This window comes from Triticum urartu, chromosome 1, assembly GCF_003073215.2.
Source record: "Triticum urartu cultivar G1812 chromosome 1, Tu2.1, whole genome shotgun sequence".
Classification (NCBI taxonomy): Eukaryota; Viridiplantae; Streptophyta; class Magnoliopsida; order Poales; family Poaceae; genus Triticum; species Triticum urartu.
The window spans coordinates 297,645,191-297,789,369 of NC_053022.1; positions in this window are offsets into that span (position 1 = coordinate 297,645,191).

The window sequence follows — 144,179 nt, forward strand, 5'->3', positions numbered from 1 at the left end:
AAAAGCATAGTGTGCAGTTGACGGGCCGAATCTGATATGGGCCATAATTGAGCCCAAAGCCTCTTAAAGGGCCGGACCTGATCTGGGCCGTAATTTGGCCTAGAACATGGTAGGCCTTTAACGGGCCGCATCTCATATGGGCCACTATTGGGCCCGGAGCGTGGTAGGCCATTAATGGACCGGATCAAATATGGGCCGGCATTTGGCCCAAAACATGGCAGGCAGTTAATGGGCCGGCCTACTAGGGTCCTCAAAATCTTGTGGGCCTACAGCTGGGCCGGCCCATTAATGTCGGCGAAATCTCGTGGGCCTTTAGCTGGGCCGGCCCATTATGATCCGCAAGAATCTTGTGGGCCTTTACCTGGGCCGGCCCATTACGGCACACAAAAATCTTGTGGGCCTTTACCTGGGTCGGCCCATTATGGCCCGTAAAATCTTGTGGGCCTTTAGCTGGGCCAGCCCATTATGGTCCCCAAAATCTCGTGGGCCTTTAGATGGGCCGGCCCATTATGGTCCGCAAAATCTTGTGGGCCTTTAGTTGGGCCGGCCCATTTAAACTTGTTGGGCCATGCCACATGTCGACGTATCATAGGCGCCTTCTGTCCAGTGAGTGGATGACATCTGTCCCGACGATGAGCCGACATGTGTTTCCTCTAGCCAATGATGATTTTACACGTGGAAAATCCCCATTGGTCGGTTCTGTTAACAGGTTATCGGGTCCAAAACCCAACCCGATAGCTTAACGGCGTTCCGTTACGATGGATGCCACGTGTCGGTCACCCTTGACGAAAGCACTTCTGTCACACACGATTTATCATCATGGAAGTGGACACTTCCGTGATGATAATTTTGGTAATGTCATGGAACACTTCTACGACAGCACAGGTATGACTATCTTGATTCTGTCATAAATTTGTCATGGATGTACATGCATGACAAAAAACGTGACCTACTATGACAAACACGTATCATCACAGAAGTGTTTTTTTTGTAGTGTGTGTAGTAGACATCAGGCCTTCCTCTGAATCCCCCCACACTTTGGCTTATGGCTCAAGACTTTTAGTGTGAAGCCGAAGGTGGTTGACAGGGAACAGGTGGAGTGGGGTGGTGTTGTAGTGAGCAAGCTTACAAACACTCTCTGGCCAAAAGTCTCTTTCACTGAAACCTCCAACCAATGGCAGCGAGAGTGGTTTTATGTCACGGAACCCTGTAGCACCAAGTGGGCAGCTATACCTGCGTTCCGTTCCGGCCCTCTGCCACAGCTTGCATCATGGATTAATGAGGGGTTGGACTGGCGATCAGTTGACGAAGTGCAAACTCTACAGAGCCGCATCCGAACCCTCCTTGAGAGAGACATCGATCTTGTCAACGTGATTCAAGTGATGCTAGTTCGCCGAATCCTGCCATGCCAGCGCAGGTCTCGCCACATGTGGGAGCTTAATCTAGAAGGACCACATACCCTCCAACACTTCTTCGGCACTACGCACGAAGGGATGTAGAAGCTGCTTTTCCGGAAGCGAAAACATTGGCCGGACACTACTGAGGACGCTGTCCTTGACTGCCACCGTCCGGATACCTCGGTAAGCACTTGTCTTCCGAACATTTTGTAGTTACACATACCGTAATATGGTACTAAGAAAACTATCTTCTTCCAAGGCAGGATAAAGAAAGCGGAACTAATCATGTGTCCGCCCCCTGCCCGAAGGCCCAACGAATCCTGTTTTAACAAGGATGCTGGCCCTGGTACCATACCAGATGCCTGCAGAAGGGGGCAAGGTGGAGAGGACCAAAGATGGCCTCCATCCCGAAGGTGCGTCAGACATTGTGTCCGGACGAATCAAGATCCCATCGCCCGAAGACAAAAATGAGGGGGAGGTCAACGCCTCTTCCCCCCATGGAAAGAAAAGGGCCGCCTCCGAAGATTGGGAGGAAAAGGCTCCTAAGCGAGGCAAGATGCCTCTATCGGGCATCCCAGTCTTGGAGGACATCGATGCGCAGTCTCATGATGAGGACAAGCCTAAGGCCAAATCGTAAGTAAACAAGGATGTTTTAGACCTGTCCCGTTCTTTTCCTTGTGATGCCTAGAATATATATTTTTTTGCAGTTCAGCACGCAGTCTTCTTCAACAATCCTCTTCCTCGGGGGACCTTCTCCCAGAGATGATGGAAAGTGAGACGCCTCCACCGGCCTCTCCGCCCCATAGGGTGGACGACTTCGGGGTGTCGTCGCAAAGGGTCTCCCCCGACCAACAGGCGGTGCAAGGGACGATGAAGATATTACCCAAAGGTGATACTTTGGTGGCCCAGGGTCCGGGGACCAGTAATGAAGGCCTTGAACAATCCGGTCTACAGTCGGATACGAATAAACGGATCCCTTCAAAGGGTGGCCGTACTCCTACAGCAGCCTCCAGAGATCCAGAGGCGCCGGATATACTGACTAACATGCTGCAGCAAGCGTCCGTCTCAAAGGAACATCGCAATTGATGGGCACGATGGTTGAAAAGGTCCTGTCCGCGAAGCGCGGATTGAATGAGGCCTTTGTGGGCCTACTGAGAGGTTTCGAGGTTTGTACTGTAATATGTTCAATTGTGTTTTATTCACGAAATGCACCTGTGTATGGATAGTAGCCCCTGAGACTCTGATTGGCTTCCCGAGGGAGGCAATCAGAGGATCAAAAGAAATGCCCAGGGACTGACCTGATTAATTGGAACACATGTTGTTTCTCCCCTGACGACTGCTCGGACTACGGATATTGTCGAGCTGCAGTGGAAGCTTGATGTGGCAGGGGATTGATATGTCTCCGTCGTATCTACTTTTCCAAACACTTGTGCCCTTGTTTTGGACTCTAACTTGCATGATTTGAATGGAACTAACCCGGACTGACGCTGTTTTTAGCAGAATTGCCATGGTGTTATTTTTGTGCAGAAATAAAAGTTCTCGGAATGACCTGAAAATCAATGGAGCATTATTCTGGAACATATAATGAACATTGGAAGGAAGATCCACGTCAAGGGGTGTCCCACCTGTCCACGAGGGTGGGGGGCGCGCCCCCCTTCCTTGTGGGCCACCTGACGCTCCACCGACCTCAACCTGGACTCCATATATTCACTTCCGGGGAGAAAAAACCACAGAAGAAGGATTCGTCGCATTTTACGATACGGAGCCGCCGCCAAGCCCTAAACTCTCTCGGGAGGGCTGATCTGGAGTCCGTTCGGGGCTCCGGAGAGGGGAATCCGTCGCCATCGTTATCATCAACCATCCTCCATCACCAATTTCATTATGCTCACTGCCGTGCGTGAGTAATTCCATCGTAGGCTTGCTGGACGGTGATGGGTTGGATGAGATTTATCATGTAAACGAGTTAGTTTTGTTAGGGTTTGATCCCTAGTATCCACTATGTTCTGAGATTGATGTTGCTATGACTTTGCTATGCTTAATGCTTGTCACTAGGGCCCGAGTGCCATGATTTTAGATCTAAACCTATTATGTTTTCATCAATATATGAGAGTTCTTGATCCTATCTTGCAAGTCTATAGTCACCTATTATGTGTTATGATCCATTAACCCTGAAGTGACAATAATCGGGATACTTACCGATGATGACCGTAGTTTGAGGAGTTCATGTATTCACTATGTGTTAATGCTTTGGTCCGGTACTCTATTAAAAGGAGGCCTTAATATCCCTTAGTTTCCGCTAGGACCCCGCTGCCACGGGAGGGTAGGACAAAAGATGGCATGCAAGTTCTTTTCCATAAGCACGTATGACTATATTCGGAATACATGCCTACATTACATTGATGAACCAGAGCTAGTTCTGTGTCACCCTAGGTTATTACTATTACATGATCGATCACATCTAGCATAATTCTCTATCACCGATCCATTGCCTACGAGCTTTCCATATATTGTTCTTCGCTTATTTACTTTTCCGTTGCTATTGTTATCATCACTACAAAACACCAAAAATATTACTTTTGCTACTGTTACCTTTTGCTATCGTTACCACTGCTATCATATTACTTTGCTACTAAACACTTTGCTGCAGATATTAAGTTTCCAGGTTTGGTTGAATTGACAACTCAGCTGCTAATACTTGAGAATATTCTTTGCCTCCCCTTGTGTCGAATCAATAAATTTGGGTTGAATACTCTACCCTCGAAAACTGTTGCGATCCCCTATACTTGTGGGTTATCAAGACTATTTTCTGGTGCCGTTGCCGGGGAGCATAGCTCTATTCTTTGAGTCACTTGGGATTTATATCTGCTTATCATTATGAAGAACTTAAAAGACGCTAAAACAAAAATTTATCCCTCAACTACGAGGGGAGGTAAGGAACTGCTATCTAGCTCTGCACTTGATTCACCTTCTATTTTGAGTAAGCTTGCGACACCTAAACCTGCTTCTGCTATTAATTTTGATATGTCACATGTTATTGATGATGCCACTTCTGCTATGCATGATACTTATGATGAAACTACTTCTATGCTTGATACTACTGTGCCACTTGGTGAATTTCTTGATGAACAACTTTCTAGGACTAGAGAGAATGAAATTATTGAAACTGATAATATTGATGAAAGTGATGATGAAGACTCCCCCCTTGATATGAATTACCTGTTGTGCCTGAGGGCTATGTTATTGATGAAGAAACTGCTAGAGATTTTCTTGCTTGCAATGATAGGAGTGATCTTAAGAAATTATTAGCTAAGCTGAAACAAAAAACTCTGAATGGTAGAATGAAATATGATCCTGCTTATGCTACTTCACATATCTTTTTTACTAATAAGGATTATGATTTCTCTGTTGATCCTGAGATAATTACTTTAGTTGAATATGATCCTTTCTATGGTTATGAATCTGAAACTGTTGTGGCACATCTTACTAAATTAAATGATATAGCCACCCTATTCACTAAAGATGAGAAAACTCACTACTATTATATCCTTAAGATATTTCTGTTCTCATTAAAGGGTGATGCTAAGATATGGTTTAATTCTCTTGATCCTAGTTGTGTGCGTAGTCCCCAGGATATGATTTATTACTTCTCTGCTAAATGTTTCCCCGCTCATAAGAAACAAGCTTCTTGAAGGGAAATATATAACTTTGTGCAAATTGAAGAACAGAGTCTCCCACAAGCTTGGGGGAGGCTTCTCCAATTACTTAATGCTTTGCCTGATCACCCTCTTAAGAAAAATGAAATACTTGATATCTTTTATAATGGACTAACCGATGCTTCCAGAGACCACCTGGATAGTTGTGCTGGTTGTGTTTTCAGGGGAAGAACACCAGATGAAGCTGAAATTCTATTGAATAATATGTTGAAAAATGAAAATAATTGGACACTTCCTGATCTAATTCCTGAACCAACTCCTAAGCCAATTCCGAAGAAGAGGGGTATTCTGTTTCTCAGTCCTGAAGATATGCAAGAGGCAAAGAAATCTATGAAAGAAAAAGGTATTAAAGCTGAAGATGTTAAGAATTTACCTCCTATCGAAGAAATACATGGTCTTAATTTACCGCCTGTTGAAGAAACATATGGTCTTGATAACCCGACACAAGTAGTAAAGGTAAATTCTCTCTATAGATATGATAGAGCTGAAATCCCATTTACTAAGTTTGCTAGCCCATACTTGGATGAGTTTGATGACTTTATGGTTAAGCAAGAAAACTTCAATGCTTATTTTGGTAGAGAATTAAAACGCAATGCTGATATGCTAGAACACTTGGGTGATTATATGGCTAATGTTAAAGGTGAACTTAAACTTATTAGTAAACATGCTTCTATGGTTACCACTCAAGTAGAACAAGTACTTAAAGCTCAGAATGATTTGCTCAATGAATTAAATAGTAAGAAAAATGATAATGCTGTTAGAATTATGACTAGAGGTGGTAAAATGACTCAGGAACCTTTGTATCCTGAAGGCCATCCTAAGAGAATTGAGCAAGATTCTCAGAGAAATATTATTGATGCACCTAGTCCTTCTAACAGGAAGAAAAAGAAAACTGATAGGACTTTGCATGCTTCTAGTGAACCTGTTGATGATACACCTGAGAATCCCAATGATATTTCTATTTCTGATGCTGAAACACAATCTGGTAATGAACATGAACCTAGTGATAATGTTAATGATGATGTTCATGTTGATGCTCAACCTAGCAATATCAATGATGTAAATATTGAACCTGTTGTTGATCTTGATAACCCACAATCAGAGAATCAACGTTATGATAAGAGAGACTTTGTTGCTAGGAAGCACGGTAAGGAAAGAGAACCATGGGTTCAGAAACCCATGCCTTTTCCTCCTAAACCATCCAAGAAAAAGGATGATGAGGATTTTCAGCGCTTTGCTGAAATGATTAGACCTATCTTTTTGCGTATGCGTTTGACTAATATGCTCAAAATGAATCCTTATGCTAAGTATATGAAAGAAATTGTTACTAATAAAAGAAAGATACCGGAAGCTAAAATTTCCACCATGCTTGCTAATTATACTTTTAAAGGTGGAATACCTAAGAAACTAGGAGATCCCGGAGTACCAACTATACCATGCTCCATTAAAAGAAACTATTCTTAAACTGCTTTATGTGATCTTGGAGCCGCTGTTAGTGTTATGCCTCTCTCTTTATATCGTAGACTTTATTTGAATAAGTTGACACCTACTGAAATATCTTTGTAGATGGCTGATAAATCAACTACTATGCATGTCGGTATTTGTGAGGATGTGCCTGTTGTGGTTGCAAACGTTACTATTTTAACAGACTTTGTTATTCTTGATATTCCCGAGGACGATAGTATGTCTATTATTCTTGGAAGACCCTTTTTGAATACTACAGGGGATGTTATTGATTGCACCAAAGGCAATGTCATTTTTCATGTTAATGGCAATGAGCATACAGTACATTTTTGGAGGAAACAACCTCAAGTTCATAGTATAAACTCCATTGGAAAAATTCCATCGATTATTTTTGGAGGTTTTGAATTTCCTCTTCCTACTGTCAAGAAGAAATATGATATTCTTATTGTTGGGCATGTGCATATCCCTGTTGAGGTAACCTAGTGTTATTCGGAAATTCTCCGGTTCCATGTTATTCGGAATGAGTTTGTTAACAAGACCCGATCAACCTTGTTAGTGGATTCCTTTTGATGAGCATGAGATGGATGAATTTAGAAAACACAACTCCCTGTACCCTCTTTTTACTTTCTTTTATTTATATTAAATAAAGGAAAAATTAGTAATTTCTGTCTGTTTTCTAAATTATCCATGCAATAAAAAAATACCCCGAAAATAAAAGTTCTCCAAATGCCCTAGAAAAAATTAGTAATTTCTGTCTTTTTTTCTAGAATATTTTAGAATATCCGGCACTCAGAACACACCAGGGGGAGCAAGCACCTGGCCACGAGGGTGGAGGGCGCGCCCCCTGCCTCGTGGGCCCACAGTGGCTCCCCTCCACTTATTCCAGCTACCACGCATTCCTTCTTCCTCCCACAAACACCACTAACCAGCTCAAACCCGAGTCCAAGCTCATTTTGCTGCCATTTTCGATCTCCTTGCTCAAAGGACCTCTCACAAAACTGCTTTGGGGGATTGTTCCTTGGTTTGTGACTCCTCCAATGGTCCAATTAGTTTTTGTTCTAGTGCTTTATTCATTGCATATTTTTGCTGCTTAGGTGACCCTGTTCTTGAGCTTGCATGTCAAATTTATATGGTTAAAAGTAGTTTTGATGCATGATATTGCCTCTAGGCACTTGTAGGAGTAGTTTCTATCAATATTGTTGAGTTTGGTTCACTTTTATTTTGAAGTTACTAAAAATTTCAGAAATTTTCAGAAAAAGATGAAGAGATTCTTGAGGGGCTCATCAAGCCGAAGCTCGAAGGATAAGCAAAGTGAGGAGGATAAGGGGCACAAGTATAATCTCCCTCCCACCGCGGAAGTTCGGCCGTGTGAATGGCCTTGTGATAATTTCTTGAGAGCAGACGAGATTTTTGATGATTTCTATGAATTGGCTAAGAATGCAGGCCTCACCGCCTTCCTCCACGACCAACGCAAACATTATCTCTTACTCACCAATATCTTTGTGCAAAACTTTCATTTCCATGCTAGGAGATCACCACCTACGGTGGAATTTTATTTATATGATGAGCATAAGGAGATGTCACTTTATGATTTTTATTGGGTTTGTTTGATCCCTTTCAAGGGCAGTGTAGAGAAACCACATCGTGACAATGTGGATGGGTTTATTGATACCATTACTATAGGGGAAATGAGGAAGGTTTCCGACGAACGAATCACTAGCATACACTTTCCTGTTCTACGTTACTTTGCTATATTTGCTAGTAGATGCTTAATTGGGCGCGGAAACTATGGAAACCTGAGTGCCCATGATATTGTTATTTTGTGCCATGCCTTATTTCGTGATGATACAGTCAGCATGGGCGCTATTATTGCAAATCGGTTAAATCTTAACCGTACTAAGGGCCCCGTCCTTGGAGGCATCTTCGCCTCGCGCCTCGCTGCACATTTTAACATACGTATTAGGCATTATGAGAAGGAAGAGAAGTTGTTGCCTCCTGTTTATCTAGATTATAAGAGTATGGTAGCACATGATTTTATTGTGAAGAATAGGGAAAAGGAGCTTAAGTACAAATTAATATTTGGTAAAAATCATCCTGAGATTATTACCTTGCCTGCTCCTTCCTTGTTTGATTTATCTGCAGGCAAGTACCTTGTTCCGTTGGAGGCCATTCATGCCTACCAGAACCCTACATAGCTATAGAGCCAGAGTCGGAATCACAATTTGATCATCCACGACAGTCTGATTATCAGTGGGATCCAGAGGTGATTGCCAACCAGTGGCAATTCGAGGCTTCTTCACAGTACGGCCCCAACTATTACTTTGGATATCCGCCAGGCCAGCCGTGGCCATAGACCAACTTACGCCAAAAGCCTAAGCTTGGGGGAGTACGTATTTCTCACCGACATTACATTCACGTTCACACATTCATGCTAGGTGTCAGTGCTCATACTTTTTCATTGTAATATCCATGCTAGTTTATTTTCCTTTTTATGCTTTCTTCTTATGTGTTTAATAAACCTTAAGAAAAAAAAATTAGTTGTAGCTTTCATTTAGTTTACTTTCCATGCTTGTAGTAGTAACTAAAAATAAAACCCAAAAAGATTTCTTGTTCTTCTTTTGCTTGTTGGGAGCTTTCCCGTGTAAATAGTTTTATTTCTTTTCTTGTTCTTTGGGGTCGAGAGGAGAAGACCATAATTAAAATGTTATAGTGGCTCTTATATGCATTATTGTTGATCTGACAAAGAGCCCATATTACCTTGTCTTCTCTCTTGAATTGAATGCTTGCAGATTCCAGCTTAGTCCAATGCACATGCACTATTATTATTATCCACACTATTCGGTCGTGCAAGTGAAAGGCAATAATGATGTTTAGATGATGAACTTATTGAGATGAGAAAAGCCAGTATGAACTCGACCTCTCTTGTTTTTGTAAATATGATTAGTTCATCGTTCCTGATTCAGCCTATTATGAATAAACATGTTTGCAATGACAATTAGAGATTATAGTTGCTTATGCCATGCTTAATTAGCTAGGAGCTTATAATGGTTTACCTTGCGTGCCAACATGCTATTAAAATGGTTGTGATGTTGTATGATAGGGTGGTATCCTCTTTTGAACGATTCAAGTGGCTTGACTTGGCACATGTTCACACATGTAGTTGAAACAAAATCAACATATCCTCTACGATATTTATGTTCATGGTGCATTACATTGTAGCGACCCGACCTCAAACGGTCAAGCCTCCGTGTATCTATGCCATCCCTGGATCGGTATGCTCGCACACACAGTACATCAATGTATATATCAAAGTGCAATCACATGTATAAATAACATAAAACTGATATATAAACCTCATAAGTCTCAGTGGAAACAAACATAAGGGTGTGGAGTCCCATCAATGCCAACGGCAAGTTGAGTGTAGACTGTAACCCTACAACATAACTCTTACTCATCGTAGAAAATTCCTGCAACATAAGACGTTGCAGCCCTGTAGGTCAGTACATTGAATGTACTGGCAAGTCACATCATAAGAATAATGAACCTATTTGTACATGCAATTTGGCTGGTGGAAAGCTCTAAGTTTAGTTTTTGCATAAAGCAAGTTTTCCCCTAGAATAAAATATATTATTCTACCACTACAATACAACATAGGATGAGTTGGCAAACCCAACTCAATCCATTCCCAAAGTTTCATTTAAAACCCAACTGTTTAAATTAAGAGTGATGAGCTCTCCCAGCATTTCCACTACTAGATGCTCAAGTTATCCATAACCGGGGACATGGCTAATTGATTAGGTTTTAAAACTCTGCAGAGGTTTGCGCACTTTTCCCCACAAGACTCAATCTCCTCCCTTGAAATTCTCGCACTGCCTGGCGTTTGAGAACAGGATGATCAAGACATAGTCTTTCGAAAGTATTCCCCCTTAACCCACGGATAGGCCGGTACACCTACATCATTCTACATCTACTAGCCCATCCCGGAAGGGGTCACACTAACTACTCAACTAAGCCAGAGCCCATATTGGCTTGTGGCTGCACACGTAAGCTTCTGGACATGAGAATACGATTGATCTCTTTGAGCCTGGGCGGCCGACCACTAGTGGTGCACCACCATGGATTAACCATGCATGCTCCCACTGTACTTCGCCACCATTCAAACCAAATACCGCCCAGGTAGTTCATTTACAAGTCTAGGTCCTGATTACTACTTGGTCACTCATGCCTCACCATGTTCGCTTCCCAAACCACGCCTACATTTAGCGAGGCAAAAATAAACTTACACGATGGTGACTAGGATGTATAGATCAAACCTAGCTCAGTGAACTACTAGGTAACGACATAGCCATCTGGCAACAATAAATCCTACCATGCAATCCTACCACAAAAGGACTAAGTGCATCATATAAAACATAGGTAATTGAAAGAATGATCAAATGTGAAGTTGCCTTGATACTGGTAGTTCAATTCTAGAGATCGATAGTACTCGGCTTCAAACTTCGGACAGTCTATCGTCAATGTAAAATAACATACATAAGCAATCATTCCAGAGAGCAATAACATGCAACACAAAAGACTCGTAAAACCAAATGGAAAGCCAACACACATAACTTGCATGCAAATAATTCTAGGTGCTAACAATAAGTGACATAAGGTGCAAAACTGTGATGTGATCTATCGTGCATACTTGGCATAGTAATAAAACTATCATGGACAGATACTAATCCTGTGAGAAGTATAGTGACAATGGTCCAGGTGGTAGGGTTTGGCTACGGTGACACGGTGCAAAAAGAATCACATCAATCGGAGCTACGGTTTAGGAGATATGGCCATTTGAAGTTTGAATTCAAATCTAAATAAAGTTCAAATTTGAATCTGGAAAAAGTTTACAAACATGATGCTACTAGATAGATCTAATCATGAAGAAGAATTTGCCGCTGGTTTCATCGAATTTGGATCTACGGTTAAAAAGATACGGCTATCCGAAGTTCAGGGACTTGACTGTGAAAATTTTGTTCGCGACCAGGTCCCTGGCCACGTGGCGGGTTTCTAGTGGCTGAAAGTTGTTTGCTGCAGAAGCTTATACGGCGAACGACTTCTATCTAAGCAAAACAGCGACAACAACTAACTGAAACAAAAACCGATCGGTTTTTAACAAAACCCGTGGTTTCAGAAACCCGAGGTTAACTGATCTAATATTAAATAAAAAACTAAACAAATGAGGAGGGGGGCTCGCTTACGGTGACGACGACGAGGAATAGGGACGGCGGCGCTGGCTCGGGCGATGGACGGGGGTGCCTGCGGTGCTCTTCGACGGCGTTGAAGAAGACGAACGGGATGAGTGCGACAAGGGGGTCGCGGTGGTGGTGGCGGCGCGCGTCGGGGTGGCCGGGATGGGTAGAGCGAAGGGTGGCGGCTTCGTGCTTCGGCGAGGACGCAGGTCGTCGGGGCGGCTTCTCCAGCAAAACCTAGGGGTAACAAACATGTCAAACGGATGCGGTAGATCGAGAGAATGAGATTGACAGAGAGAGTGGAGGCCAGGGTGGTCTACGGGCAACAAGAACAACGACGAGGTCCTCCGGCTCCAGCGAGATCCAACTGACGAAGGCGGCGACTGTGATGAACGAGGGGGCGAGCGAAGTGGCAAAATAGATAGAGGGGCATCGGGGTCATTTATAGGCGCGAGGAGGGGCTGCGGAGTCGCAGGGATGATGCTTATCCCAAGAGCAATGGCGTTAGTGGTTGCGGGAGCGTTGGCGCGTGCTTATCTAGCGGGAGGTTAGGGACGAAGGGTTGCGGGCCCCACTAGCAGCGGCGGTGGGAGAGAGCGAACGAGGGAAGAGGGGCGCGGGCGAGCGAGGCGTAAGGCCTCGGGCGGCCTGGGGCGCTGCTGGGCCGGCTGGCTCTTGGGCCGAAGACCATGGGCCGGTTGGCGGGCGCGTGTGTGTTTTTGTTTTGTTTTTTTCTTCAGAAAGGAGACTCCAACAGAAGGAAATTAAACAAAAATTGTACATAGGCATATTATATACCAAAATGTTCATAACAATACGAAGAATAAGATGAACTATTTTTCAAGTTCAACTAACCACAAAAAACCATAAAAGTCAAACAATGCTACTATTGCATTAGAATCAATGAAAATCATTTTTTAAAATAGCAAAATGATTTCAAATTTATTTTCTCCTAATTTTCCATTGCAGGGAATCATTTTACCCTTATTTCCATCTATTTATTTTTAGGAGAAAAATAATTTGAATTAAAACTAAATAACTTCCAAGAGGATTTGAATTTGGAATTTCAAACGACTTCGAATGGAAAATGAGTTTCAAATAACTTCAAAGTGACTTTCAAATTATTTTTGTGAAACTTCCAACTCTCTTTCTTCAAATATGAAGAAGTCATTTTATGAACTCATTGAATTGCTTTCACAAAAGGTTCAGCCCAGACTTTAAATGATTTGAAATATTTCAAATGGAATTCAAATGAGTTAATAAAGTTTCTAAATTTGAAATATTTCAAATGGAATTCAAATCATTTTCAAACCCCTTTTCATTTCTTTAAATGGAATAAGTCATATTATCTTCACTCTAGGGTTTTGTGATGAGATGACTTTGAGTTCATGGAGATCAAGAAAAATGCAAGATGGAAGTTTTGGGGAAGTCCTTTTATTCCCTCTCATTCAACTTTCAAAAATAAAAAATTATATTTCCACTCAATTTCACACCATCAATCACACAACAAACAAACAAACAAACAAACAATCACAATTATGTATTTAATATAACATTCCAAAATTTAGAATTTTGGGATGTTACAAACTACCACCCTTAAAATGAATCTCGTCCTCGAGATTCGGAGAGGCTAGAAAGAAGGGTAAGTTTGGGGGTCTTCTTGAAAATCCATTCATCAACACAAGGTATGGGGTGCTGCCACCCTTAGAAGCAAGGCTATGGTTCTGAGAAAATTCATGTACTCCATCATTTGTGTTGACGGCGTCGGTCTTCTCATACTCCCTGGAGTAACTCTTTCTTTGAGGCTCTTTCGGTAGGGCATAACCTTTTCCTCAAAATCTTGAGTCCTTGCATCAAAATATGATCCTTCCGAGACTGGGTCTTCTTAGCTGTCAGGTCTGTCGCCAATGCTAAACAACTATCGAAAATCTCATGGTGGTCAACAATTATTGGTTCCTCCTGCAGGAAATGGGTCTGGGCTGAACCTCACCGCATAACCTACGACTGGCAACAGGTGCCTCTACAGGGTTTCCATCATCCTGCCATTCTAAGGCTTTTGGTTTATCGTGTCGACACTCTTCTAGAGTTTTAAGGCTCTCTGATTTTCCATCAACATATGATAGCTCATGATAGAAGTCTTCGGTATGGGGGGCAATCCATCCCGTACTTGAATCATTACCACATACGCAGATAGTAAATCATGTTTTCTAACACTTGGGCATCCTCACAAGCATTGCAGAACTTCTATTCTCCATGAATTGGGTCCAAATAAATCCATTGGTTCCGCAAGCCAAGCAAAATCTCTATCGCTTCTTCACAACTCTTGGGTTGATGTAACTTCCTATGGAACGTCTGCTGATGAAATCACAGCTTGCTTTCATAATTCTTCCCGCAACAAGGTTGAGCTTGTTCCTTTCTAAATCCTGGATCCTATGGGTTATGGCCCACTTCAATACTTGTATAACTTTAACCCATGCTTGGAGTTACTATTGTTCCAACATTACATCTCCTTTAAATCCAATAGTACTTCATTCCTTCATACTCTTGGGGTAACCATCATAACTAAAACCAAACTCCAACTCATTTGTCCAAACTCCACTCTATTGAATACATTTTCTTTTCCATTGGTCAAGCATTCACACAGGGTATTACCATTAAAAAAATGTACTAGTTCATCCATAATTCATATTCTCTTCATATCAAATCCTTTATTACATCCTTAACCACTACTCAAAAATCAAATTTCAGAAGTACTTTATTACAAATGTTGCCACCCACATAGTTTGGTATGGTCAAGCATTACTTCCATCTTTATTCATTTTCCCTAGTTGAAGATTCTTTAGTCCCACTGGAATTGTGCGATGTGATCCTTGAAATCATCGACCTTTTGCTTCATTGTGGTGGCCATGAGCTTCATCTCCATCATCTCTGCATGCACCTCCCTCAGGTATTCCTGAGTGTGACGGAGTCTTGCTTCTAGTATTTCTCCAATATGACGTATGGCTTCCATAGCAGCTTCACAAACAGAATCAAAGAATGTTGCTCGTGGTACTCGAGAAATGAAAAAGTATTGACCCATAGTCTTTGGGAAAACTCCCTTCACATGGTGGAGGTGTACCTCCACATACCAAAGTTCAACTCCCTTCTCCATGAAGGGATAACCCTTGTAGACTGCATCTCCTTCAAGATTAATATGCTTCATCATGTCCTTCAGGATTTTTGGGTAATCCTGATCACTAGTCGGGGTCATGATCATTTCTGGGCCCTTGAGAAAAGACTCGTAAAGGGTTGTCATCTGCAGGTATAAGATAGAAGGGGTACTCAGGATAATCATGTATTTCCTTGGGTGAAATGTGGTTATTTTTTTGGGGAAGGTTTGGGGTCAGCTTGTCCATGGGTTCAAGGTTTAAGTCTGGGTGACATAGTGTCGGTGTACTAGAGTAGGGGTACCCTAGTATCCCGAACTTGTGCACGGGCAGTCGCAGCATCCCGTGGCAAGGCTTGCCGCGGTGGCCGCCAAGACCCTCCGCGGCTACTTTGAAGACCATTCAAGAACAAAGTACTCAAACCAAGGCCCCGGCAAGAGGAGCTTGCCGGGAAGACCAACCAAGGCCCCGGCAAGAGGAGCTTGCCAGGAAGGCCAACCAAAGCCCCGGCGAGAGAAGCTGGCCGGGAAGAAGACAAGACCCCGGCAAGAGGAGCTTGTCGGGAAGGCCACTCAAGGCATACCAAGAAAGCTTGCCGTGACGCGCCGTGCGTCCCGGCAAGGCCCGGTGAGCGACAAGCTCCCGAACACGACAAGACGACGACCGCGGCAACGAGCTTGCCGCGGGAAAACCCCACTTCGCGCCCGCGCTCCAGCACACCTGCCAACGTGTCGCTCTGGGACCCTCCCAAGCACACATGGCAGGAGGCCGTGCTGCTAGGGGTGCGAGGTGGCAAGCAGGCGCTGACAAGATAACCATCGTGGCAAACGGTGGCGTCCCTAGCGGTCCCTTTCGGTACTGTCTAGGCGACACAGACGGGCAATTAATGCCCTTGTCCCCTGCCGCCAGGGTTAGGTATGATAGCACTGTAGCAGGTAGCTGTACCTACCACAGCACCTTTCCATTTTTGCCCTTTACCCCCGTTGCTATGTCGGTAACCCCTTGAGCCTATAAAAGGAGGCCCGTATGCAACGGGGAGGGGGGTTAGCCAGTTCGTCCGCCCATGCTCAGTCTTGCTAGCCGCCGGTGTGTACCATAGCACTCCGCGCTCCCGATCTAGAAATCAATACTAATCCACAAAGCAGGAGTAGGGTTTTACGCATCCGTGCGGCCCGAACCTGGGTAAATCGCTCGCGTGCTTCGCCTCGATCTGCTCTTTGCACGACCTCCGCCCCCGCCGAACCAAAAGGGACCCGGTCCACCGGTCCCATAGGTGCCCGTGGATCTAGCGGCCCCGGCATCTCTGGCGCGCCAGGTAGGGGGCGTCGAAGTTGTGTGAACCAGATCCGGCGTTCTTGCAAGCCAGATCTTCATCATCTTCATCAACATGCCGCCGAAGAAGAAAGTTTCGGAGGCAGCCGCTCCGTCCGTGCCGAGCCAGCCACCGCCGGAGCAAACGGTTGGTGGGGCAGGCGCCGGCGGAAGGACACGCGTCGACGAGGGAACTCATGGTGCTGCCAGGTCCCAGGGTAAGGCTGCGCTGCCCGTCGGCGGCGTAGCCGGCTCCCACAATGACCGGGCACACTCCAAGACCTCGGCGTCCGTGCATGCACCGCGCCCATCTCAGGAGGCGCGGGACCGGCAGCGTCATGGTACTCACAGTACCATGCGTTCGCTAGATCAAGATCGAGCCGGTGGATCTCGGAGCGCTCAGGACCACCATGCACGTTAACCTGCCGACGAGTAAGGGAGATAAGTTGCCAAAGTTTGAGCAATCAGGTTTTTTAAATCTTAAGTTATCTCCCTTGAACGACCGCGCTTTGTATGGAAAACCTATGCGCGGAGGAGCCAACTCGTAGCTAGCTGCGCCCTTGCGTTGTTTCGAGCTCGCTCAACAACATTAAGGGAGCTGCGGCTAGTTGCTTAACTAGCCGCGCCCTTGCATTGTTTCGAGCCTGCTCAACAACGTAAGTGAGCTGCGACTAGTTGCTTAACTAGCCGCGCCCTTACTTTGCTTCGAGCCCGCTCAGCAACTTAAGTGAGCTGCAGCTAGTCGCGACAAGGTTCCTTGTCGGTAGTGGCACCGCCAGCAGGCTGCTGACGTCCCGCACTCAGCGCTCGCGGCCCAGGTGCCTGCACCGACAAGTTCCCTAAAAGCGTAGGGTAAAAGCATGCAAAGCAAAGAGTCAAGTAAAGGGAATAACGTTGCAATCATTCCAACAAGTTGGCGCCGAAGTGGGAAGGCCCTTACCGGGTGAAATGAGTCACTAGGCTTGGCACTGTCCGCCTTGAGACCGAAGGTGGCATTCCGGTGAGCAACTCCTGGAACATCGAGCCTCTTCGTAAGTTTTACCCGTAAGGCGCGGTTGTCGGACCCTGTCCGGCAACCACCCTTTTGTAGAAGTCTTGCCGCTGTTGCATGTGATCCTTCGTACAAAACCGGGCGCAGATCCTGTGCATAAGTAAAGCCCATGTGCTCCACACATTTTGTCAATTTTATGCTTTCTATCTGCTGGCATATATGATCTGACACTTTGTGCAGCACCTACTCCACGGTAAGCGATAACGAGCCATAAGGCTCTATATCTTTATTTTCTCTTCTTTCTTTTCTCTCAAGGAAAGAAAAGTTCCCTCGCCCACAAGTTTGCCGGCGTGGAAAGGAGGAGATGATGATATGGGCCAGGCGTCGTCCAAGAAAGTTTCACCTTGCCGGGGAGCAAACAACAGAAAAGCTAAGTTGCCAAAGTTTGAGCAATCAATTTTTTTAAATTTTATGTTATCTCCCTTGAACGACCACACTTTGTATGGAAAACCCGTGCGCGGAGGAGCCAACTCGTAGCTCGCTACGCCCTTGCATTGTTTCGAGCTCGCTCAACAACATTAAGGGAACTGCGGCTAGTTGCTTAACTAGCCGCGCCCTTGCATTGTTTCGAGCCTGCTCAACGACGTAAGTGAGCTGCAACTAGTTGCTTAACTAGTCGCGCCCTTACTTTGCTTCGAGCCCGCTCAGCAACTTAAGTGAGCCGCAGCTAGTTGCGACAAGGTTTCTTGCCAGTAGCGGCACCGCCAGCAGGCTGCTGACGTTCCGCACTCAGCGCTCGCGGCTCAGGTGCCTGCACCGGCAAGTTCCCTGAAAGCGTAGGGTAAAAGCATACAAAGCAAAGGGTCAAGTAGAGGGAATAACATTGCAATGGCTACCCAGAATCAAGTTATATTACAAAAATAGCTTATCGCAGCTCTGATAAATTGTTTTCATAACGAGGTAAACAGCGACAAGAAAAGAAGAAATGAGCGGCCTAATCTACGCGGTCGCCCTCGACCCGCTTGATCCCGCTCACCTAGTCCACAATGAGTGCGACAAGGGCCTTGAGCTCATCCAGATCAGCTTCTGGCGGCAAGGACCTGAGGATGTTGGTGAGGCGGAGGCCCGGATTGCGGAAGGCCACCTTCATCAACACTTTCTCGAGGGCTCCTGCGCAGATCTCACGCGACTCATCGGCCAGCTGCTTGGGGATCCTCTCCCGGAGCCACTGGAGGGCTGTCTCCACGCTCTTGAAGAACAGGACGAGCTTGGCGCTGGGCTGGAGGTTATCGTCGGAGGGATACCCGAGATCCTCCATCCCCAGCTGCGCCAGCTCCTTGTCGATGCCTGTGGCGGCATTCACAAGGCTCTCCGTCCAGAGCTCCACATTTCTCCTGAAGGCATTTTGGGTGGCGGCAATACTCTCCAGCAGTGCCTTGTCGGCCTTGATCTCCTCTTTCAAGGCCGCCTCCTGCCTCTTGGCGCCGTCCAGCGTCTCGGTCAAAGCGGTCAGCTTCAACTCAAGATCCGCGTTAGAATCCTTGGCGGCGCTGAGCTCTCTGCCCTTCGCGGAGAGATCGGCTTCTAGCTGCGCCACCTTCGTCTTCAATTCCTCCTTGGCAGCTTCGGCGGCGGCGGCGACGTCTTCTGCTTGTTTGAGGGCTCCGCCAAGTTTTTCCTCGCGCGCGGCAAGCTCCTCCTCGTGAGCGTCGAGGTTGACCTTCCACTGCGCCAGCTCGCCCTCCTCCGCGGCTAGCTTCACAGCGGCAAGTCGCTGCAGCTCGTCGGCTTCGGCCTTCTCGAGGAGAAAGGCCTTCCGCGCTTCAGCGAGCTGCTCCCGCTCCTCCGCCAGGGATCGGAGGGCTTCCCGGTGGAAACCCCCGAGCTCTTTTGTGCGCTTCTCAATGTCTGCTCCCGCCTTCGCGACAAGCGCCTCGCGGGACTCCAGCTTGGCTTGTCGCGCGCGGTAGAGCGACATCAACCTGCGCAGCAGCCGCTCTTCTTCGGGCTCGTTGCTGCTACTGCTTGGCGCGTCGACCAGCTTCAGCCCCGCGGAGGCGAGCACTTCTCCGTCGAAGATCTCCCCCTCGACCGGCGCCCTGGAGCTTGACGCCCAGGGGAGGTTGACGAAGACGCCTTCGCCGGCCTTCAAGTAAGCGCCCGGCTGGGGCTCCTCGGTGCTTGGCGCAGTGGCTTCGGCGGATGGGTCGGCGGTCGGTGTAGCTCCTGGCGCTCCTGCGGCCTCTGGGCCGTCAGCACGATCGCCAGATCCCTCGCCAGACGCCGCGGCGCCATCCTTGGCGGCCTCGGTGCCGGCAGAATCACCCGCGCCGGCTATACCCTCGGCGGCGACCTCGGTCTCCGTCTGCTCCGCGGCGGATGGGTCTGGCAGCCGGCAAGGGGAGAAGAGTCAAGCAAAGTCCAGCAAAAACTCATAAAGATCAAAAAAAGAAGGATCCAAGGGAAGTCTTGAAGCAAGGGGAGTACCTACACCAGGCTCTGCGGTCGCAGTCTCCGTCGTCGGGGGGCCGCATGCGCTATCCCTCCCCGGAGAACCCTCCCTCGCCGGAGACTTCTCCCTCACCGGGGAGCCTTCCATCGCCGGAGAATTTTCCCTTGTCGGGGAATTCTCCCTTGGCTCCTGGCGGGGCTGCTCGGCTCCTACACAAGTCAACAAGCAGATATCAGCAAAGGAAAGTACCCATGCGCGCCTCGCCGCGGAAAAATAATTCACACACTTACGCTGGGGGCTGCCATGGAGGAAAGTCGCCAGGTCCGGCAAGCTTGTCTCGGGCGCGCCGCCTGCTGTCGCAGTGGGCTCGTCCTCGACAACGAGCACCGTGGCCTTGGCTCTCTTCGCCGCTCTCTAGGCCAGAGTCCTAACAAGGGCAGATCCAGGGAAAAGCAAGTGAGAAACAAGACAAACAGCAAGATTTGAAGAAATGCAAGTACAACAAGAGAAGCTTACTCTTCTTCTTCTTCCTCGTCGGAGCTTAACACGGAGAAGTCGAAGCCCGGCGCCCGACACGAGGAGGCGGAGGAGAAACTTCCCTTGGCCGCTTGCCGGGAGCAGTGGCGGCGGTCTGAGATGACCCCGCTCCGGCTGTTGGCGCGGCGTGAGTAGCGGCAGGGGCTGAAGCGGTGGTCCGGCTAGACTCTGCTCCAGTTGCCGTCGTAGCATGAGGCGCTCCCGCGGAAACGGTGTTTGCTATGGTCGAGCGTGTCACGCGGCGTGGCGACTGTCGGCCCGCTTGCCGCTCCGCCACATCGCCAACCTTGCGGAGGCGCCTTCTTGGTGGGGCCGGAGGCTCTGCTTCTGGTGGGCCGTCTGAAGACGAGGTAGAAGAAGATTCGATTTGCAACGAGCCGCTCGTGTCCCTGGCGGGCTCGCTCGGCTCGGCGTCTTGCCCGGCAAGCCCCTTTTCGCCGGCAGGCTCCCCACGCTCGGCACGGCTTGCCGCTTCCGCTGCATCAGCCTCCGCCACAGTAAAACCGAACTCGCCTGCGGCTGCGGCTGCCGCTGCCTCTTCCATCCTGGTGGCGATGAGCGCCAACTCCGCATCCGTGGTATCGCGGGTGAGGCCGTCCTTCTCGTCGAGACGGATTGGCACTTCCACCAAGTCTTCGAAGAATTGCTGCACGACCTCGTCTGCAGGCTCCTGCCAAGTTGGCACAATCCCGTGCGAGTCGCACTCCGGCATTATTGCATGGATGCGATCGAGCTCGGAATTGTTGCACAAAGGCACGACGCCCCCTGGCAACCTGAACACCTCGGGATGCTGGGGGTCGTATTTGAACAGCTCCTGCAGCATCGCGTCGAGCTCCAGGACTGTGAAGTTGTAATTGAGGCCTGGCCGCAGCCTCATGATGTCTGCCGCGTTCTTGAACTCCCATGTGGGCCTCCCCCGTTCCTGCAGGGGGCGATGCGGCGGCGAAGGAAGTCTGCGCCAACAGCACCAACAGTAAGCCTGGCAAACCTCAGGCGCAGGATCCTGGTGACGGCAATCTTCAGCCTGGCGTCCTCCGGAGCCATATCGCTCCAATCGCCGCCGCGTGCTACTAGGGTTTTGCGCTGGGCGGTGAATGGCTGCGGATCCTCTTCGTCAATCCAGCACCAATCCGCTCTCCACTCCTCCCACTTGCCACGGAACTCTCCATCCAGATAGGTCTCTTTCTTGCCGGACCTTGAGATCCAGGTGATCCCGCCAGACAGAGGCTCTCCCCTCTCTACTCGGGGTATGAAGAAGTGGCGGAAGAGGGCTACGTTGGGAAGGACTCCGACAAAGTTTTCGCAGAGGTGTGCGAAAACTGCCATGGTCAGGATGGCATTGGGGGTGAAGTCAAGGAGATGGAATCCATAGGTGTTCATGATGTCGCAGAAGAAATCAGAGAAGGGCGGGCAGAGCCCGCAGTAGAAGAACAGAGCGAAGAAGGGATATCCGTTCGGAGCCTTCTTCCAAGCAATGGCGGGGAGTACCTTTGTGCGTGGATGCGCGCGTGTCTCCGCCGACCAGAAGAGGTAGTACTTCTCCTTTAGCTCCTTCGCGGCGAGCTTTGGGGGGAAAACTGCCCGCTCCTTCCGCAGCGCCGCGAGCCGCTGCGCCTCGGTCGACTTCACAGCCTTCCCCTTGTCGGCTTTCGGAGCCATGGCGGAAGCAGTGGAGGAGGCCGACGGCATTGGTGATGCTGGTGGCGATGGGGGGCGCTGCTCTCTCTCTCTGCTCTGGGAAGACGACGGAGCGGCGGAGGTTTCTGAGATTGGGAACGGCAACGGACGAATGTACGAACTGCCCCCATTTCCCCTGCTTATAAAGGGGGAGGGGGTGGACGTTCCGCATTTCCGAATAAAATAACCACCCACGACCTCTCCCACAACGCCGCATTCAACGCGTGCCGTTCGGGGAAGGCGCGGTGGAAGCGGAGAGATATGCAACGTGACCTAGGCCGCGCGTGCCCGTGCACTGTATTGGGCCTGGCCCAACAGCGCTCGGCACCGTGTCTGGCCCAGGCCCGGGGGCTCCTGTCGGTGTACTAGAGTAGGGGTACCCTAGTATCCCGAACTTGTGCACGGGCAGTCGCAGCATCCCGCGGCAAGGCTTGCCGCGGTGGCCGCCAAGACCCTCCGCGCCTACTTTGAAGACCATTCAAGAACAAAGTACTCAAACCAAGGCCCCGGCAAGAGGAGCTTGCCGGGAAGACCAACCAAGGCCCCGGCAAGAGGAGCTTGCCGGGAAGGCCAACCAAAGCCCCGGCGAGAGAAGCTGGCCGGGAAGAAGACAAGACCCCGGCAAGAGGAGCTTGTCGGGAAGGCCACTCAAGGCATACCAAGAAAGCTTGCCGCGACGCGCCGTGCGTCCCGGCAAGGCCCGGTGAGCGACAAGCTCCCGAACATGACAAGACGACGACCGCGGCAAGGAGCTTGCCGCGGGAAAACCCCACTTCGCGCCCGCGCTCCAGCACACCTGCCAATGTGTCGCTCTGGGACCCTCCCAAGCACACGTGGCAGGAGGCCGTGCTGCTAGGGGTGCGAGGTGGCAAGCAGGCGCTGATAAGATAACCATCGTGGCAAACGGTGGCGTCCCTAGCGGTCCCTTTCGGTACTGTCTAGGCGACACAGACGGGCAATTAATGCCCTTGTCCCCTGCCGCCAGGGTTAGGTATGATAGCACTGTAGCAGGTAGCTGTACCTACCACAGCACCTTTCCATTTTTGCCCTTTACCCCCGTTGCTATGTCGGTAACCCCTTGAGCATATAAAAGGAGGCCCGTATGCAACGGGGAGGGGGGTTAGCCAGTTCGTCCGCCCACGCTCGGTCTTGCTAGCCGCCGGTGTGTACCATAGCACTCCGCGCTCCCGAGCTAGAAATCAATACTAAGCCACAAAGCAGGAGTAGGGTTTTACGCATCCGTGCGGCCTGAACTTGGGTAAATTGCTCGCGTGCTTCGCCTCGATCTGCTCTTTGCGCGACCTCCGCCCCCGCCGAACCAAAAGGGACCCGGTCCGCCGGTCCCATAGGTGCCCGTCGATCTAGCGGCCCCTGCACATAGTGAGAGAGGCACTCACAAATAACAAGCAACTCATAACATCTCATATGAGATTCCAAACATATCAACTTTATTGCTTCACGAACTATTACAATTCCCATTTCATAACTCAACTCAACATCCCCAATGAAAATAAAAGCGTGTTCCACATTTATTACGTGCTTTATTCTAATATCAAGATCAAGCTTTCCTCGGGTCTGAACATTCTCTGGCAAAATGTCGTACTCCTTTGCAACGTAAACAAATGAGTTCAGACAAATCCAGGGGCTTCCTGGTGGTTATCTTGGCTCCCTGGGTTCTTGGCTTCCTTGCTGGGCATTTGCTAGCGTAATGACCTAAATCCATGCACCTATAACAAGTGATATGACTTAGGTCCTTTTCTGCAGAAATTGGGTTGTTAAGCGAATACATGCTCTTACTCTTCCTAGACTTCTTTGTTCCGATCAATTCTTCTATCTCTTGTGGATCAAACTCCACTTCTTCTGTCGGGAAGTCTCCCAGATACTCTTGGCTTTGCTTCGTGCAATACAGTGAAAAATCTCCTTCTTCTCCACATGAATAGCAAGCATTGGAGTCAAATCTGTTTGGTCTTTCTCCATCAGGGTCGTCAACATCTTCCTTCATCACAGGTTCTTTTAAACTTTCCCTGAGTGCTTCTTCCATTGCTTCCTTCTGCTGCTTGGTAATTTCTTGTACCTTGGGGTAAATATGACACTGGGTAGGGTAGTGCGTAGTTCCTTCACACAAGAAACAAGTAACCTTCATGGTTGGACATTCTTCAACTTGGTGATTTCCTTCACAATGAGGGCATCCATCCTTGTGTTCTTCATGGGTGTGTCCTATTTCTCCGCATATCTTGCAGGCACAAGGTTTCTTCATCGGGTTATCACCGTGCTTCCGGATAAGACAGGATCCCAACAGAGTCTTCTTCAATTCGTCCCAAGTTTTTGCTCCATTACATCCTTGTATGGCTTGATGCATTTTCCACCAGGTTGCAGCACTTTTTTTGAAGTACTGAAGAGCGTATTGAACCTCATACTTCCTTGCAACGAAATTGCTCCTGAAGTGATTCTCCATGTTTTGAATCCATAGCTCTACCTCCAACTGAGTGATTGGTCCAGAGAATACAAGTCCATCTTCATTCATCATCTGTTGGGTCCAAGGGTTTTGGGATGAGATAAGAGGGATAGAGAGAGATACACACAATACAAACAATATAGTTTTGTAAATGGTTTTATTTGTTGCTGTCGGAAAACACACACAAAAATATGATAGCTCACAAATCATCGCATCTAACGTGAGTATACAACAAGGGTTTGGTCTTATAAAGGTCATATAAATCTTGGAACTCGCGAGTGTCTTCAAATTCTTCAATTCTTCAGAGGCTTCGACTCTTGTAGCTTCAATTCTTCTAGTGTATGGTGAAGTCTGATATCTTGTACTTCTCGGAGTGGTCTCATTAGTTGATCCTCCATGTGGTCAAAGAGAAAAGGGGTATTGTCTAACTATTTGAGGTAAAAGGAAAGATTTGATAAAGCTCAGAAAAGAAGAGAGGTAAAGGATCTTTTTGAAAATAAATTTTTAGAGAAATCCTTTCCTAAGGGCTTTCCACTTTCTAAGGTCATGTCCTAAAGTCAACATGTGCTCTGATACCATCTCTGTAGTGACCCGACCTCAAACGGTCAAGCCTCTATGTATCTGTGCCATCCCTGGATCGGTATGCTGGCACACACAGTACATCAATGTATATATCAAAGTGCAATCACATGTATAAATAACATAAAACTAATATATATACCTCCTAAGTCTCAGCGGAAACAAACATAAGGGTGTGGAGTCCCATCAACGCCAACGGCAAGTTGAGTGTAGACCGTAACCCTACAACGTAACTCTTACTCGTCGTAGAAAATTCCTGCAACATAAGACGTTGCAGCCCTGTAGGTCAGTACATTGAATATACTGGCAAGTCACATCATAAGAATAATGAACCTATTTGTACATGCAATTTGGCTGGTGGAAAGCTCTAAGTTTAGTTTTTGCATAAAGCTAGTTTTTCCCTAGAATAAAAGATATTATTCTACCACTACAATACAACATAGGATGAGTTGGCAAACCCAACTCAATCCATTCCAAAATTTCATTTAAAACCCAACTGTTTAAATTAAGAGTGATGAGATCTCCCAGCATTTCCACTACTAGATGTTCAAGTTGTCCGTAACCGGGGACACGACTAACCGATTAGGTTTTCACACTCTGCAGAGGTTTGCGCACTTTTCCCCACAAGACGCGACCGCCTCCCTTGAAATTCTCGCACTGCATGGCCTTTGAGAATAGGATGACCGAGACATAGTCTTTTGAAAATATTCCCCCTTTACCCACGGATAGGCCGGTACACCTAAATCATTCTACATCTGCTAGCCCATCCCGGAAGGGGTCACACTAACTACTCAACTAAGCCAGAGCCCATATTGGCTTGTGGATGCACACGTAAGCTTCTAGACATGAGAATACGATTGATCTCTTTGAGCATTGGGGGCCGACCACTAGTGGTACACCACCATCGATTAACCATGCATGCTCCCACTATACTTCACCACCATTCAAACCAAATACCGCCCAGGTAGTTCATTTACAAGTCTTGGTCTTGATTACTACTTGGTCACTCATGCGTCACCATGTTCGCTTCCCAAACCACGTCTACATTTAGCGAGGCAAAAATAAACTTACACGATGGTGACAAGGATGTATAGATCAGACCTACCTCAATGAACTACTAGGTAATGGCATAGCCATCTGGCAACAATAAATCCTACCATGCAATCCTACCACAAAAGGACTAAGTGCATCATATAAAACATAGGTAATTGAAAGAATGATCAACTGTGAACTTGCCTTGATACTGGTAGTTGAATTCTAGAGATCGATAGTACTTGGCTTCGCACTTCGGATAGTCTATCGTCAAAGTAAAATAACATACATAAGAAATCATTCCAGAGAGCAATAACATGCAACACAAAAGACTCGTAAAACCAAATGGAAATCCACACACATAACTTGCATGCAAATAATTCTAGGTGCTAACAATAATGACATAAGGTGCAAAACCGTGATGTGATCTATCGTGCATACTTGGCATAGTAATAAAACTATCATCCACAGATACGAATCATGTGAGAAGTATAGTGACAATGGTCCAGGTGGTAGGGTTTGGCTACGGTGACACGGTGCAAAAAGAATCACATCAATCGGAGCTACGGTTTAGGAGATATGGCCATTTGAAGTTTGAATTCAAATCTGAATAAAGTTCAAATCTGAATCTGGAAAAATTTACAAACATGATGCTACTAGATAGATCTAATCATGATGAAGAATTTGCTGCTGGTTTCATCGAATTTTGATCTACGATTAAAAAGATACGGCTATCCGAAGTTCAGGAACTAATCTGAAAACTTAGGGACTTGACTATGAAAATTTTATTCACGACCAGGTCCCTGGCCACGTGGCGGGTTTCTAGTGGCTGAAAGTTGTTTACTTTAGAAGCTTATACGGCGAACGACTGCTATCTAAGCAAAACAACGGCAACGTCTAACTGGAACAAAAACCGATCAGTTTTTAACAAAACCCGTGGTTTCAGAAACCCGCAGTTAACCGATCTAATATTAAATAAACTGGAACAAAAACCGATCAGTTTTTAACAAAACCCGTGGTTTCAGAAACCCGCAGTTAACCGATCTAATATTAAATAAAAAACTAAACAAATGAGGAAGGGGGCTCGCTTACGGTGACGACGACGAGGAACAGGGACGGCGGCGCTGGCTCGGGCGATGGACGGGGCGGTGCCTGCGGTGCTCTTCGGCGACATTGAAGAAGACAAACGAGATGAGTGCGACAAGGGGGTCACGGTGGTGGTGGCGGCGCGCGTCGGGGTGGCCGGGACGGGTGGAGGGAAGGGCGGCGGCTTCGTGCTCCGGCGAGGACGCAGGTCATCGGGGCGGCGTCTCCGGTGAAACCTAGGGGCAATAAACATGTCAAACGGATGCGGTAGATCGAGAGAAGGAGATTGACAGAGAGAGTGGAGGCCGGGGTGGTCTACGGGCAACAAAAATGACGGCGAGGTCCTCCGGCTCCAGCGAGATCTAACTGACGAAGGTGGCGGCTGTGATGAGTGAGGGGGCGAGCGAAGTGGCAGAATCGAACGAGGGGCATCGGGGGCATTTATAGGCGCGAGGAGGGGCTGCGGAGTTGCGGGGATGATGCTTATCCCGAGAGCAATTGCGTCAGTGGTTGCGGGAGCGCGGGCGCGTGCTTATCTAGCAGGTTGAGAGGGAGGTTAGGGATGAAGGGTTGCGGGCCCCACTGGCAGCGGCGGTGGGAGAGAGCGAGCGAGGGAAGAGGGGTGCGGGCGAGCGAGGCGTAAGGCCTCTGGCAGCCTGGGGCGCTGCTAGGCCGGCTCGGTGCGCTGGCTGGCTCTTGGGCCGAAGACCATGGGCCGGTTGGCGGGCGCGTGTGCGTTTTTGTTTTGTTTTTTTCAGAAAGGAGACTCCAACAGAACTAAATTAAACAAAAACTCTACATAGCATATTATATACCAAAATGTTCATAACAATACCAAGAATAAGATGAACTATTTTTCAAGTTCAACTAACCACAAAAAACCATAAAAGTCAAACAATGCTACTATTGCATTAGAATCAATAAAAATCATTTTTTAAAATAGCAAAATGATTTCAAATTTATTTTCTCCTAATTTTCCATTGAAGGGAATCATTTTACCCTTATTTCCATCTATTTATTTTTAGGAGAAAAATAATTTGAATTAAAACTAAATAACTTCCAAGAGGATTTTAATTTGGAATTTGAAACGACTTCGACTGGAAAATGAGTTTCAAATAACTTCAAAGTGACTTCCAAATTATTTCTTTGAAACTTCCAACTCTCTTTCTTCAAATATGAAGAAGTCATTTTATGAACTCATTGAGTTGCTTAAAGTTTCTAAATTTGAAATATTTCAAATGGAATTCAAATCATTTTCAAACCCCTTTTTATTTCTTTAAATGGAAGGAGTCATATTATCTTCACTCTAGGGTTTTGTGATGAGATGACTTTGAGTTCATGGAGATTAAGAAAAATGCAAGATGAAAGTTTTGGGGAAGTCCTTTTATTCCCTCTCATTCAACTTTCAAAAAAAATTCTATTTCCACTCAATTTCACACCATCAATCACACAACAAACAAACAAATAATCACAATTATTTATTTAATATAACATTCCAAAATTTAGAATTTTGGGATGTTACATATATCCTACTCATGCTTGCATTCGGTGTTGATTAATTTTAATGCATGTTCATGACGGTTGTCGCTCTCTAGCTGGTCGCTTCCCAGTCTTTTGCTAGCCTTCACCTGTAGTAAGCGGGAATACTGCTTGTGGATCCAATTCCATAAACCCCAAAGTTATTCCATATGAGTCCACCATACCTACCTATATACGGTATCTACCTGTCGTTCCATGTAAATTTGTATGTGCCAAACTCTAAAGCTTCAAATAAATATCCTGCTTTGTATGCTCGAATAGCTCATGTATCAACTAGGGTTGTCTGTATCTTCCATGTTAGGCGAGTTATTGTCAAGAGGAGTGGATTCCGCTCCTCACTCACGAGAAAATGGCTGGTCACCGGGATGCCCAGTCCCATGCTCTGTGCAAATCAAATCAAAATAATTGCAAACAAAACTCCCCTGGGAGTCTTGTTAGTTGGAGGCACTCGTTGTTTCAAGCAAGCCATGGATTGATGCTTGTTGGTGGAGGGGGAGTATAAACTTTACCATTCTATTTGGGAACCGCCTATAATGTGTGTAGCATGGAAGATATCGCCATCTCTTGGTTGTTATGTTGACAATGAAAGTATACCGCTCAAAATATTATTCATATCTATTTCAAAACCGAGCTCTGGCACCTCTACAAATCCCTGCTTCCCTCTGCGAAGGGCCTATCTATTTACTTTGATGTTGAGTCATCATCCTCTTATTAAAAAGCACTAGTTGGAGAGCACCGCTGTCATTTGCATTCTTTACTGTTAGTTTACATTGAGTATGACTTGACTGGATCTCTTTTACCATGAATTACAATGTCTAGTAAGTCCTTGATCTTTAAAGGTGCTCTGCATTTATGTTTTGCTGTCTCAGAAAGGCTAGCGAGATACCATCTTGTTATATTATATCATGATTGTTTTGAGAAAGTGTTGTCATCCGAGATTTATTATTATTGCTCGCTAGTTGATTATGCTATTGATATGAGTAAACATGAGACCTAAATGTTATTGTGAATATGGTTAGTTCATAATCTTTGCTGAAAACTTGAATGCTGGCTTTACATATTTACAACAGCAAGAGCAAACAGAGTTTGTAAAAGTTTTTCTTTATCACTTTCAGTTTATCAACTGAATTGCTTGACGACAAGCAAAGGTTTAAGCTTGGGGGAGTTGATACGTCTCCATCGTATCTACTTTTCCAAACAGTTTTGCCCTTGTTTTGGACTCTAACTTGCATGATTTGAATGGAACTAACCCAGACTGACGCTGTTTTCAGCAGAATTGCCATGGTGTTATTTTTGTGCAGAAATAAAAGTTCTTGGAATGACCTGAAAATCAACAGAGCATTATTCTGGAACATATAATGAATATTGGAAGGAAGATCCACGTCAGGGGGTGTCCCACCTGTCCATGAGGGTGGGGGCGCGCCTGCCCCCCTGGGCGCGCCCCTTGCCTCATGGGCCCCCTGATGCTCCACCGACCTCAACCTGGACTCCGTATATTCACTTTCGGGGAGAAAAAACCAGAGAAGAAGGATTCATCGCGTTTTACGATACGGAGCCGCCGCCAAGCCCTAAACTCTCTCGGGAGGGCTGATCTGGAGCTCGTTCGGGCCCCCGGAGAGGGGAATCCGTCACCATCGTCATCATCAACCATCCTCCATCACCAATTTCATGATGCTCACCGCCATGCGTGAGTAATTCCATCGTAGGCTTGCTGGACGGTGATGGGTTGGATGAGATTTATCATGTAATCGAGTTAGTTTTGTTAGGGTTTGATCCCTAGTATCCACTATGTTCTGAGATTGATGTTGATATGACTTTGCTATGCTTAATGCTTGTCACTAGGGCCCGAGTGCCATGATTTTAGATCTGAACCTATTATGTTTTCATCAATATATGAGAGTTCTTGATCCTATCTTGCAAGTCTATAGTCACCTATTATGTGTTATGATCCGTTAACCCCAAAGTGACAATAATCGGGATACTTCCTAGTGATGACCGTAGTTTGAGGAGTTCATATATTCACTATGTGTTAATGCTTTGGTCTGGTACTCTATTAAAAGGAGGCCTTAATATCCCTTAGTTTGTGCTAGGACCCCGCTGCCACGGGAGGGTAGGACAAAAGATGCCATGCAGGTTCTTTTCCATAAGCACGTATGACTATATTCGGAATACATGCCTACATTATATTGATGAACTGGAGCTAGTTCTCTGTCATCCTAGGTTATGACTGTTACATGATCGATCGCATCTAGCATAATTCTCTATCACCGATCCATTGCCTACGAGCTTTCCATATATTGTTCTTCGCTTATTTACTTTTCCGTTGCTATTGTTATCATCACTACAAAACACCAAAAATATTACTTTTGCTACTGTTACCTTTTGCTATCGTTACCACTGCTATCATATTACTTTCCTACTGAACACTTTGCTGCAGATATTAAGTTTCCAGGTGTGGTTGAATTGACAGCTCAGCTGCTAATACTTGAGAATATTCTTTGCCTCCCCTTGTGTCGAATCAGTAAATTTGGGTTGAATACTCTACCCTCGAAAACTGTTGCGATCCCCTATACTTGTGGGTTATCAGGATTACATTGTGTTAATCAATAGGCATCTTGACGAGTCGCAAGGTATGTATACGGAGCAGTCCTTACACATACGTGTTTGTAATATAGGCGTGACGCTGAAAGTTGTATACTGGGATATGCATGGCTGCAGATGGTGCTGCTGCCGCTGAGATTTTTTAGGCGGAGCTGGCCTGGGCCAAGGAGCAAGCCCGGTTTAGTAATGCGGCTGCCGAAAAGGCGTCGGCTGAGCTAAAGGCCGAACAAGCTGCTCGGCGCCAAGACAAGGAGAAAATATCCACGATGGCGCTTGAACTAAAAAATGCTACTAGCCGCTGTGAATGTCTTGAGAAGGAGAATGAAGCCAAAATGGCTGAACTTGACAAGGCCTTGCGAGAGGCGATAGAAGTGCGGTCTGAATCCAGAGCAGCCCGTGAGGAGATCCGGCAAGCTAGGGAGATTGCGGCCGGTAAGCCCTTTTTTGCTTCAGACTAAGTTCGACGATCCGAACTATGCTCAGCTTAACCAAGTGTGGAGTTCTCCAGACGAGTTTTCAGACATGTCGAAGAGTTCTTCCGGTGCGGCGCAGTTTTACCAAGCGCAAGAGGGGTATACAACGGAGAAGCTTTTTTGGTCACAATTTGGCGCATCAAAGCGCCCTCTGTTGCTGAATGAATAGATGTCCCAATGGGCCGAGCTTCATAGGATATCCGGAGCTGCCATGAAGAACGTCATAATCCGGCTTCAGCCTCCTATTAGGATGTACGGGGGTGTTCGGAAAAGCATTTGATCACTCTTGACCCAACGTCTTGGTTCATGAAGGAGGTGAAAATGTGGCGAACCAGGCAATTAGACTATAGGGCATTAACACTTTCACTTAGCCATAGGAGTTTTATGGTGGGTCTATGATATAGGCCCTTGTACATACGCGACTTATTTTTAGTAAGATGCGTTGCAAAAAATTATCTGAGAAAGATCCTTCGTATGACACGGAGAGAATCGCTGAAGATTTCGATAAGTCGTCAAGTGGTTGACCAGCTCTCGCTGCATCATCACAGTCAGTTTTCGGCTTTCTCTACTAAGGTGCTTGACCAGATGAACCGGAAGCACAATCGTAGTAGTTTTCCCTTTACTACCCTAGCTGATAGAGCGAAACATAGGGTAGCAAGCACAAGAGCCGGGCAACCCAACTATTGACCGAAGACATGATTCAGAGCTGATGCATATAAGTCCAAATTCACGATGCCGAAGTATGCTATAAAGCTGTTCAGACTTGCCGGCAACTCATTTGTTCCCATACCGAGCTCCTGGCGGGTTATGCCGAGGTGTGTGTGTGCAAAACAACCATAGGAGCAAAAATTCGGATCGATTAGGAAATAGTCAATACCGGACACTGGTTACTTTTACTGGGAGCTGAGTGATATGCCAATTATTATATAGATAACAAAGCTGCGACTCTGGCTATTTGACACGCCAAGGGTCAAAGGCTGAGGAAAAAGGCACTTTACAGGCTCGGAATAGAGAGCGCGGTCTATAAAAAGTTATTTTGGACCTGCTCTCGCACGTCTGCGTCGCCTGTCTCGGTTAAGGGATTGCTTGACAGGAATAACCCTTGGGTGATTGTACGAACCCGAACTCTGGTAGAGTACTCGGGGTGACCGGACCTTGAGCTACCTGTAGAGGGAATAGTAAAAAGGAAAAGGGTAGTTAGAAAAGTAGGGGGGTTTATAGGCCCACCCTCATTGTGCTTCCGCCGATGCCCAGGGTATTTCAAGTGCATAATTATGTATGCGCGGTACCCACTTTGAAGGCATATTAGGCGAACGGTGGAAGCCGAATTGCTAGTCCAATATGGACATTGATCGGTCATGTTGAATGGAGTCCAGCGGCATGATGGCCGACATGATATGCGGCATGATAAGGCCGCTACGTAGTTCGGCTGAGGTAGCCGTAGTATGATCTCCTGTACGGAGGGAGTGTTCCGTGCGCTCACCTCTAGGGGTGTGTGTCACGTATACCATGTTTACTATTTTTGTGTCGAGGGGAAACTGCTTCTGACCCCTGTTGTTCGGTTGGTGAGCCCGTTCGTCGTCGCTATCATCGGGCGGCCTCTTCCCCTTATGTTCGGCATTTAACTTGCTGGCCTATTTGAAGACCCAACAGCTTCTGTTGGTGTGATTAGCTGGTTTAATGGGGCGGCCATGGATCTGGCAGGACCTATCCAATATTTTGTCTAAATTGGATGGCCCGTCTTTGTTTGCCGTAAATGGCTTTTTCCGTTGGCCGGGTTTGCGGCCGCTGAATCCAGCGTTGGCCGCTGTGTCCTATGTGCCCTCATTATTATTGCAACGTTTGTTTTTATTGCATCGTGGCTTTCCATTACTGTCCCACACTTTAGAGGTGCCCGAATCGCTGGCGCTATTGCTTCTACGGGCAAGCCAGCTGTCTTCTCCCGCGCAAAAGTGGGTCATCAGAGTGGTAAGGGCTGACATAGACTTCGGTTTTTCCTGACCGAGGTGGTGGGCAAGCCACTCGCCCCGGATGCTGTGTTTGAAGGCCACGAGGGCTTCCGCGTCCAGACAATCAACAATTTGGTTCCTTTTAACTAAAAACCTAGTCCAGAGCTTTCAGGCGGACTCTCCGGGCTGCTGGACAATGTGACTTAGGTCATCGGCATCTGGTGGCCGGACATATGTACCTTGAAAGTTATCGCGGAAGGCATCTTCCAACTCCTCCCAGCTGGCAATTGAGTTTTCAGGCAGACTGTTTAACCAGTGCTGAGCTGGTGCTTTGAGTTTTAACGGGAGGTATTTGATGGCATGAAGGTCATCTCCACAGGCCATGTGGATATGGAGAAGGAAATCCTCAATCCACACCGTGGGATCTGTAGTTCCATCGTATGATTCACTATTTACGGGTTTAAACCCTTCTGGGAACTCGTGACCCATTACTCTATCAGTGAAGCAAAGAGGGTGTGCGACGCCTCTATATCGGGCCGCATCGCGAGTAGCTCCAATGGAGTCCGCCTGCAGTTTTCGGCCCGGGTGTCGGTGTCAAAACCGGCGGATCTCGGGTAGGGGGTCCCAAACTGTGCGTCTAAGGCGGATGGTAACAGGAGGCAGGGAACATGATGTTTTACCCAGGTTTGGGCCCTCTTGATGGAGGTAAAACCCTACGTCCTGCTTGATTTATTCTTGATGATATGAGTATTACAAGAGTTGATCTACCACGAGATCGGAGAGGCTAAACCCTAGAAGCTAGCCTATGGTATGATTGTATGTTGTATATGATCTATCGACTAGCCTGACATCGGTTTATATAATGCACCAGAGGCCTAGGATAACAAGAGTCCTAGCCGAATACGCCGGTGGGGAGGAGTCCTTGTCTTGATCACCAAGTCTTGTGGAATCTTCCATGTATGCGGCAACTGTCCGAACTGGCCCATGAGTATACGGCCATGGGGGTCCTCGGCCCAATCTAACAGATCGGGAGACGACGTGGTGAGTACCCCCTAGTACAGGACACCATTAGTAGCCCCCTGAACCGGTCTTCAAGTTAGGGACGCTCCTCGATTCTTCCAAACTGTTCTTCATCTTCGGTTGTCGGTCTTGAAAACTGGTTCAACAAATCTTCTCATCTTCGATCTTGAGGATTGCCGAAATGCATTCGACGGGTTTACACGTCGGGTATCCGAGGAGCCCCTTTAAGTTTCCGGCCTTTATCAATGCCTTGTTATTTTTATGCCACACCTCGGGTTTGAAGTTGTTCCCGGGAGGCAATGTCCTCTTGCGTCCGAGCTCTAACACCGGACTGCATTCGAGGTATCTTTTGCAGTCGAGCACCAATGCCAGACTGCTTCCGAGCTCCTACGCCGGACTGTGTCCAAGCTCCAATGCCGGACTATATCCAAGATGTCATAGATCACCTTGGTCCAAAAAAGTTGAAGGAGTTTAGCCGAGCTTAATGCCGGAAATGCCCTCTATGGAGCCAGCCACTAGCGCCCGAGCTTTATGCCGGACTGCTTCCGAGGTGGTGCACCACCCCGACTATGGGCTGATTTTTTGTCAATATTTTTGATTGGTGCAATTTATTCTCTGCCGAGATATATAGCCAGTAGCCCTCAAGGTGTGTATCGGTTTAAAACCCGAGATGCACTTGAAGGATTACGTAAGACCGTTGATCCCAGTAGCCGCTGAGACTCAGGTTGATTTGCAAAATCGGCCTGAGGATCAAGTCCTAGCTTGGCAGAATACTTCGGGACACAAAAAGTGGCGTGCTCTGTCCTCGAGACTCAGGTTGGGTGCGGTCGACCAACCTGAGGATCAAAATCTCCTCGGCAACTGTATTGCACTTAAAATTTTCTGCATTGAACAGGCAATGCAGTAGCCCCCGAGACACTGGTCGGGTGGCAACACCAGATCAGGGGATCGATGTGCCCCTTCAATATGTTTAAATAATAAGCCCGAAGTCCAGTAGCCCCCGAGCCTTAATGCGGGCACGGGTGGCCGAATAAGGATCAGTATCCATAGTAAAATCACAAATTATGTGTAATGACTCTATGTATCCAAGTACTTTACGTCATTAATGCTCGGATCCGCATTGTAGAAAACTTTGTTGACCGACCATCGGCTTCAACCTCCTCAGCCAGTAGCCGAGGAGTGTTTGTCCTACTTTATAAAGCCTTTATGAGGGCAAAGATTTACGACAAACAAGGCAAATTGGCCATACGGTTTTATAAACAAAGGTACGCAGAGAGATATGTTATATCACTGTAGAACATAATAAATTTCTTCCAAAGAAAATAATCCCGCTATCGGTTCCTTTCTTTGGGTTGTCATGCTGAGCATGATCATGAAACCTCAGCTCTAATGTAAGAGCAAAATATTGAGGATTTAGTTTGGGAGGCCAGTTACTAGCCCCCGGTAGTGTTCAGCGACAGTCGAGGTCAAGCCGTAAAGTCTCCGGCCAATGTTATGAATGGCCAGTCATTTAACACCGTCATCGAATTACTGACCAGTTTACGCTTATTGTGACAGTCAGTTTTCGGCTTTCTCCACTGAGGTGCTTAACCATGTGAGCTGGAAGCACAATCGCAGTGGTTCTCCCTTTGCACACCTAGCCGAACAAAGCGGAACGTAGGAGGCAAGCGCAGGAGCCGGGCAACCCAACTATTGACCGAAGACACAATTCGAAACCAATGCATATATAGTGAGATCCGAGAATGTATTTGCCGAACCTATAAAGGTGTCCGACATTGCACTGCGAGACTTGTGCTAAAAACACACAAATAGTTAAAAAGTGTCATAGGCTTGGAAAACCAAAAAACGTCAGTGAAAACCTAACGTCCGAACAAGATCAAGTGTTCGGTGCCAATCCGAAAATTGGAAGAAAAAATTATGCTTGTGTCATGCATTAATATTACACATCCGATCTCAAGACTTCAAGCGGGTCAGCCTACGGCTGCAGCCTCCTATCCCGAAGGCGGAGTGCTTCTCGTTAGACCAGTTTAGCGAACTAAACTCGAGCGGTCACTAGAGAGAAAATGGGTTATCTGGCTATTGACCACACACTCACGTCAAAAAAGGAGCGATAGAAAAAGACTTTGCAACGACCAAGAAGAAAACACATTTACTATAAAATAGCTCATATAAATTTTAAGAGCCCCCAAGTGACTTGGGTAAAAGAATTTTATGTATAATGATTGTATGTACCGAAGTACTTATATCATATCTTTGTTCAACCAAACTTTAAACGCGTCTTAACCGACCGTTGGCTTCTCCCTCTTCGGTCAAGGACCGAAAAGTGTTATGTACTCCACCTATCAAGAATACGACAGTGTTTCCGATAACTAGGCGACCGGGCCATAAGGCTGTAACAGAAAAAGCGCGCTCAGGGAACTTATGCTATATTACATACGAAGTGTAAGAAGCATCTTCGAAGAAAATAGTACCCCCACCGATACCTTTCTTCGGTGCTCATTATTGCTATGAGACTTGTGCAATAGTTTTTTTGTACTCATGAGTTCCGTTGTGTGCCGACCATGATTGAAAACAATAAGAGCGCTAACTTTCGGCTTCACCTAGTCTGAGGTCAGAGCTCGGAGGACCCGGTCGTGACAATCGCAGAGGTGCTCCCTTTACTCCCTAGCTGAACAATCGGGAACATAGGGGTAAGCACAGGAGCCAGGCAACCCAGCTTACAAATCGCTTAAGTCAATATGGTGCATATTGTGGCGTAATACACGAACAAGGAACGAAGCCGTACAAGTATAATCATATGCTAGAGGAAAAGCTTCATAAAGGAAGCCCCCAATAAACGGGGTATTTGAATATGTGTGTCACGAACAAAGTTTGGACAAGGAAATTTTTTACAAGCAACTTTTTTCCAAAAAGGTATAATGCTTAGTCGAACCGAACACAAGTTAAAAATTAAAACTTTGAGCATGAAAGCGACTTAGCTGGTTAATGTGTTCGGCATTGATGATGCGGTCCGAGCTTGATGCGGGACAAGGTTCTATCCCCCAAGCCGGTCCCGAGGTGGCGGAGCGGAGAGGTCGACATGCCGAAGTGGTGACATAGCACGGTCAATGCAGACCGACGAAGTCCCCGGATCATTTTCCTGTGCACAAAAAATAGTGCAAATCGGAGATAATAGTAATAATAATAATTAAAAAATCGTTTCATAATAAATAATTTATGCAAAGTGAGTAATAAAACAAATATGACCTGGCACCGAAGTAAATGTCAATGCAGGGCATCGGCGTGATGCGGTAAAGGCGCGGCAAAGCCTGAATTCACAGGTCGGTCCGAGTTCCAGATATGGCGTTCGCCGGACTATGTACGGAAACTGACCGAACCACCACGTGACCGTCGTTAATGCAGCCATCACTTGATAGAATTGTGTATAGATGATGGACAAACCAGAGTAACAATTCCTTGGGAAAAATAAACCCAAACAAGCAAAAAATACTAGGATTAATAGCACCTGGTTTATTTGTTGTAGCAATCTGAAGAAATGTGATTCCCAAAACTGGGACTCGGTCCGCACACCCATTGCCAGTATGGCGATGCTGGCAAAGGTTGGCTCGCCGAGGCAAAGCCCTCGGTCCAGCTAACGTGACGGAGCTGGTCGGCTAGTGACGCCGAAGTCTCCGGAGTAGGTTGATGAAGAGATGGAGAAGCCACCGGTCCAGCCGAGATGTCAAAGCCTGGATGTCAGCCGATGAGTCAAAGTAGGTCGGTGTGATGGACACCAGATTGAAGAAGCAATAGTGCGGCCCTACCGATGCAGGTTGTGACGTGGTCGATGCCGGCTTGATGAAGTGACCGTGCGGCGATGCCGGTATACCCGCTCCGTGTAATCCATGGGGCGGCGATGTTGGTGATGATTTATCCTTCACGATGCCGGACTCTTGTTCGGCTTGCCGAGATGATGATCCGAAGAAGTTGAGCTCGGGTCAACAAAGTGACGACGTGTCTAGCGTAGGTCGGCAGCCTTGGAGCAATATCGCCGGACTGGTTTGACACCAGCATGATGATGAAGGCGACCTCAGGGGAGGCTTAAAAATTTACGGGCACGTGTTTAAAAACAACGCACAATACCCTAGAAGAGAATTCCTTTAAAAAGGTTGTCCAATGTCACGTTCATAAAGAAACATGAATTCGGGTCGGATCCGTATTCGCGTAGAAAATGGATCCGAAAATTGATCCACTCATCGGAAGGTTCCCGGAGTTTGAACCGTCGGATCGAGCTGAAATTTGGTGGGGTGGTAGATATGGGAATTCCGCAGTAGATGAACGGTTGGATCTTCCAAAGGACCTCTGAGCTAGGCTCTGAAGACCACGCCCTAAACTCGTCTAGATTCCCGTCCAGATTTGACAGGGCTCCGGTATATCGTAGATTGTTGGAGATTCCTCCATCGGAACTCGACGAAATTTTGCATGGCTGTTGTAGACTCAATTCTGCACAATTCCACCAAAGGGATCGTCAAAACGATGCTCTAAGAGGTGGTGGCAGCGGATACAAGTTTGCTGTTTGGAAAAACAGCATGGTCGCCCGAGGGCAATGTTGACGTTGAGCCCCCGAGCTCCATGGATGATTCCTCCATGATCTTGATAGATATCGGAGTTGATGTTGATGAACGCCCTCGTCCGGACATGACGATCAGAGATGGAGCACGGTCCTCGGTCGAGCCAAGGTGACCAGTCGAGCTGGCGACGAAGATGCCGTCATTGCAGTTGACCTGCAGACGAGCTATCGATCCTTTTGGCGATCACACAACGGAACTCTCAATTAAAGCACTAATGTCGGTGTCAAAACCAGCAGATCTCGGGTAGGGGGTCCCAAACTGTGCGTCTAAGGCGGATGGTAACAGGAGGCAGGGAACACGATGTTTTACCCAGGTTCGGGCCCTTTTGATGGAGGTAAAACCCTACGTCCTGCTTGATTTATTCTTGATGATATGGGTATTATAAGAGTTGATCTACCACGAGATCGGAGAGGCTAAACCCTAGAAGCTAGCCTATGGTATGATTGTATGTTGTATATGATCTATCGACTAGCCTGGCCTCGGTTTATATAATGCACCAGAGGCCTAGGATAACAAGAGTCCTAGCCGAATACGCCGGTGGGGAGGAGTCATTGTCTTGATCACCAAGTCTTGTGGAATCTTCCATGTATGCGGCAACTATCCGAACTGGCCCATGAGTATACGGCCATGGGGGTCCTCGGCCCAATCTAACAGATCGGGAGACGACGTGGTGAGTACCCCCTAGTACAGGACACCGTCACCGGGCGTGACTAGGTTTGTCGCATCCGAATAGATAGCCATCATCGCGTGTCGCGGTACGTCCTCGCGATCTGTAGATCGATCTGGTATATCCTGCTTTACTGTCCAGGTCCTGCCAAAGGTCGTATGTATCACCCCAAGCTGTGTTGTTTCTGTTTTTACGTGGCGGTGGGGCGAGTTGTTGTTCGGCTTGAATTGCCGCTTTATCTCCGCCAAGTTGTGGTCAACCTGCCGCATTGTCCCGACCGCGCTGTGATCGGTCGGCCGTGTTGCGCGAGTGAGGTATGAGCTCTAGCGCCCCCTCGTCAAATTGGGGTAGCAGTTTGCGCTTTGGGTAACTCCTGGCTGGGAGCTTGAGGCCGTATTCCTTGGCTGTTAGGACATTAGTCAATCTGTCGTTGAGCAGATCTTGGTCAGCTTGAAGCTGCCGCTGTTTCTTTTTTAGGCTCCTTGCAGTCGCTATTAGCCCGTGCTTGAAGTGCTCCTGCTCGAGAGGTTGCTCGGGCACGATGAAATCCTCGTCGCCGAGGCTTACCTCATCTTCGGAGAGCGAAAGATAATTATCGTCCTCCTAATCATCATGTATGGCCTGTTCATCAGGGCTAACTTGCCCATTTTCCCGTTCCTCCTGTTCGGAGGTTACCTCAACAGGGTCTTTATTATCTTCGGGTTCGTCCAGAGTACTATTTTCCCCGGTGCCAGTGTTACTATTCTTTGAACGACGTGACTTAGAGCGGCGCTGAGGACGCCGACGTTTTTGCTGTGTCTCAGGAGGTTTATTCTCAACTGGATTTTCTGTGTCATCGTCGTTGGTTGTTTTGGATGTGCCCACCATGTACACATTGTACGAAGAGGTGGCCGTACAGCGTCCAGTGAATGGCGAACTTTGATTTTGCTCCTCATCAGCATCGTCGTCAGTACCGTCGATGTCTTTGGAGTCGTAATCGAGCGCGTCGATTAAATCCTCGGCTGTGGCTATGAAGTGGGTGGCGGGTGGGAAGCAATATTCTCCATCATCAACCCCTAGTTCTAACCAAACATAGTTCGGCTGTGAGTCCCCCGCCAAGGACAAGTTTTTTAATGAGCTTAGCACGTCGCCGTAACACCCACGATGCGGCTATATCTCCCACGTGTCGGAGCACGACTTAGAGGCATAGCCGCATAGTAGGCATGTCGCAAGAGGGGTAATCTTTACACATCCAATGTACTGAATAAGAAAGGGATAAAGAGTTGGCTTACAATCGCCACTTCACGCAATACATAAATGTAGCATTACAACATCTAGAATACAATCAAGGTCCGACTACGGAACCAAAATAAAGAAAGACCACCCCTAATGCTAGATCCCTGATCGCCCCAACTGGGCTCCACTACTGATCGAAAGGAAAACGAAACAACACAACGAACACGATCTTCATCGAGCTCCCACTTGAGCTCGGTTGCGCCAACTGCACTGGTATCATCGGCACCTGCAAACTGGTTTTGGAAGTAATCTGTGAGTCACAGGGACTCAGCAAGCTCACACCCTCGCGATCAATACTATTTAAGATTATGGGTAGGAGAAGGTAGTGAGGTGGAGCTGCAGTAAGCACTAGCATATATGGTGGCTAACTTACGCAAAAAAGAGCGAGAAGAGAAGCAAAGCACGGTCGTGAACTAGAAGTGATCAAGAAGTGATCCTGAAACTACTTACATTCAAACATAACACAAGAACCGTGTTCACTTCCCGGACTCCGCCGGAAATAGACCATCACGGCTACACACGCGGTTGATGCATTTTAATTAAGTTAAGTTTCAAGTTCTCTACAACCGGACATTAACAAATTCCCATCTGACCATAACCGTGGGCACGGCTTTCAAAAGTTCAAAACCCTGCAGGGGTGTCCCAACTTAGCCCATCACAAGCTCTCACGGTCAACGAAGGATATTCCTTCTCCCAGGAAGACCCGATCAGACTCGGAATCCCGGTTACAAGACATTTCGACAATGGTAAAACAAGACCAGCAAGACCGCCCGAATGTGCCGACAAATCCTGATAGGAGCTGCACATATCTCGTTCTTAGGGCACACCGGATGAGCAATCCGTACAACTAAAACCAACCCTCAAGTTTCCCCGAGGTGGCGCTACAAGTAGTTCGGACCAACAATTAGGCCTCGTTTGGTTGCACGGGATACCGGAGGGAACCCCGCTTATTCCCCGGGCGAGAAAAGTACGGGCCCGATCGAGCCAGGGAAATCGAGCGTGATGTTTGGACAGATTCGTTGGGGAGGTATCCCTGCCCTACCCATGTCGTTTCCCCGGGGAAACGTTCCACGCCTCCAGGGGTCGGGGAGAGAAGCCACGGCTCGAGCGAGACCGCAAGCGCAGCGACCGAAAGGCAACGACGGCCAAGATCCAGTCCTCCGCCTCCGAGTTTCTCCGGCAGCGACCGAAGAGACGGACCGCCCCCTCCCTCCGGTGCTCCGCCTGCATGCTCCGCCCACCAGCGACGGCGACGGCCGTGGTCGTCACCCTCCTCCTTCCCCAGATCTACCCTCCTCCTCAAAGTTCCTGCCCCTCCGATGACGGCAACGGCGACGGTTCCACGGTCAACTTCCACCTACTTCCACCATGGTTAGCCCCCCTCCTCTTCCACCTCGTATTTTTTTCTCCAATCCATCAACTCACCGTCCATGCACTAATGCCTGAACTTGCTGGTCAGATCCAAGAACTCGAGCCTTCTCTTCTTCTAAATAATTCCACATGCCGGAGAAAAAATTTACTCATTGGTTAATAAGAATCCATCTCATATATTCCTGTATTGTTCCTTTCTGAAAGGGGGAAAAAGCATAAGTCGGAGTAAATTACTGTACTAGTCAAGACAACTAATTTTCATACAAGGGCACCAATGCACAAGCAGTGTCAATGTCAGAGTGTACTTTATTTCAGAGATGATTGGAGCAACCTTTGATCGGTTCAGCAGCAGTTGACATCTAATCAAATCACAATTAATAGACTTGTAGGCAAAATATTGGAGACCTAGTGTAAGATCAAGTCATTAGGAGGATGATCATATAGACAATTATCAGATAGGAGTAGTATCAATTACAGTATCATTATGCATGGTTGTGTCATAATTAATACACTATAATCATGCATTTCACTTACATGCACACAAAGAGCTCCACAACTAGTATTTTAGAAAGATTAAATTCATATACTGATCTGTATATAATTGCCTATAATTTGCATTTCGGCACATGTTGGCTCATATTTTTCTCAGCTAGCTCATATATTCATCATAACACTAACACACGTCTTGCTTTTTTCTTATTGCAGAGGCTGTCTAGGTGCTGTTTTGGTGTTTCCCGTGGTGCACATGTGTGCTGCCTTTCCTACAGTATGTGTTTTCATGCATTTTTGCGCAAACTTTTGTGTCCTGAACTGATAAGTATTCGATTGTGTGCCACATGCAGGTGCTCTGAACCTCTGACATTAGCAAATGATTTGCTTTATCCGAAAATGCTAGGTGGTGGCGGAGACGTTGTGTTCAGTGGCTAAGTGCCTTTTGGTTCGTTGGTCATTGAAAATATTTCACCTGATGAAAGGTATATGACAGCCATCCCTGGATGCCTTCTCCTTAATTTGTCACACAATCAAAATATGTGATGTGAGGAAGCTTAAATTTATTTGTTGGTATAAATTGATCGACTAATCAGCAAGAGATTTGGTTGGTGATGTTATTTTTCAGGCTGTCTAGTTAGACGGCATTGACTCGCAGACCTTGATTAAGCAAGAAACACAACGCATGGATAGTACTCCCAGCTTGCCAAGTGCCAATTAGTAACAGCAAACTTACTCATCAGGAAAATAACTTGTTACAGCTCCTTATGGACTCCTACTAGTAATTTTGTATGTGTTGCTGAATTTGTCGGGACACTCAAACACCTTGATATTTCTTTACTTTCTTTTCTTTGTTGCTTCAGTTAGAATATGCTATCATTCAAGTGACCTTCTAGCAATCTGGTTGACAAATGACAAACCTTTTCAGTTTCGACATCGGTTTCACGGGATGACACACTAGAGTAGACTAGCTACCTACTAGGACGACAGTTTTACACCGATGTTAATTTTCCTTTCTTGCGAATAATTGCAGGGTCTTGCTTAAGCAAGAGAAAGTACTGCCAAGTATCAACTAGCTAGTTATAGATTCACTCATCAGGGAAGTAACTTGTAACAGCAGTGGAGTGCGGGCATGTGCCATATATCTATTAGTAATTTAGTACTTTCATCGTGCTTGTGCTAGCTCCAGGTTTGAATCTTCCTTAGTACACTATTTTTAGAAGTGATGCTTACTGTTCGTTAGGTTCTTCTGAAGAACAATAACAATTTTTTACATTTGTTGCACAAGTTCTGCTATGCATTCATTTACACTTACGACACTGCCGGAGAATACATTGTTTGTGAATTGTTTGTTAGACTGCCTTACATCCTTTTATAGATAGACGCCTTTAATTCTCTGCACTAAAAAATCCATGTTTGTTTTGTCCTTACTTTCCCCATTATACATTTTTTGTCCCCATTTTTACTAATTTTGGAATTATATATTGGCGGGAAGCTTGACAATAATGATCTATTGCTTATCATCTTCCTTCCTTCTGTCCTTACTTATTTAGTAATTATTACTGAAATGTATGACACAATAACCAGAAATAGAAGTTAGTATTCTGGCTCTTATCTTTTTTCTCAACAAGTTCTGCTGATTGTTATTAAAAATCTAAGCTATAGTCATCATGTGCTCATGTAATTGTTACAATTCTTAGTTGGATACATGGTGCTAACTTCCTTTTTTTGTAGTTCAACGAACATCGAGTTGTGGTACCTGATGTAGATGCGGAGTGGAGAAAAGACCTGAGTAGGACTAGTGATTTTCACCTTACAGCCCATCATATTCGAAAGTGTCTATGCCTCGGACATGACAACTTGATAATTCAGAATTTTTTTAGTGAACAAACTTAAACAATGATGCATCAATGCCAATTGTATTGATTGCTTTTATGTTGGAACACGAAAAAAAGGTTTAGCTCAACGCTTAATCAGAATGAAATGTGGACCGATGGGTATTTGAACCTTGGAGAAGTGATGGATATCAGTTGTATTTTTTAATGAAATTATAGTTTACATGAATTCTGAAGTTTTTGTATGTGTCTGTTCTTTTATTGTAAAATTATTTGTGCAATTTTTATCTTTGATCTGTTTTTTCTAATTATCTTTGATCTGTTGTGTTATATCTGTATGTTTTACGTGAGGGGTTTCTTTCCCTCCCTTGTTGCCATTTGGGCACATGGGGTAGTGGGACCATTTCCCCCGTGGTGGGACGGATTCATATGCACAGGAAGATCTCCCCCTAGGGGCCTATTTCCCAGGATTTTTCCACCCCAACAACCAAATGAGGCCCTAGAGAAGCACTGGCCCTGAGGGGGGGGGTTAAAATAAAGATGACCCTCGGGCTCGCGAAAACCCAAGGGAAGGTGATAGGTTGTTAGTGCAAATGTAAAACCAAGGTTGGGCCTTGCCGGAGGAGTTTTATTCAAAGCGAACTGTCAAGGGGTTCCCAATATAACCCAACCGCGTATGGAATGCAAAATCAAGGAACATAACACCGGTATGACGGAAACTAGGGCGGCAAGAGTGGAACAAAACACCAGGCATAAGGCCGAGCCTTCCAACCTTTACCAAGTGTATAGATGCATTAAAGTAAACAAGATATAATAATAGTGACATCCCAACAAATATCCATGTTCCAACATGGAACAAACTCCATCTTCACCTGCAACTAACAACGCTATAAGAGGGGCTGATCAAAGTGGTAACATTGCCAAACAACGGTTTGCTAGGACAAGGAGGGTTAGAGGCTTGACATGGCAATATGGGAGGCATGATATAGCAAGTCGTAGGTATTGAAGCATAGCAAAAGAGCGAGCAACTAGCAAGCAAAGATAGAAGTGATTTCGAGGGTATGGTCATCTTGCCTGCAAAGTTCTCAGAGTTGACGTAAACTTGATCCTCCTAAGCGTACTCAACGGGTTTCTCGATCACGAACTCGTCTCCTGGTTCTACCCAAGGCAAGAACACAAGCAAAGGAAACCACAATCAACCACGGTGCAATGCGCAAGCAACATGATGCAAAACATGGCATGATATGCGGGATGAGATATGCAATGCATATGCGTGCTCTGAAAGGAAAAGATTGAACCAGGCCTCAACTTGGCAAACCAAGTGTGCCACTGGAAAGATGAGTTGATTTTGGTCGAAAACGATATAAAGATCACCGGAATCGGATGCACGGTTTGCAAATGGCAAGCAAAAACAAGAATGGCATGATTCTGCGATTAACAGCACGATGCCATCTAAAATGCAACAAGAATATAAGCTACTGCCCGCTAACATAGCAACAAAGCACATGTCAGTGATCTACTCAAGATGCTTGACAAAATATGAACACTGAGCTACGGCTAAATCACACAAGAGCAGGCTCAAACAAGCATGGCAAAAGGGCAAAAGATATCAACATCACAGACTTAGTGAAAATAACAACATGCCACAAATTAACATCAGGAAGCAATGTTCAGAGCAAGATAACAACATGCTACAGGAACAGAACATAGCAAAACAAGGCATGGCATGGATCTACTCAAAGCATATAACAAAAGTCCCTTACTGACCATAAGCCAAAAAGGATCAGAAGATATGATGGCACCCACGTAAACATAGCAAGTTTCGTTAACAGATTCAGACAGCAGAAAACTGGACATGGCATAAACAGAATTATGAAGGCATGTTTGCGAGCTCGATTCACTCATCATAAGGCATTGCATGACAAGCTAAGCATACTACCGGCAATAATACATGTTCATGCAGCCAAACAAAGCAAAAACAACTTCATAGCATGCATGGATCAACTACAACAACCTTGGTAAAATTGATTAACATGTAAACAATCTGCAGGAACATTTTATAGCCAAAGTAGAGCAAGATTGAGTCATGCTAGGGTACTCCATAAATACAAATAGGGAAATGGATGGGTAGAGCACAACCATATGTCCAAATCATCCTTACTGAACATACTCAAAAGAAGCATGAATCTCACTGTAGCAACATGAATACATGGCATTAAAATAACAGCAGGAAAATGACAGTGAAATTGTAAGTCCCTGAAATCAGCAATATCACGAGAGCTACTTTGCATGCTTGTGCTAGTCACCACATTGATCACAAAAATACATGGCATAAACCCCTGTAAAGATGGCATGGCATAGTCCAAAACACATGTAGAGATCATGACCATATGCAGCACACAATAAACATGGCAAAAATGACAAATGCTCAAGATCTGTTAAGAATCAGGAACTAACATTATGAAGCACTCTTACAACAGTCATTTGGGCATCAAGATGGACTCAAACAAGCATGGTGCAATGTAACAAAATGAAGAGCACATCTAGACGAACAATCTGATATATCATGCGCATGAAATAGAGCTATGGTGATGAAGTTATGATGCAATGAACATGGCCTGAAAACATCACAGATCTGGGGACTTAGAGAAAATCAACCTCCGGAAAAGTCAACTCGGGACGGAGATATCCGGGACGCGGGGATGCCGTTTGCTTCGTATCTCGGTGGATCTGATCCATCTTCGTCTCCGGCGAGGCGCGGTTCTCCAGCGAGCTCGAGGAAGTCGGGCTAGGTCGGAGTTCGCCGGAGTTGGTGGTTCCGGGCCAGACCTGGCCGGATCCGGCCGGATCTCGATGAGGGCAGCGCGGGGAGGCAGTTGCCGGCTTGGGCGGCGTGAGTGGCACGGGCTGCAGGGCAAGGTGGCTCGTGGCCCGCTCGGGAGGCGAGGCGGTGGCGCCATGACTGCGGGCGGCGGCCATGGCGTCTGGCGGCGGCGGCCAACGACGAACGGCGAGGCGGTGGAGCTTGCGCGCGGGCGGCAGGAGGCGAGGTGGCGCGCCGGTGAGGGCTGATCCGGTGCGGGCGGCAGGGTGCCGGGCAAATACGGCGGTGCGGGACACGAGGTGCTCCGGCGAGGTCCCGGCGGGCGGCGCGCGGGGGCGGAGGAACGGGGCGTCGGCGGCGGCGGCTTGGGCCCATGCGGGCCTGCGATGGGCTCCACGGGCCGGCGGCACGGGGCCGGCGGTGGTGGACAGGTGGCAGCATTCGATTGGACGAGGGGGCAGAGGCGGACATGTCTGGCGGCGGCGTGGACATGTCCGGCGCGCGGAGGAGGAAGATCTAGGGTTTCATTCGCGTATTTTCGGGGGAAGGTGCAAATATATAGGTAGAGGGAGCTAGGAGAGTCCAAATGAGGTGCGGTTTTCGGCCACGCGGTCGTGATCGAACGACCGAGAGGATGGAGGGGGTTTGGATGGGTTTGTGGGCTGACTTGGAGGGGTGTTGGGCTGCAACACACACGAGGCCTTTACGGTTCCCCGGTTAACCGTTGGAGTATCAAACGAACTCCAAATGGCACGAATTGACAGGCGGTCTACCGGTAGTGTACCAAGGCCGCTTGGCAAGTCCCGGTCCAATCCAAGAAAGTTTAACACCCGCACACGAAAAGAGGCAAAAGGGGGCGCCGGAGGACATAGGAGTGTCGGATCGCAAAACGGACAACAGGGAAAAAAGCTCGGATGCATGAGACGAACACGTATGCAAATGCGATGCACATGATGACATGATATGAGATGCATGACACGCAAACAAATGACAAGGAAACAGCAGCGAATAACTGGAAGACACCTAGCGCAACGGCCTCGGGGCATTACAACACTCCACCAGTACGAGAGGATCTCGTCCCGAGATCTAGGACGGCACCGGAGAAAAGCGGAAGAGGAAGAGGTAAAACAAAGTTGCTTCTTTGATAAACGAGTGAAACCAAAGAACCTTGAAAAGGTTAAACCATTTCGAGATAAGAATACAACGGAGATGAACGAAGTTGAAAACACTCCATTAGAAAAGAGGAACGAGGAAGAACAGATCCGGATAGCACTCCGGTTGAAAAGAGATGCAAGGCTTGATAAGGCGAAAAGAACTTGAGAAAAGGGCACAACACTCCGGTTAAATGGATAAGCAAAGGAAAGAACATGATCTTGACACAACGAGTTGACGGGTGAAGAGAGAAACATCACAATGCATCCGGAAGAAATGAAAGAAAGGAATGCAATAAATAGAGGGAAACAAGATCTTGAGAGAGCACCCTTACAAAAAATGCTAGAACAGAGTTGTTGGATCATCAACAACGAAAAGAGTAAGCTTGTTGTGGGCTTATGGAAAACATCCCAAAATTATGAGGTGAAATTCTACCACTAATGAAACAATAAATTGGATTGATATCAACAAGGAGACGAGAAACTTATTTCACCGGGAGGATAAATGAAGAAATAGGGTCGTTTATAAGCACCATAAATAGCAACAATCCTTAGGGAAAGCTTTAGGTGAAATATAACCCAATATAACTCCAATGAAGAGATTGATGGATTGAAAAGATGTCTTGAACGAAGAGAAAATGATGGATTTTAGATATGTCACTCTTGAAAACTTGTGAATCATGAAACACGAATGGAAATTATCAACAATGACATAACACCACCTCAAAAGATAATATAGAACGAATTGGACTTCGGAACGCAAGATGAAGAATACTTGAAGTATAGCTTGATAGATCATAGCTTCGAGAGATATCTTGAAGAACGATTAAAGAGTGAAAAGGATCCTTGACGAACCACCATGTAGCCTCCATGAACAACTCCGGTAACAAAAGGATGATCAAACAAAAGGAAAGAGAAGTTGAAAACACAAGGTGAAGCCTTGCAATGATTAGATCGATCTCCATGACGAGAAAATTGAGAGAGCTTGGAACTCCGGGAAAAGAAAGATGAACAATTGAAAACAAGAATTTGATTAGTCTCCGGACTAAGGAGTTGAAAATACTCGATGAAACAAGAATAAGAATTACATTATGCTTATCCTTCACCAATTTAAATTGATGACAAGCAACGGATATGGCATACTACTTATTCTCGTAGAAAAGGATTAAGATAGATATCGCGCCAACTTGGGAAGGTCTTCAACGAACCACCGGTAGGATTTTCAAGAACAAATGAATTGATACAATAACGAAGGAAGAGAAATCTTAAACGAACCACCGTAAGAATTGGAAATGAATGAAGTAAAGGGATAAATCACCGGTAAGAATTAGAGAACGAATGAAAATACTTGAGGGAATTTAGATACAAGTGAACAAAGAGATCGTTAACTGATTAGATAATACTTGAACGATGCACCGGTAAGATTTTTGAGAATGAGAGCTGAAAACTAAGAATGAATAAACCCGAAAAGATGGCCTTCAAAGAATCGAACTAAAAAGACTCCTAAATTGCTCCGGATGGGTAAAAAGAATTCTCACAATCGAGAACAATTATGAGAGGATGGCAACAAGCTAGAATGACGAATCTTTGAGAGAACGGATAAGATTTGAGAGAAACTCTTCTTCGGTCTTCACATGTTGAGAACAAAGATGAGAAACACCACCAAGAATTGTTGAGGCACCCCGGAATGGAAATTAGAAAGGTTGAACCAACGATGAAAAGAATTTGAAAGATCTTGGAGAAAGACATTTGACTGATGACAAACCATTCTTACGTCAAACTTTGAAAATAATTTGAGAGTACCTTCGAAAAAATTAAAAGAGTCATGTAAGATCTTGGAAAAAGACCTGTGGGTTAGGGCCCACTCAAAAGGTATGCCGTTGAACGATTACTTGAGAAGGAGATTGCACCGGTTGATTTAAATGGCTTGAATGATATAACAACCTCGAAATAGCTTGAGCGGATCGAGAATGTAACTGTGAATCTTCTGAGATATCTTTAGCACTCCGGAACAATTGAATAGCGAAAGGTGAGTAAATAAGATAGTCTTCGGTAAGGACTTCCAACATGGAAAGCATGTGAACCCATGAAAAAGATATGATCAACACCAAAAGCTTGCGTTGAAACCACCGGAGAAGAAAGAGAACGAAGAATGATGAACTAGTAAAATATCTTCATGAGAACCACCGGGTAAGAACATTAACAGAAAAGAATGGAGAGACTTCACATTAATAAGATGGATACTTGATTAAGAAATATGAATCATCGAAGAAAAAGGGGGGGGGGGGGGGAAAACAAAGGCAACTTGGCAGATGGAATGAACACCTTTGAGAAAACTTAAAGTTGATCTTGCGGCTGTTGAAAATGATCAGATCCACTTGAAGAGGAGCACACCGGTTGAAATGAAATTGAGATGGCAAACTCGAAGATCAAGAAGGATTAGTATTCACATAGGAGTATGAGAACACCGCTTAGGAAAGGTATGGAATCAACACTTGACTTCGAAGCAACTCGAATACCACAATGAAAACAAAACAAGGATTGGCTTGCAGAATAAGCCGGAACAAACATATGGTAGATCCCATATCGTATCATGTGTTTGTTGGAAAGATATTCTAGGAGCTACTTGAATTCCCACTTATAAACTCCCGAAACTTTCCGGTTATGCAATCAGGTGTTGGGGATACAGGGGAAGCATAATATCTCACCCAAAACTAGCAAAACCTACATCCAGCTATATCCATCCTTTAACACATAACCAAGAAACCATCAGAAATCATTTACCTCAACCTTCGAAAAGCATCTGTTATACAAGTTATGGCAATACTCCCGAACTCCCGCCCCAGTACTGGGTGGCGTCAAGGTTATCTCACCAACAACTGCATAAAAGAGATTTTCGATGTCGGCAAAACTCAGGTATTCCAGAACTGCAACGATAAAATTGTGACGACAACACCTCGGAGCTCAACTCCTCGGGACACTGCCACAACCCCTAAATGTCAGGAGGCACCAAGAACAATGTTCTCATCACAAAACCATCGGAATGATTCCAAGATACCCGCGTGATCCTAATTTTTTTTGTGAAATTTGAGAAGAGAAGAGTCAAAACTCTACGTTAGGAACCTCACCAGAGCGACGAAGGGACTGAGGAGTAAAAAGAATCCTAGTCTCCGATATATATATATATATATAATCCTATAAGACTCAAAACATTTTTCTAGACTCAACAACACCAACGATTCGATCAAGCAGGGGGCTCCTAAGTCGGGGAAGGCTCTGATTACCAACTTGTAACACCCACGATGCGGCTATATCTCCCACGTGTCGGAGCACGACTTAGAGGCATAGCCGCATAGTAGTCATGTCGCAAGAGGGGTAATCTTTACACATCCCATGTACTAAATAAGAAAGGGATAAATAGTTGGCTTACAATCACCACTTCACACAATACATAAATGTATCATTACAACATCCAGAATACAATCAAGGTCCGACTACGGAACCAAAATAAAGAAAGACCACCCCTAATGCTAGATCCCCGATCGCCCCAACTGGGCTCCACTACTAATCGAAAGGAAAATGAAACAACACAACGAACACGATCTTCATCGAGCTCCCACTTGAGCTCGGTTGCGCCAACTGCACTGGTATCATCGGCACCTGCAAACTAGTTTTGGAAGTAATCTGTGAGTCACGGGGACTCAGCAATCTCACACCCTCGCGATCAAGACTATTTAAGCTTATGGGTAGGAGAAGGTAGTGAGGTGGAGCTGCAGCAAGCACTAGCATATATGGTGGCTAACTTACGCAAAAGAGAGCGAGAAGAGAAGCAAAGCACGGTCGTGAACTAGAAGTGATCAACAAGTGATCCTGAAACTACTTACGTTCAAACATAACACAAGAACTATATTCACTTCCCGGACTCCGCCGGAAATAGACCATCGCGGCTACACACGCGGTTGATGCATTTTAATTAAGTTAAGTTTCAAGTTCTCTACAACTGGACATTAACAAATTCCCATCTGCCCATAACCGCAGGCACGACTTTCAAAAGTTCAAAACCTTGAAGGGGTGTCCCAACTTAGCCCATCACAAGCTCTCACGGTCAATGAAGGACATTCCTTCTCCCAGGAAGACCCGATCAAACTCGGAATCCCGGTTACAAGACATTTCGACAATGGTAAAACAAGACCAGCAAGACCGCCCGAATGTGCCGAAAATCCCGATAGGAGCTGCACATATCTCGTTCTCAGGTCACACCGGATGAGCAATCCGTACAACTAAAACCAACCCTCAAGTTTCCCCGAGGTGGCCCTGCAAGGGGCTCTAGTTCGGACCAACACTTAGAGAAGCACTGGCCCGGGGGGTTAAAATAAAGATGACCCTCGGGCTCACGAAAACCCAAGGGAAGGTGATAGGTTGTTAGTGCAAATATAAAACCAAGGTTGGGCCTTGCTGGTGGAGTTTTATTCAAAGCGAACTGTCAAGGGGTTTCCATTACAACCCAACCGCGTAAGGAACGCAAAATCAAGGAACATAACACCGGTATGACGGAAACTAGGGCGGCAAGAGTGGAACAAAACACCAGGCATAAGGCCGAGCCTTCCACCCTTTACCAAGTGTATAGATGCATTAAAGTAAACAAGATATAATAATAATGACATCCCAACAAATATCCATGTTCCAACATGGAACAAACTCCATCTTCACCTGCAACTAACAACACTATAAGAGGGGCTGAGCGAAGCGGTAACATAGACAAACAATGGTTTGCTAGGACAAGGAGGGTTAGAGGCTTGACATGGCAATACAGGAGGCATGATATAGTAAGTGGTAGGTATCGTAGCATAGCAAAAGAGCGAGCAACTAGCAAGCAAAGATAGAAGTGATTTCGAGGGTATGGTCATCTTGCCTGCAAAGTTCTCAGAGTTGACGTAAACTTGATCCTCCTAAGCGTACTCAACGGGTTTCTCGATCACGAACTCGTCTCCTGGCTCTACCCAAGGCAAGAACACAAGCAAAGGAAACCACAATCAACCACGGTGCAATGCGCAAGCAACATGATGCAAAACATGGCATGATATGCGGGATGAGATATGCAATGCATATGCGTGCTCTAAAAGGAAAAGATTGAACCAGGCCTCAACTTGGCAAACCAAGTGCGCCGCTGGAAAGATGAGTTGATTTTGGTCGAAAACGATATAAAGATCAACGGAATCGGATGCACGTTTTGCAAATGGCAAGCAAAAACAAGAATGGCACGATTCTGCGATTAACAGCACGATGCCATCTAAAATGCAACAAGAAAATAAGCTACTGCCCGCTAACATAGCAACAAAGCATATGGCAGTGATCTACTCAAGATGCTTGACAAAAGATGAACACTGAGCTACGGCTAAATAACACAAGAGCAGGCTCAAACAAGCATGGCAAAAGGGCAAAAGATATCGGCATCACAGACTTAGTGAAAATAACAACATGCCACGAATTAACATCAGGAAGCAATGTTTAGAGCAAGATAACAACATGCTACAGGAACAGAACATAGCAAAACAAGGCATGGCATGAATCTACTCAAAGCATATAACAAAAGTCCCTTACTGACCATAAGCCAAAAAGGATCAGAAGATATGATGGCACCCATGTAAACATAGCAAGTTTCGTTAACAGATTCAGACTTTGTAGAAAACTGAACATGGCATAAACAGAATTATGAAGGCATGTTTGCGAGCTCGATTCACTCATCACAAGGCATTGCATGACAAGCTAAGCATACTACCAGCAAGAATACATGTTCATGAAGCCAAACAAAGGAAGAACAAGTTCATAGCATGCATGGACCAACTACAACAACCTTGGCAAAATTGATTAACATGTAAACAATCTGCCAGGAACATTTTATAGCAAAAGTAGAGCAAGATTGAGTCATGCTAGGGTACTCCATAAATTCAAACAGGGACATGGATGGGTAGAGCACAACCATATGTCCAAATCATCCTTACTGAACATACTCAAAAGAAGCATGAATCTCACTGTAGCAACATGAATACATGGCATTAAAATAACAGCAGGAAAATGACAGTGAAATTGTAAGTCCCTGAAATCAGCAATATCACGAGAGCTACTATGCATGCTTGTGCTAGTCACCACATTGATCACAAAAATACATGGCATACACCCCTGTAAAGATGGCATGGCATAGTCCAAAACACATGTAGAGATCATGACCATATGCAGCACACAATAAACATGGCAAAAATGACAAATGCTCAAGATCTGTTAAGAATCAGGAACTAACATTATGAAGCACTCTTGCAACAGTTATTTGGGCATCAAGATGGACTCAAACAAACATGGTGCAATGTAATAAAATGAAGAGCACATCCAGATGAACAATTTGATATATCATGCGCATGAAACGGAGCTACGGTGATGAAGTTATGATGCAATGAACATGGCCTGAAAACATCACAGATCCGGGGACTTAGAGAAAATCAATCTCCGGAAAAGTCAACTCGGGATGGAGATATCCGGGACGCGGGGATGCCATTTGCTTCGTCTCCTGGTGGATCTGATCCATCTTCGTCTCCGGCGAGCTCGAGGAAGTCCGACGAGGTCGGAGTTGGCTGGAGTTGGCGGTTCCGGGCCGGATCTGGCCGGATACGGCCGGATCTCAATGAGGGCGGTGCGGGGAGGCAGTTGCCGGCTTGGGCAGCGTGAGTGGCACGGGCTGCAGGGCAAGGTGGCCCGTGGCCCGCTCGGGAGGCGAGGTGGCGATGACATGACTTCGGGCGGCGGCCAACGACGAACGGCGAGGCAGCGGAGCTTGTGCGCGGGCGGAGGGAGGCGAGGTGGCGCGCCGGTGGGGGCCGAGCCAGTTCGGGCGGCGGGGTGCCGGGCGAAGACGATGGCGTGGGATGCGAGGTGCTCCGGTGGCCATGGCGAGGTACGGCGAGGTCCCGGCGGGCGGCGCGCGGGGGCGGAGGAACCGGGCTTCGGCGGCGGCTTGGGCCCGTGCGGGCCTGCGATGGGCTCCACGGGCCGGCGGCGCGGGGACGGTGGCGGTGGACAGGGGGCGGCGTTCGATTGGAAGAGGGGGCGGAGGCGGACATGTCCGGCGACGGAGTGGACATGTCTGGCGCGCGGAGGAGGAAGATCTAGGGTTTCATTCGCGAATTTTCGAGGGGAGGTGCAAATATATAGGTAGAGGGAGCTAGGAGAGTCCAAATGAGGTGCGGTTTTCGGCCACGCGATCGTGATCGAACGACCGAGAGGATGGAGGGGGTTTGGATGGGTTTGTGGGCTGACTTGGAGGGGTGTTCGGCTGCAATACACACGAGGCCTTTACGGTTCCCCGGTTAACCGTTGGAGTATCAAACGAACTCCCAATGGCACGAAACTTGACAGGCGGTCTACCGGTAGTGTACCAAGGCCGCTTGGCAAACCCTGGTCCAATCCAAGAAAGTTTAACACCCGCACACGAAAAGAGGCAAAAGGGGGCGCCGGAGGACATAGGAGTGTCGGATCGCAAAACAGATAACGGGGAAAAAGCTCGGATGCATGAGACGAACACGTATGCAAATGCGATGCACATGATGACATGATATGAGATGCATGACACACAAACAAATGACAAGGAAAAAACAGTGAATAACTGGAAGACACCTGGCGCAACGGTCTCAGGGTGTTACAGTCTCCCAAGGGTGAGTGCTGGAAGATGTCTGCGGCACTAAACTCAAAGATTGATAAACGATCAAGTTCGGCATCCGTGGACTCACATGGTTCGGAACTTACACCCAAAGACGAGTTCGGGGTTCCGGTGACACAAATATTGTGTAAGTTTAAGTCCATGTGCGGCTCCAACGCCGGGGAATCTGTGGCTTCCGTGGTGGGGTTGACCCTCCAGTCCTTAGATGTCGCCGTATGCTCCGGATCTAAGGCCAGAGCAGTTACAGGAGCTATCTCCTGAATGTGGTCCGATGACAGATTTAGGTCATGTTCATCAAGGTGACCAGGAGCGATCGTTGCGGTCTCGAATCCAGTGAAGATCAAATCTCCACGGATGTCCGTGACGTAGTTCAAGCTCCCAAATCTGACCTGATGGCCAGGGGCGTAGCTATCAATCTGCTCCAGATGGCCAAACGAATTGGCCCGCAGTGCGAAGCCGCTGAACATGAAAATCTGTCCAGGGAGAAAGGTTTCTCCTTGGATAGCGTCATTGTTGACGATTTAAGGGGCCATCGAACCTTTTGAGGACGGCACAACGGAACTCTCAATGAAAGCAACAATGTCGATGTCAAAATCGATGGATCTTGGGTAGGGGGTCCCGAACTATGCGTCTAAGGTCAATGGTAACAGGAGACAGGGAACACAATGTTTACCCAAGTTTGGGCCCTCTCTATGGAGGTAATACCCTACGTGTTGGGGAACGTAGCAATTTCAAAATTTTCCTACGCACACGCAAGATCATGGTGATGCACAGCAACGAGAGAGGAGAGTATCGTCCACGTACCCTCATAGACCATAAGAGGAAGCATTATGAGAACGCGGTTGATGTAGTCATACGTCTTCACAATCCGAACGATCCAAGTACCGAACGTATGGCACCTCTGAGTCCAGCACACGTTCAGCTCGATGACGTCCCACGAACTCTGATCCAGCAGAGCTTCACAGGAGAGTTCCGTCAGCACGACGGCGTGATGATGGTGATGATGTTGCTACCGACGCAGGGCTTCGCCTAAGCACCGCTACGATATGATCGAGGTGGATTATGGTGGAGGGGGGCACCGCACATGGCTTGGAACAATCAACTTGTGTGTCTATGGGGTGCTCCCTGGCCACGTATATAAAGGAGCAAGGGGAGGGGGCCGGCGGCCTCATAGGGTGAGCCCCAAGGGGGGAATCCGACTCCTACTAGGAGCAGGTTCCCCCTTTCCTAGTCCAACTAGGAGGGGAAGGAAATAGGGGGAGAGGAGAAGGAAAGAGGGGGCCACCCCCGAAAGCCCTAAACCAATTCGGTTTGGGCCTAGGGGGCACCCCACACTTCCTAGCTGCCCTCTATTTCCACTAAAGCCCACGAAGGCCCATTGACCCTCCCGGTGAACTCCTGTAACTCTCCGGTACTCCAAAAAATACCCAAAACACTCGGAACCTTTCCGATGTCTGAATATAGTCGTCTAATATATCGATATTTACGTCTCGACCATTTAGAGACTCCTCGTCATGTCCCCGATCTCATCCGGGACTCCGAACTTAGAGACTCCTCGTCATGTCACCGAACGTTAAGCGTGCGGACCCTACAGGTTCGAGAACTACGTAGACATGACCGAGACTCGTCTCCGGTCAATAACCAATAGTGGAACCTGGATGCTCATATTGGTTCCTACATATTCTATGAACATCTTTATCGGTCAAACCGCATAACAACATACGTTGTTCCTTTTGTCATCGGTATGTTACTTGCCCGAGATTCGATCGTCGGTATCTCAATACCTAGTTCAATCTCATTACTGGCAAGTCTCTTTACTCCTTCCGTAATGCATCATCCCGCAACTAACTCATTAGTCACAAGGCTTGCAAGGCTTATAGTGATGTGCATTACCGAGAGGGCCCAGAGATACCTCTCTGACAATCAGAGTGACAAATCCTAATCTCGGTCTATGCCAACTCAACAAGCACCATCAGAGACACCTGTAGAGCACCTTTATAATCACCCAATTACATTGTGACATTTGGTAGCACACAAAGTGTTCCTCTGGTACTCGGGAGTTGCATGATCTCATAGTCATAGGAACATGTATAAGTCATGAAGAAAGCAATAGCAACAAACTAAATGATCATCGTGCTAAGCTAACTGATGGGTCAAGTCAATCACATCATTCTCTAATGATGTGATCCCGTTAATCAAATGACAACTCATGTCTATGGTTAGGAAACATAACCATCATTGATTCAACGAGCTAGTCAAGTAGAGGCATACTAGTGACATTATGTTTGTCTATCTATTCACACATGTACTAAGTTTCCGATTAATACAATTCTAGCATGAATAATAAATATTTATCATGATATAAGGAAATAAATAACAACTTTATTATTACCTCTAGGGCATATTTCCTTCACTACGTCCTACTTGATTGATCTTGATGAATATGAGTATTACAAGAGTTGATCTACCATGAGATCGTAATGGCTAGACCCTAGAAGTCTAGCTTGTATGACTATGATAATGAATCCCCCCCCTCCGGACTAAGTCCTCCGGTTTATATAGACACCGGGAGGATCTAGGGTTACATGAGGTCGGTTACAAAGAAAGGAATCTACATATTTGGTCACCAAGCTTGCCTTCCACGCCAAGGTGAGTCCTATCCGGACACAGGTACAGTCTTCGGTCTTCGCATCTTCACAGCCCATCAATCCGGCCCATGACTAATAGGCCGGACGCCCGAGGACCCCTTAGTCCAGGACTCCCTCAGTAAAAAATGGCAGAAGACCAACCTCCCTGAAACAATCAAGGGCTTCTTCAAGACAGGGCAGCCCTGCAATCGCTTCACAATCAAGGCGCGTGTGTGGAAAGATTCGCCCCTGATTGTACAGAATACAGGAGTAGTAGCTGCACTGCTGATAGCTCCAGAATCGATCGAATGAGATCTTTGGCTTCGAGTACAGATTCTTGGCGCTATCGAAGAAGGAATTGTGTGCCCTGAAGCTGTTCACGTTGAATGATCCTAGGGATGTGGCAGCACCTGGAAGCCTTGGCAGCCTGGGCTTTGGCTTCTGAACTTGTGGCCTCTGCTCCACATGATAATCATATTGAGGTCTAGGAGCAGTGGGCGGCACCATGATTGGCCATGGAACTGTGACAAGTTCACCACAATTATAGGCATGTTTAATGGTGTGAGGCCTTGGATGTGGAACAGTGGCTTCAGCAATCACAGTGGCTTCAGGTTGTACTTGAGCTTCAGGCACCACATTAGCTTCAAGTTCCACTAAAAGTGCTAGTTATCGACTAGAGGGGGGGTGAATAGGCGATTTTTATGAAAGTCTTCAAAACATGGAAGTTTCAAAGACAAACGATAGAAATGAACCTATTAACATGCAGCAGAAGGTAGACTACACTAGGCAAGCCATAGTCAAGTATTCAATGAAGTGAAAGCATGAAGACTAATAGCAGGATGGAAGATAGTATGAAGCCAAACAACAATAGAAGTCACACAGTGAAGTCAAACAGGTAACACACGCAGGCAATGACTTCACGAAGACAAACTGTAAATAAAGAGAGGGAAAAGATAGAACCAGTCTCTTAGTGAGGACAAGGATTTGTTGGACCAGTTCCAGTTGCTGTGACAACTATACGTCTGGTTAGGGAGGCTGAGATTTAACTCAGAAGACCATGTCTTCACCTTATTCCCCTTGAGCTAAGGACACCCAGTCCTCACCCAATCACTCTGGTAAGTCTTCAAGGTAGACTTCCAAACCTTCACAGACTTTGTTCACCGGCAATCTACAATGACTCTTGGATGCTCAGAACGCGATGCCTAACCGGCTGGAGGATTCACAATCCTCAAGTGTAACAAGTCTTCAGATCACGCAGACAGAAAGACTTCAGTGATGCCAAACACTCTTTGGGATTTGGGTGTTTCGGGCTTTGTCCTCGCAAGGATCTCTCTCTCAAATTCTTTGGAGGTGGGTTGCTCTCAAACGACAAAAGCCATGCACAAACTCTGAGCAGCCACTAATTTATGGTGTAGGGGGTGGGCTATTAATGGCCACTAGGAAACCTGACCTGATTTTTCCGAAATGACCCTGGGTCACTAAGGAACTGACACGTGTTCCAACGGTCAGATTTCAAACACACGCGGCAGCTTGACTTGGGCTACAAGTAAAGCTGACTCATCTAGCTCTGGATAAGATTTGCTCTCATTGTCTTCGCCTGAAGACATAGGATTTGGTTGAGCATCACTTTAGTCACTCTGACTTTGTTCACTTGGACCCCACTTAACAGTACGGTGGTTCCTATGACTCAACAAAGAAGAAAATGAAACTATGAAACAACTATGTCTTCGCACTCCAAAGACTTCATGCGATGTCTTCTCATGTCATAGTCTTCAATGTGAATATCTTCACATACCACCATTTTCTTCAATTTCTTCACACATTTTTAGGGGTCATCTCCGGTAGGTAAGCCGAATCAATGAGGGACTACTACCTGTGTTATCTTGCAATTCTCACAAACACATTAGTCCCTCAACCAGGTTTGTCATCAATACTCCAAAACCAACTTGGGGTGGCACTAGATGCACTTACAATCTCCCACTTTTTGGTGATTGATGACAATCTGGTTGAAGTTTTCAATAGGGATAAAAGTGTGTGAGATTGTAAAGGATTAAGATATTGTCTTCATAAGTAGCAAAAGGCTCCTCCTGAAGATGTGCATATATGTATTTTGCTTTTGGAATGCAAATGCACATGGCAGGTTGTACTTGTGGAGATCCTCTTCAACTTATGAAGGCAATTCATCATGCATGATAAGATATAACAAAGATAATGACATGCATAATGAAAAATGGACGTCTGCAATATGACTTCGTGCGGGATTTATTGTCGCACATGCAGAATTTATCGTCGCATCATATAGATGATAGAAAAGGTAGTAGACGACCATCAAGTTTAAGTGTTACTACTCAAAGAACCCAAATGTATCAAAAGCAAGAGTTGTAAACACTTGGCAAGAATTATAGCAACCACCCATAGGGACCCGCTTGAAGACTATCAACTCATATGATTCTCCCCCTTTTGTCAGTAAGGACCAAAAAGGCTTGAAGACATAGAGCTTCTAGTCGTTCCCATGAGGAGTAGGCGGTGAAGTAGCAGGGTCGTCGTTGAGGTTTGGTGGTGCAGAAGAACTTGGTGCAGTGTCAATACGCGCCGAAGTTGGAGGTGGTGAAGTAGCATCATCTTGGTCATCAATGACTTCGGCATTAACAGTTGCAGCTGAGGAGGAATAGTCAAAGTCTTCAAGTGAGGGAGTCCGACGCAAGATAGCATTCCTTGGAGGAGTTGAGTCAAACTTGAATCTTTCGGTGAAGTCATCATCTTGAAGATCAGCTTCAGCACTGAGCAATGTCAAACTCTTCCACGACCTCCGAAAGGTTTCATGAGTGACAAAGGCATTCTTGATGGCAAGGTTGCGAATGTGATTGACATCCACCAAGAGGCTCTGCATTTGACGCTTGAGCCAGTCGTGATGCTTATCCTATTTTGGATGCAACGCGACGAGAAGCTCTCGGTCATTGAGAACACGAGATCGCTTCCGAGGCCTTTGAGCAACAGTGCTTTCAGTGGCATCAGTATGGGCACGGTGAGGTGCAAGTGTATTGCCAGCCAAAGGATAAAAACGAGTGATGGCCAGAACTCCTTCAATGGGCTGGGTGAAGCTTTGGTGATCAGCATTGTGAAGATAAATTGGCTCCTTGGCAGGCTCTAGGTATATGGCTTCAACTGACAGATCAACCTCTGGCAAAAATATTAGATGGTTGCGTGCAGAAGGCTGATAGTTGACAGCTGAATGGAACTTGATAAGGCGCATAACCCATGGAGCAGAGAATTTCAGACCAAAGAGGTCAGAGCCAGATGCAGCCAATTGTTTGATAAAGAAGTCTTGAGCAATGAAGCTGATGCCATTGAAGATATAAAAGAAAAATTTCTTCATCGCTCCTTCAAGCTTCACCTTATGATATGATAGATCATTCGGGACAGATACTCTAGGTCTTCAACAAATAATTCTCTTGGGTATTCAACGTCGCGTGGCAGAGGCTTCATCATGCTCACCATTTGGCTCATGTTGGGCTCTGGCTTGTGAAAAATGCTCTCCAAGGCATTGCGGTGAAGCTGACGACCAGGTTCGAAGAGTTCACCTAGAGTGGGCAGGCCTGTGAGCTCAATGATATCCAGAGCTTTGGCTTCATGGTGTGTATTGCCTATCATCCACTCAAGGATCCAAGTCTTCGGATCCCTGTTGTAGCCGCGAATGTGGAGGGTAGCATAGAATTGTAGTAGAAGCTCTTCATTCCAATGCTCGTTATCAGTCACAAAGTTCAGGAGACCAGCATCACGGAAACAGTCAAGAGCTTCCTCTAAGCAGGGCAGTCTAGCAATAGCTTCACTGTCTAGACGCATATGGGGAAAGATGCGCCCTTGATCATAGAGAACACAAGAATAGTAATTGCGCTGCTGATAGCTCCAGAACCGATCAGATGAAATTCTTGGTTTGGAGTAGGGGTTCTTGGCACTATCAAAGAAAGTGTTGTGTGCAATGAAGCCATTTGCATTGAAAGATCCTGGTGAAGTTTCAGTAGCTGGAAACCTTGGTAGCCTTGGCTTCGGCTTCTAGACCTGAGGCCTGTGCTCTACATGATAGTCAAATTGCGGACTGGCAGCAGGTGGAGGAACCAGAATGGGCCATCTGACAGTAACCAACTGACCACGATCAAATGCTTGCTCGATGGTGTGTGGCCTTGGAGGCGGTACAGGAGCAGTGACAGTGGTAGTGGCATTACGTCAGGCTGCAGATTTGCATCAGGTGCAACATTAGCTTCAGGTGCATTCACTTCTGGCACCACATTAGCTTCAGGCGCCACATTAGCTTCTGCCATGACAATGTCATTGGCTTCAGTTGAGTTGTTTGTGGCCACCTCAGTATTGTCAGCCTCCACTTGAGTAGTTGGAGGGTCGGTCACGTTCTCCTCGAGAACAACTTTGGGGTTGGACGGGGTGTAGCAACACATTCTTCTTCTTCTCTTGGTTCTTCTTTTTCATCGGCTGATGCAGCCGGAATGTCTTCAGCAGCATTGGCTTCAGACTCTGAGATGTTCGAAGTTGGAGAGGCTTCAGGAAACACTTGTCGTGAGACCGAGTGGTGGTGCTCTTCTCCTTCTAGAACACTCGAAAGAGTGACTTGTGGCCTTGGTCCTTTGCGAAGCATGCTAAATGCTGGTGACGCTTGTGGAGATGGAGTTGTCTGGGCCACAAAGTCTTCATCATCAAGCACCGGAGTGGTGACTTGAGTTGGGGGAGTACGTGGTGATTCTTCTCGACGGGGGGATACTTGAGGGTGATCAGCCCAGGAATCATCCTGAGCGATTGGCGTCAAAGGACGACCAATGCTGATGAGCTCGCTGCTCGTGAGAACAGGCGAGGATACCATGTTGTGCTCGATCCGAGGAAGGACTTCATCATCTTCTACATTGTCTTGGGAACCAATGTCTTCAGCTACGGTGGGGTCGACAACTGGAATGTCTTCAGCTTCAGGAGCCTCTGTGGAAGCAGGCTCATGAACTATCAAGCAACACTCTTGGAGTGCGAACGCAGGGTGAGCAACTGAAATTGGCTCGACGACAAGGGGCTATGTGGGAGCAGCCCAATTTTTCTTCTTGGTCTTTCTCTTCTTGGTTGGTGGCGCATCATCTGTGGTGTTCTTGTTCTTGCGCTTTCCGGCTTCGGCTCCGGCTGTTCTTGTCTTCTTGAGCTCTGAAGCCACTATGGGGACCTTAGGCTTCACACCTGTCATGCTGGCGGGGAAGACAATGCAAGGTTCTTCTCACCCGGATGCTTCAGCTGGGGCCATAGTAGGATTCTTCTTCTTAGCAGCCATCTTGGGGTCGATGCCAGGACACCCAAGTGCCTTGTGCTTCTCAGCTTCGTTGTAAGCTTGAACACATTTGGCAGCGAGGAGTTTCATGTGCTCTCGAGAACCTTTAGCTTCATCACGTTTCTTGTGAAATGCCTCCTTGAGCCCATGCATCATTGTCTTGAAGTTTTGGCATGTGCTTCTTGAACTGAGCCTTTTCATAGTCAATCTTGTGCTTCAGTTCAACTATACTCTGAGCTAGAGCCAGCTCAGGAGCAATGGCTCCATGGAAGGAGACGCTGAGGCCAATAGGGAGCTGAAGATCATCAAAACTGAGGTTTGGGCTATCAAACCACTCGTCGATGAACTTGTTCAGGATGTCCACATCGAAGAGGGGAAGATCATTGAAGATTTCTGCCTCTTGATTGCTCTTTATTAGCAGCTCAAGAGCATCATCGCCAAGATCATAGTCACTAGATAGATCAATGGCGTCGTTCTCATTCCTTAGAACGGCAATAGGGGTCAGTGCCTGACCAGTAGTCTGCATGGGCTCCTTCTTCTTCTCAGACTTGGAGATGCATGAGAGATCTTCAGAATGCACACTTGGTGTAGGAGGAGCAGTGGCCAGAGCCTTCGCTGGTGAAGCTCTTGGTGCAGTGGAGGGCTTCGAAGCCTTGGGCTTCGGTGGCTTCTGTTTCTTAGGCTTTGGTGGTGCAGGCGCTATGTCAGAATCAGTGTCATCTGCAGAGTGATCCACGGCTGCCCCTTGAACCATGATGTGAGTGATGAGACCCTCGAGGTTGTAGAAAGGCCCAACAATATTGGGTTCAGCATCGCGTGTGCCATCGGCACAAGGAGCAGATGGGCCGGGGTTAAAGTTTAATCCCCGCGACTTCTTGTTTTCTTTGGCCGAGTTCTTGGCAAACTGGTAGTTGTGCTTGAACAGATTGTCTTCATGACACCATAGCAGAGAAGATGGGTCGGCATCAGCAGGCTGTGGTCCACGAACCATGCAAGGGTAGAAACCCTGAGCAATAGCTTCAGATTTAGTCTTGAGTTGAAGATTTTTATAGAGAATATCTCCCCAAGGATGCTTGATGGCATTCTTTTCAGCGCATTCCTTGGTGACGAATCTGTACTTGAACCATTGCTCGGCCCAATATCTTCGAATCCATTGGATTCGTGTTTTGCATTGGCCATAGCTCTCTTCAGGATCAGTTTTGTATAACTCATAAAGATATTTAAGAAAATCCATTGACGTGCCCCCTCGGTGCTATCTACCTCCCTTCCTTGCTGACTTATCTGCGGCCATGTAGTTCAGATTGAATGGCTTCAAAACTGTCAAAGGCTTCCATATGCTGGTCAGACAGGAACTAGCTTCGGGAGAATTGATGTGATGCGGTAAGAATTCTGCAAATGAATGTAGACTATGAGAACCAAGGGATTCTCCCACAGACATGTACCTATGACAGCATTAGAGATGCGAGGGAAGGGGAAGAGGTCATATGCATTCTCAGAAGATTTTGAAGATAAATCAGTTTAGAAGACATTGACCTCATAGCACGAAGACATTCACTTATGTGTTGAGAGTTAGTTCCAGATTTATACGAATCCAAGAATTGGTACAAGTGAAGAATCTAACTACGTGTGAAGCATAAGTGAATATACTAGGCATATTATGAGATGCAGAACATGATAGATCCAAATTTGTGGAGGTAGAAACTACTTTTGGTAAGGAAAGATGAATCCATGGGATCAAAAAGACAGTAAAAGAGAGTTTTAATTTACCACACGATGAACTTCTAGATGGAGTAGAAGATGAGGCCGAGCAGTTCGATCTTCCGTGACCTAACTTGGCGACGGAGGACACCTACGGCGGCGGCGGAGAAGACGAAGTCCGCGGCCGGCGTGAGGACGGCGTCGGTGAGGTCGCAGCAGCTAAGCGCTTTGTCGCCGGCGTCGTCGAGAGCTAGCGGTGGCGCTACGGTTTGTCTGAGGTGGAGAGGTGCAAGAAACATTTTGACCGCGATGTGATGTGCATTTATAGGGAGAGGGACAGCACAACGCAATTACACAGGTGCCCTGGCGGTTCACATCTGAGGGACATGTGGCGAACATGCAACACATTGGAGGTTGTTCCATGTTCCCACGCACGCCTGGACTATCGGGTGGTCGTTCCGGCTTCTCCGGGTTTCAGGCAATAAGGATTGAGCATTTAAAACAAATTTAATGTTTGTCTCTGTATCTTCTGCTGACAAGGACGCAGAGAAGACATTTGACGGTTTCAATAGAATGCATATGATTTGGATAGATAGATTTGAGAAGGAAGCATAGAGAGGTTAGGGTCCGATCACATTCACTTAGTTCAAAAGATTCAAATGAGAAGACATAGCTATAAGTGAATGCTGTAGAGGACAGAACACTAATATATGTATATATCAGAATAAGACTAAATCAACATTGTGAAGATAAACATGAAGTCATGTCAATGTTGAAGACAAACCAAATGCGAAGACTTCGCAAATGTAACGCCAACAGAAAACACTCCAAACAAAAGTTTGGTGGTGGTGTTCCCACCATATAGGAAGTATTAGACCCAGACATGGCGCACAATTATCGTGGTCCTCCGAAGTCAAATTCCGTGTTAATGTATTCACACTTAGAGTGTAAGTCTTCATTAATTGAAGATATACGTTACTTTGTGTGTTGCACATCTAAGTCATCAACATGCATAGGTGTTAGGATGTGTGCCTAATTACAGGACATTTGAGGATTCCAAGATATTTAGCTCACACCGCAACTTGCAAAACCTTTTCTCACCCAAGGGCTTTGTGAAGATATCTGCCAGTTGCTCTTCAGTGTTGATGTGAATGATATCAATATCTTCCTTCATGACATGATCTCTGAGAGAGTGATGACGAATTTCAATGTGCTTTGTCTTGGAGTGCTGAACTGGGTTGTTGGCAATCTTGATAGCGCTTTCATTGTCACAGTAGAGTGGAACTTGCTTCAGATGGATGCCATAGTCTTTGAGTGTTTGCTTCATCCATAGAAGCTGAGCGCAGCAAGATCCAGCAGCAATGTATTCAGATTCAGCAGTGGAGAGAGATACACAGTTCTGCTTCTTTGAAGACCAACAAACAAGTGATCGTCCCAGAAAGTGACATGTGCCTGATGTAGACTTGCGATCCACCTTGTCACCGGCATAATCAGCATCCAAAAATCCAACTAGATCAAACTCTAAGCCCTTTGGATACCATAATCCTAATGTTGGGGTGTAGGCCAAATATTGAAGAATTTGCTTCACAGCTAAGTGATGCGATTCCTTTGGTGCCGCTTGGAATCGGGCACACATGCAAACACTAAGCAATATATCTGGCCTAGATGCACATAAATAAAGTAAAGAACCAATCATGGAGTGGTATACCTTTTGATCAAACTCTTTACCATTGGCGTCAGGACCCAGATGACTTTTGGTTGGTGGCGTCGTGTATCCTTTGCAATCTTGCATTCCTAACTTCGTCAGGCAGTCTTTAAGATATTTTCTTAAGATATGAAGATGTCGTTGCTTTGCTGATGTATTTGAAGACCAAGGAAGAACTTCAGCTCACCCATCATGGACATCTGATATTGCTCTTACATCATGTGTCCAAACTCATAACTATATTTTTGATTAGTACGGCCAAAGATAATGTCATCCACATATATTTAGCACACAAACAGTTCACCATCATATGTATTCATGAAGAGTGTGGGATCCAGGGAACCAGGTTTGAAGCCTTTGCTCTTCAGAAAATCTTTGAGTGTGTCATACCAAGCGCGAGGGTCTTGTTTGAGGCCATACGGTGCCTTATTGAGCTTGTATACCATACCAGGATGTTTTGGATCTTCAAAGCCAGGCGGTTGTGCAACATACACTTCTTCTTCAATATTTCCATTGAGAAAGGCACTCTTCACATCCATTTGATATAGAAGGATGTTATGATGATTTGCGTAGGCTAGCAGTATGCGAATGGCTTCAAGCCTAGCCACGGGAGCAAATGTTTCATCGAAGTCAATCCCTTCAGCTTGAGTGTATCCTTGAGCAACGAGACGAGCCTTGTTTATGACAACTTGACCATGCCCATCTTGCTTGTTGCGATATATCCATTTAGTGCCTATGATATTGTGTTTACGAGGATCAGGACGCTTGACCAATTCCCACACATTGTTCAGCTCAAACTGTTGAAGCTCTTCTTGCATATCTTGAATCCATTCAGGTTCCAAGAAGGCTTCTGCAACTTTCTTGGGTTCAGATATTGAGACAAATGCAAAGTGTCCACAGAAATTTGCTAGCTGTGTTGCTCTTGAACGAGTGAGTGGACCAGGTGCATTGATGCTATCAATTATCTTCTCAATCTGTACTTCATTTGCAACACGAGGATGAACTGGACGAAGATTTTGCTCTTGCTGATCATTGTCATCATTAGGAGGATTGTCTTTAGGCTAAGCATTGTCTTCAGGTTGATTAGGTGTAGAAATGATAAGTTCCTCTTCAGCCTGAGCTACATACAGTATGATCTCTCTAGTTCCCATAAGCTTGATGGATTCACTAGGTGGAACTTCATCTAGCACATTTGGCAGGTGCTCTCTTTGCGAGCCGTTAGTCTCATCGAACCGCACATCCATAGTTTCAACCACTTTATAGTGAAAGAGGTTGAAGACTCTGTAGGAGTGTGAGTCCTTTTCATAACCAAGCATAAAACCTTCATGTGCTTTCGGTGCAAATTTTGAAGTGTGATGTGGATCCTTGATCCAGCACCTAGCACCAAATACTCTGAAGTAACTGACATTTGGCTTCTTACAAGCAAGGAGTTCATAGGATGTCTTCTTCAGAAGCTTGTGAAGATAAACACGGTTGATGACATGGCATGCAGTATCAATAGCTTCAGGCCAGAACGTTCTTGGAGTCTTGTATTCATCAAGCATCGTCCGAGCCATCTCAATGAGTGTTCTGTTCTTGCGCTCCATGATGCCATTTTGCTGAGGTGTGTACGGAGCTGAGAACTCATGATTGATACCCAATGTATCCAGGTAAAGGTCGAGGCGGGTGTTCTTGAACTCTGTGCCATTGTCACTTCTGATATGCTTGATCTTGACGCCATAGTTGTTCATGGCACATTTGGCGAAGCGTCTGAAGACATCCTGCACTTCAGTCTTGTAGAGGATTATGTGCACCCATGTATATCTTGAATAATCGTCAACAATGATGAAGCCATAGAGACAAGCAGTAGTAGTGAGAGTAGAGTAGTGAGTAGGGCCGAATAGCTCCATGTGTAGCAGTTCGAAGGGTTGAGTTGTTGTCATGATTGTCTTTGAGGGATGCTTGGCCCTCGTCATCTTTCCAGCTTCGCAGGCACCGCATAATTGATCCTTATTGAACTTGACACCCTCGATGCCTATGACATGCTTCTTCTTTGCGAGAGTACGCAAGTTCCTCATGCCAGCATACCCTAGCCTCCGATGCCAGAGCCAGCACTCTAAAGCTTTTGCAAGAAGACATACAGCAAGATGTGGTCCAGCTGAGAAATCTACCATGTACAAATCATCTTTTCGATGCCCTTCAAAGACTAGAGACTTGCCAGATTCCATTAGAACAAGGCAATGATATTTTCCAAATATCACAATCATGTTCAAATCGCAAAGCATTGAGACAGACATAAAGTTGAAGCCAAGGGATTCAACAAGCATCACTTTATCCATGTGCTGATCCTTTGAGATTGCAACTCTACCTAGACCCAATACCTTGCTTTTACCAATGTCAACAAATGTGATGTGACTCTTGTCAGATGGACGTAAGGTTGAGTCCATGAGAAGACTTCGATCACCAGACATATGATTAGTGCATCCGCTGTCCATAATCCATTCTGAAGCATGAGGTGTCATACCCTACAGTATAGTTAGGGGGATAGGCTTCACCAAGAGTATTCTGAAGCATAAACATTTGATGCACAAGAAGATTATCAAAGCTCAGATCAAGATTAGGAGTGATAGGATGAATGGCAAGCGATTCAGGAACAAAATACACAGTGAGACCATTTGGGCATTTTGTCTTGCGCCCAACAAGATGTTTTAGGTCCCCAGCAATAGCATCTGACGCCTTTGATTTCCGGCTGGAGACCTTTCCCTGCAAAAGAAAGTAAATTTTTCTTAGCCACCCACATCTTTAGGGGTGGCTTAGAAGCAATGAGTCTAAGTGAATCATCTGAGAACTTCGGCTTTGGAGCCCTAGCAAATAGCCTTGCAGGAGGTGAATAGTACTCATATGAATAAGCAGAGTAGTTCTTAGTCTTATGAACATAGCGATTTGATGATACACGCTCATATTCATAAGTTTGAGTATGATTTTCCTGCAAAACATTGGCATTAGGGTGACTCAGGTGAGTCATGTGTCTGTATGAAGCCTTTGGACCATATGAAGCCTTTGGTCTGGGGTTTGTCTTCTTCCCTTGTGGTGTCATGACGACATTCATAGGAAGATTCTCCAGACACCTTTTGGGCACCCAGATTTTCTTCATGGGTGGCCCATTCCTGCAGTTAGTACCAATATACCTGGCAGACACTTCACCATTCTGATTCTTAAACAGTTTATAGTTTGCATCAAAGGATTCATCAATGATAATAGGGTTAGCACAAGTGAAGCCAGATAGGGTGGATGGATCCACTGAAGGTTCCTTTGCAGCAACCCATGTGGTTTTGGGGTACTGCTCAGGCTTCCAGTAAGAACCATCAACATTCATTTTCCTCTCGAACCCAACACCCTCTTTCCTAGGGTTTTGGTTCAGAATCTGCTTTTTGAGGACATCACATAGTGTCTGATGCCCTTTGAGACTTTTGTACATCCCTGTCTCAAGCAATGTCTTCAACCTAGCATTTTCATCAGCAATAGCAGTAGCATCCTCAGCAGAGGGGTTAGTTACCACATCAACAGTTGAAGATATCGCAACAGTAGTAGCAGTAGAACATTCAGCAACAGAAGTAGCATTATCACGCTCAAGGCATTTTAGACATGGTGGTTCAAATCCTCCCTGAGCGGGACTGATATGTTGAGCGCGAAGTGACTCGTTTTGTTTTTGAAGATCTTCATGAACTTCTCTCAATCTCTCAAGTTCTTGCTTCCTTTTGAAGATAATCATAGGAAAGCTTTTCATGAGTTGTTGAGAGCGTTTCATGACGACTTTCAAGTTCCTCATACTTAACATGAAGATTTTTTATGTCTTCAATTAAGGACTGAGATCGGGTCATTTCCGCGTCCAAGAGGAGTCGCTTTTGTCTAATAGTTTTTGAATATGTTCCATAGCTCTCTGTTGTTCAGTTGCAATTTTAGCAAGTGTTTTGTAGCTGGGTTTGGATTCACAATCAGAGTCATCTTCACTTGATGTTTGAAAGTAAGCATCGCGTGACTTTACCTTGGCGCCACGTGCCATGAAGCAGTAGGTGGGAGCGGAGTCGTCCTTGTCATTAGCATCAGCATAGGTGACGGAGCCATTGTCTTCAGTGTTGAAGATGGACTTGGCAACATAGGCTATAGCTAGAGCTAGACTTGCAATGCCATAGTCGGACTCCTCCTCAGACTCCACCTCCGCCTCCTCAGAAGCAGACTCCTCTGAATCCATCTCCTTTCCAACAAAAGCACGAGCCTTGCAAGATGAGGTCTTCTTGTGTGATGAAGACTTGGAAGAAGACTCTGAGGTTTATTCTTCTTCTTGTCATCAGAATCATATTCCTTGCTCTTCTTCTTCTTGTTGTTTTTATTGTCCCACTGCGGACACTTAGAGATGTAGTGACCAGGTTTCTTGCACTTATGGCATGTTCTCTTCTTGTGGTCATGAGTAGAAGCTTCATCATTTCTTGAGCTGGATCGTGAAGACTTTATGAAGCCTTTCTTCTTGGTGAATTTCTGGAACTTCTTCACAAGCATAGCAAGCTCCTTTCCAATGTCTTCAGGATCACCAGAACTGCAGTCAGATTCTTCTTTAGATGAGGAAACAGACTTTGCCTTCAAAGCGCGAGTTCGGCCATAGTTGGGACCATAGATATCTCTTTTCTTAGATAGTTGAAACTCATGTGTGTTGAGCCTCTCAAGTATGTCAGACGGATCGAGTGTCTTGAAGTCAGGGCGTTCTTGAATCATCAGGGCTAGGGTGTCAAACAAGCTGTCAAGTGATCTCAGGAGTGTCTTGACGATTTCATGCTTGGTGATCTCAGTGGCGCTGAGAGCATGAAGCTCATTTGTGATGTTAGTGAGGCGATCAAATGTGAGAAGAACATTCTCATTGTTGTTTCTCTTGATAGTCCGATCGTAGGTATCTCAATACCTAGTTCAATCTCATTACCGGCAAGTCTCTTTACTCATTATGTAATGCATCATCCTGCAACTAAATCATTAGTCACAATGCTTGCAAGGCTTATAGTGATGTGCATTACCAAGAGGGCCCAGAGATACCTCTCCGACAATTGGAGTGAAAAATCCTAATCTCGATCTATGCCAACTCAACAAGCACCATCAGAGACAACTGTAGAGCACCTTTATAATCACCCAGTTACGTTGTGACATTTGGTAGCACACAAAGTGTTCCTCCGGTACTCGGGAGTTGCATAATCTCATAGTCATAGGAACATGTATAAGTGATAGAGAAAGCAATAGCAACAAACTAAACTATCATCATGCTAAGCGAACGGATGGGTCAAGCCAATCACATCATTCACTAATGATGTGATCCCGTTAATCAAATGACAACTCATGTCTATGGTTAGGAAACATAACCATCGTTGATTCAACGAGCTAGTCATGTAGAGGAATACTAGTGACATTTTGTTTGTCTATGTATTCACACATGTACTAAGTTTCCGATTAATACAATTCTAGCATGAATAATAAACATTTATCATGATATGAGGAAATATAAATAACAACTTTATTATTGCCTCTAGGACATATTTCCTTCACTACGTCCTGCTTGATTGATCTTGATGAATATGAGTATTACAAGAGTTGATCTACCACGAGATCCTGATGGCTAAACCCTAGAAGTCTAGCCTATATGACTATGATAATGAATCCCCCCTCCGGACTAAGTGCTCCGGTTTATATAGACACCGGGAGGATCTAGGGTTACATGAGGTCGGTTACAAAGAAAGGAATCTACATATTTGGTCGCCAAGCTTGCCTTCCAGGCCAATGTGAGTCCTATCCGGACACAGATGCAGTCTTCGGTCTTCAAGTCTTCAGAGCCCATCAGTCCGGCCCATGACTAACAGGCCGGACGCCCGAGAACCCCTTAGTCCAGGACTCCCTCAGTAACAAATGGCAGAAGACCAACCTCCCTGAAACAGTCAAGGGCTTCTTCGAGACAGGGCAGCCCTGCAATCGCATCACAATCAAGGCTTGTGTGGAAAGATTCACCCCTGATTGTATAGAATACAAGAGTAGTAGCTGCACTGCTGATAGCTCCAGAATCGATCGGATGAGATCTTTGGCTTCGAGTACGGATTCTTGGCGCTATCGAAGAAGGTATTGTGTGCCCTGAAGCTATTCATGTTGAATGATCCTGGGGATGTGCCAACACCTGGAAGTCTTGGCAGCCTAGGCTTTGGCTTCTGAACTTGTGGCCTCTGCTCCACATGATAGTCATACTGAGGTCCGGGAGTAGTGGGAGGCACCATGATGAGCCATCGAACCGTGACAAGTTCACCATGATTATAGGCCTGTTCAATGGTGTGAGGCCTAGGAGGTGGAACAGTGGCTTCAACATTCACAGTGGCTTCAGGTTGTACTTGAGCTTCAGGCACCACATTAGCTTCAGGTTCCACTGAAAGTGCTAGTTATCGACTAGAGGGGGGTAAATAGGCGATTTTTATGGAAGTCTTCAAAACATGGAAGTTTCGAAGACAAATGATAGAAGTGAACCTATTAACATGTTGTGAAATATGCCCTAGAGGCAATAATAAATTGATTATTATTATATTTCCTTGTTCATGATAATCGTTTATTATCCATGCTAGAATTGTATTGATGGGAAACTCAGATACATGTGTGGATACATAGACAACACCATGTCCCTAGTAAGCCTCTGGTTGACTAGCTCTTTGATCAATAGATGGTTACGGTTTCCTGACCATGGACATTGGATGTCATTGATAACGGGATCACATCATTAGAAGAATGATGTGATGGACAAGACCCAATCCTAAGCATAGCACAAGATCGTGTAGTTCGCATGCTAAAGCTTTTCTAATGTCAAGTATCATTTCCTTAGACCATGAGATTGTGCAACTCCCGAATACCGTGGGAATACTTTGGGTGTGCCAAACGTCACAACGTAACTGGGTGGCTATAAAGGTGCACTACGGGTATCTCCGAAAGTGTCTGTTGGGTTGGCACGAATCGAGACTAGGATTTGTCACTCCGTGTGACGGAGAGGTATCTCTAGGCCCACTCGGTAGGACATCATCATAATGTGCACAATGTGATCAAGGAGTTGATCACGGGATGATGTGTTACGGAATGAGTAAAGAGACTTGCCGGTAACGAGATTGAACAAGGTATCGGGATACCGACGATCGAATCTCGGGCAAGTATCGTACCGCTAGACAAAGGGAATTGCATACGGGATTGATCGAATTCTCGACATCATGGTTCATCCGATGAGATCATCATGGAACATGTGGGAACCAACATGGGTATCCAGATCCCGCTGTTGGTTATTGACCGGAGAACGTCTCGGTCATGTCTGCATGGTTCCCGAACCCGTAGGGTCTACACACTTAAGGTTCGATGACGCTAGGGTTATAGGGAATAGATATACGTGGTTACCGCATGTTGTTCGGAGTCCCGGATGAGATCCCGGATGTCACGAGGAGTTCCGGAATGGTCCGGAGGTAAAGATTTATATATGGGAAGTCCTGTTTTGGTCGCCGGAAAAGTTTCGGGGTTTATCGGTAACGTACCGGGACCACTGGGAGGGTCCCGGGGGTCCACCAAGTGGGGCCACCAGCCCCGGAGGGCTACATGGGCCAAGTGTGGGAGGGGACCAGCCCCAGGTGGGCTGGTGTGCCCCCCACCAAGGCCCAAGGCGCAAGGGAGAGTGGAAGGGGGCAAACCCTAGGCTCAGATGGGCCTAAGGCCCACCTAGTGGTGCGCCCCCCTCTCTCCCCCCTTGGCTGCACCCCTAGATGGGATCTAGGCTGGCCGCCACCCCTAGGGGTGGAAACCTAGGTGGGGGCGCAGCCCCTCCCCTCCCCCTATATATACTTGAGGTTTTGGGCTGCCATACACATGAGTTCCTCTCCTTCTTGGCGCAGCCCTACCCCTCTCCCTCCTCGTCTCTTGCGGTGCTTGGCGAAGCCCTGCTGGAGTACCACGCTCCTCCACCACCACCACGCCGTTGTGCTGCTGCTGGATGGAGTCTTCCTAAACCTCTCCCTCTCTCCTTGCTGGATCAAGGCATGGGAGACGTCACCGGGCTGTACGTGTGTTGAACGCGGAGGTGCCGTCCGTTCGGCACTAGGATCTCCGGTGATTTGGATCACGACGAGTACGACTCCTTCAACCCAGTTCTCTTGAACGCTTCCGCTTAGCGATCTACAAGGGTATGTAGATGCACTCTCCTTCTCCCCGTTGCTGGTTTCTCCATAGATAGATCTTGGTGACACGTAGGAAATTTTTGAATTTCTGCTACGTTCCCCAACAGTGGCATCATGAGCTAGGTCTATTGCGTAGATTCTATGCACGAGTAGAACACAAAGTAGTTGTGTGCGTTGATTTTGTTCAATATGCTTACCATTACTAGTCCAATCTTGTTTCGACGGTATTGTCGGATGAAGCGGCCCGGACCGACCTTACATGTACTCTTACGTGAGACTGGTTCCACCGACTGACATGCACTAGTTGCATAAGGTGGCTAGCGGGTGTCTGTCTCTCCCACTTTAGTCGGAACGGATTCGATGAAAAGGGTCCTTATGAAGGGTAAATAGCAATTGGCATATCACGTTGTGGTTTTGCGTAGGTAAGAAACGTTCTTGCTAGAAACCCATAGCAGCCACGTAAAACATGCAAACAACAATTAGAGGACGTCTAACTTGTTTTTGCAGGGTATGCTATGTGATGTGATATGGCCAAGAAGAATGTGATGAATGATATGTGATGTATGAGATTGATCATGTTCTTGTAATAGGAATCACGACTTGCATGTCGATGAGTATGACAACCGGCAGGAGCCATATGAGTTGTCTTTATTTATTGTATGACCTGTGTGTCATTGAACAACGCCATGTAATTACTTTACTTTATTGCTAACCGGTAGCCATAGTAGTAGAAGTAATAAGTTGGCGAGATAACTTCATGGAGACACAATGATGGAGATCATGATGATGGAGATCATGGTGTCATGGCGGTGACGATGATGATCATGGAGCCCCGAAGATGGAGATCAAAAGGAGCAATATGATATTGGCCATATCATGTCACTGTTTGATTGCATGTGATGTTTATCATGTTTTTGCATCTTATTTGCTTAGAAAGACGGTAGTAAATAAGATGATCCCTCATTAAAATTTCAAGAAAGTGTTCCCCCTAACTGTGCACCGTTGCAAAGGTTCGTTGTTTCGAAGCACCATGTGATGATCGGGTGTGATAGATTCTAACATTCGAATACAACGGGTGTTGACGAGCCTAGCATGTACAGACATGGCCTCGGGACACATGCGAAACACTTAGGTTGACTTGACGAGCCTAGCATGTACAGACATGGCCTCGGAACACGGAGGACCGAAAGGTCGAGCATGAGTCGTATGGTAGATATGATCAACATGAAGATGTTCACCGAGGTTGACTAGTCCGTCTCACGTGATGATCGGACACGGCCTAGTTGACTCGGATCATGTAATCACTTAGATGACTAGAGGGATGTCTATCTGAGTGGGAGTTCATAAGATGAACTTAATTATCCTGAACATAGTCAAAATGTCTTCGCAAATTATGTCGTAGCTCACGCTTTAGTTCTACTGTTTAGATATGTTCCTAGAGAAAATTTAGTTGAAAGTTGATAGTAGCAATTATGCGGACTAGGTCCGTAAACTGAGGATTGTCCTCATTGCTTCATAGAAGGCTAATGTCCTTAATGCACCGTTCAGTGTGCTGAACCTCGAACGTCGTCTGTGGATGTTGCGAACATCTGACATACACATTTTGATAACTACGTGATACTTCAGTTAAACGGTTTAGAGTTGAGGCACCGAAGACGTTTTGAAACGTCACGAAACATATGAGATGTTTCGAGGGCTGAAATTGGGATTTCAGGCTCGTGCCCACGTCAAGAGGTATAAGACCTCCGACGATTTTCTTAGCCTGCAAACTAAGGAAGAAAAGCTCAATTGTTGAGCTTGTGCTCAGATTGTCTGAGTACAACAATCATTTGAATCGAGTGGGAGTTGATCTTCTAGATGAGATGGTGATGTTTCTCCGAAGTCATTACCACCAAGCTGCTAGAGCTTCGTGATGAACTATAATATATCGGGGACATATGTGATGATCCTTGAGATATTCGCAATGTTTGACACCACAAAGATAGAAATCAAGAAGTAGCATCAATTGTTGATGGTTGGTGAAACCACCAGTTTCCAGAAGGGCAAGGGCAAGAAGGGATACTTCATGAAACGGCAAATCAGCTGCTGCTCTAGTGAAGAAACCCAAGGTTGAAACCAAACCCGAGACTAAGTGCTTCTGTAATAAGGGGAACAGCCACTGGAGCAGAATTACCCTAGATACTTGGTAGATGAGAAGGCTGGCAAGGTCGATAGAAGTATATTGGATATACATTATGTTAATGTGTACTTTACTAGTACTCCTAGTAGCACCAGGGTATTAGATACCGGTTCGGTTGCTAAGTGTTAGTAACTCGAAATAAAAGCTACGGAATAAACGGAGACTAGCTAAAGGTGAGATGAAGATATGTGTTGGAAGTATTTCCAAGGTTGATCAAATATCGTACGCTCCCTCTACCATCAAGATTGGTGTTTGCATTGAGCATAGACATGATTGGATTATGTCTATCGCAATACGGTTATTCATGTAAGGAGAATAATGGTTACTCTGTTTATTTGAATAATGCCTTCAATGGTCTTGCACCTAAAATGAATGGTTTATTGAATCTCGATCGTAGTGATACACATGTTCATGCCAAAAAGATATAATATAGTAATGATAGTACCACCTACTTGTGGCACTGCCACGTAAGTCATATCGGTATAAAATGCATGAAGAAGCTCCATGTTGATGGATCTTTGGGCTCACTTGTTTTGAAAAGTTTGAGACATGCGAACCATGTCTATTGGTGTATATGCATGAAGAAACTCCATGCAAATGGACCGTTTGGACTCACTTGATTTTGAATCACTTGAGACATGCAAATCATACCACATGGGCAAGATGACTGAAAGCCTCGTTTTCAGTAAAATGGAACTAGAAAGCAACTTGTTGGAAGTAATACATTTTGATGTGTGCAGTCCAATGAGTGCTGAGGCGTGTAGTGGATATCGTTATGTTCTTACTTCACAGATGATTTGAGTAGATGTTGAGTATATTTACTTGATGAATCATGAGTCTGAATTATTGAAAGGTTCAAGTAATTTCAGGGTGAAGTTGAAAGATCGTCATGACAAGAGGATAAAATATCTATGATATGATCATAGAGATGAATATCTGAATTACGAGTTTCGCACAGAATTAAGACATTGTGGAAATTGTTTCACAACTAATACAGCCTGGAACACCATAGTGTGATGGTGTGTCCGAACATCATAACTGCACCCTATTGGATATGATGCATACCATGATGTCTCTTATCGAATTACCACGATAGTTTATGGGTTAGGCATTAGAGACAACCGCATTCACTTGAAATAGGGCACCACGTAATTCCGATGAGATGACACTGTATGAACTATGGTTTAGAGAAACCTAAGCTGTCATTTCTTAAAAGTTTGGGGCTGCGACGCTTATGTTAAAAAGTTTCAGGCTGATAAGCTCGAACCCAAAGCAGATAAATGCATCTTCATAGGACACCCAAAACAGTTGGGTATACCTCCTGTCTTAGATCCGAAAGCAATAAGGGATTGTTTCTAGAATCGGGTCCTTTCTCGAGGAAAAGTTTCTCTCGAAAGAATTGAGTGGGAGGATGGTGGAGACTTGATGAGGTTATTGAACCGTCTCTTCAACTAGTGTGTGGCAGGGCACAGGAAGTTGTTCCTGTGGCACCCACACCAATTGAAGTGGAAGCTTATGATATTGATCATGAGACTTCGGATCAAGTCACTCCCAAACCTCGTAGGACGACAAGGATGCGTACTACATCAGAGTGGTATGTAATCCTGTCTTGGAAGACATGTTGCTAGACAACAATGAACCTACGAGCTATGGAGAAGCGATGGTGGGCCCGGATTCCGATAAATGGCGCGAGGCCATAAAATCCGAGAGAGGATCCATGTATGAAAACAAAGTGTAGACTTTGGCAGAACGGCTCGATGGTCGTAAGGCTGTTGAGTACAGATGGATTTTTAAAAGGAAGACGGACAATGATGGTATGTATCACCATTAAGAAAGCTCGACTTGTCATTAAGATTTTTTTTTCGACAAGTTCAAGGAGTTGACTATGGTGAGACTTTCTCACTCGTAGTGATGCTAAGAGTCTGTTGGAATTATATTAGCGATTACTGCATTATTTATGAAATTTTGCAGATAGGATGTCAAAACCATTGTTTCCTTGATGATTTTCTTGAGGAAAGGTTGTATGTGATACAACCAGAAGGTTTTGTCAATCCTGAAAGATTCTAATAAGTATGCAAAGCTCCAGCAATCCTTCTAAGGACTGGAGTAAGCATCTCGGAGTTGGAATGTATGCTTTCATGAGATGATCAAAGATTTTGGGTGTATACAAAGTTTATGAGAAACTTGTATTTCCAAAGAAGTGAGTGGGAGCACTATAGAATTTCTGATGAGTATATGTTGTTGACATATTGTGGATCAGAAATGATGTAGAATTTCTAAAAAGCATATAGGGTTATTTGAAAAGTGTCTTTCAATAGAAAACCTGGATTAGGGTACTTGAACATTGAGCATCTAGATCTATGAGGATAGATCAAAAACGCTAAATGGTACTTTCAAATGAGCACATACCTTGACATGATCTTGAAGGTGTTCAAGATGGATCAGTCAAGGAAGGAGTTCTTGCCTGAGTTGTAAGGTATGAAGTTAAGACTTAAAGCTTGACCACGGCAGAAGAAAGAGAAAGGATGAATGTCGTCCCCTATGCTTTTGTCATAGGCTCTATACGGTATGCCATGCTGAGTACCGCACCTGATGTGTACCTTGCCACATGTCTGGCAAGAGGGTACAAAGGTGATCCAGGAGTGGATCACTAGATAGCGATCAAAATTGTCCTTGTAGTAATAGGGACATGTTTCTCGATTATGGAGGTGATAAAGAGTTCGACGTAAAGGGTTACATCGATGCAAGATTTAACACCTATCCGAATGACTCTGAGTAGCAAACCGGATACATATAGTGGAGCAACCATTGGAATAGCTCCAAGTGGAGCGTGGAAGCAGCATTTATAATATGACCTAGAGATTTGCGAAGTACATACGGATCTGAATGTTGCAGACCCGTTGACTAAAACCTCTCTCACAAGCAAAACATGATCAAACCCAGAACTCATTGAGTCTTAATCACATGATGATGTGAACTAGTTTAGTGACACTAGTAAACTCTTTGGATGTTGGTCACATGGCGATGTGACCTGTGAGTGTTAATCACATGGTGATGTGAACTAGATTGTTGACTCTAGTGCAAGTGGGAGACTATTGGAAATATTCCCTAGAGGCAATAATAAATTGATTATTATTATATTTCCTTGTTCATGATAATCGTTTATTATCCATGCTAGAATTGTATTGATGGGAAACTCAGATACATGTGTGGATACATAGACAACACCATGTCCCTAGTAAGCCTCTAGTTGACTAGCTCGTTGATCAATAGATGGTTACGGTTTCCTGACCATGGACATTGGATGTCATTGATAACGGGATCACATCATTAGAAGAATGATGTGATGGACAAGACCCAATCCTAAGCATAGCACAAGATCGTGTAGTTCGCATGCTAAAGCTTTTCTAATGTCAAGTATCATTTCCTTAGACCATGAGATTATGCAACTCCCGAATACCGTGGGAATACTTTGGGTGTGCCAAACGTCACAACATAACTGGGTGTCTATAAAGGTGCACTACAGGTATCTCCGAAAGTGTCTGTTGGGTTGGCACGAATCGAGACTGGGATTTGTCACTCCGTGTGACGGAGAGGTATCTCTGGGCCCACTCGGTAGGACATCATCATAATGTGCACAATGTGATCAAGGAGTTGATCACGGGATGATGTGTTACGGAATGAGTAAAGAGACTTGCCGGTAACGAGATTGAACAAGGTATCAGGATACCGACGATCGAATCTCGGGAAAGTATCGTACCGCTAGACAAAGGGAATTGTATACGGGATTGATCGAATTCTCGACGTCATGGTTCATCCGATGAGATCATCGTGGAACATGTGGGAACCAACATGGGTATCCAGATCCCGTTGTTGGTTATTGACCGGAGAACGTCTCGGTCACGTCTGCATGGTTCCCAAACCCATAGGGTCTACACACTTAAGGTTCGATGACACTAGGGTTATAGGGAATAGATATACATGGTTACCGCATGTTGTTTGGAGTCCCAGATGAGATCCCGGACGTCACGAGGAGTTCCGGAATGGTCCGGAGGTAAAGATTTATATATGGGAAGTCCTGTTTTGGTCGCCGGAAAAGTTTCGGGGTTTATCGGTAACGTACCGGGACCACTGGGAGGGTCCCGGGGGTCCACCAAGTGGGGCCACCAGCCCCGGAGGGCTGCATGGGCCAAGTGTGGGAGGGGACCAGCCCCAGGTGGGCTGGTGCGCCCCCCACCAAGGCCCAAGGCGCAAGGAAGAGTGGAAGGGGGCAAACCCTAGGCTCAGATGGGCCTAAGGCCCACCTAGTGGTGCGCCCCCCTCTCTCCCCCCTTGGCCGCCCCCCTAGATGGGATCTAGGCTGGCCGCCACCCCTAGGGGTGGAAACCTAGGTGGGGGCGCAACCCCTCCTCCCCCCCTATATATACTTGAGGTTTTGGGCTGCCATACACATGAGTTCCTCTCCTTCTTGGCGCAGCCCTACCCCTCTCCCTCCTCGTCTCTTGCGGTGCTTAGCGAAGCCCTGCTGGAGTACCACGCTCCTCCACCACCACCACGCCGTTGTGCGACTGCTGGATGGAGTCTTCCTCAACCTCTCCCTCTCTCCTTGCTGGATCAAGGCATGGGAGACGTCACCGGGCTGTACATGTGTTGAACGCGGAGGTGCCGTCCGTTCGGCACTAGGATCTCCGGTGATTTGGATCACGAGAAGTACGACTCCTTCAACCCAGTTCTCTTGAACGCTTCCGCTTAGCGATCTACAAGGGTATGTAGATGCACTCTCCTTCTCCTCGTTGCTGGTTTCTCCATAGATAGATCTTGGTGACACGTAGGAAAATTTTGAATTTCTGCTACGTTCCCCAACATAACATGCAGCGGAAGCTAGACTACACTAGGCAGCCATAGTCAAGTATTCAATGAAGTGAAAGCATGAAGACTAATAGCAGCTAGGTAGTGATGATCAGGATGGAAGATAGTATGAAGCCAAACAACAATATAAGTCACATAGTGAAGTCAAACAACAATAGAAGTCACACAGTGAAGTCAAACAGGTAACACAGGCAGGCAATGACTTCAAGAAGACAAATTGTAAATAAAGAGAGGGAGAAGATAGAATACGTCGCTTGGTGAGGACAAGGATTTCTTGGACCAGTTCCAGTTGCTGTGACAACTGTACGTATGGTTAGGGAGGCTGAGATTTAACTCAGAAGACCGTGTCTTCACCTTATTCCCCTTGAGCTAAGGACACCCAACCCTCGCCCAATCACTCTAGTAAGTCTTCAAGGTAGACTTCCAAACCTTCATAGACTTCGTTCACCAGCAATCCACAATGACTCTTGGATGCTCAGAACGCGACGCCTAACTGGTTGGAGGATTCACAGTCCTGAAGTGTAACAAGTCTTCAGATCATGCGGACAGAAAAACTTCAGTGAAGCCAAACACTCTTTGGGCTCTGGGTGTTTTGGGCTTTGTCCTCGCAAGGATCTCTCTCTCAAATGCTTTGGAGGTGGGTTGATCTCAAATGACAAAAGCCGTGCACTAACTCTAAGCAGCCACTAATTTATGGCTATTTATAGCCACTAGGCAACCCGACCTGATTTGTCTGAAATGACCCTGGGTCACTAAGGAACTGACATGTGTTCCAACGGTCAGATTTAAAACACACGCGACAACTTGACTTGCGCTATAAGTAAAGTTGACTCATCCAGCTCTGGATAAGATTTGCTCTCATTGTCTTCGCTTGAAGAGATAGGATTTGGTTGAGCATCACTTTAGTCACTCCGACTTTGTTCACTTCGACCCCACTTAACAGTACGGTGGTTCCTATGACTCAACAAAGAAGAAAATGAAACTACGAAACAACTATGTCTTCGCGCTCCAAAGACTTCATGCGATGTCTTCTCATGTCATAGGGCTTGTTCTGAAGTCCTCCAGCTTCCAACTCCACAAATTCCAAACTCAGAGTTGGGCCGAACATTTTAGCTCCTAGAAGTGGAATCTGAGAAGCTGAGGTATCCCCTAGTGCAAAAATGTGAAGCTGGGAAAGCCCAGCTCCACCAAACTAAGAAGCTGGGAGTTCGTCATATTTACAGAAACTTGCCACCGCCAAAGAAAACGGTTCGTCCTCGTCCCCTTCGAAACAAACTACATGAGTGGCTCCCCCTAGAATCGATACATCAATCCCTCTCTCGTACACAAGCTGGCCGACCTGGGCTGGTCTAGCCAGCCCATTATGGCGCTCAAACAGGCCAGCGATGCTGCCAGCCCGTGATGGCGAGACAAGAAGCTGGCGATGCTACCGAACGCGTTCTTGTCGCTGCGTGGAGTTGGAAGCTGCAATGAGAAGCTAGATTTGAGGAGTTTGTGGAGTTGGGAGGACATCAGAACAAGCCCATAGTCTTCAATGTGAATATCTTCACATACCACCATTATGTTTAATGTCTTCACACATTTTTAGGGTCATCTCCGGTAGGTAAACCGAATCAATGAGGGACTACTACCTGTGTTATCCTGCAATTCTCACAAACACATTAGTCCCTCAACCAGGTGTGTCGTCAATACTCCAAAACCAACTAGGGGTGGAACTAGATGCACTTACCATTAGCTTTAGGTTCCACATTGACTTTAGGCGCCACATTGTCTTCAGCCATGACAGTGTCATTAGCTTCAACATCATTGTTTGTGGCAGCCTCAGAAGTTTCAACCTCCCTCTGTTCAATAACAGGAGGGTCGGGCACAGACTCATTCTCCTCGAGAATGACTTTGTTAGTAGCAGGGGGTGTAGCAACTCTTTCTTTTTCTCTTGGTTCTTCATTTTCTTCATCGAATGATGCAGCCGGAATGTCTTCAGCAGATTTAGCTTCAGACTCGGAGACATTCACGGTGGGGATGGCTTCAGGAAACACTTGACGTGCTACTGAGCTTTGTTGCACTTCCCCTTCTAGAATGCTTGACATGGTGACCTGTGGTCTGGGGCCTTTGCGATGCCTGTGAAAAGCGGGAGACTCCTGTGGTGACGGAGATGCATGTACCATGTAGCTATCATCGTCAAGCACCGGAGTGGTGACTTGAGGTGTTGGAGTTCTGGGTGTGTCTTCATGAATGGGGGTGTCTTGTTGAGGGCGATCGGCCCATGAATCATCCTGAGTGATTGGCGTTAGGGGACGACCAATACTGATGAGTTCGCTGTTTGTAAGAATAGGGGCGATGATACCACTTGATGCTCAAGTTGAGGAAGGACTTCATCATCTTCTACATTGTATTCACGACCAATGTCTTCAGCTGTGGTGGGGTCAATAGCTGGAACTTCTTCATTCTCAGGAGCCTCTGTGAAAGCAGGCTCGTGGATCACTAGGCGACGTTCTTGGCTCGTGGAGGCTGGACGGGTAACAGAAATGGGCTCAACAACAAGGGGCTCAGAGGCCGCATCACGCTCTTTCCTTGAAGACTTTGTCTTCAACTTCTTCTTCGATAGTGCATCATCAGAAGTGTTCTTGTGCTTGCGCTTCCTAGCATCAGCTTCAGCTGCCCTTGTCTTCTTCAGTTCTGAAGCTGCTGAGGGGACCTTAGGCTTCGAGCCTGTCATGCTGGCAGGGAAGACAATGCGAGGTTCTTCCTGCCTTGGTGCTTCAGTTTGGGCCACAACAAACTTATTTGTTGGCATGGCAGCCATTCTTGGGTCGATGCCAGGACACCCAAGAGCCTTGCGCTTCTCAGCCTCATTGTGTGCTTGAACACATTTCTGCGCAAAGTACTTCATGCGCTCTCTTGAACCTTTTGTTTCTTCACGCTTCTTGTGAAACTGTTCCTTGAGCTCATGCAACATCTTCTTGAAGATCTGAACATCTCCCACGCTGAGCTTGGCCATGTTCTTCTTGAGGTGAGCCTTCTCATAATCAATTTTGTTCTTGAGCTCGACTATCTTCTGAGCCACGACCAGCTCATTGGTAATAGCTTCGTGAAATGTGATGCTGATGTCCACCGGCAGCTGAAGATCATCAATACTGATGGTCTAATCATCAAACCACTCATCAATGAAGTTGTTAAGTATATCAACATCAAAGAGGGGCATATCGTTGAAGATCTCCGCCTCTTGCTTGCTCTTGACGAGTTGCTCAAGTGTGTCATCCCCAAGATCTTTGTCACTTGATAGATCAATGGTGTCTTCTTCGTTCCTGAGAACGCAGCTGGAGTCAGTTCATGGCCAGAAATCTTCTTGAGCTTCATGGCTTTCTTGGTCTTCTCGGCCTTCTTGGAGACACGAGACAAGTCTTCGGACTGCACACTGGCTTCAGGAGGTGCAGTGGCCAATGGCTTCACACGCAAAGCTTTTGGTGAGGCAGAGGTCTTTGAAGCCTTTGATTTCTTCTTCTTATGCGGCTTTGGTGGAGCTGGCGCTTCCTCAGAGTCTGCGTCCTCAGCAGCGTGCTCCACTGTAGCCCCCTGTACAACTATATGAGAGAGAAGGCCATCAAAGTTGTAGAAGGGGTCGATGACATTTGGATTGGCATCGTGTGTGCCATCAGCCCTTGGAGTAGATGGGCCAGGGTTGAAGTTGAGGCCAAACTCCTTCTTGTTTTTGACAGCGGACTCCTTTGCAAACTGATAATTGCGCTTGAAAAGATTGTCTTCGCGACACCATATCATTGATGATGGGTTGGCATTCTCTGGCTTCGGTCCTCGCACCATGAATGGGTAGAAGCCTTGAGCAATGGCTTCAGACTTGGACTTGGGCTGCAGATTTCTGTATAGAATATCTCCCCAGGGGCCCTTGATGGCATTCTTTTCAGCATATTCAGCAGTCACAAATCTGTACATGAACCATTCTTCCGCCCAATATCTTCGAATCCATTGGATTCGGGTCTTGCGCTGGTTGTAGCTTTCCTCAGGATCTGACTTGTACATCTCAAATAGATCTGGAGGTAAATCCTTAGCTGTATTTCCACGGCGCTGCCTGCCGCCCTTTCTAGCTAATTTCTCTATTGCCATTGTATTCAGATCGACAGGCTTCAAGACAATGAATGGCTTCCTTTTGCTGGTCAGACATGAACTGGCTTCAGGTGAGCGAATATGACACTGTAAGAACTCTACAAATGAATGCGGACTATGAGAACCAAGGGATTCTCCCACGGACATGTACCTATGACAGCATTAGAGATGCGAGGGAAGGGGAAGAGGTCATATGCATTCTCAGAAGATTTTGAAGATAAATCAGTTTGAAGACATTGACCTCATAGCGCGAAGACATTCACTTATTTGAAGAGAGTCGGTTCCAGATTTGTACGAATCCATGAATAAGTACAAGTGAGGAATCTAACTAGTTGTGAAGCATAAGTGAATATACTTGGCATGATATGAGATGCAGATAAGGATGGATCCATATTTAGAAGTGAAGAAACCACTTTTGATTGAAGTGGATGGATCTGACGGATCTAAAAGGTAGTAAAAAGTAAGATTTAATTACTGCAGACAAACTGCTAGACAAGGTAGAGTTGGAGGCCGAGCAGTTCAATCTTCCATGCCCTAACTTGGTGATGGAAGACACCTACGACGACGGCAGAGAGGTCGAGGTCTGCGGCCGGCGTGAGGACGGCGTCGAAGAAGTTGCGGTAGTCAAGCACTTCATCTCCGGCATCGACGTGAGCTAGCAGAGGTGCTAGGGTTTGTGCGAGGTGGAGAGGTGGAAGAAGAGATAATGACCACGGTGAGTTGTGTATTTATAAGGACAGGGACGGCACAATGTAATTACGTAGGTGCCTCTAGCGGCTCACATCTGAAGTACACGTGGCATGCATGCAACTTATTGAAAGTTGTTCCACGTTCCCACAAACACCTGGATTGTCGGGTGGTCGTTCCGACTTCTCTGATTTTCAGGAAAATATGATATGGCATTAAAACAGATTTAAATGCTTGTCTCTTTGTCTTTTGCTGACAAGGATTCAGAGAAGACAATCATCATGTTTCAATAGAATGCATATGATATAGATAGATAGATTTTGAGGTAGAAGCACAAAAGGGGTTAGGGTTCGATCACATACACTTAGATCAAGAAAAGTTCAAATATGAAGACATAGCTATAAGTGAATGTTGTAGAGGACAGAACACAATATATATATATATATATCGGACCAACTCAACATAGCAAAAATAAACCTTGAAGTCAAATCAATGTTGAAGACAAACCAAATGCGAAGACTATGCGATTATGATGCCACATGAAACACTTTAAAAGGATTTTGGTGGTGGTGTTACCCACCGTATAGGAAGTATTAGACCCAGACACGATGCACAATTATCGTGGCGCTCTGAAGTCAAATTCCGCTTTAATGTATTCACATTTAGAGTGTATGTCTTCATTGATTGAAGATATATGTTACTTTGTGTGTTGCACATCTAAGTCCTCAACATGCATAAGCGTTAGGATGTGTGTCCAACTACAGGACATTTGAGGATTCTAAGATATTTAGCTCACACCGCAACTTGCAAAACCATTTCTCATCCAAGGGCTTTGTGAAGATATGTGCCAATTGCTCTTCAGCGTTGATGTGAATGATATCAATATCTTCCTTCATGACATGATCTCTGAGAAAATGATGACGGATCTGGATGTGCTTTGTCTTCGAGTGCTGAACTAGGTTATTGGCAATCTTGATGGCGCTTTCATTGTCGCAGTAGAGTGGCACATGCTTCAGGTGGATGCCATAGTCCTTGAGAGTTTGCTTCATCCATAGAAGCTGAGCGCAGCAAGATCCAACAGCAATGTATTCAGATTCAGCAGTATATACAGTTCTTCTTCTTTGAAGACCAACAGACAAGAGATCATCCAAGAAAGTGACATGCGCCTGATGTGGACTTGCGATCAAACTTGTCACTAGCATAATCAGCATATGAGAATCCAACTAGATCGAACTCTGAGCCCTTTGGATACCATAATCCTAGTGTTGGGGTGTAAGCCAAATATCGAAGAGTTCGCTTCACAGCTAAGTGATGTGACTCCTTTGGTGCCGCTTGGAATCAGGCACACATGCAAACGCTAAGCATTATATCTAGCCTAGATGCACATAAAAAGAGTAAAGAACCAATCATGGAGCGGTATACCTTTTGATCGAACTCTTTACCATTGTCGTCAGGGCCCAGATGACTTTTGGTTGGCATTGGCGTCGTGTATCCTTTGCAGTCTTGCATTCCAAACTTCTTCAGGCAATCTTTGAGGTATTTCTCTTGAGATATGAATATGTCGTTGCTCTGCTGACGGATTTGAAGACCTAGGAAGAATTTCAGCTCATGCATCATGGACATCTGATATTGCTCTTGCATCATGTGTCCAAACTCATCACTGTATTTCTTGTTAGTGCAGCCAAAGATAATGTCATCGACATAGATTTGGCAGACAAACAATTCTCCATCATATGTCTTTGTGGAGAGTATGGGATCCAGGGAACCAGGTTTGAAGCCTTTGCTCTTCAGGAAGTCTTTGAGTGTGTCATACCAAGCACGAGGGGCTTGTTTGATGCCATACAGTGCCTTGTTGAGCTTGTATACCATGTTAGGATGTTTTGGGTCTTCAAAGCCAGGTGGTTGTGCAACATACACTTTTTCTTCAATCTTGCCATTGAGAAAAGAACTCTTCACATCCATTTGGTACAGAAGGATGTCATGATGGTTGGCATAGGCTAGCAGTATGCGAATGGCTTCAAGCCTAGCCACAGGAGAAAAGGTTTCATCAAAGTCAATTCCTTCTACTTGAGTGTAACCTTGAGCAACGAGACGAGCCTTGTTTCTGAAAACTTGACCATGCTCATCTTGTTTGTTGCGGTAGATCCATTTGGTGCCAATGATATTGTGCTTGCGAGGATCAGGACACTTATCCAATTCCCACACGTTGTTTAGCTCGAACTGTTGAAGCTCTTCTTGCATAGCTTGAATCCATTCAGGTTCCATGAAGGCTTCAACAACTTTCTTGGCTTCAGATATAGATACAAATGCAAAGTGCCCACAAAAATTTGCTAGCTGTGTTGCTCTTGAATGAGTGAGTGGACCAGGTGCATTGATGCTATCAATTATCTTCTCAATCTGCACTTCATTTGCGATCAGTTTCTTCATCATCAGTATTGACTTCGAGCTGAGCAGTGTCTTCGGGTTGATTAGGTGCTGAAATGATGAGTTCTTCTTCAGCCTGAGCGTTTGAAGGTATGAATTCTCTAGTACCCATAAGCTTGATGGATTCACTTGGTGAGACTTTATCTAGCACATTTGGTAGGTGCTCTCTTTGTGAGCCGTTAGTTTCATCGAACTGCACATCCACAGTTTCAACCACTTTATAGTGAAAGAGGTTTAAGAATCTGTAGGAGTGCGAATCCTTTCCATACTCAAGCATAAAACCTTCATGTGCTTTCGGTGCAAATTTTGAAGTGTGATGCGGACCCTTGATCCAGCACCTAGCACCAAATACTCTGAAGTAGCTGACGTTTGGCTTCTTCCCAGTTAGTAGCTCATATGATGTCTTCTTTAGAAGCTTGTGAAGATAAACATGGTTGATGACGTGGCATGCAGTATCAATGGCTTCAAGCCAGAGCTTCCTTGGAGTCTTGTACTCATCAAGCATCGTCTGAGCCATCTCAATGAGGGTTCTGTTCTTGCGCTCCACGATGCCATTCTGCGGAGGTGTGTATGGAGCAGAGAACTCATGAGTGATGCCCAATGTGTCATGATAAGTATCGATGCTGGTGTTCTTGAACTCTGTGCCGTCTCACTTCTGATGTGCTTGATCTTGATGCCATAGTTTGTCATGGCACGATTAGCGAATCGTCTGAAGACATCCTGCACTTCATTCTTGTAGAGGATTATATTCACCCATGTATATCTTGAGTAATCATCAACAATGACGAAACCACAGAGGCAAGTAGTGGTAGTAAGATTAGAGTAGTGAGTAGGGCCAAATAAATCCATGTGAAGCAGCTTGAAGGGACGAGATGTCATCACATGATTTTCTTCGAGGGATGCTTGGCCCTTGTCATCTTTCTAGCTTCGCAAGCACCACACAGATGATCCTTCTTGAAATTGACGCCCTCGATGCCTACGACATGTTTCTTCTTCGCGAGTGTGTACAAGTTCCTCATGCCAGCATGCCTAGCTTCCGATGCTAGAGCCAGCACTCTGAAGCTTTTACTAGAAGACATACGGCCAACTGTGGTCCTGCTGAGAAATCTACCATGTACAGATCATATTTTCGGTACCCTTCAAAGACTAGAGATTTTTCAGATTCCATAAGAACAAGGCAACGATATTTTCCAAATATCACAATCATGTTCAAGTCATAAAGCATTGAGACAGACATTAAGTTGAAACCAAGGGATTCAACAAGCATTACTTTATCCATGTGCTGATCCTTTGAGATTGCAACTCTACCTAGACCCAATACCTTGCTTTTACTAGTGTCAGCAAATGTGATGTGACTTTTGTCAGATGGACGTAAGGTTGAGTCCATGAGCAGACTTCGATCACCAGTCATGTGGTTAGTGCATCCAATGTCCATAATCCACTCAGAAGTCTTTGGTATCGTACCCTATAGTGCAGTTAGGGGGATAGGCTTCACCAAGGGAAATTTGAAGCATAAACATTTGACGAACAAGCAGATTATCAAAGTTCAGATCATGGTTAGGGCAGATAGGATGATTCTCAAGTAATCCAGGAACAAAATACATAGTAAGACCATTTTGGGCATTTTATATTGCGCCCCACAAGATGTTTTAGGTCCCCAGCATAATCATCAGACACCTTTGATTTCTGGCTGGAGACCTTTCCCTACAAATTAGAGTTAATTTTTCTTAACCACCCACATCTTCAGGGGTGGCTTAGAAGCAATGAGTCTAAGTGCAACATCTGAGAACTTTGGCTTTGGAGCCGTAGCAAATAGCCTTATAGCGGTGAATAATACTCATAAGAATAATCAGAATAGTTCTTAGTCTTATTATCATAGCGGTTTGATAAAACACACTCATATTCATAAGTCTGAGTATGGTTTCCCTGCAAAACATTGGAGTTAGGGTGCCTCTGGTGAGTCCTTTGTCTATATGAAACCTTTGGACCATTTGAAGCCTTTGGTCTGGGGTTTGTCTTCTTCCCAGGTGGTGTCATGATGACATTCACCTGAAGATTCTCAAGACAACTCTTGGGCACCCAGATCTTCTTTAAAGGTGGTCCATTCCTACAGTTAGTACCAATATACCTGGCAAACACTTCACCATTCTGATTCTTCGACAGTTTATAGTTTGCATCGAAGGATTCATCAATGATAATAGGTTTAGCACAAGTGAAGCCAGATAAGGTAGATGGATCCACTGAAGGTCCCTTTGCAGAAACCCATGTGGTTTTGGGGTACTACTCAGGCTCCTAGTAGGAACCAACAACATTCATTTTCCTCTCGAACCCAACACCCTCTTTCCTAGGGTTTCGGTTCAGAATCTGTTTCTTGAGGACATCGCACAATGTCTGATGCCCTTTGAGGCTTTTGTACATCCCTGTTTCAAGCAATGTCTTCAACCTAGCATTCTCATCAGCAATAGTATTGGTATCCTCAGAAGAGGGGTTAGTTTTCACATTAGCGGTTGAAGACATAACAACAGTAGAAACAGCAGAACATACAACAACAGAAGCAACATTATCATGCTCAAGACAGTTTAAACATGGTGGCTCAAAGTCTTCCTGAGTGGAACTGATATGTTGAGAATGGAGTGACTCATTCTCCTTCTGAAGATCTTCATGAGATGATCTCAAGTTCTCAAGATCTTGCTTCCTTTGAAGATAATCGTAGGAGAGCTTTTCATGCATAGTTGAGAGCGTTTCATGACGATTTTCAAGTTCTTCGTCCTTAACGCGAAGATTTTTAATGTCTTCAATTAAGGACTGAGTTCGAGTCATTTCTGCGTCCAACAGGTCATCGCTTTTGTCTAGCAACTTTTGAATATGTTGCATAGCATTTTGTTGTTCTGTTGCAATTTTAGGAAGTGTTTTGTAGCTAGGTTTAGATTCACATTCAGAGTCATATTCACTTGAAGTTTGAAAGTAAGCATCGCGTGAGTTTACCTTGGCACCACGTGCCATGAAGTAGTAGGTGGGAGCAGAGTCATCCTCATTATTAGCATCAGTGTTGGTGACGAAGCCATTGTCTTCAGTGTTGAAGATGGTCTTGGTGACATACACTGAAGCTAAAGCCAGGCTTGCCACGCCTGAATTAGATTCCTCTTCAGACTCCACCTCTGCCCCCTCAGATGCAGACTCCTCCTCTGAATCCATCTCCTTGCCAACAAACGCATGAGCCTTGCTGGATGATCTCTTCCTGTGTGATGAAGACTTTGACAAAGACTTGGAAGAAGACTTTGAGGATTTCTTCTTCTTCGTGTCATCAGAATCATATTCCTTGCTCTTATTCTTCTTCTTGTTGTTCTCATTATCCCACTGAGGACACTCAGAGATATAGTGACCAGGTTTCTTGCACTTGTGGCATGTTCTCTTTTTGTAGTCACGTGAGGAAGCTTCATCATTTCTTGAGTTGGATCCTGAGGACTTTCTAAAGTCTTTCTTATAGGTGAACCTCTAGAACTTCTTCACAAGCATAGCAAGCTCCTTTCCAATGTCTTCAGGATACTCAGAACTGCAGTCAGATTCTTCTTCAGATGAGGAAACAACCTTTGCCTTCAAAGCGCGAGTTCAGCCATAGTTGGGACCATAGATATCTCTTTTCCCAGATTGCTGGAACTCATGTGTGTTGAGCCTCTCAAGTATGTCAGACGGATCGAGAGTCTTGAACTCGGGGTGTTCTTGAATCATCAGGACCAGGGTGTCGAATGAGTTGTCACGCGATCTCAGAAGTGTCTTGACGATTTCGTGCTTGGTGATCTCTATGGCGCTGAGTGCGTGAAGCTCATTTGTGATATTAGTGAGGCAATCAAATGTGAGCTAGACATTCTCATTGTCATTTCTCTTGAAGCAGTTGAAGAGGTTGCGAAGAACACTGATTCTTGAGTCTCTCTGGGTTGAGACGCCTTCGTTGACCTTGGAGAGCTAGTCCCAGACTAGCTTTGCAGTTTCTAGAGCACTCACACGATCATACTATCCTTTGGTCAGATGACCACAAATGATGTTCTTGGCAGTCGAGTCCAGTTGAATGAACCTCTTGACATCAGCAGCTATGACACCTTCACCGACCTTGGGACCACCGTTCTTGATGACATACCAGAGGTCGACATCAATGGCTTCAAGATGCATGCACATCTCATTCTTCCAGTAGGGGGTAATCAATGCCATTGAAGACAGGGCACACAGTGGAGACTTTGGTTATCCCTGCAGTCGACATAGCTAAAACTCCAGGTGGTTAAACCGAATCACACAAAACAAGGGAGCGCCTTGCTCTGATACCAATTGAAAGTGCTAGTTATCGACTGGAGAGGGGGGGTGAATAGGCGATTTTTATGTAAGTCTTCAAAACATGGGGGCTTTGAAGACAAACGATAGAAATGAACCTATTGATATGCAGCGTTAGGTAGACTACACTAGACAAGCCATAGTCAAGTAAGCAATGAAGTGAAAGCACGAAGACTATCAACAACTAGGTAGTATGGATCGGGATGGAAGATGGTATGAAGCCAAACAACAACAATCTTCACACAATGAAGTCAATCAGATCATGCAAGCAGGCAATTACTTCACAAACACAACTGTAAAGTAAAGAGATGAGAAGGATAGAACCAGTTGCTTGGAGAGGACACGAATTTGGTAGATCAGTTCCAGTTGCTGTGACAACTGTACGTCTGGTTAGGGAGGCTGAGATTCAACTCAGAAGACAACGTCTTCACCTTATTCCCCTTGACCTAAGGACACACAGTCCTCGCCCAATCACTTTGGTAAGTCTTCAAGGTAGACTTCCAAACCTTCACAGACTTCGTTCACTAGCGATCCATAATGACTCTTGGATGCTCAGAATGTGACGCCTAACCGGCTGGAGGATTCACAATCCTCAAGTGTAACAAGTCTTCAGATCACGCAGACAGAAAGATTTCAGTGATGCCTAACACTCTTTGGCTCTAGGTGTTTTGGGCTTTGTCCTTGCAAGGATCTCCCTCTCAAATGCTTCGGAGGTGGGTTGCTCTCAAACGACAAAAGCCATGCACTAACCCTGAGAAGCCACCAATTTATGGTGTAGGGGGTGGGCTATTTATAGCCAGGAGGCAACCCGACCTGATTTGTCTGAAATGACCCTGGGTCACTAAGGAACTGACACGTGTCTAACGGTCAGATTTCAAACACACGCAACAGCTTGACTTGGGCTACAAGTAAAGCTGACTTATCCATCTCTAGATAAGATTTTCTCTCATTGTCTTCGCTCGAAGACATATGATTTCGTTGAGCATCACATCAGTCACTCTGACTTTGTTCACTTGGACCCCACTTAACAGTACGGTGGTTCCTATGACTCAACAAAGAAGAAAAGGAAACTACGAAACAACTATGTCTTCGCACTCCATAGTCTTCATACGATGTCTTCTCATGTCATAGTCTTCAATGTGAATCTCTTCACAGATCACCATTGTCTTCAATGTCTTCACACATTTGTAGGGGTCATCTCTGGTAGGTAAATCGAATCAATGAGGGACTACTACCTGTGTTATCCTATAATTCTCACAAACACATTAGTCCCTCAACAAAGTTTGTCGTCAATACTCCAAAACCAGCTAGGGGTGGCACTAGATGCACTTACAAAAAGCGTTAGGAAAAGTAGATACGTTGGAGATGTATCAGGGCACTCTTTGAGGTTCTTTGTGTTGGGTTGAGTTTTATGAATCTGAAATTATTTGGTGTTATTTTAGTACGAACTCTTGGATAGATCGATCGGAAAGAATAGCTTTGAGGTGGTTCCGTACCCTACAAATAATTTCTTCTTATGTTCTCCCATAGATAGTAACTTTGGATTGATTCTTCATCGCGCTTTGAGGGGTGGTTATATGATCCAGTTATATTAGCATTGTTGAGAGATTGCACTAGCGAAAGTATGTACCCTAGGCCTCATTTTCAAGCATTGCAATACCATTTTTGTGCCTATTTACTATTTTTACCTTGCTGTTTTTATTTATTCAGATTATAAAAATATATTAATTCATACCATCCATATTACACTTTAATCACCATCTCTTAGCCGAACTAGTGCACCTATACAATTTGCCATTGTATTTGGTGTGTTGGGGACACAAGGGACTTTTTACTATTTGGTTGCACGGTTGTTTGAGAGAAACCATCTTCATCCTATGCCTCCCACAGATTGATAAACCTTAGGTCATCCACTTGAGGGAAAATTGCTACTATCCGACAAAACTCTGTGCTTGGAGGCCCAACACGTGTCTACAAGAATAAAGTTGCGTAGTAGACATCGGAGACTATCATGGATAGACTTGGGATAGTAGAGACACTAGCCCCAAGATCACACAAAGCATTGACCTTATTTAAACCAATCTCAATCTCTATAGTAGGCTCAAAAGCATCTTCTTGCTTAGCTGGTAACTTACTATAGAGCTTCTTTCTCTCATCATCTAGTTCACGTACCTTGGTTGCAGCGTGATCAATAAAGACATTATATGCCTCCTTATTAGATACCTCAGGTATGTTGGGGAACATTGCATGGAAAATAAGAAAAAATTGTACGCACATGCAAGATCTATCCATGGAGATGCATAGCAACGAGAGGGGAGAGTGTGTCTACATACCCTCATAGACCGTAAGCGGAAGCGTTTAGTAACGTGGTTGATGTAGTCGAACTTCTTCGTGATGCAACCGATCGAGTACCGAACGTACGACACCTCCGCGTTCAGCACACGTTCAGCTCGGTGATGTCCTCGCCTTCTTGATCCAGCAAGATGGCGAAGTAGTGGACGAGTTCCGGCAGCATGGCGGCATGGTGACGGTAGTGGTGATGCTATCTCAGCAGGGCTTCGTCTAAGCACTACGAAAATATGACCGAGGAACGAAACTATAGAGAGGGGCGCCGCACACGGCTAAGAGATTGTCATGGGCTATGTGTGGCACCCCCTCCCACATATATATAGGTGGGGGAGAGGGGAGGTAGACAGGAGGCACCCCAAGTGGGACCGAATCCCACTTGGGGTCCTGCTCATAGCCTTGCCCCCTGCCATGTTTGTGTGCGGGAGGAAGGCAGGGGAAGGTGGCGCCCCCCTTTCCTTTCTCACATGAAGAGGGAAAGGCAGGAGGGGCCAACCCTCCCCCTTTCCTTCCCCTAGGGCTGGCGACCAGGGAGAGAGCGCGCCAGCCCCCTTGTAGGCTGGTGTGTCCCTGATACGTCCATTTTGCATCATGTTTTCTTACTATTATTTATAATATTTTTATCCATAATAATGCTTTTTGGAGTAATTCTAATGCCTTTTCTCTCATAATATGCAAGGTATACACAAAGAGGGAGAATTCCGGTAGCGGAACTTCAGCAGGAGCACTTTTGCCCTCCGGCAGAGCGATTCTGCCGGGGGAACTTCCCTTCCGGAGGGGAAATCATCATCATCATCATCATCATCACCACCAACAACTCTCCCATCTTGGGGAGGGCAATCTCCATCAACATCTTCAATAACACCATCATATCTCAAACCCTAGTTCATCTCTTGTGTTCAATCTTGTTACCAGAACTATAGATTGGTGCTTGTGGGAGACTAGTAGTGTTGATTACATCTTGTAGTTGATTACTATATGGTTTATTTGGTGGAGGATTATATGTTCAGATCCAACATGCTATTTAATACCCCTTTGATCTTGAGCATGTTTATCGTTTGCGAGTAGTTACTTTTGTTCTTGAGGTAACGAGAGAAATCATGTTGCAAGTAATCATGCGAACTTGATATGTGTTCGGTATTTTGATAGTATGTATGTTGTGATTCCCTCAGTGGTGTCATGTGAACGTCAACTACATGACACTTCACCATATTTGGGCCTAAGGTAATGCATTGTGGAGTAACAATTATATGATGGGTTGCGAGAGTGATAGAAGCTTATGTGTTATTCCGTAAGGGACTGATTGGATCCAAAAGTTTAATGCTATGGTTAGAATTTATTCTTAATACTTTTCTCGTAGTTGCGGATGCTTGCGGGAGGGTTAATCATAAGTAGGAGGTTTGTTCAAGTAAGAACAAAGCACCGGTACCCACATATCAAATTATCAAAGTACCGAACACGAATTAAGCCAACATGATCAAAGTGACTAGATGAAAATCCCGTGTACCCTCAAGAACACTTTGCTTATCGTAGGAGACCGTTTTGGCCTGTCCTTTGCCTCAAAAGGATTGGGCTACCTTGCTGCACTTTTGTTACTACTATCATTACTTGCTCGTTACAAATTATCTTGCTATCAAACTACTCTGTTACTTACAATTTCAGAACTTGCCGACATTACCTCGCTGAAAACCACTGCTCCTCGTTGGGTTCGACACTCTTACTTATCGAAAAGAGATAAAATTGATCCCCTATACTTGTGGGTCATCAAGGCTATTTTCTGGCGCCGTTGCTGGGGAGTGAAGCGCCTTTGGTAAGTGGAATTTGGTAAGGAAACATTTATATAGTTTGCTAAAATTTATTGTCACTTGTTACTATGGAAACAATCCTTTCAGGGGATTGATAGGGGTATCCTCATCTCGACCGGAACCAAAATTAGCTACCACTCAACCTACTGCACCTATTGAAAATATTGAATATGAAATCCCTTCGGGTATGTAGAACAACTGCTAGCTAATCCTTATGCAGAGGATGGAACCGAACATCCTGATATGCACTTGATATATGTAGAACAAATTTGTGGATTGATTAAGCTTGCAGGTTTAACCAGAGATGAAGTTATGATGAAGGTTTTCCCTTTATGTTTGAAGGGAAAAGCATTGGCATGGTATAGGCTATGCGATGATATTGGATCTTGGAATTGGAATCGTTTGAAATTGGAGTTCCATCAAAAAATTTATCCTATGCATCTAGTTCATCATGATCGCAATTATATATATAATTTTTGGCCTCATGAAGGAGAAAGTATCGCTCTAGCTTGGGGGAGTCTTAATTCAATGTTATATTCATGCCCCAATCATGAGCTCTCAAGAGAAATTGTTATACAGAACTTTTATGCCTGACTTTCTCGTAATGATCAAACCATGCTTGATACTTCTTGTGCTGGTTCATTTATGAAGAAGACTATTGAATTCCAGTGGGATCTTTTGGAAAGAATTAAACGCAACTCTGAAGATTGGGAACTCGACAAAGGTAAAGAGTCAGGTATCAAACTTAAGTATGATTTGTGTTAAATCTTTTATGGATACCGATGCTTTTCAAAAGTTTAGCACTAAATAAGGACTTGACTCTGAGATAGTAGCCTCCTTTTGTGAATCATTTGCTACTCATGTTGAACTCCCTAAAGAGAAGTGGTTTAAACATCACCCACCTATTAAAGTAGAAATTAAAGAACCGGTACCAGTTAAAGAAGAAACTATACTTTATAATGTTGATCCAGTTGTTCCTTCTGCTTATATTGAGAAACCACCTTTCCCTGTTAGGATAAAGGAACATGCTAAAGTTTCAGCTGTGGTTAACAAAAGCTATATTAGAACACCTAAACCTGATGAACAAATTAAAGTAGAACCTAGTATTGCTATGGTTAAAGATCTCTTGGAAGAAGATATGGATGGGCATGTTATTTACTTTTGTGAAGAAGCTGTTAGAATTGCCAAACATGATAAAAAGGATAAACATAGACCTATTGTTAGCATGCCCGTCATCTCAGTTAAAATAGGAGATCAATGTTATCATGGTTTATGTGACATAGGTGCTAGTGTGAGTGCTATTCCTTACACCTTATATCAAGAAATTATTAATGACATAGCACCCGTAGAGATAGAAGAAATATAAGTTACTATTAAACTTGCTAATAGAGACATTATATCACCAATTGGGATTGTTAGAGATGTTGAAGTCTTGTGTGGGAAAATAAAATACCCTACCAATTTTATTGTTCTTGGTTCCCCACAAGATGACTTTTGGCCCATTATTTTTGGTAGACCTTTCTTGAACACTCTTAATGCTAAGATAGATTGTAAGAAACAAACTATCGGTGTTAGTTTTGGTGCTGAGTCTCATGAGTTTAATTTTTCCAAGTTTAGTAGAAAGCTTGATGAAAAATAATTTCCTAGTAATGATGAATTAATTGGTCTTGCTTCTATTGCTGTACCACCTACTGATCCTATAGAACAATATTTGCTAGACCACGAAAATGATTTTCATATGCATGAAAGAAATAAAATAGATAAGATTTTCTTTGAGCAACGTCCTCTACTTACACATAATTTGCCTATTGAAACTCTAGGAGGTCCTCCTCCACCTAAAGGTGATCCTGTGTTTGAATTAAAAGAATTGCCAGACACTTTCAAATATGCTTATCTTGATGAAAAGAAAATAGATCATGCTATTATTTGTGCTAACCTTTCAGAACATGAAGAAGAAAGATTATTGAAAGTTCTAAGGAAGCACCGGGCTGCTATTGGATAAACTCTTGATGATTTAAAGGGCATTAGTCCCACTCTATGTCAGCACAAAATTAATATGGAACCTGATGCTAAATCTGTTGTTGGTCACCAACGTCGTTAAATCCGAAGATGAAAGAAGTGGTAAGAACGGAAATATTAAAACTTCTGGAAGCAGGTATAATCTATCCTATAGCTGATAGTAGATGGGTAAGTCCTGTTCATTGTGTCCCTAAGAAAGGAGGTATAACTATTGTTCCTGATGATAAGAATGAACTTATTCCACAAAGAATTGTTACAAGTTATAGAATGGTAATTGATTTTAGAAAATTAAACAAAGCAACTAGAAAAGATCATTACCCTCTGCCTTTTATTGATCAAAAATATTATCTAAGCACACACACTTTTGCTTCCTTGATGGTGATACGTCCATTTTGCATCATGTTTTCTTACTGTTATTTATAATGTTTTTATCAATAATAATTCTTTTTGGAGTAATTCTAATGCCTTTTCTCTCACAATTTGCAAGGTACACACGAAGAGGGAGAATTTCGGCAGCTGGAAATCTGGACATGAAAAAGCTACGTCAGGCTACCTATTCTGCACAACTCCAAACAAGCTGAAACTTCATGAGGATTTTTTATGGAATATATAGGAATTATTGGAGCCAATAAGTACCAGAGGGGGACCACCAGGTGGACACAACCCACCTGGGCACGCTAGGGAGCCCAGGCGCGCCCTGGTGGGTTGTGCTCCCCTCGGCCCACCTCCGGTGCCCATCTTTCGGTATATAAGTCATTTTGACCTAGAAAAATGAAGGTAGGACTTTCGGGACGAAGCGCCGATGCCTCGAGGCGGAAATAGGGCAGGAGCACTTTTTCCCTTCGGTGGAGCGATTTTGCTAGGGGAACTTCCCTCCCGGAGGGGAAAACCATCATCATCATCATCACCAACAACTCTCCCATCTTGGGGAGGGAAATCTCCATCAACATCTTCAACAGCACCATCTCCTCTCAAACCCTATTTCATCTCTTGTGTTCAATCTTGTTACCAAAAGTATAGATTGGTACTTGTGGGTGACTAGTAGTGTTGATTACATGTTGTAGTTGATTACTATATGGTTTATTTGATGGAAGATTATATGTTCAGATCCAATATGCTATTTAATACTCCTCTAATCATGAGCATGTTTATCATTTGTGAGTATTTACCTTTGTTCTTGAGGTCATGGGAGAAATCATGTTGCAAGTAATCATGTGAATTTGATATGTGTTTGATATTTTGATAGTATGTATGTTGTAATTCCCTTAGTGGTGTCATGTGAACGTCGACTACATGACACTTCACCATATTTTGGGCCTAAGGGAACGCATTGTGGAGTAGCAATTAGATGATGGGTTGCTAGAGTGACAGAAACTTAAACCCCAGTTTATGCGCTATTCCGTAAGGGACCGATTGGATCCAAAAGTTTAATGCCATGGTTAGGATTTATTCTTAACACTTTTCTCGTAGTTGCGGATGCTTGCGGGAGGGTTAGTCATAAGTAGGAGGTTGATACGTCTCCAACGTATCTACTTTTCCTAACGCTTTTCCTCTTGTTTTGGACTCTAATTTGCATGATTTGAATGAAACTAACCCCACACTGACGCTGTTTTCAGCAGAACTACCATGGTGTTGTTTTTGTGCAGAAATGAAAGTTCTTGGAATGGAACGAAACTTTATGAGGAATTTTTATATAATATATAAGAATTTCTGGAGCCAAGACCTACCGGAGAGGGACACCTGGGTGGGCACAACCCACCAGGGCGTGCCCCCTCTCCTGGCGCGCCCAGGTGGGTATTCCCCACCTGGTGGCCCCGCGGACCCTGAAACCAGTGCTATAAAATCCTATTTCCGGAGAAAAAAATCAGGGAGAAAGAATTATCGCAATCCATGAGACGGAGCCGCCGCCAAGCCCTGTTCTTCCTCGGGAGGGAAGATCTGTAGTCCGTTTGGGGCTCCGGAGAGGGGGATCTTCGTTCTTCGTCATCACCAACCCTTCTCCATCGCCAATTCCATGATGCTCCCCACCAGGAGTGAGTAGTTCATTCGTAGGCTCGCTGGTCAGTGAGGAGTTGGATGAGATTCATCATGTAATCGAGTTAGTTTTGTTAGGGCTTGATCCCTAGTATCCACTATGTTCTTAGATTGATGTTGCTATGACTTTGCCATGCTTAATGCTTGTCCCTTTGGGCCCGGGTGCCATGATTTCAGATCTGGACCGTTTATATTATCACCATTATATCCATGTTCTAGATCAGATCTTGCAAGTTATAGTCACCTACTACGTGTTATGATCCGGTAGCCCCGGAGTGACAATAACCGGGACTTCTTCCGGTGATTACCGTAGTTTGAGGAGTTCATGTATTCACTATGTGTTAATGCTTTGTTTTGGTTCTCTATTAAAAGGAGGCCTTAATATCCCTTAGTTTCCAATATGGACCCCGCTGCCACGGGAGGGTAGGACAAAAGATGTCATGCAAGTTCTTTTAATAAAGCACGTATGACTATTTACGGAATACATGCCTACATTTTATCAATGAACTGGAGCTAGTGCCGTATCGCCCTAGGTTATAACTGTCTCATGATGAATATCATCCAACAAATCACCGATCCAATGCCTATGAATTAACTTTATATCGTTTTTGCTAAGTTACTACTGCTATCATCACTATTACACTTGCTACAAAATTATTATCATCACTGTTACTATTACTATTGTTGCTGCTACTACTATCAAAACTATCATATTACTGTGCTACTGATCACTTTGCTGCAGATAATTAATCTCCAGGTGTGGTTGAATTGACAACTCAGCTGCTAATACCTCCAAATATTCTTCGGCTCCCCTCGTGTCGAATCTATAAATTTGGGTTGAATACTCTACCCTCGAAAATTATTGCGATCCCATATACTTGTGGGTTATCAGAGGTTTGTTCAAGTAAGAACAACACCTAAGCGCCGGTCCACCCACATATCAAATTATCAAGGGACATTTACATCTATGCCCCTAATTTGCGCCCACTCTCAGATTTACCCCTAATTTCAAAGCCTGCTCAAATTTGCCCCTCCGCCGTTAGGTGCACTTACAGAAATACCCTTCTGTGCCGTTACCGTCCGGTCAAAGCAGGTCAAAGCCGGTCAAAGGGCTTTGACCGCCCTGAAAAAAATAGCAAAAAAATTCTAAAAAATCTGAAAATTTGTGGGATCAAAGATACTCAGGTTTGCAAGGTGCGGGAAAAGTTTCGTGCTGTTTGTACATTCCAGGAGCTCGTGTCAGAGGAAAAACAATAAATATGTAAGCCTGTGAACAGTAAATTCAAAAAATAGCAAGAAAATTCAAAAAAATATGAAATTTTTTGGCATCAAAGAGGCGCGAGTCTGCAAGCTGCGTGCAAATTTTTGTTGTGTTTGGACATTGGAGGGGCTTGTGGAGAAAAAAACAAAATTTGGCTCGGGTAAAAACTTGGGAAAAAATGACTATTTTGTTTTTTCTTGCTAGAGCTCCTCGCATGTCATTTGATCACAAAAACTTGCAAGCACCTTGTGCACCCAAGCCACTTTGATGCCAATTCATATTTTTAAAATTTTCTTGCTATTTTATTTCAAATTTATTGTTCACAAGCGTGCAGATTAACCGTTTTTCCTCGCCACGAGCTCCTGGAATGTCCAAATAGCACGAAAATTTGCACACTGCTTCACGTGAGTATCTTCGATCTCACAAAATTTTAGATTTTCTAGATTTTTTTCGCTATTTTTTCAGGATGGTCAAAGCTGTTTGACCGGACGGTAACAGCGCAGAAGGGCATTTCTATAAGGGCACCTAACGGCGGAGGGGCAAATTTGAGCAGGCTTTCGAATTAGGGGTATATCTGATTAGGTGGTTCGAGTTAGGGACAGAAATGTAAATGGCCAAATTATCAAAGTATTGAACACAAATTAAACCAACATGATGGAAGTGACTAGATGAAATTCCCGTGTACCCTGAAAACGCTTTGCTTATCATAAGAGACCGTTTTGGCCTGTCCTTTGCCTCAAAAGGATTGGGCTACCTATCATTACTTGCTTGTTCCAAATTATCTTGCTATCAAACTACTCTGCTACTTACAATTTCAGCACTCGCAGTTACTGAAAACCACTTGTCATTTCCTTCTGCTCCTCGTTGGGTTCGACACTCTTACTTATTGAAAAAAGCTACAATTGATCCCCTATACTTGTGGGTTGTAACGCCCCGAGACCGATGTGCTAGGTGTCCTCCGCTTATTCGTTGTTGTTGCCTTGTCATTGCTTGCGTGTCATGCATTGCATATCATGTCATCATGTGCATTTCATTCGCATACATGTTCGTCTCTTGCATCCGAGCATTTTCCCCGTTGTCCGTTTTGCATTCCGGCGCTTCTTTCTCCTCCGGTGGTCATTTTCTACCTTTCTTTCGTGTGTGGGGATTAAACATTTCCGGATTTGACCGAGACTTGCCAAGCGGCCTTGGTTTACTACCGGTAGACCGCCTGTCAAGTTTCGTATCATTTGAACTTCGTTTGATACTCCAACTGTTAACCGAGGGACCGAGAAGGCCTCGTGCGTGTTGCAGCCCAACACCCCTCCAATTTGGCCCAAAACCCACCAAAACCCTCTCCATCATCTAGACCGTTCGATCACGATCGCGTGGCCGAAAACCGCACCTCATTTGGACTCTCCTAGCTCCCTCTACCTATAAATATGTGCTCCCCTCCCGAAATTCGCGGATGAACCCTGGATCTTACCTCTCTCCGCGCCGCCGGACATATCCGCCCGGCGGCCGAACGCGTCCACCCAGCCGGCCACCTCACCCCGCCCAATGAGGGAGTGCCACCTCAGCGCCGCCGCCTCTGTTGACCTTCCCCGTGGACCTCGCTGAGGCCCAGATCCGTCGGCCCACCTTCCTCTTCCTCCTTCCTCGGCCGAGCCCAGTGGTGAGCCTCTTCTATTCCCCGCCTGTGCGCATAATAGTTATCCAGCGCTCGTCATGTTTTTTTGGGAAAAACTACCAAGTCCCCAAGTTTTTCCCAGATTCATATGCCCCTCTTCATCATGTCGTAACTTTGCACCCGTAACTCCGATTGCATGTATAGCATATCAAAATGTTCGCCTCAGAGAGTACATCATTTCATTCCACTGAATCATTTTCATTTGAGTTCATCTTGATGCCCGAAATGCTGTTAGAAGAGTGCTACTTGAGATAATTGTCAGATCTGCTGCTCCATTTATATATTTGTCATTATTGCCATGATTATTGTGTGCATGATATGCCCATGAGCCCTACATATGTTTTGTTAAGGGTTTTGCCATCTTTCCAGAGGTGCAACCCATGTATTTTTGTGATGTGTGTGGTGACTAGCACAAGCTTGCAAAGTGAGGCACTTGGTAATGTTGATTTCAGGGACTTAGCATTTCCACTAAGTCCTTGAGCTGTTTATCTCATATGGTCATATGTTCATGTTGTTTTCTAGTGATCCGTGCCTCTTTTGAGGATGATCAGTAAGGGTGTTTTGTTAATCTCGTAGTGCTCAATCCATCCATATCTTTGTTTGCAATTATGGAGCACCCTAGCTTGATTCAATCGAGCTCTACTTTTGCTACTTCGTGAATCTGGGCAGATTGTCTACTTGTTAGCGATTTTGCCGAAGATGTTGTAGTTGATCCGTGCATGCTATGTTATTGTTCTTGCCCTGTCTAGCTTGAATTTTGTGTATTCTTGATGGGTGTATTCTTGGATTGTCATGGATTGCTCTGTAGTGAGTGCATCGAGCTCGTAAACATGCCTACTTGATATCTGTTTTAGCATGCTCCAGTTTTCACTAAGTCTGAGAGTCTGATTATGTTTTTGCCATGTTCACATGCTTGCAATTGTATTTTATGAACCCTTTTGGCTCAAGGTCACTAAGGGACTTTTGTTAAGCTCTATGAGTAGCTCCATTCCATGCTTTACTTTGCCATGTTCAGGTCCTGTACCATATAGTTTTCATACTCCGAAGAGTGCTATCTGATCTGAAATTCCAGACAAGTGTTAATTTCACTAAGTCTGAAATCTGTTTATCAAGTGCACTTTTGCCATGCTTGTTTGAACCTGTTAATGTAGGAATTGGCCGTAGCTCAGTGCTAGAATTTTGTTAAGCATCATGAATGCATCCCTACCATGTATTTTGTTGCCATGTTTGGGTGCTGTAGCATGTTCATCTTGTTGCATTTAGATGGCTACTTGCTGTTAATCGTAGACCGGTGTCATATTTGAATCGCTTGCCATTTCCAAACCGTAACTCCGATTCCGGTGTTCTTTATATCGTTTTCAAGCGATTTCATCTAATATTTCCAGTGGCACACTTGGATTTCCAAGTTGAGGCCAGGTTCATTCATTCCCTTGCAAATCATGCATATGCATCGCATACCGCATCCCGCATATCATATCATGTTCATGTGTTGGTTGTTTACTATGTTGTGTGCTTCTTTCCGGTGTTTGCTTCTTCGGGTTGGTTCCGATAACGTCGCATTTGTGAGGACCCGTTCATCTACGTCCATTTGTCTTCTTCATGGACTCGTTCTTCTTCCTTGCGGGATCTTAGGCAGGATGATCATACCCTCGAAATCACTACTATCTTTGCTTTGCTAGATGCTCGCTCTTTTGCTATGCCTATGCTACGATACCTACCACTTGCTTATCATGCCTCTCATATTGTTATACCAAGCCTCTAACCCACCTTGTCCTAGCAAACCGTTGATTGGCTATGTTACCGCTTTGCTCAGCCCCTCTTATAGCGTTGTTAGTTGCAGGTGAAGATTGAAGTTTGTTCCTCGTTGGAACATGCAGGTGTTGTTCCTCGTCGGAACATGTTTACTTGTTGGGATATCACAATATATCTTACTTAATTAATGCATCTATATACTTGGTAAAGGGTGGAAGGCTCGGCCTTATGCCTGGTGTTTTGTTCCACTCTTGCCGCCCTAGTTTCTGTCATCTCGGTGTTATGTTCCCGGATTTTGCATTCCTTACGCGGTTGGGTGATAATGGGAACCCCTTGATAGTTCGCCTTGATTAAAGCTTTTCCAGCAATGCCCAGTATTGGTTTTACCATTCACCGCCTAGCCTTTTCTTTTCCCTTGGGGGTCGCGCGCCCAAGGGTCATCATTATTTTAACCCCCCCCCCGGGCCAGTGCTCCTCTGAGTGTTGGTCCGACCGAGTAGACTGCGGGGCCACCTCGGGGCAACTTGAGGGTTGGTTTTACTTGTAGGATGTCTCATCTGAGTGTGCCCTGAGAACGAGATATGTGCAGCTCCTATCGGGATTTGTCGGCACATTCGGGCAGTGTTGCTGGACTTGTTTTAACCTGTCGAAGTGTCTTGAAGAACCAAGATACCGAGTCTGATCGGAACGTCTCAGGAGGAGGTCTATTCCTTCGTTGACCGTGAGAGCTTGTCATGGGCTAGGTTGGGACACCCCTGCAGGGATTTGAACTTTCGAAAGCCGTTCCCGCGGTTATGGGCAGATGGGAATTTGTTAATGTCTAGTTGTAGATAACTTGAACCTTAACTTAATTAAAATGAATCAACCGCGTGTGTAACCATGATGGTCTCTTTCCGGCGGAGTCCGGGAAGTGAACACGGTGTTGGAGTTATGCTTGACGTAGGTTGTTTTAGGATCACTTCTTGATCATACTTTTATCGACCGTGCTTTGCCTTCTCTTCTCGCTCTCATTTGCGTATGTTAGCCACCATATATGCTAGTCGCTTGTTGCAGCTCCACCTCATACCTTTTACCTTACCCATAAGCTTAAATAGTCTTAATCGCGAGGGTGCGAGATTGCTGAGTCCCTGTGGCTCACAGATACTTCCAAAACCAGCTTGCAGTTGCCGATGAGTCCGTGCAGATGACGCAACCAAGCTCAAGGAGGAGCTCTATGAAGATCTTGTCCTTTATGTTATTTCGTTCAAGTTGATCAATAGTGGAGCCCAGTTGGGGTCGATCGGGGACCTTGTCGCATTTGGGGTTCTTCTTTTATTTTGGTTCCGTAGTCGGACCTTGATTGTATTTGGATATTGTAATGCTTTATTTATGTATTGTGTGAACTGGCGATTGTAAGCCAACTATGTATCTCTTTCCCTTATGTATTACATGGGTTGTGTGAAGATTACCTCACTTGCGACATTGCTTTCAATGCGGTTATGCCTCTAAGTCGTGCTTCGACACGTGGGAGATATAGCCGCATCGAGGGCGTTACAAGTTGGTATCAGAGCCTTCCCCGACCTTAGGAGCCCCATTGCTTGATCGTTATTAGCGGCCGAGTTGTGTCTAGAAAAATGTTTTTAGTCATTTAGGAATTATATATCGGAGAGTTTAGGAATTCTTTTTACTTCCCAGTCTCCTCATCGCTCTGGTAAGGCATCCTGACGTAGAGTTTTGACTCTTCTCTTCTCAAATTTCACAAAAAAAAATTTAGGATCACGCGGGTATCTTGGAATCGTTCCGATGGTTTTGTGACGAGAACATTGTCTTGGTGCCTCCTGTCAGGGGTTTTGTGGAAGTGTTCTGGGGAGTTGAGCTCTGAGGTGTTGTCGTCATAATTTTATCGTTGCAGTTCTGGAATACCTGAGTTTAGTACGCCGACATCGAAAATCTCTTTTATGCAGTTCGTTGGTGAGATAACCTTGACGCCACCCAGTACTGGGGCGGGAGTTCGGGAGTATTGCCATAACTCGTATAACGGATGTTTTTCGAAGGTTGAGGTAGACGATTTCCGAAGGTTTCTTGGTTATGTGTTGAAGGATGGATACAGTTGGATGTAGGATTTGTTAGTTTTGGGTGAGATATTATGCTTCCCCTGTATCCCCAACACCTGATTGCATAACCGGAAAATTTTGGGAGTTTATAAGTGGGAATTCAAGTAGCTCTTAGGATATCTTTCCATCAGATGTATGATATGAAATTGGGGTTCGACGTCTAGTGGTCCGCCTATTCACGGTCGGTTTTACAGTGGTCTCGTTGTGTCTTAAAGAGTCCTTGTCTATGCCGACTCGGGGACACTTCGTATGACATGTGCACTGCCTTGTACATGATCGTGCTATACGATCGAGCCCGTGTAGGCCCCACCACGAAAACTTCAGATGAAATCTCTATCATATGTTTGTTCCGGCTTATTCCGCAAGCCAATCCTTTGTTTTGTTTTTAGTTCTGGTATTCGAGTTGCTTCGAAGTCAAATGTTGATTCCATACCTTTTTCCAAGCGGTGTTCTCATATTTCTATGGGAATACTAATCTGTCTTCATCATTGAGATTGTCATGACAATCCTTTTCAACCGGCGTGTTTCTCTTCAAGTGGATCCAATCATTTTCAACAACCGCTTGATCAAGTATCAGTTCTTCTCAACGGTGTTCGTTTCATCCATTCCAAATTGTCTTTGTTTTTTCCCACCCTCCCTCCCTTTGTTTTTCTTCAAGGAATCCGATGTCTTAATCAAGTATCCTTTTATTCTTGTGAAGTCTCTCCATCATTTTCCGCCAATATTCTTATCCGGTGATTCTCATGAAGATTCTAACGGAGCTTCAAGTTCGTCTCTCATCACTCGTTTTCTTCTCCGGTGGAACCAATTCAAGCTTTCAGTGTTGGTCATACCTTTTTCCTCCTTTCAAATGCCTTCTCATAACGGTACACCTCATAATCTTTCACCGCTCGCTATTCTATTGTTCCGGAGTGCTGAAGATATCTCAGAAGGCTCGTCTTGTCATCCAAGATCTGCTCAACCTATTTCGAGATTGTTATCTCATTCAAGACATTTATTTCAATCGGTGCATTCTCTCTTTCAAATCCCTCAACGGTATTTCTTTTGAGTGGGCCCTAACCCACAGGTCTTTTCCCAGGATCTTACCTGACTCTTCTTATTTTCCCGGAGGTATTCTCAAATTCCTTTCGAAGTTTGACGTAAGGATGAATTATCATCAGTCAAATGTATTTCTCCAAGATCTTTCAAATTCTTTTCATAGTTGGTTCAACCTCTTCGCTTTTGATTCTCCCGGGGTGTCTAAATTATTCATGGTGGTGTTTCTCGTCGTCATTCTCGGATTTTGAAGACCGAAGAAGAGTTTCTCTTTAATCTTGCTCCATTCTCTTCAAGATTTGTGATTCTAGCTTGTGGCCATCCTCTCATAATTATTTTCGTTTGTGGGAATTCTTTTCACCTATCCGGAGCAATTCAAGAGTCTTCTCAGTTTGTTATCCGGAGTCCATCAATTCAGGTTTATTCATTCTCAGCTATCAGTTATCATTCTCCAATTTTACCGGTGCTTCATTCAAGTTTTATCTAAGCAGTTCTTGATCTCTTCGTCCACTTGTATCTAAATACCCTCAAGTATCTTCATTCGTTCTTCATATTCTTCCCGGTGAATTGTGCCTTTGCTTCGTTCATTTCACAATTCTTACCGGTGATTCATCCTTTTACTTCATTCGTTGTTCAATTCTTACGGTGGTTCGTTCAAGATTTCTCTTCCGTATCAATTCATTCGTGTTTTCAATTCTACCGGTGTTTCGTGGAAGGCATTCTCAAGTTGACGCTATATCTATCTAAATCCTTTCTACGAGAATAAGTCGTATGCGATCCATTGCTTCTCATCAATCCATATTGGTGAAGGATACACGTAACGTAATTCTTATTCTTGTTTCTTCATAGTGATTAATTCCTTATTCCGGAGGTCCATCAAATTCCTGAATTCAATTGTTTCATCTTCTCTTTTTCCTGGACTTCCAAGTTCTCTCAATTATTTCACCACGGAGATCCGTCTAAATCATTACAAGGTTTCACCTTGTGTTTTCAACTTCCTTTTTTTCGTCATCCTTTGGTTACCGGAGTTCTTCATGGAGGTTCTACATGATGGATTCATCAAGGATTTAATTCCTTCTTGAAGTGTTCATTGAGATTCTTTTAAGGAGCTCAAGCATTCTTCTTCTTGTAATCCGGAGTGCAATTCTTTCTACCATATTATTGGAGGTGGTATTATGTCATTCTTAATAATTTGAGTTCATGTTTCATAACTCACATGTTGTTATGAATGAGGTATTTTAAATCCATCAATATCGTCATTGGAATTATCTTGGGTTATATTTCACCTAAAGCCTTCCCTATGGTTTGTTGCTATCTATGGTGTTTATAAAGGACCCGAGTTCTTCATTTATCCTCCCGGTGAAATAGGTTTCTCGTCTCCTCGTTCATATCAATCCAATTCCTTTTCCCGTGAGTGGCAGGTTGTCACCTCATAAGTTTGAGATATGTTCCATAAGACCATATCAAGGTTATTCTTTTCGTTGTTGGTTTTCCATCAACTCCGTTCTAGCATTTGTTGTAACCGTGCTCTCTCAAGATCTTGTTTCCTTGCGTTCCGGATGTCTAGTGATGTTGCTCTTTTCACTCCTCATCTCGGTTTGTCAATATCATGTTCAATTTCTTCCATTTACAGTCGAAGTGCTGTCCAAATTATATCATTCTTAATCCTTCTCTATCTTGTTTTAACCGGAGTGTTTTCAATATATATCTTCCTTTAAACCTCAAGGTTTTTCGCAGTGTTCCTTGTCCCTCTTTTCTAACGGAGTGTTTTCGACTTTATTCATCTTCGTTGTATTCTTTATTTCAAATTGTTCAACCTTGCAAGGTTCTTTGGTTTCACTCAATTGTCAAAGGAGCAACTTAGTTTTACCTCTTCTCTTTCTCTTCCGTTTTTCCCTCCGGTGCTACTCTAGATCTCGGGACGAGATCCTCTCGTAGTGGTGGAGTGTTGTAACGCCCCGAGACCGATGTGTTAGGTGTCCTCCGCTTATTCTCTATTGTTGCCTTGTCATTGCTTGCGTGTCATGCATTGCATATCATGTCATCATGTGCATTTCATTCGCATACATGTTCGTCTCTTGCATCCGAGCATTTTCCCCGTTGTCCGTTTTGCATTCCGGCGCTTCGTTCTCCTCCGGTGGTCATTTTCTACCTTTCTTTCGTGTGTGGGGATTAAACATTTCCGTATTGGACCGAGACTTGCCAAGCGGCCTTGGTTTACTACGGATAGACCGCCTGTCAAGTTTCGTACCATTCGGACTTCGTTTGATACTCCAACTGTTAACCGAGGGACCGAGAAGGCCTCGTGCGTGTTGTAGCCCAACACCCCTCCAATTTGTCCCAAAACCCACCAAAACCCTCTCCATCATCTAGAGCGTTCGATCACGATCGCGTGGCCAAAAACCACACCTCATTTGGACTCTCCTAGCTCCCTTTACCTATAAATATGTGCTCCCCTCCCGAAATTCGCAAATGAACCCTAGATCTTACCTCTCTCCGCGCCGCCGGACATGTCCGCCCGTCAGCCGGACGCGTCCACCCAGCCGGCCACCTCACCCCGCCCAATGAGGGAGTGCCACCTCAGCACCACCGCCTCGCCGCACCCAACCGCAGGCCGCCACCTGTCCCCGCCCTCTCTCTCCTCCCGCCGTCGAGCCCGCCGGCCCAGATCTGGCCCGCGCGGAGCAGAACCGGGCCGGGATCCCCGCGCCGCGCCATCCGGTGTCTTCTCCGCTTCCAGTCACCGGGGTTCGCACCGGCCACCGCGCCCTTCGTCACCCCGCCGCCTGTGCTCGCCGGCACGCCACCGCGTCTCCGCCGCCCGCGCCTTCGCTGCCCTCGCCAGCCACCGGCGCCGCCCCGCACCGCGGTGCCCCGCTCTGGCTTCCCCGCCCCGGCGCAGCGCATCCCGTCCTTCGCTCGTCCCCGCCGGCATCTGCTTGTCGGAGCACCGGCATGCCGCCGTCGCCTTGCGCGGGATCGGGAGGAGCCCGATCCACGTCGCCTCTGTTGACCTTCCCCGTGGACCTCGCTGAGGCCCAGATCCGTCGGCCCACCTTCCTCTTCCTCCTTCCCGGGCCGAGCCCAGTGGTGAGCCTCTTCTATTCCCCGCATGTGCACATAATAGTTATCCAGCGCTCGTCATGTTTTTTTGGGGAAAAACTGCCAAGTCCCCGAGTTTTTCCCAGATTCATATGCCCCTCTTCATCATGTCGTAACTTAGCACCCGTAACTCCGATTTGCATGTATAGCATATCAAACTGTTCGCCTCAGAGAGTACATCATTTCATTCCATTGCATCGTTTTCATTTGAGTTCATCTTGATGCCCGAAATCCTGTTAGAAGAGTGCTACTTGAGATAATTGTCAGATCTGCTGCTCCATTTAGATATTTGTCATTTTTGCCATGATTATTGTGTGCATGATATGCCCATGAGCCCTACATATGTTTTGTTAAGGGCTTTGCCATCTTTCCAGAGGTGCAACCCATGTATTTTTGTGATGTGTGGTGACTAGCACAAGCTTGCAAAGTGAGGCACTTGGTAATGTTGATTTCAGGGACTTAGCATTTCCACTAAGTCCTTGAGCTGTTTATCTCATATGGTCATATGTTCATGTTGTTTCCTAGTGATCCGTGCCTCTTTTGAGGATGATCAGTAAGAATGTTTTGTCAATCTCGCAGTGCTCTATCCATCCATGTCTTTGTTTACAATTATGGAGCACCCTAGCTTGAGTCAATCGAGCTCTACTTTTGCTACTTCGTGAATCTGGGCAGATTGTCTACTTGTTAGCGATTTTGCCGAAGATGTTGTAGTTGATCCGTGCATGCTATGTTATTGTTCTTGCCATGTCTAGCTTGAATTTTGTGTATTCTTGATGGGTGTATTCTTAGATTGTCATGGATTGCTCTGTAGTGAGTGCATCAAGCTCGTAAACATGCCTACTTGATATCTGTTTCAGCATGCTCCAGTTTTCACTAAGTCTGAGAGTCTAATTATGTTTTTGCCATGTTCACATGTTTGCAATTGTATTTTCTGAACCCTTTTGGCTCAAGGTCACTAAGGGACTTTTGTTAAGCTCTTTGAGTAGCTCCATGACATGCTTTACTTTGCCATGTTCACTCCGAAGAGTGCTATCTGATCTGAAATTCCAAACAAGTGTTAATTTCACTAAGTCTGAAATCTGTTTATCATTTGCACTTTTGCCATACTTGTTTAAACCTGTTAATGTAGGAATTGGCCATAGCTCAGTGCTAGAATTTTGTTAAGCATCATGAATGCATCCCTGCCATGTATTTTGTTGCCATGTTTGGGTACTGTAGCATGTTCATCTTGTTGCATTTAGATGGCTACTTGCTGTTAATCGCAGACCGGTGTCATATTTGAATCGCTTGCCATTTCCAAACCGTAACTCCGATTCCGGTGTTCTTTATATCGTTTTCAAGCGATTTCATCTCGTATTTCCAGTGGCACACTTGGATTTCCATGTTGAGGCCAGGTTCATTCATTCCCTTGCAAATCATGCATATGCATCGCATACCGCATCCCGCATATCATATCATGTTCATGTGTTGGTTGTTTACTATGTTGTGTGCTTCTTTCCGGTGTTTGCTTCTTCGGGTTGGTTCCGATAACGTCGCGTTTGTGAGGACCCGTTCGTCCACGTCCGTTTGTCTTCTTCATGGACTCGTTCTTCTTCCTTGCGGGATCTCAGGCAAGATGATCATACCCTCGAAATCACTACTATCTTTGCTTTTCTAGATGCTCGCTCTTTTGCTATGCCTATGCTACGATACCTACCACTTGCTTATCATGCCTCCCATATTGTTATACCAAGCCTCTAACCCACCTTGTCCTAGCAAACCGTTGATTGGCTATGTTACCGCTTTGCTCAGCCCCTCTTATAGCGTTGTTAGTTGTAGGTGAAGATTGAAGTTTGTTCCTCGTTGGAACATGGAGATGTTGTTCCTTGTTGGAACATGTTTACTTGTTGGGATATCACAATATATCTTACTTAATTAATGCATCTATATACTTGGTAAAGGGTGGAAGTCTCGGCCTTATGCCTGGTGTTTTGTTCCACTCTTGCCGCCCTAGTTTCCGTCATATCGGTGTTATGTTCCCGGATTTTGCGTTCCTTACGCGGTTGGGTGATAATGGGAACCCCTTGATAGTTCGCCTTGATTAAAGCTTTTCCAGCAATGCCCAACATTGGTTTTACCATTCGCCGCCTAGCCTTTTCTTTTCCCTTGGGGGTCGCGCGCCCAAGGGTCATCATTATTTTAACCCCCCCCCCCGGGCCAGTGCTCCTCTGAGTGTTGGTCCGACCGAGTAGACTGCGGGGCCACCTCGGGGCAACTTGAGGGTTGGTTTTACTCGTAGGATGTCTCATCCGAGTGTGCCCTGAGAACGAGATATGTGCAGCTCCTATCGGGATTTCTCGGCACATTCGGGCGGTGTTGTTGGACTTGTTTTAACCTGTCAAAGTGTCTTGAAGAACCGAGATACAGAGTCTGATTGGAACGTCCCGGGAGGAGGTCTATTCCTTCGTTGACCGTGAGAGCTTGTCATGGGCTAAGTTGGGACACCCCTTCAGGGATTTGAACTTTCAAAAGCCGTGCTCGCGGTTATGGGCAGATGGGAATTTGTTAATGTCCGGTTGTAGATAACTTGAACCTTAACTTAATTAAAATGAATCAACCGCGTCTGTAACCGTGATGGTCTCTTTCCGACGGAGTCCGGGAAGTGAACACGGTGTTGGAGTTATGCTTGACGTAGGTTTTTTTAGGATCACTTCTTGATCATACTTTTATCGACCGTGCTTTACCTTCTCTTCTCACTCTCATTTGCGTATGTTAGCCACCATATATGCTAGTCGCTTGCTGCAGCTCCACCTCATACCTTTTACCTTACCCATAAGCTTAAATAGTCTTGATCGCGAGGGTGCGAGATTGCTGAGTCCCCGTGGCTCACAGATACTTCCAAAACCAGCTTGCAGGTGCCGATGAGTCCGTGTAGATGATGCAACCAAGCTCAAGGAGGAGCTCTATGAAGATCTTGTCCTTTATGTTGTTTCGTTCTAGTTGAACAGTAGTGGAGCCCAGTTGGGGTCGATCGGGGACCTTGTCGCATTTGGGGTTCTTCTTTTATTTTGGTTCCGTAGTCGGACCTTGATTGTATTTGGATATTGTAATGCTTTATTTATGTATTGTGTGAAGTGGCGATTGTAAGCCAACTATGTATCTCTTTCCCTTATGTATTACATGGGTTGTGTGAAGATTACCTCACTTGCGACATTGCTTTCAATGCGGTTATGCCTCTAAGTCGTGCTTCGACACGTGGGAGATATAGCCGCATCGAGGGCGTTACATGGGTCATCAAGGCTATTTTCTGGTGCCATTGCCGGGGAGTGAAGCGCCTTTGGTAAGTGGAATTTGGTAAGGAAGCATTTATATGGTCTGCTGAAATTTATTGTCACTTGTTACTATGGAAAACAATCCTTTGAGGGGTTTGTTCGGGGTATCTTCACCTCGTCCGGAACCACAGTTAGCTACCCCTCAACCTACTACACCTACTGAAAATATTGAATATGAAATTCCTTCGGGTACTTATGCAGGAGATCAAACCGAACATCCTAATATGCACTTGATATATTTGGAACAAATTTGTGGATTGTTAAAGCTTGCAGGTTTACTCAGAGATGAATTTATGAGAAAGTTTTTCCCTTTATCTTCGAACGGAAAAGCATTGGCATGGTATAGGCTATGCGATGATATTGGATCTTGGAATAGGAATCGTTTGAAATTAGAGTCCCACCAAAAAATTTATCCTATGCATCTAGTTTATCGTGATCAGAATTATATATGTAATTTTTGGCCTCATGAAGGAGAAAGTATCGCTCTAGCTTGGGGGAAGCTTAAGTCAATGCTATATTCATGCCCCAATCATGAGCTCTCAAGAGAAATTATTATCCAGAATTTTTATGCTCGGCTTTCTCGTAATGATCAAACCATGCTTGATACTTCTTGTGCTGGTTCTTTTATGAAGAAGACTATTGAATTCCGGTGGGATCTTTTGGAAATAATTAAATGCAACTCTGAAGATTGGGAACTCGAGGAAGGTACAGAGTCAGGTATTAAACTTAAGTATGATTGTGTTAAATCTTTTATGGATACCGATGCTTTTCAAAAGTTTAGCACTAAATAAGGACTTGACTCTGAGATAGTGCCTCCTTTTGTGAATCATTTGCTACTCATGTTGAACTCCCTAAAGAGAAGTGGTTTAAATATCAACCACCTATTAAAGAAGAAATTAAAGAACCGGTACTAGTTAAAGAAGAAACTATACTTTATAATGTTGATTCAGTTGTTCCTTCTGCTTATATTGAGAAACCACCTTTCCCTGTTAGGATAAAGGAACATGCTAAAGTTTTAGCTGTGGTTAACAAAAGCTATATTAGAACACCTAAACCTGATGAACAAATTAAAGTAGAACCTAGTATTGCTATGGTTAAAGATCTCTTGGAAGAAGATATGGATGGGCATGTTATTTACTTCCATGAAGAAGCTGCTAGAATTGCCAAACCTGATAAAAAGGATAAACATAGACATGTTGTTGGCATGCCCGTCATCTCTGTTAAAATAGGAGATCATTGTTATCATGGTTTATGTGACATAGGTGCTAGTGTGATTGCTATTCCTTATACCTTATATCAAGAAATTATTAATGACATAGCACCCGCAGAGATAGAAGAAATATAAGTTACTATTAAACTTGCTAATAGAGACATTATATCACAAATTGGGATTGTTAGAGATGTTGAAGTCTTGTGTGGGAAAATAAAATACCCTACTGATGACTTTTCCCCCATTATCTTTGTTAGACCATTCTCGAACACCATTAATGCTTTGATAAATTGCAAGAAACAAACTGTCGGTGTTAGTTTTGGTGATGAGTCTCATGAGTTTAATTTTTCTAAGTTTAGTAGAAATCTTCATGAAAAAGAATTGCCTAGTAAGGATGAATTAATTGGTCTTGCTTCTATTGCTGTACCACCTAATGATCCTTTAGAACAATATTTGCTAGACCATGAAAATGATTTACATATGCATGAAAGAAATGAAATAGATAAAAATTTCTTTGAACAACGTCCTCTACTTAGACACAATTTGCCTATTGAAACTCTAGGAGGTCCTCCTCCACCTAAAGGTGATCCTGTGTTTGAATTAAAACAATTTCCAGACACTTTGAAATATGCTTATCTTGATGAAAAGAAGATATATCTTGTTATTATTAGTGCTAACCTTCCAGAACATGAAGAAGAAAGATTATTGAAAGTTCTAAGGAAGCACCGAGCTGCTATTGGATATACTCTTGATGATTTAAAGGGCATTAGTCCCACTCTATGTCAGCACAAAATTAGTATGGAACCTGATGCTAAACTCATTGTTGATCATCAACGTCGGTTAAATCTGAAGATGAAAGAAGTGGTAAGAACGGAAATATTAAAACTTCTGGAAGTAGGTATAATCTATCCTATAGCTGATAGTAGATGGGTAAGTCCTGTTCATTGTGTTCCTAAGAAAGGAGGTATAGTTGTTGTTCCTAATGATAGGAATGAACTTATTCCACAAAGAATTGTTATAGGTTATAGAATGGTAATAGATTTTAGAAATTAAACAAAGCAACTAGAAAAGATCATTACCCTTTGCCTTTTATTGATCAAATGCTTGAAATATTATCTAAGCACACACACTTTTGCTTCCTTGATGGATATTCTGGCTTTTCATAAATACCTGTTTCTCAACTTGATCAAGAAAATACCACTTTTACTTGTCCCTTTGGAACCTATGCTTATAGACGTATGGCTTTCGGTTTATGTAATGCACCTCCTACCTTTCAAAGATGTATGACTGCTATATTCTCTGGCGTTTGTGAAAAGATTGTTGAGGTTTTCATGGATGACTTCTCTGTTTATGGGAAGTCTTTTGATGATTCTTTAAGCAATCTTGATCGAGTTTTGCAGAGATGTGAACAAACAAATCTTGTCTTGAATTGGCAGAAGTGCAACCTTATGGTCAATGAAGCCATTGTCTTGGGACATAAAATTTCTGAAAGAGGTATTGAAGTGGACCAAGCTAAGGTTGATGCAATTGAGAAAATTCCATGTCCTAAAGATATAAAAGGTATTCGTAGCTTCTTAGGTCATGTTGGTTTCCATAGGATATTTATCAAAGACTTTTCAAAAAATTCTAGGCCTCTTACCAGTCTCTTGCAAAAGGATGTTCCTTTTGTTTTTGATGATTATTGTTTAGAAGCCTTTCAAACACTTAAGAAAGATTTAATTTCTGCACCTATTGCTCAACCACCTGATTGGAACTTGCCTTCTGAAATTATGTGTGATGCTAGTGATTATGTTGTTGTTGCTGTTTTAGGACAAAGAGTAGATAAAAAACTTAATGTTATTCATTATGCTAGTAAAACTCTAGACAGTGCTCAAAGAAATTATGCTACTACTAAAAAAGAATTCTTAGCACTGGTGTTTGCTTGTGATAAATGTAGACCTTATATTGTTGATTCCAAAGTAACTGTTCACACAGACCATGCTACTATTAAATATATTTTGGAAAAGAAGGATGCTAAACCTAGACTTATTAGGTGGGTTCTCCTGTTACGAGAATTTGATTTACATATCGTTGATAGAAAAGGAGCCGAGAACCCAGTAGCTGATAATTTATCTAGGCTTGAAAATGTGCTTGATGACCCACTACCTATTGATGATAGTTTTCCTGATGAGCAGTTAGCTGCAATAAATGTTTCTCATGGTACTCCTTGGTATGCTGATTATGCTAATTACATTGTTGCACCAGCTAGCTTTACATACCAACAAAAGAAAAAAATTCTTCTATGATTTAAGACATTACTTTTGGGATGACCCACATCTTTATAAAGAAGGAGTAGATGGTATTATTAGACGTTGTGTACCTAAGCATGAACAGGGACAAATCCTATGGAAATGTCACTCTGAATCTTACGGAGGACATCATGTTGGAGATAGAACCGCTCACAAGGTATTGCAATCTGGATTTTATTGGCCTACTCTCTTCAAGGATGCCCGTGAGTTTGTCTTATCTTGTGATGAATGCCAAACAATAGGTAATATTGGTAAGTGTCAAGAAATGCCTTTGAATTATTCACTTGTTGTTGAACTATTTGATGATTGGGGATTTGATTATATGGGACCTTTTCCTTCCTCTAATGGGTATACACATATTTTGGTTGGTGTTGATTATGTTACTAAATGGGTAGAAGCTATTCCAACTAGTAGTGTTGATCACAACACCTCTTTTAAAATGCTTAAGGAAGTTATTTTCCCAAGGTTTGGAGTCCCTAGATATTTAATGACTGATGGTGGTTCACACTTTATTCATGGTGCTTTCCGTAAAATGCTTGCCAAGTATGATGTTAACCATGGAATTGCATCACCTTATCATCCTCAGTCTAGTGGCCAAGTTGAACTTAGCAGTAGAGAAATAAAATTAATTTTGCAAAAGACTGTCAATAGGTCCAGGAAGAATTGGTCTAAGAAATTAGATGATGCACTTTGGGCTTATAGAACAACATATAAAAATCCTATGGGTATGTCTCCTTATAAAATGGTTTATGGAAAAGCTTGTCATTTGCCTCTTGAGTTAGAACATAAAGCATTTTGGGCAATCAAAGAACTCAATTATGATTTCAAACTTTCCGGTGAAAAGAGGCTATTTGATATTAGCTCTCTATATGAATGGAGAACCCAAGCTTATGAAAATGCAAAATTATTCAAAGAAAAAGTTAAAAGGTGGCATGACAAAAGAATCCAAGAGCGTGAGTTTAAAGTAGAAGAATATGTTCTTTTGTACAACTCTCATTTCAGATTCTTTGCAGGAAAACTCCTCTCAAAATGGGAAGGCCCATATGTTATCAAGGAGGTTCATCGGTCTGGAGCCATCAAAATAAATAATTCCGAAGGTTGTCAATGGGCAATGAATAAAGCATTATATCTCAGGTACACCTATTAATGTTTTAAGTAATATTATCCAAACTTCGACACCGGAAGAACACATAATGGAGTCCTTCCGGAACACTCCAGAATCGTAAAAATAAGGAGGTATGTGATACGGTAAGTAAACGGACTCCGAAAAATCCGCAAAAATATTTTTTTTCCAGTTTTGGAATATTTATTTTTTTGGAAATAAATAAACTTTCAGGAAGCGTCCCCTGGTGGGTACAAGACAGCCTGGCGCACACAGGTGGGTTGTGCCCACCTGGGACACCTTCCGTACACTATTTTTCTACCATATGCTTGTCCTCCAAGATTTTATATATATATATATATATGTATATATATATACTTCCCAAATCTGTTGATCACCATATCGCTGAGAAATCCTCTGTTCTCTTTCTCATTGCTGTTTTTTGTCAGATCCCATCTACCATGGACTCTTCAAGCTCCTCCAAAGACAAGTTTTTGAAGAACGTCATCAACCCATATCTCCGGGAAGTGGTGCAACACCCTTAGGTCATCTAGATGCATGATGAGGTGCTTCACCTCCACGATGTTCCATGTCCCAAGGGGACGGGAACCATGGATGCCTGGCTTGAAGCTGTGGAGCAAGACGTCTTCCGGTGCAAGGGAATGGTGGAGCGTCAGCTCAATGCCAATCACCTCATGATCACGGACTTTTCCCGTGATCTCAAGGTGGATGGCAAGCCCATGAAGGACATCATCTTCACCCTCAACAAGCAAATCAAATTTTTCCAAAGCCGGATCTATGATCTTTAAAACCAAGTCTTTGAATATGAGGCGAGGTTTAAAGGTATGAGTTTGGATGCTAGTTGTAGGATTTGTGAGACTCACTCTTCCTCTTATGATGGCGGACCACTGCCATGGAAATCCGAGGACAAGATCTCTTCTTCATCACCACCATCACCTTCTTCACCACCAAAGGAGAACTAAGTATCGGGTATGGGCACTCCCCTTGACTTCCGCCAAGCTTGGGGGAGGTGCCCCAGTATCGTATCATCCCACTATCTTTCTGCTTTTACTTATTTTAGTTCCAACTTTTGCTTTATATGAAAAAAAGTTTAGTTCGATCATTTCTTCTTTGAGAGTTTGCTTAGTGATCTATCCTTGTAATCGTGTGCAAGTTATATAATAAAGTTAGTTTGAGTTTTTTCTTTCTTTACTTTCATGTTGCAGAAATAAGAAAGAATAAAAGAAAGGAAATAAATAAAAGAAAGGAAAGAAATAATGAAAATATTATATACTAATCCTATGCTCGGTGATGGCACCACATAAGGAAAAGTATAAGTAGAAAATTTTATTAGAGATTGACAAAAATAGCATTAGTAAATGATGCAACTCATGAAAGAATTAATAAGGGAAGAGAAGATTCACATATAAATATACTATCCTAGAAATATTTTGTGATTGTGAGCCCTCACTAAAATATTATATGCCAAAATTGTTGACGTTGAACAAGGAAGACAACTTAATGATTTATGTTTGTTCATATTCACATAGAAGTCATATTGTTATGGATCCTTTAAAATGTGGTGCTTGCCCCCTAACTTTGCTAGCCAAAAATTCCGCACTAAGTAGAGATACTACTTGTGCATCCAAAAACCGTTAAACCCAAATCTCATTTTCAAGTGTCCACCATACCTACCTAGGGATTGAGCGAGATCCCTCAAGTAAGTTGTCATCGGTGCAAAAATACAATAAAAATTGCTTCTAAAAGCGTGAGATCATTTAGTGTAAGAGAAATATGAGCGTTGAACAAACTTGTCACGGTGAAGAATAAAAGTGACAGACTGCATAATAAAGGTCGCTATCACAAGGGGCAATGTAACGTGACGTTCTTTTGCACTAAGGGATTGAGCATACAAACAAATAAGCGCATCGCAACCTCTACTTACCTCTACGAAGGGCCTATCTTTTAATTTTATGCAAGAGTCAAAGTTTTTCTCTCCATTCCTTTTATTTTTCTCCTTTGGCAAGCATCATGTGGTGAGGAAAGATCTAGGAACATATGTCTAGTTGAATATGGGTGGCATGAGTTATTATTGTTGACATCACCCTTGAGGTGAGTACGTTGGGAGGCGAAACCATAAGCCCCTATCTTTCTATGTGTCCGGTTGAGACGTTTTGCTCATGTGTACGCGGTGAGTGTTAGCAATCATAGAAGACTATATGATGGTTGAGTATGTGGAGTTGCCTAAAGTCTCCTACACGTGACCCTTCCAGAAAAGGTGATGAATTGTAGTTGCAAAGTTGACTGAGAACATAGTTTGTTGGTTTCTAATAGAGTTTTTGCTTTATACTTCGATTGTGTGAGAAGTATATGATAAAAGTTCTATGATAAAAGTCTTATGTTTAATTTTGTTGCTGTTATAATAATCAACATGATGCTTCTATGTCCGTATTTTGTTTTTATCAACACGTCTCTCTCAAAGCATGTGGACATGTTTTTCGATTTTGGTTTTCGCTTGAGGACAAGCGAGGTCTAAGCTTGGGGGAGTCGATAAGTCCATTTTTGCATCATGTGTTCTTACTGTTATTTATAATGTTTTTATCCATAATAATGCGTTTTGGAGTAATTCTAATGCCTTTTCTCTCACAATTTGCAAGGTACACACCAAGAGGGAGAATTCCGGCAGCTGGAAATCTGGACCTAGAAAAGCTACGTCGGTCTACCTATTCTACACAACTCCAAACAAGCTAAAACTTTACGGACATTTTTTATGGATTATTTGAGGAATATTGGAGCAAATAACTACCTGAGGGGCCCACCAGATGGGCATAACCCACTTGCGTGCGAGGGAGCCCAGGCGCGCCATGGTGGGTTGTGCTCCCCTCGGCCCACTTCTGGTGCCCATCTTTTGGTATATAAGTCATTTTGACCTAGAAAAAATGAAGGGAGGAATTTCGGGACGAAGCGCCGCCGCCTCGATGTGGAACTTGGGCAGGAGCACTTTGGCCCTCCGGCAGAGCGATTCCGCCTGGGGAACTTCCCTCCTGGAGGGGGAAATCATCGTCATCATCATCACCAACAACTCTCCCATCTTGGGGAGGGAAATCTCCATCAACATCTTCAACAACACGATCTCCTCTTAAACTCTAGTTCATCTCTTGTGTTCAATCTTGTTACCGGAACTATAGGTTGGTACTTGTGGGTGACTAGTAGTGTTGATTACATCTTGTAGTTGATTACTATATGGTTTATTGGGTGGAAGATTATATGTTCAGATCCAATATGCTATTTAATACTCCTCTGATCATGAGCATGTTTATCATTTGTTAGTAGTTACCATTGTACTTGAGGTCTTGGGAGAAATCATGTTGCAAGTTATCATGTGAATTTGATATGTGTTCAATATTTTGATAGTATGTATGCCGTGATTCCCTTAGTGGTGTCATGTGAACGTCGACTACATGACACTTCACCATATTTTGGGCCTAAGGGAATGCATTGTGGAGTAGAAATTAGATGATGGGTTGCTAGAGTGACAGAAACCTAAACCCCAGTTTATGCGTTATTCCGTAAGGGACCGATTGGATCCAAAAGTTTAATGCTATGGTTAGAATTTATTCTTAATACTTTTCTCGTAGTTGCGGATGCTTGCGGGAGGGTTAATCATAAGTAGGAGGTTTGTTCAAGTAAGAACAACACCTAAGGACCGGTCCACCCACATATCAAATTATCAAAGTACCGAACATGAATTAAACCAGCATGATGAAAGTGACTAGATGAAATTCCCGTGTACCCTCAAGAACACTTTGCTTATCATAAGAGACCGTTTTGGCCTGTCCTTTTCCTCAAAAGGATTGGGCTACCTTGCTGCACTTTTGTTACTACTATCGTTACTTGCTCGTTACTAATTATATTGCTATCAAACTACTCTGCTACTTACAATTTCAGCACTTGCAGACATTACCTTACTGAAAACCACTTGTCATTTCCTTCTGCTCCTCGTTGGGTTCGACACACTTCTAGAAGAGAGCTACAATTGATCCCCTACACTTGTGGGTCATCGGATGGATATTCTGGTTTTTCACAAATACCTGTTTCTCAACCTGATCAAGAAAAGACCACTTTTACTTGTCCCTTGCGAACTTTTGCTTATAGACGTATGCCCTTCGGTTTATGTAATGCACCTGCTACCTTTCAAAGATGTATGCCTGCTATATTCTCTGACTTTTGTGAAAAGATTGTTGAGGTTTTCATGGATGACTTCTCTATTTATGGGAAGTCTTTTGATGATTGTTTAAGCAATCTTGATCGAGTTTTGTAGAGATGTGAACAAACAAATCTTGTCTTGAATTGGGAGAAGTGCCACTTTATGGTTAATGAAGGCATTGTCTTGGGTCATAAAATTTCTGAAAGAGGTATTGAAGTGGACAAAGCTAAGGTTGATGCAATTGAGAAAATTCCATGTCCTAAAGATATAAAAGGTATTCGTAGTTTCTTAGGTCATGCTGGTTTCTATAGGAGATTTATTAAAGACTTCTCTAAAATTTCTAGGCCTCTTACGAGTCTTTTGCAAAAGGATATCCCTTTTGTTTTTGATGATGATTGTTTAGAAGCCTTTGAAACACTTAAGAAAGCCTTAATTTCTGCACCTATTGTTCAACCATCTGATTGGAACTTGCCTTTTGAAATTATGTGTGATGCTAGTGATTATGTTGTTGGTGTTGTTCTAGGACAAAGAGTTGATAAGAAAGTGAATGTTATTCATTATGCTAGTAAAACTCTAGACAGTGCTCAACGGAACTATTCTACTACTGAAAAAGAATTCTTAGCAGTGGTGTTTGCTTGTGATAAATTTAGACCTTATATTGTTGATTCCAAAGTAAATGTTCACACAAACCATGCTGCTATTAAATATCTTATGGAAAAGAAAGATGCCAAACCTAGACTTATTCGATGGGTTCTCTTGTTACAAGAATTTGATTTGCATATCATTGATAGAAAAGGAGCTGAGAACCCCGTAGCTGATAATTTATCTAGGCTTGAAAATGTGCCTGATGACCCACTACCTATTGATGATAGTTTTCCTGATGAGCAGTTACCTGCAATAAATGTTGCTCACAGTACTCCTTGGTATGCTAACTATGCTAATTACATCGTTGCTAAATATTTACCACCCAGCTTTACATACCAACAAAAGAAAAAATTCTTCTATGATTTAAGATACTACTTTTGGGATGACCCACATCTTTATAAAGAAGGAGTAGATGGTATTATTAGACGTTGTGTACCTGAGCATGAACAGGGACAAATCCTACATAAATTTCACTCTGAAGCTTATGGAGGGCATCATACTGGAGATAGAACTGCTCACAAGGTATTGCAATCTGGATTTTATTGGCCTACTCTCTTCTAGGATGCTCGTAAGTTCGTCTTATCATGTGATGAATGTCAAAGAATAGGTAATATCGGTAAACATCAAGAAATGCCTATGAATTATTCACTTGTTGTTGAATCATTTGATGTTTGGGGATTTGATTACGTGGGACCTTTTCCTTCCTCTAATGAGTATACACATATTTTGGTTGCTGCTGATTATGTTACCAAATGGGTAGAAGCTATTCCAACCAGTAGTTCTGATCACAACACCTCTATTAAAATGCTTAAGGAAGTTATTTTCCCAAGGTTTAGAGTCCCTAGATATTTAATGACTGATGGTGGTTCACACTTTATTCCTGGTGCTTTCCGTAAAATGCTTGCCAAATATGATGTTAACCATAGAATTGCATCACCCTATCATCCTCAGTCTAGTGGTCAAGTTGAACTTAGCAATAGAGAAATAAAGTTAATTTTGCAAAAGACTGTCAATAGGTCCAAGAAGAATTGGTCTAAGAAATTGGATGATGCAGTTTGGGCTTATAGAACAACATATAAAAATCCTATGGGTATGTCTCCATATAAAATGGTTTATGGAAAAGCTTGTCATTTGCCTCTTGAGTTAAAACATAAATCATATTGAGCCATCAAAGAGCTCAACTATGATTTCAAACTTGCTGGTGAAAAGAGGTTATTTGATATTAGCTCACTAGATGAATGGAGAACCCAAGCTTATGAAAATGCAAAATTATTCAAACAAAAAGTTAAAAGATGGCATGACAAAAGAATCCAAAAGCGTGAGTTTGAAGTTGGAGAATATGTTCTTTTGTACAACTCTCGTTTCAGATTCTTTGCAGGAAAACTCCTCTCAAAATGGGAAGGCCCCTATGTTATCGAGGAGGTTTATCGGTCTGGAGCCATCAAAATAAATAATTCCGAAGGTACTAACCCGAAGGTTGTCAATGGACAACGAATAAAAGGTTATATGTCAGGTACGCCCATTAATGTTGAAAGTAATATTATCCAAACTTTGACACCGGAAGAACACATAAAAGAGTCCTTCGGGAACACTCCAGAATCGTGAAAATAAGGAGGTATGTGATATGGTAAGTAAACGGACTCCGATAAATCCGCGAAAATATTTTTTATCAGTTTTGGGATATTTAGAAAATTAGGATATAAAGAAACTACCAGGAAGCATACCCTGGTGGGCACAAGACACCAGGGTGCTCCAGGCTTGCCTGGCGTGCCCAGGTGGGTTCTGCCCATCTGGGACACCTTTCGGACTCCATTTTCTACAGTTTACTTGTCCCCCAAGATAAAAATCTATATATACTTCCCAAACCTATTGATCACCGTATCGCGGGGAAATCCTTTGTTCTCTTTTCTTGCTATTTTCTGCCAGATCCCATCTACCATGGCCACCTCAAGTTCCTCCAAGGATAAGTTCTTCAAGAACTTCATCAACCCATATCTACGGGAGGTGGTGCAGTACCCTCAGGTCATCTAGATGCATGAGGGGGTGCTTCACCTCCGCGATGTGCCATGCCCCAAGGGGACGGGAACCATGGAGGCCAGGCTTGAAGCTATGGAGCAGGACGTCTTCCGGTGCGAGGGGATGGTGGAGCGTGGACTCAACGCCAATCACCTTATGATCATGGAGCTCTACCATGATCTCAAGGTGGATGGCAAGCCCTTGAAGGACATCGTCTTCACCCTCAACGAGCAAATCAACTTCCTCCAAAGCCAGATCTATGACCTCCAAAACCAAGTCTTTAATATGAGGCGAGGTTTAAAGGTATGAGTTTGACTGCTAGTTACAGGACCCGTGAGACTCACTCCTTATCTTATGATGGTGGACCGCTGCCATGGAAATCCGAGGACAAGAACTCTTCTTCATCACCATCATCTTCTTCACCACCGAAAGAGAATTGAGTATCGTGTATGGGCACTCCTCTTGGCTTCCGTCAAGCTTGGGGGAGGTGCCCCGGTATCGTATCATCCCACTATCTTTTTGCCTTTACTTATTTTAGTTTGATCTTTTGCTTTAGATGAATAAAAGTCTAGTTCTATCCTTTCTTTTCGAGAGTTTTCTTAGTGATCTATCCTTGTAATCATGTGCAAGTTATATAATAAAGTTTAGTTTGAGTTTTTTCTTTCTTTACTTTGATGTTGCAAATAAAAGTAAAAGGGGAAAGAAGTAAATAAAAGAAAGGAAAGAAATGAAGAAAAGATCATATACTAATCTTATGGTAGGTGATGACACCACATAAAAGTATAAGTAGAAAATTTATTAGAGATTGACAAACATAGCATTAGTCAATGATGCAACTCATGAAAGAATTAATAAGGGAAGAGAAGATTCACATATAAATATACTATCCTAGAAATCTTTTGTGATTCTGAGCCCTCATCAAAATAGTTTATGCCAAAATTGTTGACATTGGACAAGGAAGACAACTTAATGATTTATGTTTGTTTATATTCACATAGAAGTCATATTGTCATGGATCCTTTAACATGTGGTGCTTGCCCCCAATCTTTGCTAGCCAAAAATTCCGCACTAAGTAGAGATACTACTTGTGCATCAAAAACCCTTAAACACAAATCTTACTTTCAAGTGTCCACCATACCTACCTAGGGATTGAGCAAGATCCCTCAAGTAAGTTGTCATCAGTTCAAAAAGGCAATAAAAATTGCTTCTAAAAGTGTGAGATCATTTAGTGTAAGAGAAAATTGAGCATTGCACGAACTTGTGAAGGTGAAGAATAAAAGCGATAGACTGCATAATAAAGGTCTCTATCACAAGGGGCAATGCAATGCGACATTCTTTTACACTAAGGGGTTGAGCATACAAACAAATAAGTGCATGGCAACCTCTGCTTCCCTCTGCGAAAGGCCTATCTTTTACTTTTATGTTTTTACTTTTATGCAAAGAGTCAAAGTTTTCCTTCTATTCCTTTTTATTTTTCTCCTTTGGCAAGCATCATGTGGTGAGGAAAGATCTAGGCACATATGTCCAGTTGAATATAGATAGCATGAGTTATTATTGTTGACATCACCCTCAAGGTGAATACGTTGGGAAGCGAAACTACAAGCCCCTATTTTTCTATGTGTCTGGTTGAAACGTTTTGCTCATCTGTATGCGGTGAGTGTTAGCAATCATATAAGAATATATGATGGTTGAGTATGTGGACTTGCCTAAAGGCTCCGATACGTGACCCTTCCTGAAAAGATGATGAATTGTAGTTGCAAAGTTGACTGAGAACATAGTTTGTTGGTTTCTAAAAGAGTTTTTTCTTTATACTTCAATAGTGTGATGAGTTGTCACTTATTCATGAGAAGTCTATGATAAAAGTTCTTTGATAAAAGTTTTATGTTTAAGTTTGTTGTTGTTATAATAATGAACATGATGCTTCTATGTCTGTATTTTTTTATCGACACCTCTCTCTCTATAAGCATGTGGACATGTTTTTCGATTTCGGTTTTCGCTTGAGGACAAGAGAGGTCTAAGCTTGGGGGAGTTGATATGTCCATTTTGCATCATGTTTTCTTACTATTATTTATAATGTTTTTATCCATAATAATACTTTTTGGACTAACTCTAATGACTTTTCTCTGATAATATGCAAGGTATACACAAAGAGGGAGAATTCCGGCAACTGGAAATCTGGACCTGGAAAAGCTACGTCAGGCCACCTATTCTGCACAACTCCAAACAAGCTGAAACTTCACAGACATTTTTTATGGATTATTTGAGGAATATTGGAGCAAATAACTACCCGAGGGGCCCACCAGGTGGGCACAACCCACCTGGGCGCGCCAGGGAGCCGAGGCGCGCCCTAGTGGGTTGTGCTCACCCAGGGCCACCTCCAGTGCCCATCTTCTGGTATATAAGTCATTTTGACCTAGAAAACATAAGGGGAGGACTTTTGGATGGAGCGCCGCCGCCTCGAGGCAGAACTTGGGGAGGGAAATATCCATCAACATCTTTAACAACACCATCTCATCTCAAACCCTAGTTCATCTCTTGTGTTCAATCTTGTTACCGGAACTATAGATTGGTGCTTGTGGGCGACTAGTAGTGTTGATTACATCTTGTAGTTGATTACTATATGGTTTATTTGGTGGAAGATTATAAGTTCAGATCCAATATGCTATTTAATACCCCTCTGATCTTGAGCATGTTTATCATTTTTGAATAGTTACTTTTGTTCTTGAGGTCATGGGAGAAATCATGTTGCAAGTAATCATGTGAACTTGATATGTGTTCGATATTTTGATAGTATGTATGTTGTGATTCCCTTAGTGGTGTCATGTGAACGTCGACTACATGAAACTTCACCATACTTGGGAATAAGGTAATGCATTGTGGAGTAGCAATTAGATGATGGGTTGCGAGAGTGACAGAAGCTTAAACCCCAGTTTATGCGCTATTCCGTAAGGGACCGATTGGATCCAAAAGTTTAATGGTATGGTTAGAATTTATTCTTAATACTTTTCTCATAGTTGCGGATGCTTGCGGGAGGGTTAATCATAAGTAGGAGGTTTGTTCAAGTAAGAACAACACCTGAGAACCGGTCCACCCACATATCAAATTATCAAAGTAACGAATACGAATTAAGCCAACATGATGAAAGTGACTAGATGAAAATCCCGTGTACCATCAAGAATGTTTTGCTTATCATAAGAGACTGTTTTGGCCTGTCCTTTGCCTCAAAAGGATTTGGCTACCTTGCTGCACTTTTTTAGTACTATCGTTACTTGCTCGTTACAAGTTATCTTGCTATCAAACTACTCTATTACTTACAATTTTAGCACTTGTAGACATTACCTCGCTGAAAACCACTTGTAATTTCCTTCTGCTCCTCGTTGGGTTCGACACTCTTACTTATCTAAAAGAGCTACAATTTATTCCCTATACTTGTGTGTCATGGTCCCTTCCCTTGGCCCATTAGGCCCATAGACCTCCTGGGGGTGTCCGGAACCCCTTCCGATGACCCGATGACTACCTGGTGCACTCCGAAACTCTTTGGGTGTCCGAATAGTATCGTCCTATATATCAATCTTTACCTACGGACCATTCCGGAGCTCCTTGTCTTGTCCGTGATCTCATCCGGGACTCCGAACAATATTCATTCACTAAATCATATAACTCATATAACACTATATCGTCAACGAACGTTAAGCGTGCGGACCCTACGGGTTCGAGAAGTATGTAGACATGATCGAGAAACATCTTCGGTCAATGACCAATAGCAGAACTTGGATGCCCATATTGGTTCCTGCATATTCTATGAAGATCTTTATCGGTCGAACCTTATGACAACATACGTAATTCCCTTTCTCTATCGGTATGTTACTTGCCAGAGATTCGATCGTCGGTATCTTCATACCTAGTTCAATCTCATTACTGGCAAGTCTCTTTACTCATTTCGTAATACATCATATTGTAACTAACTCCTTAGTCACTTTGCTTGCAAGGCTTATTATGATGTGTATTACCGAGAAGGCCCAGAGGTACCTCTCCGATACACAGAGTGACAAATCCTAATCTCGATCTATGCCAACTCAACAAACATATTCAGTGATACCTATAGAGCATCTTTATGATCACCCAGTTACGTTGTGATGTTTGATAACACACAGGGTATTCCTCCAGTATCCGGGAGTGGCATAATCTCATAGTCGAAGGAATATGTATTTGACATTAAGAAAGCAATAGCAATAAATTGAGTGGTCATATGCTAAGCTAACGGATGGGTCTTGTCCATCACATAATTCTCCTAATGATGTGATCCCATTGTCAAATGACAACTCATGTCTATGGTTAGGAAACCTTAACCATCTTTTGATCAATGAGCTAGTCTAGTAGAGGCTCACTAGGGACACGGTATTTGTTTATGTATCCACACATGTATTTAAGATTCGGTCAATACAATTCTAGCATGAATAATAAACCTTTATCATGATTAAGGAAATATAACAATAACCATTTTATTATTGCCTCTAGGGCATATTTCCATCAGTCTCCCACTTGCACTAGAGTCAATAATCTAGTTCACATCACCATGTGATTAGCACCCATAGTTCACATCGCCATGTGACCAACACCCAAAGAGTTTACTAGAGTCAATAATATGGTTCACATCGCCATATGTATTTTGCAAATTTCTATGTCTACAATGCTCTGCATGGAGCTACTCTAGCTAATTGCTCCCACTTTCAATACGTATCCAGATTCAGACTCATAGTCATCTGAATCGGTGTGAAAGCTTGAATCGACGTAACCCTTTACGACGAACTCTTTATCACCTCCATGACTGAGAAATATTTCCTTAGTTCTCTTAGGTAACTAAGGATAATTTTGACCGTTGTCCAATGATCTACACATGGATCACTATTGTACCCCCTTCCCAAACTAATGGCAAGGTACACAATAGGTCTGGTACACAGTATGGCATACTTTATAGAACCTGTGGCTGAGGCATAGGGAATGACTTTCATTCTCTCTCTATCTTCTGCCGTGGTCGGGCTTTGAGTCTTACTCAACTTCACACCTTACAATACAGGCTAGAACTCCTTTGACCAATCCATTTTGAACTCCTTCAAAATCTTGTCAAGGTATGTACTCATTGAAAATCTTATCAAGCGTATTGATCTATCTCTATAGATCTTGATGCCTAATATGTAAGCAGCTTCACCGAGGTCTTTCATTGAAAAATTCTTATTCAAGTATCCTTTTATGCTATCCAAAAATTCTATATCATTTCCAATCAACAATATGTCATCAACATATAATATTAGAAATGCTACAGAGCTCCCACTCACTTTCTTGTAAATACATGCTTCACCGTAAGTCTGTATAAAACCATATGCTTTGATCACCTCATAAAAGCGTATATTCCAACTCCGAGATGCTTGCACCTGTCCATAGATGGATAGCCGGAGCTTGCACACTTTGTTAGCACCTTTAGGATTGTAAAAACCTTCTGGTTGCATCATATACAAGTCTTATTTAAGAAATTCATTAAGGAATGCAGTTTTGACGTCCATTTGCCAAATTTCATAATTATAAAATCCGGCAATTGCTAACATGATTCGTACAGACTTAAGCATCGCTACGGGTGAGAAAGTCTCATCGTAGTCAACCCCTTGAACTTGTCAAAAACCTTTTGCGACAAGTCGAGCTTTGCAGATAGTAACATTACCATCAACGTCAATCTTCTTCTTGATGATCCATTTATTCTCAATGGCTTGCCGATCATCAGGCAAGTCCACCAAAGTCCATACCTTGTTCTCATACATGGTTCCTATCTCAGATTTCATGGCCTCAAGCCATTTATCAAAATCTGGGCTCGTCATAGCTTCTTCATAGTTCATAGGTTTGCCATGGTCTAATAACATAACTTCTAGGACATGGTTATCATACCACTCTGGTGCGCATAGTGCTCTGGTCGACCTACGAGGTTTAGTAGTAACTTGATCTGAAGTGTCATGATCATTATCATTTGCTTCCTTTGTAGTTGATGTAGGCATCACGAGAATGATTTTCTGTTATGTGCTACTTTCCAATTCGAGAGAGGGTACAATTACCTCATCAAGTTCTACTTTCCTCCCACTCACTTCTTTTGAGAGAAACTCCTTCTCTAGAAAGGATCCATTCTTTGCAACAAAGATCTTGCCTTCGGATCTGTGGTAGAAGGTGTACCCAATAGTTTCCTTAGGGTATCCTATGAAGACGCACTTCTCCGATTTGGGTTCGAGCTTATCAGGCTAAAGCCTTTTGACATAAGCGTCGCATCCCCAAACTTTAAGAAATGATAGCTTAGGTTTCTTGCCAAACCACAGTTCATATGGTGTCGTCTCAACGGATTTAGACGGTGCCCAGTCTAACGTGAATGCTGCTCTCTCTAATGCATAACCCAAAAATGATAAAGGCAAATTGGTAAGCGACATCATAGAACGCACCATATCTAATAAAGTACAGTTATGACGTTCGGACACACCATTATACTGTGGTGTTCCAGGTGGCGTGAGTTGTGAAACAATTCCACATTTTCTTAAATGAAGGCCAAACTCGTAACTCAAATATTCGCCTCCGCGATCAGATCGTAGAAACTTTATTTTCTTGTTATGATAATTCTCTACTTCACTCTGAAATTCTTTGAACTTTTCAAATGTTTCAGACTTGTGTTTCATCAAGTAGATATACCCATACCTAATCAAATCATCTGTAAAGGTTAGAAAATAACGATACCCACCACATGCCTCAACACTCATTGGACCGTATGCATCGGTATGTATCATTTCCAATAAGTCATTAGCTCGCTCCATTTTTCCGGAGAACAGAGTTTTAGTCATCTTTCCCATGAGGCATGGTTCGCAAGTATCAAATGATTCATAATCAAGTGATTCCAAAAGTCCATCCACATGGAGTTTCTTCATGCGCTTTACACCAATATGACCTAAACGGCAGTGCCACAAGTATGTTGCACTATCATTATCAACTTTGCATTTTTTGGCATCAATATTATGAATATGTGTAGCACTACGACCGAGATTCAATAAACCATTCACGTTGGGTGTATGACCATAGAAGGTTTATTGATGTAAACAGAACAACAATTATTCTCAGAATTAAATGAATAACTGTATGGCAATAAACACGATCTAATCTTGTTCATGATCAACGCAAACACCAAATAACATTTATTTAGGATTAAAACTAATCCTGAAGGTAGAGGGAGTGTGAGATGGTAATCATATAAATCTTGGGAACACTTCCAACACACATCGTCATCTTGCCCTTTACTAGTTTCCGTTTATTCTGCAACTCCTGTTTCGAGTTACTAATCTTAGCAACTAAACTGGTATCAAATACCCATGGGCTACTACGAATACTAGTAAGGCACACATCAATAACTTGTATATCAAATATACCTTTCACTACTGCAGGATGCTGCTAATGCGACACTACGATCAGAGACCCTTCGACGAAACTATGTGCGATGCAATAATCGCAAACGGTAGTGTAAATGAACCGTCAAAAAAGGTGCAAAATGTTTGCGATGGCGGAGCCATCAAACACGGTTCAGATTTTAGTTGCGTGTGTGATGCAAGGCATACGGTTTAGTCCAATGAACTGTTTGCGATGAGGTGGAACAAAAGAAACGGGCAGCCTGATGAAGGCTTGTGCGATATATAGCATATGGTTCACTTGGATGAACTATTTGTGATTAGGAAACACAAAAGAAATGGTCAACCAGATCAAGGTATGTGTGATTGAGGGCATACGCTTCAGAAGGATTAACTGTTTGCGATTAGGAAACAGAACAGAAACGGGTCAGCCATATCAAAGTGTGTGCGATTGATGGCATAAACTTCGCATGGATGAACTGTTTGCAATTAGGCACAACAAACTAAAATAGTTAGATAGATCAACGTGTGTGTGCTAGACAGGCACACACATTCTAATTAAAAGAAGCATGCGCGATGGTAATTACGAGTGTGCACGGTTGTTGGAACAAGACGTGTACTGACATTGCCTATTGCGGTGCACCCTATGGTGCAAATGCCACACATGCGGCCGAGAAGGCGTACGTGCCCACGTTACGCCTTTCGGGAATAGTGTCGCACTTATAACCGTCAGTAAATTTTGAGCATGTGTCCCGTCACATTCCAAATTGCAAACCTGTTCACACCGATCAAAACCTAAACGGTTTCCCACTTAGGAGCGTATTACTACTCGGTTATAAATACTACTACTCCAAGATGACTGCACATTCCTCCTCAACTCCTTATCCACAAAAACAAATTCATTCATCATCGTTCCCTTTGCGTCTGCCATGGCCAGCATGAGTTCTGGGTTGAGGGATTGCCATCAGGGAGATACGAGCATGGAAGCGGAAGCACGGGAGATGTCCCGCCTCACCGCGAACACAACCAGCATGTCCCGCCGCGCGGCCGTAGCAGCATAGCGGTCCCACCGCGCCGCCGAAGCAGCAGCAGGTCCCACCGCACCGTTGATGCAGCAGACTGGTCCAGCCGCGCCGCGGAAGCAGGAGAGATGTCCCGCCGTGCCGTGAATGCAACAAAGATGTCCTCCCGCGTCGGGGCAGCCTGGGAAAATGTCTCGCGGGCAGGCGAGGACTCTTGCAGGCGCATGCAAGCGATCGACCATAGCCAGATGGATCAGATCTCCAGCTGGGCGAGGTTGCAGGACAACATGAAAGCCTCTTTAGAAGAGGCTACCGGCGTCATCCGGTAACTAAATGAGAGCAATGCGTAGCTCTGGGCCGAGCGCGACCTACTAAGGGAGAAGATCGTCGGAAGTGCGGAGCGGCAGGAGGAGACCACTGCCTTGTTGAAGAGGACCGGCGTCACCGTCGAGGAACTTATGGACGAGAATGCCATGCTACACATCGAGTGCAGAAGGCTGGTGGAGGAATCCGTGGATGCTCTCATGCAGCATCTTGAGGACAAGAAAGAGCTCATCGCCGCTCGCCGCGGAGACTAGTTCCCGCGGCCTACAGCAACATAGAGATCAACGAGGCAGATCATTGTCTTCCTTCTTCTTTTGCCTTTGTGTATTTCGGGCGTTGCCGCATGTGGCTTTTTTTAATTATGTTCCTAAATATGTAAGAAAATTATTATCCATTGTCATCGTCCTTATATTCATCATGCTTGCTATAAGTCGCAGTCGATGCTATATAGGTCCGTCAGATCTTAAATCAAAATCCGTGAAAAACTTTCTTTTCAGATTTTCATTTTTCTCTCTTAAATCTCAGTCCAGTGAGACACATAGCCACGCTAGAAATCCTTCTTGCTACCTCTTGAGCACTGCGTTGGTTTTCCCCGGAGAGGAAGGGATGATGCAGCAAAATAGCGTAAGTATTTCCCTCGGTTTTTGAGAACCAAGGTATCAATCCAGTAGGAGGCTACGCGCGAGTCCCTCGCACCTGCACAAAACAAATAAATCCTCGCAACCAACGCGATAAGGGGTTGTCAATCCCTACAAGGCCACTTACGAGAGTGAGATCTGATAGATATGATAAGATAATATTTTTGGTATTTTTGTGATAAATATGCAAAGTAAAATAAAAGCAAAGTAAATAACTAAGTAGTAGGAGATTAATATGATGAAGATAGACCCGGGGGCCATAGGTTTCACTAGTGGCTTCTCTCGAGAGCATAAGTATTCTACGGTGGGTGAACAAATTACGGTTGAGCAATTGACAGACTTGAGCATAGTTATGAGAATATCGAGGCATGATCATGTATATAGGCATCACATCCGAGACAAGTAGACCGACTCCTGCCTGCATCTTCTACTATTACTCCACTCATCGACAGCTATCGAGCATGCATCTGGAGTATTAAGTTAATGAAAACAGAGTAACGCCTTAAGCAAGATGACACGATGTAGAGGGATAAACTCATGCAATATGATGAAAACCCCATCTTGTTATCCTCGATGGCAACAATACAATATGTGCGTTGCTGCCCCTACTGTCACTGGGAAAGGACACTGCAAGATTGAACCCAAAGCTAAGAACTTCTCCCATTGCAAGAAAGATCAATCTAGTAGGACAAACCAAACTGATAATTCGAAGAGACTTGCAAAGATAACCAATCATACATAAAAGAATTCAGAGAAGATTCAAATATTGTTCATAGATAGACTTGATCATAAACCCACAATTCATCGGTCTCAACAAACACACCGCAAAAAGAAGATTACATTGAATAGTTCTCCACAAGAGAGGGGGAGAACATTGTATTGAGATCCAAAAAGAGAGAAGAAGCCATCTAGCTACTAACTATGGACCCGTAGGTCTAAGGTGAACTACTCACACTTCATCGGAGGGGCTATGGTGTTGATGTAGAAGCCCTCCGTGATCGATGCCCCCTCCGGCGGAGCTCCGGAACAGGCCCCAAGATGGGATCTCATGGATACAGAAAGTTGCGGCGGTGGAATTAGGGTTTTGGCTCCGTATCTGATCGTTTGGGGGTACGTAGGTATATATAGGAGGAAGGAGTACGTCGGTGGAGCAACAGGGGGCCCACGAGGGTGGAGGGCGCGCCTGGGGGGTAGGCGCGCCCCCTACCTCGTGGCCTCCTCTTTTGTGTCTTGACGTAGGGTCCAAGTCTCCTGGGTCTTGTTCGTTGAGAAAATCACGTTCCCGAAGGTTTCACTTTGTTTGGACTCCGTTTTATATACCTTTTCTTCGAAACCCTAAAACAGGCAAAACACAGAAATTCTGGGCTGGGCCTCCAGTTAATAGGTTAGTCCCAAAAATAATATAAAAGTGGACAATAAAGCCCAATAATGTCCAAAACAGTAGATAATATAGCATGGAGCAATCAAAAATTATAGATACGTTGGAGACGTATCGAGCATCCCCAAGCTTAATTCCTGCTCGTCCTCGAGTAGGTAAATGATAAAAACAGAATTTTTGATGCGGAGTGCTACTTGGCATAATTTTAATGTAATTCTTCCTAATTGTGGTATGAATATTCAGATCCAAAAGATTCAAGACAAACTTTATATTGACATAAAAATAATAATACTTCAAGCATACTAACAAAACAATTATGTCTTCTCAAAATAATATGGCCAAAGAAAGTTCATCCCTACAAAATCATATAGTTTAGTCATGCTCCATTTTTGTCACACAAGAATGCTCTCGTCATGCACAACCCTGATGACAAGCCAAGCAATTGTTTCATACTTTAGTAATCTCAAACCTATAAACTTTCACGCAATATGAGCGCGAGCCATGGACATAGCACTATGGGTGGAATAGAATATAATGAGGGGGGCTATGTGGAGAAGAGGAAAAAGGAGAAAGTCTCACATCAACGAGGCTAATCAATGGGCTATGGAGATGCCCACCGATTGATGTTAATGCAAGGAGTAGGGATTGCCATGCAACAGATGCACTAGAGCTATAAATGTATGAAAGCTCAACAAAATAAACTAAGTGGGTGTGCATCGAACTTGCTTACTCACGAAGACCTAGGGCACTTGAGGAGGCCCGTTGTTGGAATATACAAGCCAAGTTCTATAATAAAAATTCCCACTAGTATATGAAAGTGACAAAACAAGAGACCCTTTATCATGAAGATTATGGTGCTACTTTGAAGCACAAGTGTGGCAAAGGATAGTAACATTGTCCCTTCTCTCTTTTTCTCTCATTTTTTATTTGGCCTTTATCTTTTTTTATATGGCCTTTCTCTTTTTTATAATTCCTCACTTGGGACAATGCTCTAGAAAATGATGATCATCACACTTCTATTTATTTACAACTCAATGACTACAACTCGATACTAGAACAAAGTATGACTCTATATGAATGCCTCCGACGGTGTACCGGGATATGCAATGGACCAAGAGTGAAATGTATGAAAGAATTATGAATGGTGGCTTTGCCACAAATACTATATCAAATACATGATCATACTAAGCAATATGACAATAATGAATATGTCATGATAAACGGAATGGTGGAAAGTTGCATGGCAATGTATCTCGGAATGGCTATGGAAATGCCATAATAGGTAGGTATGGTGACTGTTTTGAGGAAGATATAAGGAGGTTTATGTGTGAAAGACCGTATCATATCACGGGGTTTGGATGCACCGGCGAAGTTTGCGCTAACTCTCAATGTGAGAAAGGGCAATGCACGGTACCGAAGAGGCTAGCAAGGGTGGAAGGGTGAGAGTGCGTATAATCCATGGACTCAACATTAATCATAAAGAACTCACATACTTATTGCAAAAATCTACAAGTCATCAAAAACCTCGGCACTACGCGCATGCTCCTAGGGGGGATAGATTGGTAGGAAAAGACCATCGCTCGTCCCTGACCGCCACTCATAAGGAGGACAATCAAATAACACCGCATGTTTCAAATTTGTTACATAACGTTTACCATACGTGCATGCTACGGGACATGCAAACTTCAACACAAGCATTTCTCAATTTCGCAACTACTCAACTAGCACGACTATGATATTATTATCTCCATATCTCAAAACAATCATCAAGCATCAAACTTCTCTTAGTATTCAAAACACTCATAAGAAAATTTTGCTAATCTTGAATACCTAGAATATTAGGATTTTAAGCAAATTACCATGCTATTTAAGACTCTCAAAATAATCTAAGTGAAGCATGAGAGATCAATAGTTTCTATAAAAAAAATCCACCACCATGCTCTAAAAGATATAAGTGAAGTACTAGAGCAAAACTGTATAACTCAAAAGATATAAGCGAAGCACATAGAGTATTTTAACAAATTCCAAATCATATATGGCTCTCTCAAAAGGTGTGTACAGCAAGGATGATTGTGGTAAACTAAAAAGTAAATACTCAAATCATACAAGACGCTCCAAGTAAAACACATATCATGTGGCGAATAAAAATATAGCTCCAAGTAAAGTTACAGATAGAAGTAGACGAAAGAGGGGATGCCTTCTAGGGCATCCCCAAGCTTTGGCTTTTAGGTGTCCTTGGATTATCTTGGGGGTGCCATGAGCATCCCCAAGCTTAGGCTCTTGCCACTCCTTGTTCCAAAATCCATCAAATCTTTACCCAAAACTTGAAAACTTCACAACACAAAACTCAAAGTAGAAAATCTCGTGAGCTCCGTTAGCGAAAGAAAACAAAAGACCACTTCAAGGTACTGTAATGAACTCATTCTTTATTTATATTGGTTTTAAACCTACTGTATTCCAAATTCTCCATGGTTTATAAACTATTTTACTAGCCATAGATTCATCAAAATAAGCAAACAACACACAAAAAACAGAATCTATCAAAAACAGAACAGTCTGTAGTAATCTGTAGCTAGCGCAAGATCTGGAACCCCAAAAATTCTAAAATAAATTTCTGGACGTGAGGAATTTATATATTAATCATCTTCAAAAATAATTAACTAAATAGAAATTTCCAAATAAAAATGGCAGCAGTTCTCATGAGTGCCAAAGTTTCTGTTTTTTACAGCAAGTGTAACAAGACTTTCCCCAAGTCTTCCCAACGGTTCTACTTGGCACAAACACTAATTAAACACAAAAAACACAACCAAAACAGAGGCTAGATAAATTATTTATTACTAAACATGAGAAAAAAGCAAGGAATAAAAATAAAATTGGGTTGCCTCCCAACAAGCGCTATCGTTTAACGCCCCTAGCTAGGCATAACAAGCAAGGATAGATCTAGGTATTGCCATCTTTGGTAGGCAATCCATAAGTGGCTCTCATGATTGATTCATAAGGTAATTTAATTTTCTTTCTAGGAAAGTGTTCCATGCCTTTCCTTAATGGAAATTGGAATCTAATATTTCCTTCCTTCATATCAATAATTGCACCAATCGTTCTAAGGAAAGGTCTACCAAGAATAATAGGACATGAAGGATTGCAATCTATGTCAAGAACAATGAAATATATGGGTACATAATTCCTATTTGCAATAATAAGAACATCATTAATTCTTCCCATAGGTTTCTTAATAGTGGAATCCACAAGGTGCAAGTTTAGAGAGCAATCATCAAAATCACGGAAACCTAACAAATCACACAAAGTCTTTGGAATCGCGGAAACACTAGCACCCAAATCACATAAAGCATAGCATTCATGATCTTTAATTTTAATTTTAATAGTTGGTTCCCACTCATCATAAAGTTTTCTAGGGATAGAAACTTCCAATTCAAGTTTTTCTTCATAAGATTGCATCAAGGCATCAACGATATGTTTAGTAAAAGCTTTATTTTGACTATAAGCGTGAGGAGAATTTAGCACGGATTGCAACAAGGAAATACAATCAATCAAAGATAAATTTTCATAATTAAATTCCTTGAAATCCATAATAGTGGGTTTAGCAACATCTATGGTTTTAATTTCTTCAATCCCACTTTTATCAATTTTAGCATCAAGATCAAAAAATTACCAATTCTTGGAACGCCTTCTAGGTAAAGGTGGATCATATTCAGTCCCATGATTATCAACATTCATATTGAAAAACAAAGATTTAATAGGTGACACATCAATAACTTTTAGATCTTCATCTTTATTTTCATAGAAATTCGGTTTAGCGGCCATCCTATTAACTAAGGTAGCCTGCCTATCCGAAATTTCAGCAGTCAATTTGTCAAGACGAGTAATTTGGGATCTTAAACCATCGAATTCTTTAGACATATCATCAAGCTATTTATTCATAAAACTCATAAAACTTTTCTGTTCCTTAAGCTCATTTCTGAAGAAACTATTATTTTCAAATTGCAAAACCATAAAACTCCTGACATTGCTTTCGATCTCTTCTAACCTTTTAAGGTGAAGATCACCAAATTTAGGTAGAGCCATCGTGACAAACAAGCAAACTAACACACAAGCAAACAAAAAGCAAGCGGGCAAAAAGAGGAAAATAGAGAAAGAGAGGGAGGATAGAGAGAGGGCGAATAAAATGGCAAGGGTGAAGTGGGGGGAGGAAAAGGAGAGGCAAATGGCAAATCAGGTAATGCGGGAGATAAGGGTATGTGATGGGTACTTGGTATATTGACTTTTGCGTAGACCTCCCCGGCAACGGTGGCAGAAATCCTTCTTGCTACCTCTTGAGCACTGCGTTGGTTTTCCCCGAAGAGGAAGGGATGATGCAGCAAGTAGCGTAAGTATTTCCCTCAGTTTTTGAGAACCAAGGTATCAATCCAGTAGGAGGCTACGCGCGGTCCCTCGCACCTGCACAAAACAAATAAATCCTCGCAACCAACGCGATAAGGGGTTGTCAATCCCTACAAGGCCACTTACGAGAGTGAGATCTGATAGATATGATAAGATAATATTTTTGGTATTTTTGTGACAAAGATGCAAAGTAAAATAAAAGCAAAGTAAAAAAGCAAAGGAAATAATTAAGTAGTAGGAGATTAATATGATGAAGATAGACCCGGGGGCCATAGGTTTCACTAGTGGCTTCTCTCGAGAGCATAAGTATTGTACGGTGGGTGAAAAAATTACTCTTGAGCAATTGACAGAATTGAGCATAGTTATGAGAA